The sequence below is a fragment of the Synchiropus splendidus genome, chromosome 11, assembly GCF_027744825.2.
Source record: "Synchiropus splendidus isolate RoL2022-P1 chromosome 11, RoL_Sspl_1.0, whole genome shotgun sequence".
Classification (NCBI taxonomy): Eukaryota; Metazoa; Chordata; class Actinopteri; order Syngnathiformes; family Callionymidae; genus Synchiropus; species Synchiropus splendidus.
Genome location: NC_071344.1, coordinates 3,452,455 through 3,593,827, shown reverse-complemented (window position 1 = coordinate 3,593,827; position 141,373 = coordinate 3,452,455). Strand labels below are relative to the sequence as shown.

Genomic DNA, 141,373 nt, shown 5'->3' with positions numbered 1-141,373 from the left:
CCACTGAGTCACATGAAATGTCAAATGTGTCATCAGGAGAGAGAAACTTGAGTCAGTTTTGGAGAGAAAAAACAAAACTTGCATAATATTGAGCGAAAGAATATTATGAAGGGTGTATTAGGGCTCCAACCACTACTCTACAATGCTCATGTTTTCAATGTTATTTCTGTTCTTAAACTGTGCTCATGAGTGTTCAAAAGCTGCATGTAGCCATAGCCTCCAAATTCTATGCCTATGGTGTGAGGGGTCATCAAGAAAAAAAGGCAGGGCAGGCGAAAAAGAGTCTGTAATGTAGCTGTTGTTGATGAAACATTAGAGTAGAAGGGACTTTATTTTCTTATATTTCATATTCTAATCGAAGATCATGACCACAGAACTGTGGGTTAGAATTTTTAAAGAAGTTTAATGCATTCTGTCTGGATTTATTTATTATAAGGGATAATGAATTGTATTAAAATGGCATTATATATTAATATGGGTGTAAGAAAATATTGATATTCATTTATATCGATTTTTAATGCATAGATATGCTGCTGCATTTGTGACATTTCTTTCTGTACCCTGGAGATACTTTGTTGATAAGCCATACATTCCTCTGTTGGAATTTTAAGTCTTACTTAACTCTTACTCTAACTTAAGTTTTACTGGATTGACATAACAATAAGCACTAAACTTAGAGTGTCACAGTATATACCGATGTATTGTATGGCCACTCCTGTATCATTGCCAACACACTGGCCTATTCATTGAATTCATTTTATTTATATTCATATTTATTTTTATAACTGTGAAAGGAGTGAGAACGCAGATATACAATGTGAGACACAAGATAAAGAACTACAAAATAGCTGTTGATTCATACAGTATATAGCATTCATAGCAAGAGATGATTAATGATGAAAAAAAACTACTATTTCTTTGGTGGGTTTACTGTGAACGTCGCATTTGGCCCCACTTTGCTCCTGTGAGACTAAGGAAGTTTTGTTTTATTTAAGGAATTAGAATGTATTTATTGAAAAAAATCCACGTAACATGTGTTTCTTCTGCTCTCAGGTAGAAGACGACTGGAAGTATGTAGCGATGGTCATCGACAGAATCTTCTTGTGGGTCTTCGTGACGGTGTGTGTGCTCGGAACTCTGGGACTTTTCCTGCAGCCTCTCATCAGCTTCTTAAAATGAGTGACTTTACCCCCCATTTTTTCTTTCTTTTAACCACTAGGGTCTGTGAATTATCCCTCCTCAGCTGTTTCACACCGAAAACCGGACTCGCTTTTATTTCAGCACAAGCCTTCGTGTTGCTGCGCTTGCCCTCTTGTGCAGGATTCATCAGCCTTGACGTTTCCTCGCTTAGCCAGATTTACTCAATCATCCGTTGCCTTATTCTTCAATATTCATGCAAAGCTGTTATCTATTCTCCTCCTTTCTGTCCCTTTGTTCCGCACTTCACCCTCCCTCGGTGCAACCTTCAACTGTTGACTCTGTCGCCATGACCTCTCTCTTTGTTTCCCTTCTCTTTGTGTGTTAAAGAAAGAAAAAAGTCCACTCAGCCTTTATCAATGTACAGACAAATAATTCAGCAGTGTGAATAAATGAATTATATTAAAGAGGAAAAAATGTCTCAGGGGCAGGTATTGATGTTATTGTCATTAGCTTGTACTCATGAAGGTATCTAGTATGAGTTGCTTCATAAAACCTTAGCAGTGTTTTTTTATTTATTTATTTGAAATGTCTTTTTAATCACCTTTGAGAAAATCTCAGTATATTTAATGGTCGCTCTGCATTATGCTTCATGAGATAAAGTGACTAGAGTGCAACTGTGATGTCATGGGATGGGTTTAGGAAGCATGTGGCATAAATACAAAGCTCTTTGTTGTGTCTTACTGAGGGTGACATTGTGTCATAACATTGTATTCTGCTGATTTGTTAACCATCTTTTCTTTTTGATCAATGACATGGTGTCAAACAAAGCACAGATTTAAGTAAAGTTCCAGCTCACACACAACATATAGCCATGGTTGTTTACAGCAAATAAATACAACATAAACATAATTAACTCATGAATGGTGGGTAAAATAACATTTTTTGCAAAATATATGCAAATAACGTTTTATCCATCAGATGCATTCCCTTTCATATACAGTAATATGTGAAATTAATATTGTTATTTGCACAAATTGTGTCACAATTAATCAATAAAAAAGGGGTTATTCTCATGTAACAAGTATTTACCTGGCACAATTTACCAAGCACAATTTAATGAATAATATCATTTACTCATTGGTCATCCATGAACTGTGGTAATGTATGTGAGTTGTTACAGATGAGTGATGCTAACACCATCTATGGCTGAACTGTAGCCACAGAATCTCCAACAAAAATGGCACCTGTTGTAAAAGAGAACGTAGAGAACCAGTTTGACCTGCACAATAAAGGTGTGAAAACTTGATGTGTGCGCTGAATTATGTTTTTAACCTCCTTCAGATGAGCATGGGGTCTTTCTAAACAAAGGATGTGTGCAGAGACAGGTTAGGAAAAGAAAGAAATCACCGGCCTTGATGTTGTTATTTCGTTTTCAAGTTGCAAAATTGATCATACAAAATCAAGTCAGTATTTTTTGTTTGACGTTAGACTATTAAAATAGGAGACCAAGGTTTTTGTTTCTCTCAGATTTCCTTCCTTGAATTTAAAATACTCTTCCACAATGGAACACATTTTTGTTATTGAGCGAAGCTTTAACTCTGATTATTTAGAGAAAAGGCATTATCAAAATCAACCCACAATACCATGCACCCAATTCAGATGTTATCAGTCCAATAAATTGCTGTTTTCATAGTAGATATGAACTGTTCATATCAGCCTCTAGGCTTCTATTGTGCCTCCGTTTAGTGGAGGCAGGCTGCAATCCCCTCATTCTTTGCCTTGTGCTGTACCTTTAGGAATGTCACATGACCATGGTAGACTTCTCTCCTTGCCTATGAGAGAAAAAATATCTATAGTCCAGAGAGTTTTGGACAAAGAGGAACAAAAAAAGCTTCAAGCATTGACTGAATGTGGTACGTACAAACAGGCTGCACCAACTAGGGGTCACTGTAGGAGCCAACTGGCCCGTATACATGGGAGATATGTGCTATGACAGCAGCCATTCATGGACTGATACCATCTGTATGGGCTGATGGTGAGTTAAGTTCATAGACATCTCTCCACCCTCATCCTTGGTGAGCAGAAAGTGCCGCTGTCGGCACAATTCCAGTCATAATTTACAAAAAGCCAATGCACACGTAGCTGCAGGCTACAAGATAAGCAATATTGGCCCTGAAAAATGAGGACACGGGTTTGTGGGACTCATAAAGTGAGCCAGAGAAGCGCCACAAGGTGAACCGGCAATTTGATACTAAAACTTGGTTGGTTGGTTTTGTTGCTCTTTCTAGCTGTACAAAAGCGTCGGTATCAGCTTATTAATATGGCTGATGCGCAGTGTCTGATATTGGAATTCAGACATGTCAAACCCCACTTCCAGCCTGTGATGTGTTTATATGTGTCCCCCATATTTCATTCTAGTGAACTATTCCGTCAGTAAAAGCTCCCCCGCTCATACTTCAAGTCCCATGATGCACAGCGACAGCTTTTTTTTTTATCAATTGTCCACTTCCTTCATTAGACATCACATGCTACCTGACTCTTCTCTTCTAACTCTGGATCTTTCAGTTCCTGGGCTTCTTACTGTTGGGTGGGAGGCTGATTTTAAGTTTGGTTCAGAGTCCTAGTTAAATTTAGTGATTTCTTTTGGATAGGTTTAGGGTGAGAGACACGAGAAAACATTATGGCAAAACATAAGACGTTATCCTGCGTGTGTGTGTGTACTTGTAATTCTAGCCTTGTGAGAACCAGTATGAGTTTTAAACAAAAGAATGAAGACATTTTGGCCGGTCCTCACTTTGTTCAGCCTCATTTTGAGGGTCATTTTAATTGAGTTTTAGTTTGGTTAAGAGTAAAGGTTAAGTTTGGCCACTTGTTTTGAATGGTTAGGTTGTGGATTAGAGGCTAGGGAATGTATGTCAATGACGGTCCTCAGTAAGATAGAAAGACAGACATGCGTGTGTGTGTGTGTGTGTGTGTGTGTGTGTGTGTGTGTGTGTGTGTGTGTGTGTGTGTGTGAAAGAGAATGATTACACTGTGGAAGTACCTTGGAGTATTGAGACATGTTTTTATGTGAGTTCATATGTGGGTCTGGGAGGATGCCATTGTTGATTCCCTCACATCAGTCTCGGTGCGCAGGTTGATGAGGTGCCAAGGGGGTGGACTTCTCACAATGGCTGCCACAAGGTTCAGAGGTTTTGAAAGTGATCATATCTGGACCAAGGAAGTGCTTCGAGCTTAGCTGCAGTAAATCGAATTTAAGATCATGTGACCAACGCAACTACTGTAGGTGTCTCACAAGCACTTGTGCTCATGTGTGACATTTCAACTTCCACTTTTTTTCACACGCCACACAGGTAACCATGTGCCATTTGGCTTCAACACAAATACTGTTTATTTAGAAGAGAAAGCAAATCTAGAGTGAAAGGTTGTGTTCCAAAGCAGGGCGAAAGCAATGAGTTGCAGCATTTTAACACAAAAAGTTCAGAGTTTTTAACAAAATGCTTCACTATACTTCAAAATCCTAAAGTGGTTACTAACCATGTGGAATGAGACACAAAGGGAAACTCTTCTAAAGCGAGTGCAAACAGTGAATCGTCAGAAGTGATGCCAGGAAGGACAGTATGTGACTGAAGTCAGGCGTGGAATCGATTGACATCAACAGGCGACTTTACATTTCCTTCCCTCGTCCTTTCCGAAATGACTTCCTCTGAGCGCTGTAGTGTCAATAATCAAAATTTGTAACAGTGGGACAGCTCTGAAGCTGAGAGTGGACGTCTGTGTGGAAGCAGGGAAGCTCTAAACGGAGGATTATACATTATTGAGCCGGTCACATGGATGAATATTTTACATGATTCTTCACTGTTGACTCCTGGAATATAGGGTGGTGCAGTCAGAGTGATGTTCGTGTGGTTCCATGTTGATTTGCTCAAATATCCGCATCTTCACCCAACAATATATTTCTGCCTTCTATGTGCTTTTTGGTTGCGTCTCTGGGTGTCTCCCTCTGTAGGAGGGCAAACTTGCCAAAGGGGCGATGGGCGGCGGCACACAGAGGGAAGCCTGAGTGGGTGGGACTCTGTGATGCAGACACAGTGCAGAAGGCCGGTGAATTAAGCGAGTCTCTTGTGTCGTTGAGAGCAGAACACAGTGTGCCCAAAGCTAGTCAACCGAGGATAAGTAAAGGAGACTCTCCTTTAAATAATTCATTCCAAATGGGAGCCTTCCGCACACACACACGCAAACATCCTCCCGTCCACACACGTGTTTGTTTCTGGAATTAAAATATTGCAAAGACATGGTACAGACTCTAAATTTACCCTCTGATGAATATTTATGGTTGAGTGTCAAAAGAGTATTTTTAAATGTCTGTATTTTTAGCAGAAGAGTGTCGCTAAACGTCCTGTCTTTAAACCTAGCATTGGGGTCGTTGTAAGTCAGTGCCTGCCGTGAGACTGCAATGTTTACGGCTGTTTGAAAACATAGTCAAAATTTGACCTTTTGGCGTCATTTCATAGACTTTTTAATGCAGATTGACCAAAAAAAAATGAATAAAATCGACAGAAAAATATTCATCACATTTTCTTTTGTTTTGGTTTGTCAAATAAATTCATGCTACCAACCATATCACTTCATCTATATCAAGTCATCTACACACCTGACTTCTCAGCTGTTCCTACACCAGTCTCCTTTGTTGTGACTTCAGTGTTTCCAGACTTCAAACTTCCTCTTCTTTTAGGGCCAACGAAAAACAAACTTCTTCAGGTGAAACCTCATTGGTTACCTGATGTGTGCTTGACTGGTTACAACAAAAACCTGCACCACCTCGTCCCTTAGAGGACCGTGTTGAAAACCTAGGTGAACATCAGAATGGCAATATGAGAGATTGCTTTAGGTCCTTGGTTTCCTAACCAACCATAAAGGGGGCGCTATCATGCTTTCACCTCACCATACATGGAAGTGTGAAATAACCATGTTCATCCATTTCTGAGAAATTTAAATAACGCTCCATTTGGCGAAATCATTTTACCTACAGTTGTCATTATGTAACTGGAACTGATGTCATGAAAGCTTGTAACCCACAAAGGATTATGGGATCAGTGACATGCTGTATAAACAGCGCCACTTAGGGCCTTCATGAAACAAGATGGTGTGTTTTTTGCTTTGAGTGAGAGCATCATGCAGTTGCCTCATCTGGAAACCACATTTCAAAAATATGTTTTCATATAACTTGAAAGAGAGACAAAGATTTGAGTCAGGATCAAACACATGCATAATGGTGCCATGAAACTTGCGTCGTGTCTCAAATAAAATTTGACCACCACTCCTCATTCATCTCTTAACCATATTTAAAAAAGGCAACCTCATGAACAACATTCCGCTATTTCATTTTTTTAACATCTTAATTGAGATATAGAAATTATATTTTACTGAAGAGCATCCGCACACAGAAATAGACATGACTCGCCAGGCAGGTGGATGGATTATTAGAATGGCTGCATGATGATGAGCTGGCATTCAGACACAGTGTGCAATATAAATGTACTATTACCAATGCAGTGTGTTGAACATTTGCTGTGTGAGGTGTGTGAGTGTGCGCTCCAGCAGTTCTGAATCGAATCAGAGCCAGTGAAACCCGATCACTCGAGCTTTCAGCCGACACAGTTCCACCAACAGCTGCGTTTAACCCGCAGATGCAGTTTCAGCACCTCTGACAGCGACTGGCACCGTGACCTGAGCCTGAAATCCCTCACAAGCAGAGAAACCAAAACGGTCTCCTCAAACAGGTCAATGACAGCCAATACACCTCGCTTGGCTTCATCTTAAATGATTAAGAGAGAGGAGATCATTGAACTGAATGTTTATGTATTACAAAATTCACATGGCAAACACAAGTAAATGTGGAAAAACGCCGCCTGGTGCACTGGATCAGGTTCAGCGAGCAGCTGAATTCTAATATTGAAACATCTTATTTCTCAACTTTATTGCTGAGCCGTCGTATGTGTAAGTGCCAAACATTTATCTTTACCTTTTCGAAGGCGTTGGCTTCTCTGTTTGTCAAATGACCTGAAAAGTTATGGATGGATATGGATGAAATTTTCAGGAAATGTTTGAAATGGGACAAGGATCAAAAAGTTGAAAAAGTCTTACCTAAGCGCAGTATTTCTGTGTGTCGTTACACTAAATCCAAGCTCCTCAACTGCTATCCACTAGACCTGGAAAATGTGTGTCACATGGGGTTTGTAACTTCTCTGGCATCAGGATCTGCGAAGCCGATTTTACATTTTTGTACTCTTCAGAATATGGTCACCTCTTTTTGGTGAAAATAGTGCGTTGTTTTGCACTTGGTTCACGCAGATTTTTAAATCAGAGGTGACTTTGTAAACATTAAAAATGATTCAACTCTCACTTCAGTGGGCTGTGGACAAGCTTCCACTGTCATTAAAATGATGGTAATCTCTTGCCTTTATTAAGCCTTACTTGTTAATTAGCAGCAAATCCTCACTGGAGCCACTGTGACATAATGCCAGTTTAAATCACATGGTGAGTCATTGGGACCTAACTGTTGAGCCTTTTCTCACAACTCGACCACAAGCATGAGAATTATATGCAGCCGTTTTAGTCTTGACTTGTTTGACAAGCAACTTTATTATTTCACCTCAGCGCTTGATGTGGTTATCTGAAGGAGACAGAGCTGTAACTCTGTCCGCCAGCTTCAGTTTCCAGCCATCCGTGGCCTCTAAAGACGTCAGTCAGACAAAAGGAAAATCAGTGTGAGTCCTCGCTGCTCAAGTGTCATGTAAGAGCTTGATAAATATTTTGTGTGTCTGCAGACAAGAAAGCTCAAGTGTTCCCAACTTTCTCCATCCACTCATCAAAACGTCCTGCTTCTGCTTTGTTTTACAGCTAAACTCATTTTTCCATCTGAACCTTTTGAGAAAACGAATGCTCTCTTCTCCTCAGAGAACTTTTTGGAATATTTAAATCTCAAAGTCTCTTTAGTAGAGTGACTTATCAAGCAACATTATTCATGAGACGGGACTTAAAACATCAGAAAACTTTCATGTTTAACTGGGTTTCGGTTTGATAAACAAGAAGTATTCTTGCATACTTAGTTCACGTACATATGTAACATGAACCATATTTAAACGCTAACATTTCAACTAAACTAGATAGTTATGGGTGATAATTAAATGTGAGCAAGATACATGATACATGCAAAACACATGCAAAAATCTGCTGTCAAATACACAAAACAATGCTCACTGCTTACATAATTATGAACAAAAACCCCAGAATATTTATTTTTAAAAAATCTTACATAAACACTTGCACATGAGCGCAACTATACAAACAAAGTTCACATTGCAATAATGTTGTTCAGATGAGCACACGCTCATACACGACTGACTCACACACACAAGTGCTGGCAGGTGTCCAGCTCGGGAGACTTCATGTTTCCGAATGATTAGAGGTGGACGGATGATTTTGGAGGCAGCAGCTGTCCCAAGACGCCAAGTGGAGCAGAAAATCAGGATAATTTCATTGTGATAATCAGTCTCCTGTTATCTCTGTCACTTCCACCCATGGATGGAGGCAGAAATGAAGTGAAGGGAAAGAAAAGAAGTCACTGACGCTTGATGCTTGATTTAACGCAGGGCGTTTCATGCAGCTCGACGTGGGCCTCATTTTTCCTTCTAAATATCCATGAGGGTTCTTTGCCTTGGAAAGAAGGAGACACCAGCCCCATCTCAACTAAGGTGTTCCTATCTCCACCCTTCCCTGGAGGAACCTTATAACTTATTGAGATGCAGTTGAAATGGAGATCAATGCTAAGTACTTGATGGCTTAACTCCTTCACTGCGGAGGAGAGAAACCAAGCCATCTGAAGACCCCGCTCTTTCCACACCAGGATTAAAAACCCATGTGTTCTTAGGCAGCTTCTTTAAAGACAGCTTGAAATAGTGATTGACCTCTGACCTGACCACTGCTGTGTATCAGGATGCCTTCTACTGGAAGAGCTGGAAAAGCATTGGATATAGTTCTGCCTTAACAAAAGTGCCTGTAACACAATTGAAGCCAATGCAAGTGTTTTTGTGACATTTTTGGTTCCCACGCAAATGTCATGGCGACAGTACCGGGGGGAATATCACTGAAGTGAGAAGAATAACTTCGGAGCAAAAAAGAATCACTGCAAATTAAAAGGTAAACGCCGGAAGTGTGATTTAAAATTAGCATTTTTGTGTCAAGTTGGTATTCATTTGCACATTTGCAGGCTATACTGTACCTCCGCTTTAGCACTCCCTAGTGGTCAAACGTAATCACTGACGACGTTAGCAGAAGGTAATTGTTTTGATTGCCAGTTTCTCTTGAGTTAAGCAGATGGAAAGTGTTTCTGATATCATTTATAAATATACATTGTTTGAAAGAGCGTGTATTTTTCAGATTTGCTTTGAGGAAAACCCCGCATTCAACCTTAATTTACAATATTTTAACATTATCTGGCGTTAATACAAGCATGAATGATGTTGGATTTGGATGGAGTGGTGGCAGATATAGTATATATAAATCGCACGTTATTGTTCCCACAAAGCACAACAGACCGCACGCAGGGAAGTTGAGTCTCGGCTCCACCCTCAGTCCTCTCCTCCTCCTTTCTCCTCTCATCGTCGGAGCGTCTGCACACGGACACACGCGCCCCGACACCTGCCCTTCGTCCTCCGACAGACCGACCTCCCTCTTCTGTTTACATGGTGAAGGTCCCGGAGCTGATGGAGACCCCGCTCCTCTCACGCTGAACTGACGTCCGTGACCAGGTTCACAGCTGCGGGACACCATGGAGAAGTTGACCGTCCTCCTGCTGCTCTTCTCGGCATCCTGCTCACCCAGCCTCGCCGCCATCGACGGTAAGAATGGAACAGTCCCAAAAAATAAATCCGTAACAACATGCGTATATTTGCTTTTATTCTTATTAAAAATAATAAAATATTCAGCATGACGAAGTTAAAATAGAAAACACTCCTGCCGCGCCACTGTGCTGCACCTCGCAAGTACGCTGCTAAAGTCAATGTAACTGGTAATTTCCTTTTATTTATTTGTTTTTATTTCTTATAACTCGATGTCTGTTACATTATAGTGTTGCTGCTGTTGTTCCAACTCACATTCTTTTCTTTGCTGCGTGTTTAATGGTTTAACCTTTGCTGAAAGAGCTAATTCGCTTTTCGAAGCTAGGTTGCTAATGCTAGCATTTTTGACTGGCAGCTTCTTAGCTCGACATTTACTGTTGATTCTTAAAATTCTCATTGTTTTATGTTTATTACGTGGATAGCAACATCACAAATAGTTAATTTAAATCTCATGGTTTATGTTAAAGACGATCCTGTGGATTTTAACCATATTCTGAAACATTCTAGCTTTTAAACTCACGCGCCAAAACATGCTAGCTCTTTCTGGAAACATCATATAAACAAATGGAAGGGTAGAGAAAATCATTTTTTAAAGTATGCTGTTATAATCTCGCCAATGTGCACTACAGCAACTGACTGGTTGGTTTATTACATTTATTTTATACATTCACCCTGAAATGTCATGATATTTACCTCCCACATTGGTGTTCTGTTAAGTAACACGATGACCTTAGTGGAGCTCTTCCTGGCATTGACTATAGAGGAATGATCAAAACACCATGCATGTGGAGTTAAGGAAGCCAGGTGCATATGGTGCAGTATCTCAAACAGTTATCACAGATAATTAAAATCCCTTATTCATTGCCTTGTTATCTGTATTTAACTTATTTAGCGCACTTTTTTCCAAAATTAAAAAAAAAATCACGTCACAGGTGCCACAGGTTTGAAATAAAATTTGAATTTCTTTTATATCCCCTGGCTTTTAAGAAAGATAACACAGTTGGTATCAGCACTTGTAATATAAATATCCACATATTAAAAATGGTTCATCCCTGGATTTAAAAAGAGATTTAGTCATCTTTATCAGTATTGATACTCAGTCCTACCAAAGGCCTGGGGGCCAAGTCCATTCTGCAGTCTTTTTCTCTGACTACATAGGTGTGTCAATGTTTGGCTCAATGCTAACTTAAGGCTCACCAAAATGTTGTGTCCGGACCCTGACGGATCCTAGTTTCCAAGCTTCAGCGGAGCTGAACCATAGTGGTGCTTTATTGACTTGTATTGTATTTCAAATTTGGGCTGTTGTTTTACACCCTCCCAAAGAAACAAGTCTACTATTCCAACCTAACATTTTGATTCTAACTATTCTGTAACATTCCTGAACTGGTAGTGTGTTAACCCACAGAGATAAGCATGCAAGAGCCAGTAGAGAGGAGTCTTGTGCACCCACGTCTGTCACATGATGGCTGTCTGTTGTCAAGCTGTTCCCTGTTGACCTTCTTCTGTCAGAGGCTGACTGATGTGCTGACCTGTCAACTTCTGGACAGTTGTCTGTTGTTTGTCCTTGTGTTCCACTTGAACCTGCCAGGATGTTAAATGGTTTTGTCAATTCCAATCGTCTTCGTCCTTTTTCCTAAAGCCTGTCTGTCCTGAGCTCAAACAGATCCCTGCAGTCTCCTGAATAAGAGGCAGCATTATCTGTAAACACCCTTGTTGTCATTTGCTGCATCAATCTAAGCGTGCACACCGCACCTCAGCTATTGTTGACTAAAGGTCCATAGGATCCATACTAAACTATACATTATAGATTTGGACTTTTTTTTACATAATTTCATGTGTTTTATGTTGAATTGTTTGATTTGATTTACCACTGTTTCCATCAGCTTCAAGTGAGTTTGTGTCCTTGGCGGAGATGGAGGACGCTCTGTTGAAGAATCTCTTCCAAGGATACCAGCGCTGGGTCCGACCCATCCAACGTGCCAATGATACAATCAGGGTGCGCTTTGGACTGAAAATATCCCAGCTGGTGGACGTGGTGAGTAAACACGCCATCACACGACGGACGTGCAGTCCGAATTAATATGTGTATATCCTTTGACTTCTTCTTATTCTGATAGGTTTGTGAGGTTTCATGAAACAGTCCCCTAATTTTTAGGCCACTAGATGGCGCTGTCTGCTGGATATTCTTTGGCTTTGAATGACTATTTCAATGAAACCACACACATCACCACCTTCAGAGCACTGAAAATGATTCTGAAACTGTTTCATGAAACCTCATCAATATCATAATGTGGTCAGGCTTTTGTGGGGTGAGAGACCGTACGTCAGATGATCAGGTTGCCGGAAAGACACTCACACCTGCTGTCACTTTAAAGCCATCAATTAACCAATATAGGTTGTACAAGATCATTCTGTAAGTGTAGTAATTGTTTTATTCCTAAATCAAACTTGATTTATTTAGAAATGAATTAGAACGAGTTGTTTTGATACTCTTTGGAAATCCCTGAAATTCAGTGTGTAAATTCTTGTTCCTCGCAGCTGTCGCGTGTTGATATTTGCCTCTGGTAACTCAGATTCACTCTCTACCTCTCCCAGTATAATTAAGCTAGTAATATCCAGCAGCTTTAAGTGATCAGATTCAAGTATTAATTGCCTGTTTTCCCTCAACAAACATTTTTAGATCTTTAATTTCTTGGCATGTAAATGGTCGAAATATTTTTTGGAATAAAATGTCATGCTGTTCCCTTCTACACCGTCTGAGCTGGGTCTGCTCTGCACCAGCCTTCAGCCTATATTAAATTACATATTACAAGGGCGGTGTCTTCTTTTCCTACTCAGTCCACAGACACGCTGTCATTGTGAGTTACTCATTTAATCTGAGGCAGGAAGTATTCCCCAACAAACAGACTGAAGATTATTAACAATATTATGATGCATTTATTGCTAGGTTGTTGCTATGTTTTGGTTTTTCAATTTAACTTGAATATTTAAAGCTTATACTGATATGTTTTCGTTAGTTTCCTGCTTTGAGAAAAGATAACTCCAGAGTCACTGAATGAAAGAAAATGATCAGGTCAGAATAAATCCTCCTCAAAAGGAAAGTGAATGAACCACTGTGTTGTTAGCTGCATTAACAATATTTAAAATTCAGTGCACTTCTCAACCACAATAAAATATTTGAGACCTGTTTATAATATTCTTGGTATTATTATCTCCTCATCGGATGAGTGGCAGAGATGACGCGCGACACATCGAATCAGTAGTGACTTACAACAAACAAAATCATTGCTGATGGAGTTCTTGTAATCAGACATTATGAAGATTGTCTTGTCCCTTTAAAAATGTATAGTTGCTTTTGTCAGAGCTGATCACGCAAAACATTGCTGTGCAAGGACCAGAAATAGATCTGGAGCATCGTGCACATCCCCATCCATTTCACCAGTGTTTCTTTTTAATATTTCAGAGAGCTCTGCTGATAGGTTGATGTGGTTTAGGTGTTCAGGAAAGGGAAAGGCAGGACCCTAATGGAGGGTCCCAGCTTCTTCCCTGAAATATTAATCCCATCCTGTTCAGACTTGAACTCGTCCTCTCCCTCCAGCACACCGTCACCAAACAAAGCTTCTTTGTGACGAATGTAAAGTGAAATTAGTCACAAAAACTGAAGCTGAAAAAGCTTTTATGGGGGAGATCATACGGCCGCAATATGTGATATTGTTGCCCTGCTGAGCTGCTGCCGCTGCTGCCGCTCTTGATTCGATTACCACTCACCTCTGCTCTATGTGATCACCAAAACACCCAACTGTGTGTGACAGCTGCTCCCCCTTCCATTATTCCCTCAGCTCGCCCACACATGCCTTCATATACTGTATGTTTGTATGTCTGTCGGTGACGTTTGCAAGGTTGATTCTCTTCCTCGAGCCTGAAACTTGCATCCACTGAGGTGCGAGAAGTCACATGGTTCTATTCTCATCCCCCCACTCAGCCTTGTTGCTGCACCCAACTTAGACTCAGTTGTCATGAACAAGAGTGTTGAACCAGTCACAAAAATGTCACTGTTTCACATTTTTAAATGTTGCATGGTTAATCTGTTATAATGTTTTATATTAGCGATGTGTTTTTCTAGCGTTTCTTTTAATATATTCTATTTTTATTTCTTGTTCTATGTACTGTTTCAATACATGTAAGTATTGGAATTATTTCAGGTAACAACAAGGATATAGGTCTCAAAAATCGTATTTTAATCCTATTATTCCTGTATTTAACTTCTGAATTGTATATATTTGTAATTACAGGATGAGAAGAATCAGCTGATGACGACAAACGTTTGGCTTCGTCAGGTGAGTAAACTTGGTCCTACCAGAGACATATTTGTTTTTCATTAAGGATGTTTCACAAAATAAGCGCAAATAAAAGCTTTCCTGTAGCTGTGTAACACCACTATCACCCTGGCGTCAGCTGAATAAAATATGAATAAATGTTGAAGAAAAAAACATCAGTATATTTTGCCCAACAATATTGTTTTTTTTTTCTTTCTAATGAACAGGAGTGGATTGACAACAAGCTAAAGTGGAATCCAGAAAAATATGGAGGAATCACTTCAATCCGAGTTCCATCTGAAAATATTTGGTTGCCAGACATTGTCCTCTATGAGAAGTGAGTTAATGTGCCTTGTTGACATGGTATATTCCAGGACAGTGGAAGGGTCTGTCTGCAAAATTATAGTAAAGAAAAAGACATGATGAAGCAGGAAAAGGCATTAGTTGAAAAATATTTTCCAACATAACATTCCAGCATGCATTTATTCAGTCACTAAGCCCTAATAAGTAAAACATTTTAGTTTCAGAATGTTCAGCTTCACTATTGGGTTTCATTGTTTCTTCAGCGCTGACGGCAGATTTGAAGGCTCCATCATGACCAAAGCCATTGTCAAGTACAATGGCGCCATCACCTGGACGCCGCCTGCCAGTTACAAATCCGCTTGCACCATGGACGTGACTTTCTTCCCTTTCGATCGCCAGAACTGCTCTATGAAGTTCGGATCTTGGACCTATGACGGCCACATGGTGGACCTGGTTCTGATGGACAACCAGGTGGACCGCAAGGACTTCTTTGATAACGGGGAGTGGGAGATCCTCAGCGCCACCGGCGCCAAGGGCAACCGTAAAGACGGATTGTACTCATACCCGTTTATCACGTATTCTTTTATATTGAAGAGGCTGCCGCTGTTCTACACTCTCTTCCTTATCATCCCGTGTTTGGGTCTGTCCTTCCTGACGGTCCTGGTCTTCTACCTTCCATCAGATGAAGGGGAAAAGCTTTCACTGTCCACTTCCGTTCTGGTGTCGCTCACTGTGTTCCTCTTGGTCATTGAAGAGATCATCCCCTCTTCCTCGAAAGTCATTCCACTTATTGGAGAGTACCTGCTCTTCATTATGATATTCGTCACTCTGTCCATCATCGTCACTGTCTTTGTCATCAACGTCCACCACCGCTCCTCAGCCACGTACCACCCCATGTCACCGTGGGTGAGAAATCTCTTCCTGCAGAGGCTGCCTAAGATGCTGTGTATGAGGGGTCACACCGACCGCTACCACTATCCGGAGCTCGCTCCGGACAGTCCCGAGATAAAGTCACGCTCTGGAGCTCGACGAGGTCAGAGAGGAAACGCTGGACAGACCGACGGCAAAGAGGACGAAGCTTGGGCCACCATGCTGGAGAAGGCCATCTATTCAGTGAGATACATCAGCAGACATATTCGCAAGGAGCACTTCATCAGAGAGGTACGTGTGGCCACCGTAGCAACCATTGAAAACGTGATTCATGTGTGAATCCTTCTGGACCCACAGGTGGTGCAGGATTGGAAGTTTGTGGCTCAGGTGCTGGACAGGATCTTCTTGTGGGCCTTCCTCACCGTGTCAATACTGGGGACGATCCTCATCTTCACCCCTGCCATACACATGTTCCTCAAAGTCGCTCCTCCAACTCCAAGCGAGGAGCCGGCTTCCGGCCCACAACTTTCACAGGCTGGTAACTTGTGATCCACATTCACTGCAGATGTAGCTGACAAACCACCATCTGACACCAATGATGTGGCCCAAGAACAAGGATCCAAAGATTTTCCCTTTCCCTGGGTTTAAGTTTGGTTAAGTGACCTCGCTAGGATGAGTGAGAGGTTGTGGAAAAGTCAATGAAATGTCCCCACAAAGATAGCAGTACAGTGTGAGTGTGTGCTACAAAACTCGGGTTGATATTTTAATGGGACTAAGCACTCCATGATTGTGTTCAAAATCCAGTCTTAGATATCCACGTAAATATAAGATTATGATATGTAAATTTAAATTTCAAGCAAACACTCTGTAAGTTTATGAGATTTAAAATCAATAAAGAACTAAATCCACCAACAAGCATTTATTTATCATTCAAAAAAGAAAGTAACCTAATAGTTTTCACTAAAACAGGCACACCATCGTCACTTGGCTGTAAAAGCACTTCAAATTATCGGCCACAATTTCATTTTCCATGTTGAATAATGGAACACTTACGAGTAAAAACAAGAAACTCATTATGATTTAATGCATTTATTGAAAGTATAAGGCAAAAAAGACCAGTTCATATAAAGTCGCTCAGTAAAAGAACTCTATTTTGCAAGAAAGAGAAAATAATTGTCGAAGATAGATGGTGATGGGTCGATGAGGTTTCATGAAGCGGTGTCCAAGAGAGGCCACTAGGTGGCGCTGTCTGCCATATGATCTTTGGTTTATGAAACCTTGTTTGAAACAACTGTTTCAAGGAACCTCATCAACCCGTCACTTGTGTACGGCCTTCAGCTTTTGATTTCTATACTCAGAAATGAATGGCATTGATCGATAGTTGATTTTATTCACGCCCCCCAGTGTGGCTGTCCAGGTGAGCTCGGGCCTGGCGAAGCATCTCCATGTACATCCTGTTGTTCTCGCTGCAAAACAAAAAGAAACATTCATAGTCTGAATCACTATGGTTAAACAATACGGTCAGTTTTGTTTCTCCCTCGGTCACACTTTTTGCTGTTGGTGAAGTCTGCAATGGTCAGTAGCACTCAAGAGAAGTGACACTCTCTCACTGTTTGCTTTCTTCTAGGATGAGTCAGGTCGATATCCACCAATATATCCACCATAATGTAATGGTTTAGTCATGTCATAAATAATCATATTAGGTTTCTTTTTGGAATATTGCCTTCTATTCAAACACCTATGTCAGACACACTCCAATGTTGATGCAAATGATGTTTTGAAAAATATAAATGAATCAGTAAAATTATTTAAAAGGCATTTTGTGTTGCATTTCCTGTGGTATTGAATAAACAAAAACAAACAGCAAAGGGAGAGCTTCATTACACTGTACTTACTCTGCCACTGACTGGTCGAACATCATGTGTCCCATGTCCATGTAGAACTGAGCATCAGTCCGGATGGCTGTCCAGTATTCACTGGCCTTCATGGAGAAACCACTGAAATAACGTCTCTGGTAGAAATGTACTCTGGCGTGTCCTCACCTGCTCCTGAATGGTGTAGCCCCACTGGTTGTGAGCATGATGAGGGTCCCAGTATCCTGACTGACGCTTCAGTCGGATGAATCTTTTCGCATCCTCCTGCTTCACGAATGGGGCTGCAAAAACCCCTGCAGCAGAATTGAAAAACATGGAATTCTAAAACATTTCATGGGTGATATTAGCCAGGCTTCTATTTAAGTGCTGTTTGAAAGACAAATATTGATATGAATGTGAAAGTCAAATCCAGGAAAAGCTGCCCCGAGAACTACAGTAATAAGTGAAGAAGATGAACTACGACTTGAAGGCAAAAAATATTTAATTATAAGGAATGTAAATAATAAAACACAAAAAAAAACTTACCACTGACAAAGGCCAAGAGTAGCACAAACTTCATTGTCGCCGACACCAAATTAGCTCCTGATAGATGAAATATATTCTGTAGTCAGACAGCTCCACTGCAGACTGTTGAGCTTTTGGGTCTCAGAGACGGATCTCGGGTCGGACACAGAGATCCTTTCACAGTTTTTGGAAAAGCCACTGGTGGTGGAATGAAGACAAACATTCTGCAGCATCTCAGGGAAGCGTTAACCACGCCGCAGAAAACTGGGACAGGGTTCCACACAACGTCTTTTAGTAGTTTCAGGGTCACATGATATATATACGACTGACTTTCATTCTTATCCATGGTTAAAATAATCTGATCTTCATTGATGATCTAGTCTCATTTATTGATTTTACTCCCGGTTGATTTCGTTGAAGTATTTCATCTGCAATGTTGAAAAGCACGATATCCACTAGGGGGCGACCAAGTCACTCTAGTTGTCCACTGAGAGTAAGCACTCGAATTAATAAGAAGGAAGGCACAAGAATGTTTGAAGAAATAAATAATTTGAAATGAATACAGCAAATACAGGGGTTGGACAAAAATAATGGATACACCTTAAAGCTTTTTTAGCTTTAATTTATTTTGTCCAAGTCCTGTATGTCTTCGTGGTGGGATTTTTTAAAGCTATTTCACAAAAATATTTGAAAAGTTGTAACCTGACCTGCAAAAAAGTAAAAAAAAGTCTATTCACCAGCTGCAAGCCTGCCACTTGCTCCTCTGACAGAGATCAACCATGATATCCCCGTTTCTCTTCTTCACCTCCTTCAAATTCAGTCCCTTACTTTATTTTATTTATTTATTTATTTATTTGTTGTCAAATTTCTTCAGCACTTTTAAATCTAATCTATCTGATTGCTAATATAATGAAATATTTATTTGTAAATACATTACTACATATACAGATTTACATACATCTCCCAATAATAATAATTGAGCAATAGGTGTTTCCAGAATAGTAAAACTTCAGCCATGAGTATGAAAAAGTAAAGAACAATCTTGTGCTTCACAAGAAGTCCTTTTATTTACCACCATATCCAGATGAAAGCAAATCTTCTCCTGCACAATCACTGTGGGATGTCCGACAACAGCTCTCACCAAAGCAGGTACTCCTCAGAACTCCAACCTTCACCACCAGACAATGTTCACACCATAATTTCCAGAACAGATGACAAAGTGACAAACAGTCAGAGAGAAATTTCTATAGTAAAATAATTCACTTTTTCAGTTGGTGTTCACAAAAAGCCTGACTCTCATTGTCAAAAAAATTATTTAGATTATATAGACTATCATTATTAAATTATTAGATCGACTGACATGCTCTAGTAAGAAAATGTCTGCGCCACATAGTCACAGCAACATATTTGAGTTCTACAGCAACAATGAGCAGATTTTTTTTAAGAAGCCTTTGATGTGTTTTAGCTGGCAGCTCTGGATCCGGAGGGTGGAACATAGCTGGCATGGTCCTGTTTTGTTTACCCATCTATGTTCCAAGCAAAGTTTTTGTGATTAAAAAGCAGGAGATCTGCTGTGTGTTTAAGTTGGCAGCCACAATATTCCTGGTTCGGATCCCAGGAACTTGTGAGGTTATCATCTCAGAATCAAGCTGCTTCTCTTCGTGGTCCCCACAAAGACGCTCTTCTGGCATTAGTAAATAATAAAAGCCTTAATGAAGCTTCGCACACTTGATGTGTGAGTCGTGAAGCAGAGCAGGAAGAACAACAGTGACACACGATTGCTTCTCAGATGATGACGGTCTATCTCATGAAGAGGAGGACGAGAGAATGCAGCCGAGCGATGAAAACATATGTGTTGTGCTCCCCCTCATCGCTTGTCGGATCCTATTATCAGCTGACACTATTTATGGAGCGGGATAAAAGTTGACTGTGCGGCAGTCTGGCACGCAGAGGAAACAAATGTGGCTGCTGATGAGCGTCTTGCAACTAACTTGAGGGGTGAAGACAATGTGATTCGACAGTGGTGATATGACAGTGTGACCGAGTGGCTGCTCCCATCAATCTCTATTTCTTGTTGTGATCAAACAAGAATATTTGCCGTGTGGAAGATGAGATGTTGCCATGGTCCACACCAGAGTCAGGATCAGAGAAGGATGGAGCTAAAGGTCTAGAATGCAGTTTAAGAAAGAGTCATACAGTAGAAGCACTGAAATAAGTGTTTTCACTATCAAAAAACGCTGAGACACTCTTCCATACCTGGAGTACTTTGCCCAATGTATTATTCCACAAGAAAACAGTCAGGATTTGCAGACCAAATAAGGTCAGATTTATGATAAAAGAAGGACATAACCTAACGATGCCTGGTAAGGTTAAATGCTCGGTGTGGTGTTTACAATGTTATTATTTATTCAATTAATTAATTGTGATTATTTTATTGAATTTTTCAGTGTGCGATATGTCTGCATAAAATCGAAGCTTTCGAACTTTCCGACATATTTTATAAAAGATTTTGCACAAAATTCTCGAATAAAAACAGTGCATTGTTTGATTGATTTAAAATGTGAATTCGTTGGTGGGGGCGCGCTCCCGTGAGGCACCTGGTTAGCGTGCACGCGCACCACTTGACTCCCCCCCCCCCACCGGCCGTCAGTCAGTCTCAGCAGCACCAGAGAGCGGGAGCGAGGTCCCCCTTCAGCCGACTCGGAGAGGCCGCTGCCGGGGCGGTGAAGAGCTGAACACCGGCAGGATGCGGTGCCACAAGTTTTGGGAAACATGTTCGGTTGGATTTTATATTTGGACCGCCGTTCTCTTCAAAGGTAAGACACGGAAGCGGACTCACTGAAGTTGTGTTGTGAGCTCCGTTTCTTTTAAAATGCACATGATTTAAGACGAAATAACGTCATTGTTAGCATAGCATGTTCATGTTGTAAAAAGTGCTCCTGTCAAAATAATGTTGATTTTTTCCACATTAGCTGTGGTTTAAAAATAATACTCAATACTTTGTATGTGGAGACAGTTAAAAATATGTTTTGTATTTGTTTTAGTGGCAGTCCCTCTTATTTATTTTCAAAATCTAAGTGTGATTCTGCCTTACTATTTTCCATATGAACGTGTGGACGACTCTAATTCTAGCCTAAGCCTCATGCCATCATCATCACCATCACCATCATCCCCAACATCTGGGTCGTCCACTAAGCGTCATCGACCAAGCTTTGCTGATGATGGGTCTGTTTAAGCGTATGCTTGTAATGATTTTTTTTAAAGTTGATATAGACCTTAAGGAAATGTTACCAACATCCGAAAACAACATACTATTTTTACACATTGAGATATTCATTCATTTGATTTGGCTGAGTGTGATTTGCGTTACGACAGTGCATTGTTAGACTTCTATGAAATGTATTTTATTTTGTACTTGCTGTATTTTTATTTGTTTGGTGTTGCTATTGATTTATTTCTTGTTACACTCATCTCTGGTTTGATTTTCATGCCACTCATGTGCCAACCTTCACAAGACTTTTGTACTGTCTTCTGCCATAGTTATTTATGTACAGCAACACGGCTACCGAGGGTGAACCAACAAATTGTTCTGCAGTGAGGACAGATTCTGAGTCTGGATGTTGGGAGGGAGGATGTGCAAGTGCCTTCAAAAAGTCAGATTTGTTCCAGGGGTGCAGTGATCAGAATTGTTTTCAATTTATGTTTTTATTTAAGTCTCAAAAGCCTGATACTGATTTTTTGCCGATTGTCTTTTTTTTTCATCAACTAAACTTTTTTTTTACATGAACCTACTAAACACAATAATGCTAAACAACACTGTATAGAAAACTCTGCAGGCGGCTCTGCAGCATCACAAGTTGTGTGATTTTCCAGAGAAATGCTTGCCCTTTTTTTGTCATTTTACATTCTGGTGTAAAACCTTAAAGAGTAAAAACATTTCACATCATGTACAAATATAAAGAGCATTTTATTCAAATAAATTAATATATAATAAAATCATCAATCAAAAGAAGTTGATCGGCCCATCATGATAATGTCATAAATGCCCATATCGGCACCGAAAAATCGGCCGCTGCAGCTCTAAATTGTACTGAATATGATCTTTATTTAGAGGAAATACAATATAAAAGCAATAAATCTAATTATGACATTTTTATTGGTAGATTTCCAAATTTTCAGTGAAAGTATCGTCTTCATTCATTATTTTCAGGTTAGAATTTGGCTCTGATTAAATTTCCTGCATCCTGATTTCTGTCATGGAAGAAACTTTGTTGTTCGTTCAACAACATGTTCCATCGGATTCAATTCCTTAGCTGCCCCTCACTCAGGGAGCTGAAGACTGGCAGGTTTCCCCACGCAGATGTTGTAAGAATATCTGCTTCATTTCCATTCAACGCCTCATCTCCCCCAATGTCTCACTGTCTCTTTCATTCGGTCTCTGCAGACTGTTTCGCAATCTGCTGACTTTTTTCCAGTGTCAGCAACACCTCCTACTTTTTTTTTTTTTTTTAACGCTGCAATCAATAAGCTGGAGGGAATTGATTTTTTTTTTGGTAACTGTCTATTGAGTTTTATTTATATCTCTAAGTAATTCAGTGCTTTATACTGAAAACAAAATGGTTGTGGCGTGGAAGTGTAATTGATTCCGGGATGGACGGTCACAGAAAAAGAATCAAACAAAAAAAAAAACATTCATTCATGCCAATTCAATTTCTGCTACTGTTGCTACAGCATTTTGTCACTGTGTGGAGCGAATGCTTCAGTTCACTTGCAAACCGTTACTTATTGATGTGAGAGGAGGTCACGGCCAAATATACAGTGGTGTGAATAAGGTTTTTTCATGATCTGAAACATTAAATTGTGGCAAACATACCAAAAATTCCGAAAACAGGAAGTCAGCATCTTTGCTCACGAACATAGATTAGATTAGATAAGATTGGATGGCCTTTATTTTATTATTCGTGTGTCTAATGAGACCAGGTGTCCATATGCTTGACACAACGCGGTTGTTTTCCCTCATTGCCTCCTCCTCTTCTTTCTCCATATAAACTGCCCCACTGATATACTCATTTCTGTTCCTGGCCTATCAGGTTACTGAGCCACTTCACCAATTGCATGGTCTGCAAATATGTCCGAACTAGGGATGCAATTTGGATATTTATGCATTTAATATTGTTTCAGTCAGTTTCCAGAGCTCACTTTCCTTCATTATTTTCCACATTGTTGTCGATTGTGCTTTAGAAACCGCAACTTGAAGTAAATATAAAACCATAACAGGAAGTCAGAAAATCTAGAAATTTTGTCATATGTTGAAAACCAATTTGCCTTTACGAAGGTTTTAAATTGAAAGTCAGTATTTATTAAATCCAAGGCAGAAGTACATAGATGACAGTGTTTTTTGAACCCCCTCTGCCCCATAACCCAAGGCCCCCGCTTCACTACTATACTGGTCTAATATGGATCACACCTGGTAGTCTTCTCCACCCATTCCACCCTCTCTGCACTTTCCTCTTCACCTCCCTTCGTGTCTGTCTATTACTCAGGATGGTTAATCCCAATTACTATTAATCTACTATTTGGAACCAAGTAAATTGTGTTGCTATATTTATATGAATTTAATCCGCTTTGTTATTTTTGTGTGTGGTACATTCCCTCTGATCTATGTTGTCTTCCTCTCGTGTCCATTCTGTTTGTGCCCACTTGGTCTGTGCACTGAAGGCTGCTCACACATAGAATTGTAATGGTAAAACTACATTGTGATTTATCTGACCCAGGTCTTTCTGTTGTCATCGATGTGTCACAAACAAGTGAATGAAATAAATGACATTCAAATTCGAACTGTAGCTTAAAAGGTTGCATAACGTCAGTCCAACAACTCGACACCGACAACACGTTCCTGTGGTTACTGTACATTACGGACTGATTTTGCCTGCATAGAGGATTAATGGCTTTCTAGTCTGTGGATCCCACACATATTTGTGTAAATCCATCCATCTAGGACTGGAATAACAGACACAGTGATGTGTTGATGATTAAATCCTTCATTCAGCCGAATTGATTTGATCAAATGAAAGATTTCCAAGTGGTAAAACGAGTCTGACAAGTTCATTGAAGTAGTGGTGACACATTTGAAGGGAACTGAAATATTTGTCCTTTCAAAAATATATATAACCGTAATATTATCATGAAAAAATACACAAAATAAGTCAATGTCAATGAAGGGTACATTTACACATGTTAAGTACAAGCAGAGAACAAATTTTAGTATTTATTCTTTAATGTTAGTAGTAAATGTTTTGCGTCAAGAATGAGTACCATAATGTTAACAAATAATATAATCAAGGAAATACAGTTTTAACATCAAGAAGTAAATTAAGCTCTAAGGAGAAACAGGTTGAACAGTTAGTAAAAAAAAACCAAAAAAATGCTATTGAAGTATCCATCACAACGGAAAACTTCCAAAAATGCAGGACAATATCACGCATCTACATGACAGTTCCACATATTCACACTGACATGGCGTCCTGGTAAATGCTGGGAAAGGGCTGAAACAATGATAACAACAAGAAACAATGATAGTATTGACCGTCCTGTAGATTGTGCTTGTTCTTGCGTCCCGGTATTTGGTCGACTTTCATCTCTCCCTCTCTACTCTCCTCTGCTCTCATCCTTCTTGATTTCATACATTACTTCTTGTCACAGACACGCTTCCATTATCTGGGCTAATTTAGCTCGTGCAAGCTTTCACTCACACCACCTTTCTGTCCTCAAGTATTTTAACAATGAAGTAAACAAACATCACAATCACAATTTAATACCTTTCTAAAGAGTGTTTTTGTGTGTGTGTGTGTGTCTCCTGATGTTTGAATTAAGACTGGGCAAGATTTCGCAGCAGTACATCTGTTCAAGCTACTGCTTTTCCTTTCGCATCACATGGCTAAAGCACGAGTGGAACGTTGGAAAGCCTCAGCCACTCTGCAGCATTCCTCTTGCATTGTTTGCTCACGGACAAGAGCTAAATAACGCCTCTCAAGGTCTCGGTCATTATAGAGGGGAGCGACTGATGGACGAAGTATGTCTGGACATCCATTCACAGGTTTGCGAAGGGCACACTTCCTGTCCAAGGTGAAGGATGTGGTGCGGCATACTGATGGGATGTTTTTTGATTGAGCTGCAATTTGAGTTATCATTGTCAAGTTGCATGATTTCCTCATCACTTTTCATTCTACCTACCTGCATACTGACTTCATGAGAGATGGGAGAGGTGGAGTCTTAGCTATTCTTTATTCTAAGTTGATCTAAAAAGAAGTTTCTCTATAAAAACAAAAAACGTATTGACCTTTTTCTGTTAATAAAACTACTACTTTTACTTTTATGTCTATTTAGAACATTGATTCACACAGGGCTCAACCAAACATTGCTTTTCTGATCTACTATTATTCTTGTAGAACCACACTGGTAAAACAGACCAAGTATTTTCTTGTGTGTATTGAAGGCCGTAGGGTTGCCATCAGGGACGCTGAAACACCCAGATGTATGAGGTGGCCAGTAGCTGTGAATTCCAAAATAGCTGTGCGACCAGTTGTTTTTGCTGTGTGCCATCTAAAAGACAGAGAGGGAGAATTACTCCCTCATGGGACCCGTGTTTGGAAAACTCGTGTGATGTGTGTGTTTTCTCAGTCCCTCATACATACACACAGCCTTTAAATATTCCCTTATCTCCTTTTTAGTACACTATTTGTCGCTGTGTGTGTGTGTGTGTGTGTGCGTGCGTGTGTGTGTGTGTGTGTGTGTGTGTGTGTGTGCCAATAGCTTCTCCTCATAAAATCCCCCTAACAAATACATTTATTTTTGGCCTGGTGCATCAGCATCCATTATAGAACCCTCTTCACCATCTGTTGGCGTGTTTTGGTACAAACAGTCGGTGATGCATGCAAATGTTGGAAACCAGCCTGATCATGTTTTTGTTTTTGGATCGGCTCCCGAGGGTGTGGTATTATTTATTTACTTAAAAGTTTATTCATTTGATGTCAGCTTGATGCAAACAGTGTACAGGCTTCCAATGATGGTCATGATGCTGAAACTCCGTATTGATACTTGACTGGACACTTATGATGATCATGATTATTGATTCGTGTCATCATCTTGATTGTTCCAACCATTATTCAATCATTTAAGGTCCAAAAAAACTTTTTTGACCTGAGTAACCGTGGCCACTGCTGATGCCTGATTTTAACAGTGCATCTACAACCTCTTCCCCACTGGTTAAACTGATCATGTTGTGGAATTATCCAGAAGTTGTTTACAGAGTTTGTTTTGTTTTTAAGCTGTAGCTTTCGCCTGCCTCTCCTCTCTGACAAACTCTTAATGTGAGGAGAATAAAACTTCCTCCCTCAGCAGAACTCCATTGTGCAATGCGCTTGCCAAAACATAGTAATTCACATTTTATAGTACTATAAAATTAATTCAGATATTTGTATCTAGAGGACTGGGAACTACATAAATTCTCCTCATACACTTTCATGTCTGTGAAGGTCAACAACCTCGCTAAACTCTCACTCAGAGCTGTGATGTCACTTCCTGTTGTTATGTGGTCTTTGAAATTGATGGGACAATTCTCACCATCCCGTATATACAGCATAGCATCAGCTTGTATCTCTGACGTCATGGTCTCAGCCTGTCTGCTGATATCTGTCTGTCTGTTGGCAAAATGGATTTCATGTTCAGGAAATAATGTTGGTGACATTGAGCAGATAAACATTTGGTTTGGTCTGGTGGTGATGGATCATCTGGATCTACAGCTGCAGAAGAAAATCCAAAAACCCTTCCACCCTGTTACAGTCTGTGTTGTGCAAAAACAAATAAAATGATATGCGTATGAATAATTGGCTTGGGACAGATATTGTCAACAAAGCAGCTATTTGCCAGATTTTACTTATTACAAATGTGGGTTATTTACACAGAAACTGTGGAGAAAGTATGTTCTTCTTACACTAGACAGGACCTGACCTATTTTAATTTTGTAGGAGGAGGAGCAAAAAACAGACTTAATAGCCCCGTGCCTTAATTTTTGTGGGATTGTTTTCAATACTGATTTTTTTTTTCCTTTTTGAAGTTATGCAACCTGCTCTCCTGATCCAGAATCAGCCACAAACTTCTGCAATCGTGTTCATTCCTTCACGTCTCAATGATGAATAAGTTTCTTTTTGGATTACAATTTTGTTCATGGCTTTCAGTTGTTGATCACCATGCATCATGGTTGTCTAATAAATATTCGCTCTTAAATCGTGGCGAACTGATGATGGAGCTGAGTTCAGTATCGATGATCATTTTAATGCATGTTGATCAAACAACATATATTAAAAGTCTGATCATTGTTTTAAATACGTCTCTAATTTTCAGAATACTTCAGAAACATACTCTCAGTTTTAAACATTTGTGTTACATGATGTGTATCCACTATGAACTGATGAGAAATGTCCAATTATTAGTTATGATTTCCAAAGTGACTTTCCAATTGAAGATTTGACCTTCTCACGCTGAAACATTTTGGCAGTGGCAATAATTGATAATGTAGACTAATTGGTGACCTTCTAGCAGACGCAGCGTTGACCCCTGACATTTCCCCTAATGACACACACCGTGTTGGAGTAATGGAGTATTGATCTTCTATTGTTGCCGATTATTTGTCTTTAAAAAAACACATCCTTTTAGCATTTTTGGGTGAATAAAGGTCTCAATTTGCATGGGATGTTACTTTAAGCTACAAAGAAAATCTTTTTGAAATGAAGTAGTTCATTAACTGATGCGTTCTGTTCAGCGATGCTAAAATGTGACTTTAAATTGACACGGCACGTTGTGATTTCCTCTCCACTCAACTATTGATTCAAGATTGGTATTGATTGAGGTTTTTCTTGGCCTGTCGAATGACAAGGACAGGCCCAACTTGGAGGACTTGATAGGTCATTTTCAAACAAATGACTTCACCTTAATTTAGAAAAGTCAGGAGGTCAAAGGTTAAATGCACTGACTAGGTTTGTTTCCACTCATCATCATCTGCATCACAGAGTCACCCTCAAGTATTTAGTGCTTAAATATACCACCATCTGCATGTATTACACCTTCTTCACGTGTGTGTTTTAAGCCGAATCAACTCCGTGTTTTCACTGCAGCCTCTTCCTGGAAGTGGTGTTGTAGCTGATTGTAATTACATTTTCATTTGTGCCGGGCCATTTTCCTGCGCTGACTCATGCTTTTTTCAAGTTGTACTTCCTCTTGATGATTGCTGTTTGATGAACATTACGAAGATTAACAGTGCATGGTTTTTCAGCGCTTAATAGTATCTTGTCATCGACGGAGGATTTGATGAGGCGGAAATTTTAGGAGGCTTAAATGAAATGTTTCGGGGAGTTACACATGGGTTTATGTAGCGCATGTCTCTGTGTGCAACTAGACTGAAGCATGACTCATCGTTTATAACTGAAGGTCATGAGCCAGGACGTGGAAATGAAACTAAGTTCAAATTAAGTTCATCTATCTTCAACACCTTTTTAATCCAAAAGAACGTGACAAATACTCACTTCTTTACAGGACAGTAGGGCTGCACAGTTATAACATCATGATTATATGGATCACTGTAATTAGAATAAGTCATCACCGTTATTCATGATGATCAGGAACCATGTGTAACTTTGTACTCAGTACTTTGTTTTCGATACAAAATTAAACCAAATTACACTGTAAATAAGAATATAAAAAAATATTAATATGAACACAAATAAGAAAAAACAAGTCAAAATCACTATTTATAAATATAATATTAGAGATGCTCCGATCAGGATTTCTGCTGCCGATCACCGATACCGATCATCCAGAGTGCTGATCACCACAGGTCACAGATACCGATCACGTGCATTGACAATGAATTTGCAATCAATATGATGAGACCTTCTGTGTGCATGATGTGAAAAAAATCAACCAGTAAAGCATTTAATTCAGACACATTTTTATGTACCTCTTCAAGGAGGCGAACAATAGAAAAACCTTGTTGCGAGTGCAACAACTATTCTGTCAAAAGGACAACTGAAAAGTATTTCATTTGATGTGAGACGTCACAGTTTGGTGAATCTCTTGAGACGCTGCTATGTCTGTGAGGTATTTACTTACCGGCCGCTTGTAGCAGGACTCTGAGACAGACCGCACTGCATTTGTGAAAGTTTCCGACTCCAAAACAGCTACGGGTTCGGTCACCTGAGAACACCTGAGAAAGGCTGGTCATCTTGCTCAGTGAAATTAATCCTTATTTCTTGCGCAATTTGCTTAGCGTTCCGAATGTCACGCTTGGACCGGGGGGTGTTGCACCACATTTAATTGAAAATTAAATCAGACACGAGGGTGAATCGAAATTGCGATTTCTTTATTTATTTTTTATGATTTATCGTGCAGGCCCAGCCTCTGCTCACATGCAAGTTGGTACCCATCCATAGAAGCCCTGACATACTTAAAAGTGTATCACTGTAAAACTGGCTTAGCATTTACAGACTGCTTGGGTGTCTCTAAAGGAGGCCGCCTTGGGACAAAAGGTGACGTCTCGAATTACCTTTTGGATAGCCAAGTCATTAATTAGATGAAAAAAGTCTTTTTTTTAACCTAAAGAATGAGGGCGCCATTTCCTGCTGACATTTAGAGAGAAAAGTTGCCTTAATGTCGTATAATTGGGATCATTTTGTTAAGGAAATAGGAGGCAGGTTTTGCTGATATTTATCATCATTGAAGAAGTTTCTTGCACAGAATGGTTTCATCTTGTGTCATCTCTCTTCTTTGCCTTTAAGTGTCCATCCATCATGCATCTAACTACTTAAGAAAGTCCAATATCTGTAACATAATTTCCCCTGGATCAAATGTGTGTATAGTTTGTGACATGAAGTAGTTAAAATTTAACACTGAAATAAACCTCTAGTCCATTCTCAAATTCCTCATTTAACCGCCTGTGTTCTTAAAATTTGTCGTAGCAGGAGGAATTACTACTGGACTCAAGTGTGAGATCATTAGTTATGATTATTATAAATTAGATGGTGCGACTCAAGCTAATATTGGAGCATCAATATCCGTCCGACGGTGGTCACAAAGAAGGTTGGACAGAATGTCATGTCAGTTTTGATTGATAGTATCCTTTGTACAATGAATGATGTCCTTTTATTTTTCCTCTGTTTGAGTCCCTCTTCTTCCCGTGTAACAGAATGATGGCCACGCCCATTACAATGTCCCTGCAAAAACGTATTAGTCATAGACATAGTGAAAATATTCTGAACTCATTTTCATCATCTTTTATATGACATTTGTGTGGTTCTATTCATTGTAAAATGGTTACTTCATGTTGATTTTCAGTGTTGTATGCTAGCAGGTGGAAGCTGCTGTGAATCTGTATGTGGACAAATACTAGTCTCCAAACTCACCAAAATGAAATTCATGTGGCTCATGAGTTTTTCTTCAACATCTTTTATTCAACATGCTATTTTCATTTGACTGTCAGACCACTAAGCATGGTGCTCCTCATCTGCCAGGGTCTCAGCAGGGAGAACACCAGAGGAGACTCTACAAGGAGCTGCTGGCTAACTACAACCGCCTGGAGAGACCAGTGGTCAACGACTCTGCAGCCATACTGGTGGAGCTGGGCTTCACTCTGCTGCAGATCATAGACGTGGTGAGCAGGTCTTTGCTCGTATTTATTTGGTTTTACATCTTCCACTCAAATCTGGTTACATGACATCTATTTTTTTAAACTGAAGAAAATTCAGAAAAAATGTACTGAATGCATTTTCTTTGTATCTTTCTTCAGGATGAGAAGAATCAAGTTCTGATGACCAACGCTTGGCTGCAGCTGGTGAGTGGCAGAGCTTCACCCAACATGAGTTCCTCTTTAGGTGCACAAGGGTTGAGTTTGAGCTCCTGAGGTTTGATGAATGACATTTAATGATTTTACCTTGCATAAAATGGAATATAATGCGACAAGTGACATGCTCTGAAATAGCTAGCAGATTGAGGTTTCCCTCCGAGGATGTGATTTGGGGAGTTTGAGGCACGGAAATGTAAATGTAGCATGGCAGGAGGATGATGATAGAGGGAAGGAAAAGCTGTCAAGAGGCGACAGGAGAAGTCTAAAGTATTTGTTTTGTTCTAGTACTGGACTGACATCTACTTGACATGGAATCCTGAGAACTACCCGGGCGTCCAGAATCTCCGATTCCCCTCGGACCAGATTTGGACTCCAGACATTCTCCTTTATAACAGGTGGGATTCTTTGTATCTCTCAGTTCAAAATGTCAACCATATGAGGCGGTAATAACCACAATACGCTGAGTGCACGAAATTCTGTCTGTTCATCCATCAGATTCTTTCATATAGTTGAGAGCTTGGGGTTTATAACTCAAGATAAACGAGTTTATCACTCATCAAGAGCTCCACAGGCTGCAGAGGGGAATCATTAAAAATGTGGGTCAGTAGGTTTGCACCCAAACAAATATTCTTCTGCATATTTCAGCAAGAAACAGAATAGAAAATGAGAAAGACATGAAACAAGAATACTAATTCCACATTGGTTTTAAAGTGGGCTGATGTGTGCGCTGCAGACACCCGCGACAATAAAGTGCAGGTATTAATCCTGTTCCGAAATCCTAATGCTTGTCTCTCAAACCAGTCGGGATTACACTCCTAATCTCCCACCTCTTTCTGTCCCCATCCCTGCGTCTTTCCCCAAATCCAGCCCTCCTCGCCCGCTCATTTCATTCTATTTGTGTCTCGCAGGGTTTCTCTTTCATAACTCACTGTCTCACTATAATTCCTTCTATTCAATCAAGTGACACCCTCCATCTTTTGCCTCTGCAGCTTCCTCACTCATGGGTTTATGCTTGTCTCTTCCACCTGTTTTAGTCATGATGTCAGCATGTTTCTCACCTGTTCTCCTCACAGAACACATGCTTTGGATCTCCATTGTAAACTCCATTGGGTTTCTGCCATTTGGAATATATTCATTCAAAATTAAGTATGGGTGTGGGTTTTTGGGGAATGACAGCGCCGGTCGTCCTTATGATGATGCCGAGTCGGCTCCTTCCCAAGAGCTTTCCATGTGAGCCTGCAGTTCTGTAGGTTTTCCCTGTCTGACGGCCTTCGAGCATGTTCCTGTTGAATCTGCGCAACCACTAGTTTTCTCCTCTTGGTTGGTGATGCCTTGTGCCATGTAGGTCAACTTAAAAAAATGTATCTAATCCCCTGGCTTTTTTAAGTGACGCGTTTTAGTGAGATGGAGGATGTTTTTTTTGGAGGGTGAAGTTTGGGCCTCTTAACTTTTTATAGTTACAAGTGTGTTTTTACAATAAATTCAACTTGATAAAAAAAAAAATCTATTTTTTACATTAATTGCAATCAATTATACAGCTTCTAATAAGTTTAATAAGTTGCGTTAAAATCAAATTTGGAGTTGTCAATAGCAGACAGTAATGTCGCCACACACACCATTAGACACCCAGCGATGATATTCTGATGTCACTGTTGTTCAGACTGATGATGTTTAGAGGCTTTGAGATTCATCCTTTTGTTTTTAATAGGAAGTTAATGAGGTCGTGAGCGTTGAGGTCAGAGAAACGAAAAACATGGCTTATTTTTTCCTGGGGTACAATTTCTCAGTTTATTTGCAGGATGACAGTGACTCACTGCTCCTATTCATGCACAGCAAACTGCATCGTGATTCATTTATTTACAATCCGGACACGTTCATTGCTCAGGGACGATGAAAAAAACACAGCTACTCAGTATCAAAAAAAGGGGGTGGTATGATCGACGCACATTAGAGTTCCTGGAAAGCCAGCCAGCATGTGAGTGTTGATCGAGGCCAGGCTCACCTGCGCTACATAGAGGCTGTGTGTGGTGTTGCTGGAAATCAGGCAGTGGGGACTTTAAATGTTTCCTTGACCCTCGGTGCTGAAATAGAAAGAGCTTTTTCTAAATCTTATATTTCCATCTGAGCTAACTATATGTGCCTCCCCATCTGTGATTATTTATGTTGACATTTGCAGTTTTTAGTTATGATGGAAATCACAGAACATTGACTCACTAACAGTACAGAATCATTTTAGGATAACACAGCATGGGAGGAGATTTTAGGGAGCTGGAAAAGACAAATTACTTTTTGTTGTATTTTATTTTCACTGGATTCATTGTCAAAATTGGTCTTCAATCTTTTTTTTACTTCATTGGTTTGTTGCTTCATATATTCTTAACACACAAAGCTGCTCCATTGTTCAGTTTGCTTAGAGAAGAGTGAAAGTTTGTCTGCCTCCGACCTGCTCTGCTATTAGAGGTAAAAGTCAATGGGCTCACTTGACTGAGGATCAATGAGGCGCACAAAGGGCGTCCAACTCAAGTGAACCGCCAGCAGAATTTTCTCTCATCTTGTGAGCTGTGATGCAAATTATTAATAAACAAACAATTGTGGAATCAGTAAAAAATCTGTTAAAATCAAGAGACAAAGAGTAAAAGCTCAAGACAATACTGGTTGTGTTTGCCTCTTCAAAATGTATTTCACACAAAGGAAATAAATGCTGTGTAATGATGGAGAAAATGAAATAAATCTTGCAGAAATGTGGAATTGGAGAAGACATTGTGGCCAACAACATCATGACTAACAACAACACTACTTGAATTTAAGCAGTCTACTCATCCCGCCTCTTGAATTTGCATTGAGCGTGTTAAAAACCCAGTGTTGAAAGAAGGAGAGCAAAACACAAGTGACTGAAGGCCCTTGCTGAAGGATCCTGTCATTGTGACTTTTGTCGTAAATGTTGTGTCTCTTTTCTACTTCCAACAAATGCACAGTCAGTGTGTGTATGAGCGTGTGTCAAAAGGCTTTTTGGCACAGCTGAACTTCTCAGGGCTATCACTTTCCTGCACATTTATCCTTCACACAATGTGATAATGCTTGAGACATGAACGTAGCATTGCGTTGTTTAAGAATGTTTGTTTTGGGCATCGCTACTGGTGAAAGAATGAAGTAACAATAGTGAAATTTTTAAGTTTATAGTATTTTTTATACTGCTCGAATAAAGAATGACAAATACTAAAAAGCCTTGAAGAAAGATAAATTAATTATTAAAACTGAATTGCTGATAAAAAAAATCAGTCAAATAAATGTGGTATATATTGTATATTAAGTATATAAGTTTTGTATTAAGATACAAAATGAATAATTACTCCAGAAACAACATTGGATATGGTTATTTGATCCTCGCAGAGGTCCTCTGCCACATATTTGCTCATTTTCAGCTTCAGCAGTTGGGATCATGTTGACGTTGTTTTTGAAGCTGTGCTAGAGTTGGCGGTCATTTCTTTGGTTTAGTCGTAAATATTTTTGTCAATAAAATGAGTGGTGTCATGGACACACATTTCAAAATGCAATGTAGCTGTCAAGTATGCTAACCTTTTTTTAACGTAACGTGTATGTTGTGCAAACCCCGCTTGCTTGATTAAAGTGTTGATACATAGAGTAAAAATGCTGGTGCAGGAAAACTTGGCCTTTATCTTCTTTGCAAGAGTAGTCAGCCTTATCAGAAGATCGCCCGTCATCCACAAGCTTTGTCATAGTTGGCAATTTCCTACTCGAGTAGGTTTCCATTATCCATGTTTCAGTCCGAGGTCAAAGATAGCTCCAACCCTCATTGTACTCTGCATCTATCAGCCGTTCTCCATGTTTTGAAGACACAGTTTGCATGACAGTGGAGGGGACTGGGTTGTCAGATGCTCAGAAAAGCCTGATAACTGGCATGAAAGAAGCAATGAAACGACACAAGCATATCACCTTCAGGGTTTATTGTTTGGGCAACTGTTTTAAAGGCTTTTGTGATTGTGGACTGATGCTAAAATGTTGCCACAGTGGCACTGATTTTGGTGTAGGCCCAGCTACTCGGGCTGCAACTAATGATTATTTTGTTAGTCATTGACTAACAAAACAAGTATGTTGCTCGGCATACGACATGGTTGACAGAACCACAAACATGGCTGACTGTAGTGTTGTAAATACAGTAGAATATAAATTTAAAAAAATGTATGTTAAATGTGTTGTGTTAAATGATATTTTAAAACTTTATTTTTCAATTTAAATTGCTCAAAATGTGGTGTTAAACCTGTGTCCTATGACGTGTTCCATCTTGAAATGGCTGCTAATGTTTTGGTCCTGGACCCATTTTTCCTCTTCCACTGGATTGTGCTAAGAGAGTGCATCATGACTGATGTAATAGTCAATGCTCCAAATATTTCATTTTACAGCTGTGATGATCTATAAACAGCATTATAGAGCCAATTTCTTATGGTCCTCCACAGTGCTGACGAGCGTTTCGATGCCACGTTCCACACCAATGTGCTGGTCAACGCGTCCGGCCACTGTCAGTACATCCCTCCTGGCATCTTGAAAAGCACGTGCTACATCGACGTGCGCTGGTTTCCCTTCGACATGCAGAAGTGTGACTTGAAATTTGGCTCTTGGACTCACAACGGTTGGCTGCTGGACCTGCAGATGCTGGATGTGGACACGTCCACCTACATTCCCAACGGGGAGTGGGACCTCGTGGGTGAGAGACACACCTGTTACTGTTGCAGCAGGATGATGAGCTTTCCATTTACACATGATCTTCATTAGAAGGACACAGGAGACTCATCACCACTTCATAAAATGGATCACATAACAAATGAAAATGAGCATATCTGATCATTTCTTGCTAAATAGAATCCCCTGACATTCCCTTTAAATGCTAACAGGGAGCAGCTTGTACCCTTTTAGCCGCTCATTTACATACTCCTCTCGGCTGCCCTTGCTGCCTTTGTCCTTTTCATTAGAAAGCAACGCTGCTCATCTGGAAGGTGCAAATAGGAGATAACATTTGTTTAAAAGTGACCCAATTTAAATGAATACTACACAAGCGAGCCCACGAATTTCCCATCGTCCTTCATTTTTACCTCTTGTCTGTATTTTTAAGGGTAATTTACAAGTTTCTACCGATACATGTCTGGATGTAAAAGTTCATTTAATATGACAATATGACTCATGATAAATAAGGAAAGGTTGTACGTACAGTTCCCAGTTTGCCAGTACTGCATCATTTTATTCTATTATTCTGGAGTGTTTCCAGGCAAATCTGCAACGCTCATTATTTCAGCTCGCCCCATGACATTAATCATTTTTTTGTGTGTTTACGTTTTTGAAGTGCATTATTTTGACACTTTATTTAGTTCCAAACCAACAATTGGGTCATTATAATCACCTTGCCAGGTGGTCCCAATCTTCTAATCCTTCAGACTAATGTTATCATATTAAATGCAACAGTTTTTACATGAATTTGCTGCACATATATATATATTTTCCCATCGTGATTCACCAGAAGGTGAGGATATTTCACTGGTGAGCAGAAACTCCTGGGGAGCTCAGTAACCTTGAGATGATGACATGAACAAACAACCTGTTTTATTTATTTATTTTTTATGACAGTATAAAGAATGTTTTCACTTTGCCGTGGATTCATCGCTGTACCGAAAGCCAACCATTACTCTTAGGATTCACTTCAGCAGATCTCAAACACCATGGATTGTTGGAAATCAGTCCGACCAGATGGTGTTGAACAAGAAGACTTGACACATCGCTCGCTAAATAGTCAGGCCATATGTGGGAGCAGAGCATTTCCTTTTATTGTTTGTTCACTGCCCCTCATAATTCCGGCATTCGAGCTCCTCTGAGTCCTTGGAGTTACAGGTGCCCTCTCCTCTGTCTCAGGTGTCCCATCCAAGCGCAATGAGCTGTACTACGACTGCTGTAAGGAGCCGTACCCTGATGTGACGTTCACTGTCACCATGCGAAGAAGGACTTTGTATTATGGCCTGAACCTGCTCATCCCTTGTGTGCTGATCTCTGGCTTGGCTCTGCTGGTGTTCCTGCTGCCGGCCGACTCTGGGGAGAAGATCTCACTGGGTAAAGATTCCCCTCAGATTTTGTAAAAATGAAAGACGGTGAAATATAATATGAAAATAGTGGGTTAAGTAAGAGGATAACTAGATCAATCCAACTTAAATGTCCAAATAATACAAATATAATTACACTTTTCATTTAAAAAAGAACATGGACAGGAAGCTACTTGATGCTACTGATATTTATTCATTCATTGATATTTAGTCTACTGTGATAAATCTCACGGTCAATGAATACATGCATTTTAAGTCCCATTGGAGATCTTGACTTTCAAAATACGACGCTTGTCATTAAATCTGCTTGAAGATGAGATTGATGTTGGGTGTCATCTTGAATATCAGAGTGTTGAACGATAAACCTTTTTAATAATGGGGTGCAGGAAGTGACACGTCATGCGCAGGTGACCCCGATCGTGAATTGTTTATTAATGTCCCTCATCCCCATCCACTCCATCTTTGTCCCCAGGCATCACCGTGCTGCTCTCACTGACTGTCTTCATGCTCCTGGTTGCAGAAATCATGCCGGCCACGTCCGACTCGGTTCCCCTCATAGGTGACTTCACTTCGTGATTTCAACTTTCATTGAAACGTTTCAGGGTTTTTTTGTCTGTATTTAACATCTATCGATATCAAGTATTTTTATATAGCTCTGAAAAACAGAGAGGAGCCATTTTGTAAAAACACAGTTCTTGTTATCGCTCTGATAATCATTCTTCCCTATTATCTTTCCATCACGATCTCTTGTGCTCACTCTCTCCATGACCAAAGGTAGTGGTGACCCAGCCTGCCTTTGTTTACTGTTTTGGTGCTGAATTTCTCCAGGCAGGAATATCTTGTGTTTTTTGCCCTTTCGTCATGTTTTTTTTATCTTGAATGCTAAGTGTTTCGCCGGAGCATCACTCTGTCTTGTGTCCCCTCCAGCTCAGTACTTCGCCAGCACCATGATGATTGTGGGAATGTCTGTGGTGGTCACAGTCATCGTCCTGCAGTTTCACCACCATGACCCTCACGGAGGGAAGATGCCCAAGTGGGTAAGTAACTGTGTTCGTCATGTTCTGTTAAATGGATATTCCGTGTATACAATATACAAGTCATACAATATACAATCCCTTGCTGTATCACATTTTTCTTGCTAATATATATACACTTTATGAGGAATTTTTCTTTGTGTTGCAAGTTTCTGAAACACTTTTTCATGAAACCTCAACCTGTCACTAGTATTTACCGGTGTGAGGTTTGGCTCTGTTGTGTTGAGTTTTGTTCCCATCAACAACGTCAGACATCCCTTCCATAACAGAGCTCTTCCATGCTGCATCGACCAATCAAATGCCAGTGTCACAACTCACAAGATGTGGATAGCCGCAGGATTTCTCCCGAATTTCCATCAAATTCAACTGAATTATTGGAGAGACACACTCTATTCATGGAAACCATTATGCACTACTGCTATACAGGCACTAATGATCGGGTATTTAGGGCGTCTTGCTGGAAAAACACGGCATCCAATTCCTCATATTTTCTCTAGCTAAAAGCTACCAGGAAAAGATGACGTCACAACAGTGATTCTTCACCACAGGGCCGAGGCCCATAGTTGGGCCATGAGCTCCTCCTAGAGGGCCGCAGAAAGTATTTTGTTTTACACCTCTGGAGCACGAGACGCTCAGTTTTAATACACTTGGCTTATATGGTGGCAGTAGTGTGTCATTGAATTGACTTGACAGCTGCAAATTTGAAGTTCTTGAAAAGAAAAAAATGATCCAGGAAGTGATGGCGCCCCAGACAGAGAACACTATTCATGGTAGCACTGTTGAAGTGTTGCAGTTTTTAAAATTAGTTAGGAAGTTTGATGGTGACACTTTGATTTACATTTTACGTACATCTTCCGCAGTATATTTTGAAAAAACCCCAGTTATTTTTATTTCATGATATTTAGACATTCTGCTATTTTATTCAACTTTTATTTTTTTTCCAATTTTCCAAACACATTTTCGAACAGTTACATCAACAAAACGGTTGTGCCCTATTGTTTTTTGGTCTCGAGGCATCATCTATGATCAAGGAACCAAGGCTTTGGCATCTAGGAGCCCTGGCTTTGAAACAGATGAGCAGAGGCCTTGAATGAGCTTTTTTTTAACTACGCTTGTAAAATAATTCACTCATGTATGATGTCATCTATGTAGCGCTACAATGAAAACTTGAATTTAAGTCGAAATATGAGATTTTTGTAACCAGTCCCGATGATGACACAAAAATACCACAGCAGACATGTGTCCATGATCCCTGTGTTCAGGTGCGAGTGGTTCTTCTGAACTGGTGCGCTTGGTTTCTGCGTATGAAAAAACCCGGGGAGGATCGGAAGCGTCCTGCCTACAAATACCGCCACACCTCCCGCCACCCGTCCAGCACCAGCTCCATTGAGATGGGCTCCGTCCCGGGCCTCACCGTGCCTCTATCGCAGCCCCCCTGCCCCACAGGCTCCTCCAACGGCTCCATGAACCTCTACTTTGGAAGCTATCAAACCGTGGAGAGCCCTCACTGCCCGACTTCCAGCGACTCCGGCGTGGCCCTCGGGGGTCGTACACACAGCACACCCGGTGAGGATTCTGAAGCGCCCGTGCTGGGTGTCAGCGCCCCCCCTCCTGAGATCCAACATATTCTGCTGGAGGTTTCGTACATTGCTCAGAGATTTCGGGACCAGGATGAGGCCGAGGCCATCTGCAGCGAGTGGAAGTTTGCAGCCGCGGTTGTGGACCGGCTGTGTCTGCTCGCCTTCTCGCTTTTCTCCGTCATCTGCACTTTCACCATCCTCATGTCGGCTCCCAACTTCATCGAAGCTGTGTCAAAAGACTTCACATAGCTGAACTTAGACTAGACCCGTGAGCTTTTGTTTACATCAGTTTTTGTCGTCATTTGTTCTCAGAAAAAAAAAGTAATGCTAGCAACCGGCTGAAAAGTACAGTTTGTTTTGCAGCGGCAGCAAATGTCTTCTCACAGTTTGTCCTGAAAAAAAGTGCAGAGCCTGGTGTTCCGTTATTTTTATCTTGCTCCGCTCAGCATCTGCTGAATGACGTAAAGGAGGGTGATTGACTGGAAAGTGGCTAATGTGAATGGAGCTGCCAAAATATATTAAAATCTAGAACCTTCCGTCCACTAACTCGCTCACATCAGAGTTTCAGTCAGGGTCTAAGCAGATCTCAGACCTGCTCCTCCCCTGAAAGCTCATGTAAATCTGTAGCAGGGCTGCACCAGGGCCTCCCCCAGATGGACACGCATAGAACACAGTGTCAGCGAGTCACCTCTCTTGGATGACCTCTGACTCCTGATGGAAACTCATTTTGGTTGGTCTTCCAGTCACTACTCAAACTTGACCATCTGTGTGAGGAGCAGCGTCGAGGACTAACCATCTTCAGTCCTCAACATCACTGCGCCTGAGAAAGCTTTCACTTTGCTAGAAAGACTGTCATTGCACAGGCATGACAAAGCACTTCCTCCACTCATACTGCAAGACCCTTATCCTCCAGCAACAGTTCAAAACTTGCTACGAGTCAAAGGTTTGGATCAAAGTTTTGCTCCTCAGAGGCTGTAGGTGAGCTTCATCATGTTTGGACCAAACCTGAGAATGTATTTTTACCTTAGCGCCACCGCAGTTTTAGGAGAAAACACAGGGCAGCTGTGATTATGTTGCCTGTGGGATTCCCAAAACATCGACATCGCTGCATCTCTTTCTGTCGCCACTACCATTTGTCTGTAGAAAATTACAAAACAAGTGTGATCACGTGACAAGTTCTCTGGTGGAGTATTGACTCTGAAATTATATGACACATCCAACTAAGTTTTTTCTTCAGCAGAAGTCTTGTTCAGTGGGTGGTTGTGAGTCACTGTAGAGATGTCAGTAGTTTATTTGGTTTCTTCTCTGTTGTTTGGTGACATGCAAAAAGGAACAGGATTTTGTACTGTGAAGTAAGTCAGAAGACCTTTTTGCAGGGTCGAGCACCGGGAGGTCAACTTTTGTAAACACTTCAAGCTAGTTTAATATGTCCATTTTCACCATCCCGTGTCGTCCATGTAGCCTTTGTCAAGTTTCCACGTTCTCTGTGTAACAATTGTTCTCTCAAATAAATCTATTTATTCTGTATAAACGGCTGAAGCTTGTCATTTAAGAGTGTTAATGTTAGTTTTCTATGTGAAAATGATGCAGTTCATTTATGCCTCCAGATGATGGAGATTTTGTGTTCAGATGTTGGTGGATAAATGTTGAGACGACGGCAGTGGAGAGGTTTTCTCCTGAGTGGTGTGTGTTTACTGTGGTCAAGGAGCAGTTTTACCTTATCAGAATTTCAGCGAAGTGTTAGAACTGGTTTCAATGTCACCACTGGTTTCTCCTTGACAGATACTTCCGTCGGCCTGTAACCAACTGTAATCTTTTTGTGAAGCCAAAAGTCACAGCTGCTTCTGGTTGCAGTGAACAACCTCAAAGTTGTAATATAAGCTTAAACCGCCTGGAGACACCCCAACATCACACATTCTCAGCTACAGTAACCCATAAAAACGATTTATATTCATGTCAGAAGAGAGTTCATATTAAGCTTTCCTGCAGCGTTTCTTAGTTTTTAATATTAAAGGCAGATGCGTGAGCATGTTTTTGCAAGTTTTCAGTGTCTTGTCAAGTCATGTGTTTTACAGTTGCAGCTACTGCAGTAGCTCAGAGCTCTACATGAAATACAATGACTTTTGTCAGGTCACTTTTTTTATTGTTAGTCTGCATTTCCGGTAAGTGGACAAAGAACTCAGAGTATCCTCTTACTGTTACACATTTCTACAAATAGTGAATCCTCTTCTGCAGGTGACCACCTCACAGCACAGATGGTAGCACCAAAACCCTTTGCCACACCTCCTGAACCCTCCTGATCTTATGGTCCAGTTTAAAGTTGTCTGATGCAGAACTCAAGTTTGGCATTAATTCAGGATGAATCAGAGTCTATACTTGATGGTTGGATCAGTAGTACCCCACATTGTTTAGTGGTGCAGTGAGTGTAGGGTGTAGGGATGTAAACTTCATGTTGATATACTTTATGAAAATGATAAAAGAAGAGACATGGTTCAGAACCAGAAGCCACCTCTGCAGTGCCGTGATTCATCTCAGGTGTCAGTCTTCGCTGCTTCTCCACAACTGACGGATAAACCAAGTCAAAACGTCGCCGCCTGTTGTGTGTGTTGTTGTGTGGCATGATGGGATGTGTGATTCTGACGCTGTTGGAAAGTGGCAAAACACGTTGAATATGAACAGTCTCACACATGCACTGTGCAGCGTGAGGCCAGGTTTCACAGTCTCTGCTGCTGAGAGACTTCAGAGTTCAGAGGGTTTGAGAGGGCAACGCTGTCTTAATATTTTTAATCTTAGCGCTGTTTTAAAAATGTTCCACGCCCACTAAAGATCATGATTTAAGATGGCGGGTTTGAGGTTGTACTTCCACATTTATGTTTGGTACGAAACGTAAACTGGCTTCGTACGATGGATATTTCTTAAATCCCAGCCGACACAGACACGGCAGGGAAGAGAGGAAAGCCATGAAAAAGTTATGTTGTGGAGATGCAGGTTCCAATAAGTTGCTGATCCACGCCTGCTGACCTTGATATATTATTTAGAGGGGGAATAAGAAAACTCTAGGTGTCCGGAAACATGTGAAAATGCCTGCTGGCTGTTTACTTTTGCGCCTCACCTTTCCAGTTTCAAGAGACCCGTGGGCAAGCTAACCAACTTATCACCACCTTTGCATGTGGTCAGACCAGCTGCTTGGACCTGAGGTCAAACTCCATCACAGCCTGTTAGTGACCAAGCAGATGCGCCGCTCTGGGGATATTAATCCTCATGTTACTGATAAACGATGGGAAGAGTGTGAGCAGCAGTCGCCACTAAACAAGTGAATATCAGGAGAGAAACCTGAGAACTGCAGAAGCTGGATCCAACCCTTGTGCACAGGAAGCGAGGGGTGGATAAAGTGTGGAGAACAACACACAAACCTTTGTTGATTTCATGTGACTGTGTTTTCTGCATTGCTGCGTCGACTTCGACAATCAGTTAATCCCATCTGTTGTGACACTTTCATGACCGTAATAAGCCGTGATTCATCTCAGCCGGTGGCTCTGAGGGGTGTTCGCACCACCTCCCCAATATTCAGCCAAATGAGAGCCGCGTCACCGCTGGCAGCACCAAGACTCACACCATCCATCAATCTCTGCTCCTGCGCTGATAACTCATCTCGCGGCCCCATCCAGGTGATGCGTTGTTTGTCCTCTCCTGCATACCAAACCAAAACACAGGGCTGGTCTGATTTGCCTTGGTTCTCCTGGGAACAGACGCGTGATGTTTCCTGCCATCTATTTTTTCCTCTTCAACATCCAGCAACAGAGCATGAGAAGGCTGCGAGAAAGTGAAACGGACGCTCCGTTTGAGGAAGTGTGTTTTTGAAACTGTGTCAGGTTCCTATTGACATGAGGGCCTCCTCAGTCTAGAGCCTCACTTTCCCGCTTTTCTATTGTTAGATAGAGAGACATTCCCGCTCCAGAGTGGAGATGTTGAGTGTTGAGACTGTAACAGTTTGCATTGGGTTTTTTTCAATGCAGTAACCTCCAATTTAATGTTTGTTCGGTCAACTAAAACATCTCTGTTTTGACAAGTTCATCCAAGTCTGTTTTTGTTTCGGATTTGACGGGTTTGGACTGTTCAATGGGTTGATGAGGTTTCATGAAACAGTGGCCGAGTTTTATGAGTTCAGAAGGTGAGGCTTTCGGTTTAAAAATGATGTGTGGTCGCATTGAAACAAAGTTGTTCAAAGCCAAAGATTATGCTTCAGGCAGCGCCATCTAGTGGCCTCCGAAAGTTAGGCGACGCTTTCATGATACGTATCAACACATTACTAGTTTTAATACCGATGTAGACGCTTGGTTATGAACACACATTGCAGTCGTGTATTCAAAATATCTCTAAAAATGATTTTGAAAGATAATGTGTTGCCTTTTTTTGCTAGTTGTTACTATCATGATCTGGGTTCTCTCTAGCATGCTACCTACTGGTATGCTACTTTGTGTTGTGATTTAAAGCACATTTTATTACTATTAAATATATGCTTTTGTGAATAGATATGCTAAGCTAATGCTAATGTGATAAGATGTTTGCAGTTGGCACGCGACATGCCAAATGCTATGCTAATGTAAAACTTGACTTTTTTAAACAGATGCTGCGTTTTTTTAAACAGCTACCTTGTCACAGGCCAAGTGGAATCATGTGTATCAGCAACACGCTCTGATGGAAAGGACTCTGGACTTTCGGAGAAGCCATCTTGAATTTGTGTCGTCGGGGTAGTGAGGATCCTCCAACTTTCCATCTTCAAAATCCTAGACTTAGGCGACATAAACCTACAACTGGGGGCTGTTCCCACAAATTTCAGGGTTCTGAGAACAAGTGGAATGCCTCAATAAAAAGGTGTCTTGTCATTTGACGTCATCACCAACAGAGGCTCTTTTTCAAGTTTGAGAAGAAGCTGCATTTGTAAATGCAAAATAAACACTTGAGAATAGCAGCCCATTCTGTCCCTGCTGTCTCTGCTCTTCTATTTTCAAAACTCATTTCTTTCTTCTTCTCGGTGATAGGTCGATTATGTGCATATTTATTGTCCATCTTCTGTGTCCTCCAGACTTTTGTAGCCCATAATATTTCTTCAGATGCCTGGAATTGTCTCCATATTTTTTTGTCTTGCAGTCTCCTCTCGTACGGAAGGAGTGAGACCAGGCTCAACGTACTTCATCAAACCTTCATTTGCAGAGAAGTCGCTGCTTGTTATAGATAGATAGATAGATTAAACGTCTCTATACACCAAAAATAGGAGCTGAAGTGAATCCATAATATGAAATGTATTATTGTCAGCCACTAGCGTGTCATTCCGTCATCAATAATCCCTGCGCGTGAGACGCTGAGGACACCATTTTTTTTGCCTTAATTTGACCTGGAAAGAGGAGAGGAACCTATTTTAGAAAGTAGATAGTGATGTGATGTTGCAGCAGACGACCAGGAGCTTTGCAAACACATGCCTCAACCTCTCTCAGAGAATAACAGATGAAGTGTACGGCACATAATCCACCATCACGAAGTAATCTGAGTGAATGTGCATTTGGATTATCAGTCTGAAAAGGTCTAATCTGCGACACTCTTCGAACTGGTGGACGGAGAGATTATGGGAAAGCGTCGGCCGTGTGAAGATGCGGGACGATGGCAGGATTAGAAGAGTTTGTGACTCATTTAGCTGTCAAACTAACCCCGCCGCTTGGTCGTCCCACCCACATTAGGTGAGGAAAAAAAAGACAGATTCTTTTACATGATGTTAGTTTAATGCAACATGCTGAGTAATCCGGGCTACTTATTCATATATTTTTTGTTCTTTTTTTCTAATTGTACATATATTTTCGGGTCATTATATGACACATTTTCTTAAAAAAAAGAGCTTTTTCAAACTATTCTCCTCAGCTTTACTTTTTGTTTTGAGTCAGTCTTATTTTATGCACAATATTTCCGTTACAGGTGGATGAAGAGCAGGTCATGTTTGAATTAGCACCCTGCGTCTGCCTCTGAAGTGGGGAGAGGTCAGAGGTCATGGAGCGGAGTATTTAATGAGAAGCTCCGACGGCGCATGAGCAGGTTTCTGACAGACGACAGGTCGGTCCTGGGAGGAACGGTGGGACTGGCTGAAATGGCTGGTGGTCAAAGGCTGGCTTTAATAGGAACAAAGCAAACACGTGACTTGGTGAATACGCAGCACAGGCTGCTGTGAACTGCGACTGTTTGTTTTGGTCAATATATGAATGACTGTCACTCATTAACGGACACTAACAAAATACTTACTATCAACCCACCGGTGCTATGATGGCGATAAGAATAAATAAAAAATAAGTTATAATCACCGTTTCTGCGTTCACTGACAAGAAAATAACGACAGAATAATTGTACCTTACCGCCACGCAGTGGGTTAGTGAATGAGGGTGTGGCGTCATCTGGTGACGCTTTGGTCACATCACATATGCATCTCGCGTTTCCTCAACATAAATTGGAACAACTGCAAAGCCTTGCGCCTTTTATTGCAATTGTGGCTGAGTTTTTCAAACGGGCGTTGTCACTTCTTCATGTTTGGGTTGTAAATGGATTTTCAATTTGATCATTTTAACAGACTTATAGAGTCACAAATGTGTGTGTTATTACCAGTGAGACATGGTCTGGCCTCTCCTGAGGTCGTCTCCTTCTTTAAACATGACAAATTCCTGATTTACAAATCAGAATATGAGATCTACATATTCTATATATAGACTACATTTCACCTGAATTTCAGTTTGACTCCACAATCTCTCATTCACTGAAGTTTGACTTATTTCATAAACAAACAAGAAAAAAAACCCATTCACTTAGCATCATTTTGTTTAGGGATCAACACCAAATATTTGTTTCAAACTTAGCTTTATTATTGTGAATATAATCCTCATCTACCTACAGGTGATGTTTTGTCACATGATCATTTTGATTCTCAGCTTCTTTCTCTCAGACATTCGGCACGAACATCGACAAAAACTATGAAAACAGATGAATTATTCCTTCATCTGCCTGATAATCATCAGTTTGATTCGTTTCAATTCGGAAAACCATCTCTGAGTGCGTAATTTCTCTTGAGGTGAACAACAGAAATGGCAGCAGTCATTTCTCGCCTTCATCCTCGGCTTTGTTCTTGACTCGCGGAATGCGACCCAGATTGTAGAACTCTTTGTTGGGCCTCATGTCAGTGAGGTGGGCGAGTCGGTTGGACATGGCAAAGAAAGCAGTGATGGCAGCGATGTCCCAGGCGTCCTCGCGGTCCAAGCCCACGTCCTCGAGAGCCTCAAAATGCTTCTCTGTGATGGTGTCTGAGCGACACACCGCCATGGCAAAGTCCACGATCGCTCGCTCCCGAGGTCCCAGATCTGCATTCTTGTAGTTAACAACAACCTGTGCACAAAGCAATGTCATTGTTAACCTGCACCGTAACATTTAAGTTTTCCACACACATTTATAGTAGTCAGAAAATCCATGTTTTAGGCAGGTATGTTGAGTGGTTGAAATGAAGGGAGGTGCCATCACCTGGTCTGCGAGGTTGGGTTTCTTCGAATAGATGCGATGCAGTGCACCATGGGCCACCACACAGTAGAGACAGCTGTTGTGGGCACTGGTGGCCACGACAATCAGCTCACGGTCAGCTTTAGTTAATCTGCCTGCAAAACATGCACAGAAATTCTGAGGCTTTGACCACATTCTTTGCTCGGTGTTTGCCTTTAAAAACAATAGATGTAGGGCACCATCTAGTTCACGGCGTTCTTGGAAACAGCGGCCACTAGTCGCTGTTGAGTTGCACTGAAAAACACGACGGCTCCAGCGCGCCGTGGCCTTCAGCGGTGATACTCAAACTCAAGCTCATGGTTCTCACCTGTCTCTTTGTTCATCAATTCGTTGTAGTAGCCAAAGAAAGCTCTGAACTCGGCGGGTCGGTGAGAGAGGGCTTTGAAGACGTTGGGTAAAAAGCCTCCCTGTGAAATTGGGCATTTTTTTTGAAATACATTCACATGAAGACATGATGCAAACATCAACACACTGGTTTGTAAACAATGTTTTTGTCATTTTTGAAGTATTTTATCAGCATTTTTTTTGTACAAATGTAGGCAACATGCTTCTCCTGACATAGCCAGTAGTATTAAAATCTAAAGTCACACGACGAACAGTAAAAAAGTGAATAACAAGATCCATTCCCAATCCTTCCCCAAATGATCACTTCACAGCATGACGCCAGGCTCACAAGTTGTAACCTGCAGAACAATTGACAACTGGTTCTGCAAGAATGAACTTTGCAGAGAGGCGTGAACAGTTAAATAGTGTATCATTGCAGCATCACATCATTATTTGTCTACAGTTTAAATTCAATTTCACTAAATCTGTGAGTGTTTGACAGATTTGGGAAAATTGTATTGTACAGTAATTTTTCAGAACATTTGTGATGAGTTTCATTATCTACAGGGTGCATACATAATATATAAAACAAACTCTCTCTTGTTCTCATTTACTATAAACAACGAGGAGAATGACGCTCATAAATGCTTCTTATATGGCAATAACAGTGAAGAGAGTAAGTCATACGGAATAGATTATTTGAATCACTGAACACTAGGGGGCGCCATAGGGTCTCGACTCGGCTATAGAGAAAGTGAACCCGGAAACAGCCGAGTAGCACACGAAGGTGTTGACGCAATACAAACCACTATTTCACCGTGAACACTGTTTCCTGGCGTCAGTTTCTTGTGCTTGTTATAAGACGTTACCTTCTCCTCCACCTCCTCCATGACCTCCACGATGTCAGCGGGCAGGTCCTTCTTGTCCGGCACCGGGTAACGACTGACGTCCTCCCCCGGGGGCTCGCTGGAGAGAAGCCGAGCAGGACCTGGAGCCACCGCGGACCCGGGCAAACTCTAGCCGAGACAAACGGGAGCCGCTGCGTGTGAGGCTCGAGAGCCAGTCAGTGTCATGTACCTGCCTTTAGTCTGGAGAGCTGGCAGCGGAGCAACGTCAGGGTCAACCGCCTCGCCATCGTAGTCACGGCGTCGCAAGCTCGACAGCAGAGGAGTCTTCAGCGTGACGACGGTCGACCAACACTGGACTTGGTCTCGTCTTGTGTCGCGAATTAGACAAACATCAAACCAGTCAACTGTGTGTTGACCGGTGTCGAATGAACCCTGCGCGGCTAAGTGTGCCCCAAAACATTTCTGCCAGCAGGCGGCGAAGACCTTGTAGGGGAAAATTAAAGGTTAAAACTAGTGCTGTCAGTCGATTAAAACAATTAATAAAATAATAATTACAGGATTTTGTAATTAATCGCATTTTTATGTCACATCTGCTAAAGGTCTCCTGATAAAGAATTTGAGTTCTAGGATATTAAAAAATTGTAGTGCATGACAAATCGATTGAATACAGTAAGAAGCGAAGATTTGGGATCCATTTTTTTTATTGGTGAACTGTGAACTTCATAGATGAAATCCTAAAGTAAAGGTCAAGCACATCCGCAAACCGTTTAGACCACGTGCATTAATCAAAAATGTAAAACAAACAGCAATACAGTTGAATCAAAAAAATAAGGCTGTTTTAAAAAATGTAACACAAATACAGCGGTTCAGTTAAATAAATACAATTCTGAAATGAAATTAGGTTGTCTCAAATAGGCACTTAAGCTCAATATAGCAATTCAAAAATGAATTATAGAAGTATAACACGCCTCTACGGGTCCTTCAATGGGCCAAAATTCAAATGCGCAAGCATTGGCTCACCACTGTTGATAGTCATAATTAATTGCTAATTTAACATTTTTAATGCATTAAAATAATTAATAATAGTCAATAATTAATTAATCGAATGAATGCGTTAAAATGACAGCACTAGTTAAAACCTTTTTTCACGAGAGCGCTTGCAACAGCAGAGGAACACTCAAACGGATTATTCATCACACTTTTGTCCAGTTTCACAAACACATGACCCGGGGATTTATCAGGAAACTTTTTTTATTTTAGAGCATTACATTTGCGGTTCAGTCTGTATATATATCGTACTGACATAATTATGACCAGTAGGAAATAAAGAAAATAAAGAAACAATAAATAGAGGTCAATATTTCGATGTTCGCACTCCAAATCAAAAGGGGGCGCTGTAGTGATTGCAGCATGTGAAACAGCGACAATATAATGTTCTTCGTGATACCTTACTTTGATTAAAACCCTACTGTCAAAAATGTTACCTGTGTTGTTTCTTTATTTTTGTTGTACTCAAAGTAGCCTTTCCTTTGTTCTTGATGAAAGATGTATATGTCTGTCGGCCGCTTCACCGGAACCGGAAGAAGGAACGAATGCGCGAACAACATCCATTCATTGAGTGAAGAAACATCGGACGAGCGCACTGTGACAACGGAGACCTTCAGATATGTTTTACCATGTAAGTACATCTCACATCATCACCATCATATATCGTGACGTTTGGTGTGTGAGCGCCGCTGATCCGACTCGATCCAGTGTCGTAGCTTCAGATCCGGAGTGTTTTTCACGATGTTGCTGAACTACTTCACTCTAAACCACCGACGCATTTGTGACTTGTTATGCCGCCAGATTTCTTTGGAGCATGAAATTTTATTACATCCGAGGTATTTTGGTCCAAACTTGCTGAACACGGTGAAGCAGAAGCTGTTCACAGAAGTCGAAGGGACCTGCACCGGCAAGTGAGTACTTGTGTTCCCCGGTTGTGTTCTGTTATTTGTGTTCGATCCCTAATATTTGAGAATACTGCGACCATATTTAAGGTGCGTTGAGCTCATCGCCCATATTCTGCACAAAGTTGACAAGAGCTTTTGGACTGCTGTTTCCCCTCTTTGGACCTCCCCATCCTCCAAAGTAGATCTGACCATTTTGATATGTGTGTCACTTGCAGGTATGGTTTCGTTATTGCAGTCACCACCATTGACAACATCGGGGCGGGTGTGATCCAGCCGAGCCGGGGCTTCGTCCTGTATCCAGTCAAGTACAAGGCTATCGTCTTCCGCCCCTTTAAAGGGGAGGTGGTCGATGCTGTGGTGACTCAGGTTAATAAGGTACAGTTCCATTCTTCGTTTTGATAGGTGCATTTAATCAACACATTCCTATAACTTCTCAGACTTAGACTTTCTTTATTGTCATTGCACAAAAACATATTGCTGTATTATGGCAACGAAATTTCGGTCTGAGGCCGCGGTTTCCAAAAGCAAAAAACTTAAATGTCCAAAATAAATAAGTATCAGATAAATACTACAGCACCAGGAACGAAAATGTTCCTGAATCTGGTGGTTCTACGTCAGATGCTACAGAACCGTCTGCCGGATGGCAGGAGGCAGAACAGTGCATACTGGGGATGAGGATAAGCAGCGACCATCTGCTATATCCTGGATGGCAGGCAGCGGGGTCCCAATGATTTTCTCCGCTGTCCTCACCACCCTCTGCAGAGACTTCCAGTCTGATGCATTGCAGCTCTGAGAAACTAGTGCATGATATAGACTTTTTGTTTTCGGGTTCATAATTACATTGAAAAATGTCATAAATTGTAAAAATATAAAAAGAACTCAAATGACTTCTTTTACAGGTCGGACTTTTCACAGAAATTGGTCCCATGTCCTGCTTTATCTCTCGCCATGTAAGTCTTCTTTTTGGCCAGAATTGCTTGATGCTTTGTCTCTATCGTAACCTCATGAAAACGTTTCATTGCAGTCCATCCCATCTGAAATGGAATTCGACCCCAATTCCAACCCTCCCTGTTACAAGACAGTCGATGAGGTAATTATAGCTGGTCTTCTCAGCTGCACTGGTGACGTTTATTTCATGGTGTAAGAATGGTAATGTTCATAAACAGTGCTCAGGATATGAACTGTGTTATGCATATGAAATTTTGTTCCACCGCCACCTCTGATTGGGGAAAACGTAAAAGTCATGATTATGAGTTCACTTCACTTGACATGGTGCTGTTGCCTAGGTAACAGAACCAGAACCCTTACCTGTCACAGTTTAGCAGACAAAAACACAACACTGCAGGGCAAGACAAGGCTGAGCACCATACGGACATGAACTGAACAAGGCGAAATGATCATTGAGGCTTCTTCACTGAGCCAGTGAGATGTCAGGATACCAATAGCATTGTGTGTATACTATCAGGTAAAGAAAATACCCTCTGACCGCAGAATCCCATGATATTCTGAACATCCTGCAATATTGCTTCACATATACCGGCTAGAAAAATTGGTGATTCAGTCTGTGAGAAATGAACAGAATTACTGGAAGGCTGACTGAACCTCCATGTCTAACAGAATAGATGAGGACTGAAAACTTTGTAGGATCTGGCATATTTGTGTGTCACTGTTTTTGACGTGAAAACATTATCATGCAAAACAAACAAAAGAAAATGCTAAGCTCTATTTTCTAATGCATTTTAACGTCTACTAAAAGTGCAGTGAAATGTTGTTTGCTTGCGCAGGACATTGTCATCCAGCAAGATGATGAGATCCGACTAAAGATTGTGGGAACCAGAGTGGACAAAAATGACATTGTACGTATTTCATTTATGCATCTCATTTATACAAGTAATACAGAGAACAGAGGATATATATATACACACACAAACTAATATGTATCAGTGTTTATATGGTCATACTTATGTTTCTGTACAGCTCAGTATTTATGTTTATTTTGTTTAGAATTTGGAATTATTGACACAATTGTTTGTTGATATCTGGTTAAAAAGAAACCTACAGTGATTGGATTTCTTTTTTCACACCAACATAGTGTTTGTCAAAAGCATGAAACTGTGTTTCACTGTGTGTCGTCTCTTGAAAGTTTTGAAATTCAAACATTTCTCTCATCTTTTGTGCAGTTTGCTATTGGATCTCTCATGGATGACTATCTGGGTGAGTGTTGCACCATGTTCTGTCCCTTCATTTGCACCGGTCATGTATTTATTTATGTGTGTGTGTGTTTTGTTTCAGGTCTTGTGAGCTGATTCTGCAGGGAGGATATGCATTTTTATATGTGTGCTTTTATTTTGCAGCTCACTTTTATTTGTGTTTATGACGTTATGATCAGAAAAAGTGATATTCGCCATGGATGGTTTTATTTACATGTGTTAAACTCCAATAAACTTTTTTTTTTAACAGGGATATTTTGGTTGCTTGAAGAGCTTGTAAGTCTGGATTTCTTGTCATACATGACCTTTAATAAAGAAATGAATAAAGTGTTGGCTCTGACTTGATTTCTAAATGTGGCTTTATGCTTTGTTTTTTCCCACTGAGACAACTCCGCTTCTCGCTTGACCTGACATGAACGCGACTGAATCCAGAACGCGCACGCCGGCTGACGGTAAATACGTCACTAGAGCGCGCCCTCGCTCTTTCTTTCTCTCGTCCTGAAGATGGCGGCAGGGGTGAGTAAGATGGAGAGCTGGCTAGAGAGAGAGCCTTTTCATGGCCAATCGGTCAGAAATCAGACGCATCGTCGCCTGTGTTTGATAGTTTGGTGTTACTATAGTGTCTGTAGCTTGTAAGGATGCGATCTAGTGGTGTATTTTGGTGGTATGTCGAGTTTTTTGTCCACTCACTGTTGGCTTTTTATTCGCACTGAAGTGACGTCCCTCCCATGGCTTCGTTTTGTGCCACGTTAGCGTTGCTCGTTTTAAAAAGCGCCACCCTGTTAACACTGTCAAAGCTAAACTACATGTCGCGAAGGCTTTAAACGGTACCGTAAAATAATACGTTTAGCGAGTGAAAATGTGTCGAGCGCTCTCTCTCTGTCGGTTTAACGAAACACGTGAAAGCGCAACTGACAGGCAGCTTGCTGCGATCATAGCGACCACTTCTGGAGAGGTTTCACCCAGGTTACCGGCTCATGTCGCTTCTCTCATGAGGAATGAGTCTTGTAGTTGACGTGGTCCGCACCTGTGCATCACTTCTCCTCTCCAGGCTGAACAATAGGCCAGCGTATGCATGTTGCAGTGCTGTGCTTCGCTTGCTTTCTTGGCCCTTCTAACGTCTCCTTTTGTGCTTTCAGACTCTGTACACATACCCAGAGAACTGGCGGGCCTTCAAGGCCCAGATCGCAGCCCAGTACAGTGGTGCCCGTCTGAAGGTAGCCAGCAATGCCCCTGCCTTCACCTTCGGCCAGACAAACCGTACTCCAGCCTTCCTCAGCAACTTCCCTCTCGGCAAGGTGGGTCCACGTCTCTCTGTGCTGAGCTGCTTCACCTCATCGAGTGGCCGGCTGTTGGTTTGAAAATCCTCAACTGGTTTGACTTGTTCCCTAACAAATGGAAGGTTGAATGAAACGTGCTGTCTCATATAAGCGATGACGTGTTCTGTTTAAGATAAAGTACTTATCTATTTAACCTTAAGAAATGACACTTTCAAACGGATTCAAGTCCCCTGTCTTTGGGCAAGGCAGTGTCCTCTTATGGCACCAAGTCTTAATCTGATGGGGGAAGAGCAATGTAGAGCCATATTCATCCCAGTCATCTCTGATTCAGTGGGTAAAAGGCTGGTTCATGCTGTGGACACATTTAGAGCTGAGAAAAGCCATGTGCGCCTAAAGCTGTCGGAGACAGATGATGACCAACGGCTTGTGTCGAGTTTGTTCAAATGCTATGCATTGGAGAGCGTTGTGGCGCTTGGTGTTTTCAGTAACATGTTTTACTGGCGCTATGATGCCAGTACTAGGATTGAGAAGATAAAACTTGCGCTGTGATGTATGGCTACTTTGTTTACATGCAGAAGAGCTGGTGACGTCAGCGAAACGCTGTGCTTGATTGAAACAATACTAGGGCACTTGTGATTTCGCATTTATTTTCTTAACGTCATACCCGCAAATATCACAAGATCTGACTGAATGCTACAGAGCTGCTCTCCACATGGACAGGGGTGAAACACAATGAAAATGGTAGCGCTAAAAAAGGTGATCACTGAAAGCATTTTCCAGTACATAACACTGAACATGTCTGTGAAAAGCATTGTCACTTTAAAGTTTCATCTTTTACATGCGCTGCTCTTCCAATATTGGTTTTGTGGTCAAGTCTAGTCTCAGATGTTTGGCCTGACACTTTAGCAGTCCTGAACCTCCAGGATGTAGCTTTCACGAGTGAGTCCACCAACATGTTGGTTCAAGCTGTTGTTTGGTTTCAGGTGCCTGCCTACCAGGGGGATGACGGTCTCTGTCTGTTCGAGAGTAATGCCATTGCTCACTACTGTAAGTCCTCTCATATTTTATCAATTGTTTTAGAATTACAATTCCTCCTTGCACGCAAACCATCTGCTGTTACATAGTGGTTGTATAGTGGGAGCTTCATAGGGAGCAGTGCGTTGGCTATATATGTGTCTGCATGTGAATGCGACAGCTGCTCTCCTCTGGGTGCAAATATCAGCTGTGTGCTATCTGCGTCCTTGCTAATCGTTGAGAATGTTGATGGTGCCAGACAGTGACAATAATGTTGACGTATCTTAGGTCAGTAGTACATTTTGTGTTTCCGAGTGTGCTGAATCATACGGACCAGCATGCTGATTTGTTTGTGCTCCACTTGTGGCTGGTTGGAATAGTAACAGTTTCCTTTGACTCTGCAGTGGGCAATGAAGCCCTGCGTGGTGCCACGCCTCAGGCTGCAGCTCAGGTGCTCCAGTGGGTGAGCTTTGCTGACTCCGAGATCATCCCTCCAGCCAGTGCTTGGGTTTTCCCTACGCTGGGAATCATGCAGTTCAACAAACAGGTGAGTCGTCTGAAACGTTCATGGTGTATCTTCATCTGTCAAGATGCTTGGATAGCTCACTAAGTTCACATGCACCGCTGTGTCTCAAGGCCACAGAGCAGGCAAAAGAGGATATTAAGAAGGTCCTCGCTGTTCTGAACCAACACTTAAACACGCGTACCTTCCTGGTGGGAGAGCGAGTCAGTCTTGCTGACATCACCGTCGTCTGCTCCATGCTGTGGCTCTTCAAACAGGTGCGACTTCCACTTCTGTAGGTCTGGAGTTGCTTTCTAAGGCCGAGCACCTGATCCTCCGTTTGTCCTCGACAGGTCCTCGAGCCCTCCTTCCGTCAGCCTTTCCCCAATGTGACTCGTTGGTTCACCACATGTGTCAACCAGCCTCAGTTCAAGACCATCCTCGGTGAAGTCAAGCTGTGCGAGAAGATGGCCCAGTTTGATGGTGAGTCCTGCCGCCAGATGAAAAATTGGGGCTCGCGGGACAAGCTTTCCTTAAGCTCTGCCGGAGGGTCTTTTGTGTGCGGAGAGAGAAAAACATGTTTTGTTTTCTGCCTTCAGCCAAGAAATTTGCTGAAATGCAGCCCAAGAAGGAAACGGCTGCCAAGAAAGAAAAGGCACCAAAGGAGGGAGCCAAGCCCCAGGAGAAGAAAGAGAAGAAAAAGGAGGAGAAGAAACCTGCTGCCGAAGAGGAGATGGATGAGTGTGAAGCTGCCGTGGCTGCTGAGCCCAAAACCAAGGATCCCTTCGCAGAACTTCCAAAAAGGTAAACGCACAAGGTGCTTTGAATTGAGCAGTGAGTTTGTCTCCATTTTCCACAAGATGACTGGACTTTATTTTTTGCCCTGTCAGTTGAAGCTTGGAATATTGGAATCTATGGGATATAACTCAGTTTTTGCTTTGGGTCCTATAAATGTCAAGTCTCATTTTGGTGGTTGTGTATTGCTTTTAATTGTCATGTCGAGGAAGAAAAACAAACTTGCATTTCCTTGTCAAAGTTCCCCCGTCATTGGGCAAGGCAGTGCCCTCTTGTGGCACCAAGTCTTAATCTGACGGGGGAAGAGAAACTATAGCCATATTCATCCCAGTCGCCTCTTGATTCAGTGAGTAAAAGGCTGGTTCATGCTGTGGACACATCGATCTTCTGGCTTCACTTGGAGACTTGGCTGATGCGTCTTTGGACATGTCAGATGACTCGGGTGGAAGTGCCAGGCTGCCCCTTCACTCATAATGTTGAAGGCGTTGAGACATGTCCCACACACTTGTAAATTCATATCTTTTTGAAACCAAAGTCAAAATAACTCCACATTGTAGTATCAGCCAGTGATGTGTGGTCATGTGTTTCCATCCCAGCACCTTCATCTTCGACGAGTTCAAGAGAAAGTACTCCAACGAGGACACACTCAAAGTTGCCCTTCCATATTTCTGGGAGAACTTTGACACGGAGGGGTATTCCATCTGGTACAGCGAGTACAAATACTCCAACGAACTGGATGCCATCTTCATGAGCTGCAACCTTATCTCAGGTAAAGCCATCACGAGTGCCGCCTGGTTAGCTCCCGGTGAAGCCCCCTGCCTTTGGGCAAGGCAGTGTCCAGAAGTGGCACCTTGTCTTAATCTGGTGGGGGAAGAGAAACCTAAGGCCATATTCATCCCAGTCCTCTCTGAACCAGTGAGTTAAAAGGCTGGTTCATGCTGTGGGCACATTCGACTTGGTGCCATGAACATTGTATTTTTTGTTGTGGTTTGCAAATGTTCCTCACATGTCGTTCGTACTCTAAAGGAATGTTCCAGCGTCTGGAGAAGCTGAGGAAGAACGCTTTTGCCAGCGTGTGCTTGTTTGGCGTCTCCAAGGACAGCAGCATTTCTGGCATCTGGGTCTTCAGAGGGCAGGAGCTGGCTTTCAAAGTAAGTTTCTCTTCTTAACCTTATGACTCGGTGCTTTCATCACAACAACAGTGTATCTGAACCTGAAGACGTAAGGGTTAATTTGGCTGTCTGAGTTTGACCCCCGCCGTTGGGCAAGGCGCTGTCCGTCAGTGGCACTCAGTCTTAATCTGGTGGGGGAAGAGAGATTCAAGGCCATGTTCATCCCAGTCGCCTCTGAACCAGTAAGGGAAGGGCTGGTTCATGCTGTGGGCACATCAGTGTTGAAGCCATTCCAGGTCTCATCTTCCTCCCTTCTCTCGCCCAGCTCTGTCCCGACTGGCAGATCGACTACGAGTCATACGACTGGCGCAAGCTGGATCCCAACAGCGAGGAATGCAAGACGAAGGTGAAGGAGTACTTTGCCTGGGAGGGAGAATTCAAGCACGTGGGTAAAGCCTTCAACTCGGGAAAGATCTTCAAATAAGATGGTTGAAACATACGCACTCTGCCCGACGGCTCTTCAGCACCGAAAAAAACAAACAACTTATAAACTCTCTGCTGCCATGCACTTAACCATCTGCAAGAACGACTGGGTGTAAGAAGAGTTTTTCTTTTCAATAAAGTATTTCCCACAATGGCAACGTGGAAATGGGTCTTGATCTTCTTTGTGTGTCCTTCCTGGACTGAAGTCGCCAGACCTTCACTTGCTCAGATCTGGCGCAGTGACACGTCTTCACCTAGACGACCAGCTGACATCCTGATGCAATGCCTGACCCACCTTTTATGGATCCATTTCAATGTGAGGAAGCCAAGGCCAGTCACATGGTCTGCCTCCGCAGTGGCCTGACTACAGTGTGGCAACTAATATACTGAGCCTTGGCCACATGTTGGTCTTAGAAATGTCATGTGCTTTCTGTATATGGTTCATCGTGCAAGCGTCCACTGCCGTGGATCAGGGACCGGCGTGTGGTCCCACTGCTCAGCCTGCCTGCTTTGGTCTGTTGCGGTTCACCCAACACAGTGATGTGGCCTGTTCACCAAACCTTCAGTCCAGGAGGATGGTCTCTTTCTAGATGTGCATTTTGGAGAGATTTAGATGGAAGTGAAGGACCTGTGTGCGCGCACATTTGTGTAAAGCCAAACATCAAAACCACAGTCTGTACAACATGGTTTCGTCATGTATCAATATGAGTAAATAAAAAGCACTTGTGTCCCATGATGCACTTCAAGTCATGAAGCAAAACAGACCAAATGTTTTGGAGAGGATGGGCCCAAATGAAACAGGTGTGTTGGGTGGGCCCACACATGTTAGTTATTATGGATGATTGCCTGGAAATGCAGAGACAAACCAGAGACACGACAGGGAGAGTTACTGCAGCCGTGAGAAGAAGAAGAAGAACCTTCACTGGGAACGACAGACGGAATGCAATGATTTCATCTGCTCTGTCAGACGCCAGGTAGGAGTTTCTTTTTCAATTCCATTAACTTGTTTTTGAATTGAAATGAAACGTTTGACTCGCGTCAGCGCTGGGAGTGTTGCGCTGCATTATGGGACTTGTAGTGTAGCCAGTGGGCGTGTCTTTCTTCCTGACTCGCTGCAGTTGTTGTGTTGAGCCGACAGAGGGCGGACAAGACTTGGTGTAAGGAGGCTCCGTTTCGTGGCCTTTGCTTAAGTGTATTTTGCGTGGCGCTTTTATCTTCAGTGTCTTTTTTCACCAACGGGCCTTTGAACCCTGGGTCTTCATGACTGACTGTACCTGTAGTTGTTAACCCTGATGCTGCTATGGACGTTCAAATGAGCAGGACATTGTCAGTGAGGTTGCGCGTTATAACCCTGTCGTTACCACACCCATCAGCTGCAGTGAAACATTTAAAACCTCGGCGGTGAGAGAACACATTCCACTCATACCCCCGCATGCATCTTTCCAAGACAAATATTGACTCCTCACTTCAAAAGAAAGTGAGGCCTCATACCTCATGACATTTCTTTGCATGATTTCTCTGCAAACAGCCTGTGGAGACACACCCAAAAAACTCGACTGTATTTTGAGGCTTTGTCACTCTCGCTTCTTTATTTCACCTCGGTCCAGCGGTGCGGGCGTCGCATTGTGCGTGAGGCATGTCGATTAAAAAAGGGAACGACCATCAGTTTTGGGTGTGTCCCTTCCTGCCTGACACATTCACAGAAGTGAGAAGTGCAGAGGAAGAGTCTCATCCTGCGGTGACTCAGACGTGTCAGTTTTTCCAGAGCCCAGTCATGTTGGTGCGACCGTCTGCCACTGCCGCGGAGGCCATTTTAGTTTGTTCTCCGGCCTCATGGAAATCAGAAAATGGAAATGTTCCCACCAGTGCCCCAGTCCTTGAGCACATGACTCACCCTGCGGATCACGATGGAAGACTGTTGAAACTTGAGCAAACAACTCCACCAACAGGCAGGAGTTACAACACTGCAGGCGCTAACCCTTCGCTTACTGAAGGAGTGGCTTCTCTGAAGCCCGTGCTTGTAAGCAGTCGGCAGGTACATGAACATAGGAGGTACCTTTTTAAAAGCTCCCTCTTCTCTACTTCTTGCAACCTGAGAGTTCGATTCTGAACAATACATGGTTCCACGCCAACAGCAACATTTTCCCTTCAACTTGCCAGCCTTCCTCCCCGGGGTCGCTACTTCTCCGCCGGCCACACACACACACACTACTTCTTTTCCTTCCTCTCTCCTTGTTCGACGCACATTTTTCTCGATGAGCGAACGGGCGGGGTGGTGCTGGGGGAGACTTCTCTCAAGTTGCAGCAAGGAGTGCCGGAGAGGGAGGAACGCAGAGAAAGTCTGTATTGTTTCACAACACAAGGTCCCTGTGTGGCTGTCAGACCCCTGTAGGAGCTGGCGGCGTGGTCTGCATGTGTCTCACATCTGTTGGCGCTGCACCCACATCTGGAAAGAATGAGGGGTTTTAAGGGCGTGAGGTGAACGGCCGACACCGGGGAGTCCGTGTTCAGAAGTTTAGGCAAGAAAAACGGAGCAGAACACTACTGTTTTATATGCATATTTCAATGAAGTCTGTCAGGATCTATTCCTGGCATCATTTACTTTTACGTCATAAATTCCAAACAAATTGCTTCGAATGAATCATAGTTGGAAGCCTTTTAAACTTTCACCCGTCAGTATAAGGTGATGCTCCTAACAGTCTTACAACATGGGAGCCATCCTGGGGCCCCTTTAAGTCGATCTCTCTGAAATGAAAACAAAAAACAACAACACAGAGATCGTGTCCAACATCAGGCTTAGGGGCCTGGCCTGGTCCACCATGTTTTATCAGGGCCAGTGGACGCTTATAATGCGTCAGCTTCGTTCAGGGCACGTCGACTTGGTGACCTGCCTCCCACCACAAGCTACAAGACTTCAGTAAAAATGAACCCTGGAGTACTCAAGAAGAGAATTAGTGAGGTAGGATGGGCAGTTAAAGAAGGATGAGGAAGTGAAGACGCGTGCTTTTGTTATGGTGAAGCATCTTGACAACAACCATGGCAACGCTAAATATAGCTTCGATGATTCATTCTGTTGAGCTTCATATTTCTGTCGAGTTAATGCTCATCCAAAATGACTTGCAACAGAGGCTTCCATATTTGTGTCCCTGGTGAGAGGTACTTTGATTCCTCTGACTTAGAAAAGTAAGGAAACGCTTCCAGAGCGAGAGCAACGCTTTCGCTTTCCCTAACAGAATTCTGCCGACTCGTCGCTTTATGACTATAAGTGGCATGTTGCTATCGGCAACACACGCATGCACGCAGACACACACACACACACACCTTCTGAGTTTTATGGAGCTTTCCTTCGCCTCAGTCTGGGCGACGGCTCCAGAACCCACTCACACACACAAATGCTGTAAACCTGAGCGGATGGAGTTCGGCCAGGAAAAGTGCTCCTTAGTCAGCAGTTGAGGGTTTTACCCCAAGTGTCCTCTGCCTGGTCCAACGGAGCACATGCTGGAAGCTGGAGGACAAGTTGAGGAGGCCAGTTGGAGCATGTTTTTTTCAACCAATCACAGGCTGCTGTCACTCGGGTTCAGATGAACTGTCATCGGGATGAACCGACTGACTTTGATAGTTTGTGTCAGCCGGAACCTGGGAACCACGTGGGGCCGAGCGCTGGTCCATTCCGTCCCTTACTCTTGTGTCATTTCTCACTTTGAAATATTTTTCACCATTGATTTTGAAATCCATGTTGTGCATAGCTAAAGTTAAATTCAGCAGTTCACCCAAAACTGGCTGATGTAATGTGTTTAGATGCTGTGACCCAGGAGACCATGTGCTGCTACAGGCTGTTGTTTTCAAGCCGCCGGAGATCGTGGAAGTCAACAATAAATCTGGAATCTGAAAATAAGGTTGACATTCACCACAGTGAAGCTTCATGCTAACATTAGCCTTCGTCACTTAAATGGAGACTGGGTGCGTTATATTTCAACTCTTGCTCTGGTAAATGTGTATATTATTTATCCCGTGACTTGGACCGTTTCACATGTTGGCCTCTTGCGCGAGTCACTTCCCAGCTGTAGTTCATCATGTTCACTCTTGGAACAGTGCGTCATTGACTGAGGCTTATTCATAACTTTATTTTCTTCAATTACCAGTTCATCTTTGCTTGTTCCTCGACATGACTCACATCTGAGCTTTGCTCATTGTGGTTTATTTTGAATTTAAATGCATCCAACCATAGTTCTGTCTTGTTAGTGCGCCAGCCTTTAAGGAGCTTCGCATGTTCTCGTAGAACCAAAGTCACATTCTGGTGACCATTATTTCCCATGATGGGGCCCTAAAAAGACATTAATAGCAGACGTATGACGCAACCCAACACGCCGTGGGCTTGGAGAAGAGACAGAGTCATTATTGGATTGAGTAGTTACACAATTGAGGAGCGGAGGGAAAACAATCTGTGCTTGATGACATGGTAATGCGTGGCGAAATACAAACTGCGCCTTGTCCTCATGTGCTCGCAAGTGAGGAGCAACCAAGTGAAACCATCGAGCCTCCGTCTTCCCAACAAACATCCAAATGAACAGTCAACAGTGTAAACACCACAACAGCCAGAGGGTCAGATATTTTCAGCAACACTTAGTTTGCTTCCAAGAGCCAGGAATTCAGCAGCGGAGGACAAGAAGGAATCTCTGGAGCAGGCTGGAGAAAACTGATCGACCCTCTCAGCTCCCCTGAAATAGGACTTCAATAAATCCTAATAAATAATATTTACTTATTTGAAGCCATAATTCATATTTTTTATACAGATTTTTTTGTTTATTCATTGTGGTTCTTTATATTTTTACACTATTCAGACTCAGTTACAGTGATCATACAGGTGGCTGAAGTGGTTTCTCCGTCAGGTGGCAGACTTCTCCATGAGCGAGGGAGGAGCTGAGTCATCCGGGAGACACCTGCCTCCCTGGTGAGGTGCTGGGAGGAGGCTCTGGGTCAGACCCAGGACATGATGGAGGGACTGCGTCTCATGGTTGCACTGCAGGAGGGTTTTAGTGACTCGCAAGTCTGGGCTTCTTCGCTTCAGCTGCTGCCCCCACGACCCCCCCCACGGCTTTATGATGATTTTTATATCTCCTCGTCTGGATAGAGTGAAGGTCTGGAGTCTCTGATGCAACCGTTAATCCAGTCAGTGGTGAAGGCCTGAAGATGTAATCCACTGGCTTCTGTTGACTTTAGGACGACTCTTAATGAGTGACTGAAGTTGGTGTTTGTTTCAAACTTGGCTTTTGAGTCGTGAATGTAGTCATTTTGACGGCTTTTTTTCATATAGAGCAACAGAATATAGTCATTTTTCATCATAAATGATGTCTGAATGTAGAGCAGCATTGTCTTTGCACTGATACTTTTGTCGCGTGCTGTTTTCCACTGCAGCATGTGACGGCCGTACATTATCAAATACAAATGTTCTGTATTTTTAAATGAATATGTTTTCCTCAAACTGACCAAGGCTCACGACTTGAGCGCAGAATCAGCCACATCTGGTTCAAGAGGCGTTCCTCCTCGTTGGTCTACTTCCAGGGGCGTGAGCGGCACATTTCTCCGCAGCACTAAAACACACCATAGTAATTCCGCGCTCAAATGAAATGAGAGGTCAAAGGTCAGACTGCACCAACCCAAAAGATAAACGAAATAATACAGCGTAGTTCTGGAGCAGGCAGCGCTGCATAGCACACGGAGGCCCCTCCAGCGCCGACATTCTTCTCCAGACATGGTTATTTACTGCTTTTGGTGAGTTGCGTTGCCCTGCAACCGGCCCTGCCAGTGTAGATGTGCCGGCGGAGAGTGCATGACACACGGAGGGAGGTACAGTGGAGGGAACACAGACAGCCCCTGCCTGTCCGGACAAGAAACCCCAGAGTGGCTGTGAGCTCGTATTACCAGAATGCGGAGGTGTGGCGAGGAGTTGGGTCGTAAAGGCGAGCAGAACTGATACCAAGTGCCATGACAACAGAAATAAGATTGATCCGCAGGCAGATACAAGCGAGGCAAACATCCGGCAGACAGTGACCCTGACAGTACGAGCGGCTTGAGTCGCTCCACGTTGCAGATAACTTTCAGGTGCAGAGCAGAAAATGAGAGAGAGAGAGAAGCCTTTGTGTTTGTCGGCTGAAGAGCCTTTTAGGCTGCTGATTATGATCTTTACGCAGTAGGCGGTTTGGTCGCAGGTTCAAGTCCCAGCCTCGGCAGGATTGATGGCGCGTTCGTGTGTGGACTTGCCGGCGCTTTACGTCCCCACCTAAAGAAAGAGGCCGAGTGTTGAAACCCTCCAGCTATGATCGGAATGCGAAAGCTATCTGCTTGTTTGAAGTGCAGCAGATGGAACGTGTTTCACAGGGAGGACGACACATGAAGAACATCTGGGTTCGCTCCATGCATACGTCCAGTCTACACAATCACTCACAAACCTGATGAAACTTATCAGCACTGTAAAGGGCCACAGTGGCAGCAATCTCTGAACGCGCGAACACAGTCAAACTTTGTGGTTACTCATTACATGACACACTGTTTTGCTGCATGTGATATTTATCCATACACACACGGGGCATTGCTATGGAAACACAGCCGCAGGTACCTGCCCCCTTGCTTATTATGTTGCCATGGCTGCCATCCCAGAATATTTTTTTTTTTTTTTACTCCGAGTTCCCCCTCGTGTGTGTGAGTCAGAGCTGACCACAATTGGTTCTCTCTCATTCCTCTCTTTTTCCGATACAAGTGGACGCTCTCTGAGTCATCGCCTTGCCTCCCTGCGCAGCCTTTCAAAGGGGGAAATTCCGAAAAGATAACCAATGAGGAGATGCGCGAGTCAGTCAGCGCGACCCGCCAGATAGTTTATCGCGAGATTCTTTGGAGGGCGGCTGGGTTCTCTCAGCAGTGACTGGGGCTGCACTTTGTTTCAACAAGAGCGCTCATGTACACACATGGAAATGCGCTACGCCGTACACAAATCGCATGCTAATTGAGGTGCAGACTTGAGTCCGATCGAGTCTGAACGCAGTCGCCGGCGCGTGGTTTTAGTCCTTTTGTTTCACGAGCCTGAGAGAAATCCAATTATCGCTGCTAATTGAATTGTGTGGGCCAGTTTAGAGAAATGGGTCAGTGCTGAGAGCCTTGCTCTTCCAACAGGTTTTTCCATGTCGTTATATCAAATGATCATCAGCGCAGTGAAGCAGAATGGAATGCCATTGGTGTATTTATTCAACGCTCCCTCTGTGATTGAACTGTTTTGATGCTACTCTTCCTAAATCCATGCAGAAATCCATCCTTACTTGGTGCCGGGTCTTCCGTCCTTCTGTTGCGGACTCAATACACGGCAGAACAAATCACAAAAGTCGATGACAGAAATCCTCCAAAAGACAAATGGGTTAAAAATAATGTTTTTTATTAAGTTTCAAAGAGGGTAAGTCGTCTCTAAGTTCGTCTGATCTGTCCCAAGTCACATGATGTTTCCTCCATACCATTATATCATATGAGAAATTCCACAATCGGTTGAAAGTGTGAGCCGTTTTCCCTGCACAGCAACAGCCCAACCACTCATCTCCCAACATGAATCTCCTGGAGGCTTGTCTCCTCAGGTGGCGCTGCCAAACCACGTCAGACATGTGGAGACAAATCCTCTTTGTTCCACAACAGTCAAGTGAATTTCATTTTCCCTTCAGATCAGTTTATCAAGTCTGTGAAGTGACTCTATAATTAAGTTATTTAGTGTAGTAGATTAAGTTTTTTTCTTTTTTGGATGGTGTTCCTGGTTGTTGTTGTTGTTAAAGCTTCTGGTAAAACGTTGCCGTTGAAATGAAATGAATTCTTGACGTCATACACCAAGAGCCTGTTGGTGATGGGTTGAATGAGCTGGGATCTGTTTCACCTGAAAAGTTTGAGCTAAATCAGCAGCCAGCTCCAATAACCTGAATGGCTTCTCAGTTGACACTCTCACATGTAGGCGTGAGGTATTTTTTAATCATGGATTAGAGCGTGCAAATGTCTGACTGCCACTGAGTCTTCAGCTAATTATGGGACACTGAAACAGAGCGCTTTCATAAACAGGAAATAATGAGCCTAAATATTAACTGTGGAATGATGATCTTAATGTCAAGGAGACATCAAAGGTTTGGCTGACAGTCCGAGGACGTGCCACAGATTTAGTGCGAGGAGTTTTTACGTTTCACGAAGCTGGCGTGCTGCAGGCCCGAGCTTTGAAACCTGCAGGGATAGTGTGACATCATTGGTTAATCTCTGCGCACACTGTGGGTGGAGCAGTTTTATCAAGGATTCTTGTACTGACTGAGTGATCCAGAAAGAATTCCAGGCTAAGACCCTTATTCCCCGCCATGCTATGGCCCAAAGGTCATCGCTGAAACTGAGAGTGGGAGCAAATCGAATAAGAAACAGCAAGTAAAAAAACAGATAACTCTCTGATTGTGAGGGGGAACTCATCCCTACTGCTGCAAAAGAATTTGAATCTACTCCTGCTTCATACAGATCAAACCGAACCATGTAAGGTCCGCTGCCACATGTGGCCCTCAGGGAGCCCTCGTGAGGTCATGCTGAAAATAAAAACAACAGCACTATTTCAATTCCTTTTCTTAAACTTCCTTTTTATTGGGGATTTATTTTCTCCTGATTAATTTGATAGCAGACATTTTTATAATTTAGTTATAAATGAATTTCCTCCGCTCAAAGTATGATTTTTTTTTTTCAACCTCCATTTTGGACAGTTGGTTTTCCTTGTTTCTCTTATGATTATGACTCACTTTGTTTCCCCTTTCCATAATTCTCTTGTCTGAATAATTCTTTGTCAAGCCGCGCGCACGATAAAATGGTTTATAAAGAGGAGCACCGGCACAGTCCGTCCATCAAACCTGTTTCATAACATTAGAAGTCGCACACAACAAACCTGCATAACACTGAAATGTTAAATTATGTAGCACAATCTGAAAGACCATGATGAGATTAAAGCAAGTCATGAGCCTAAAAAATAGTCACAAGAAGAAAAGCAAAACTCAAACGCATGCACATACACACAAAAAGGACAGGATATTGAAGAAAAAGCCGGAGAAAAATGAGTTAAAATGATGAGGTAACACCCACAAGTCTTATGTTTCTCGATCATTAAAGGTAAATTGGTTATGGCTCAAGAGCCGAGGAACTAATTCCAAGACACAAGCGTTTTGTGTTTACACAGATAAAGGATCCATTTACAAAAATAAGGCCACTTTGTTTTGCAGCGATAAGTGGGGGCAGCAGGAACGGGCGCTGGCACTTGGCGTCTGAAGACGCTCTCATAACACTGACTTTAGACGTTTATCAGGAACAGACAAAACCAGTGGTGTCTTTCTTTTGCTGTTCCTGCGGTCCACATTCTTTCCTCTTCTAATTTCAGCGTTGGCTGGCGACGAGAGTGACACTATTTCCACAATGTTGCATTGTTAAAAACTGCAAGTACAATGCACTGTTGTGTTTGCTCTCAAGCTGGTTTGTGTAGTGGATTCCAGCGGTTGGAAATGCCTCAGATGACTTTTATTGACCGATTGAGAGGAAGACAATGCGCCTCTATGTGACCTCTGATGTTGTTGATTGTGTTTATCAACAGAGATTACAGCCAGAGAAAGTCGTACTTTGACTCGACAAGGATTTCATCAACTGCTGAAGCTACATTAAAGGCGACATGTTGTCTGTGTCAACAGTAAACCTGCAGGTTTCTATAAGAAACAAAGGCAATCATCAGCCAAACCCTGCTCAAATGCTTCTTCTTCCTCGGCGCATCAGCCAAGATCATGATGTTCAAACCTGCTGGAGAGGAATCGAACTTGATCGATGCTTAGGAATGTTATTGAAGCAGTTTATTGTGTGATTAAATTGTCTTTTTTTCTGAGCCAAGTCGAGGAAAACATGCTGAATATTTTTACATTTTTTATTGCCAAAAGCACATTAAACCACTCTCGTCCAAAATGAATTCACTTTGCAGCCAAACAGACCAGTCGACAGCGTAAATGTGTTGTGTTTGGTGAGTCGTGCGGCTTCTGTCCGAAGCACCAGACTCAAAACTCTTTCACCACGGATGCAAAACTAAAACTATCTCAAGCACTTAAATCTAAAGATTCAATAACATTCACTGTCATTATGGGATATGTAGCGAGAATGACCGCGCAACCCTGATTATACACATAATGAAACATGAAATCATGTCACGGGCAGTAATAATAGTTGCATTATATGTTTATATATAACGTGTAACTGGATTATACATTTTGAATGTGATGACTGCCGAGCTGAATGATGAGATTTGAGTTTAAAACAGAATCGAGTTTTCACTTCAAACATGAACGTGTCCTTAATAACAAAGACTGCAGAACGCTGTTGCTTCACTGGCATCAGTGTTGGGGCGTCGGTACCGACTTGTGAGGCCGGGCCCACATCCAGGAAACGCCAAACGTGACGACGTTGCCTAACAGTGTCTTTTGAAATGACTCAGTTATTTGTCTGACTCATGGAATTGTGTATTATTAAATATTAATAAATGTTATTGTAGCTTTGCATTTTAATCAGACAAAAAGAAGACATTTTTATCGGATGACATTTGAAGTGACTATACCAATGTTCAGACCGACACAAAGACTTGACCTGAACGTGACATTCTTACAAAAGTATCAATGTTTGCCCCTCCAGCAAACATCTATTGAAAGTCATGGGCCGCTGGATTATACTCACATGAGTTGATATATCTTATCAGACTTGACGCGATTACTCAAGTCATCTCCACCTTGACTGAACCTGCCAAACTATAATCAGGCACACATTCCCACATGTGCACGAACTCGACAGGACGCTCCCTGGCCGTAACTCATGTTCCTGGTGACGAAGCGCAGCTCTCCTAACAGATCTTATAGCATGATGTGAATGCTCTTGAATAGAAGAATACAGACGCGCCAGCACAAAAAAGTCATTCAGACTTGTGTTCCCTTTCTAATCCTCTGATTTCATATTCTGGTCTGTGACCTGCCATGTTTTCATTGTAGTCATGAGCCATGACTCATCGTGCCTTTGAGCCAAGCTATTTGCACGAGTTCACTCTGGTTGACACACCTAGAAGCAGGAAACACACCCTTTCCCATGTAGCCTTATGCTCAAGCCAGACAGAAAATCGACGTGGGAAGCCTGTTTACCTCCACAAAAACCACCTCTGAACCTTCCGCTTGCAGAATAACTGACACAAGTACCGTAAAAGCAGGAAATGCAAAAATACATGGCTTTGCTCATTGACTTAGTTTGGTGTACCAACAACTACCAGCTGAGGGCTGCTGAGCACACAACTTCTTCAGGCCATCCAACATTTACAAAAGAGCACATGACACGGGCCGTGTGGAAGCAGCACTTGATCTCAACTGAAAATGATCTGCGGAGGCTAAAACAGCCACACCCCATAAGCAAAATATCAAACATACAGAGCTGAGCTGAGCAAATAGGTGTCGCAGCAGGATGCTTGTTATTAAATGTACACCAGCGCAAGACCAGCAACACATGACGATATTAAAAGACAATTTGGCCTGACTTGGCTTCACGCAGGTGTTCTGCAGGTGTTGCCGTTTGATTCCTGTCCTTCAGAAAGAAAGTGGGTGGCAGCATAATTTGTGATCTGCTCTGATCTCTCACACCATCGCTGCACATGCCAAGACGTCTTTACACGAGGTTTGTTTGAATTGCGTCAGTTTCCTTCTGAGAGTAAAAGTCACAGTCGCATTTTCTGCAAGGAGAGGTGATGCAGTGCAAGCTTCTAAGTCCCACCGCTGACACTCAGCCCTGCACCACAACCCATCGTCCAGATCGGTCCTCAGAGGGCCCTGGGGTGGTGTTCCAACCCGTCAGACACACACTGTTTAAGCTATGAAGTTTCAGCTGGACTTTATTTTGTGAAAGTTTTGAGACAAGGAACCGTGGTGGAGGGCTAGTCTCTGTTAAACTAGTTTCAGTGTCCGAATATTCTGCTTCACCTTCAGTCTGCGTCTTAAATCTTCCAGACCAGTGCAGAAGACGTCACTTGGAGAGTAAATAGACTTTCACCTTTAGAGTGACCATCCGATCATCCACGACCAATTGCACAAAATAACATAACCATCACAAAATAATATTGATACTCACTGTCAGTTCTGCCCTGCTTGCATTCCTGAGCTTCAGCTGCAAATGAGAGCTAAAATGTCAGCGAAACATCTTCATTGCACCTTTAGTCATCAACCTAAACTTTTCCAGTGGCTCTGCTCCCACTCAGCCTAGTTAGTTGTAAAGATCACCATCCAGATATACTCCTCTTAACATTCCCATGGACAGTGAAGCTGGACACACCTTAGTGAAACGGTGGTTAGGACTAGTCTTTTTATCAAGAAAACATTTGGTGCAAACCAAAGAAAAAACTGTGAAGAGCACAATTCAAACTCCCTGCTAGCACATTCACAAGACTAGCTAGTGTTGCTAGTCGTATTTTATATCTCCTGTACGTTCCCCTAGTCGGACACGTTTGCCTCCCATCACCAGTTGCTCATCTATTGTTCAAGGGCTGCGCCCATATTGTTTAGAAAAACAATCTGATCTCCTCGTGTAATGTGGTATTGTGTGTGTGTGTGTGTGTGTGTGTGTGGGCCACTCCCTGAAGCAGCACAGGGATTTTCTCTAAGTTTCTGTTTCTTAACACAAGCGCCAATCTACGCCAGTAACCACACATTAATGTGTCGACCGCCTCACACCAACAGTCTGCACAGTCACGCGCATTATGACACAACTTTCATTCCAGAAATGAGAAGGCTTCATTCGCCTCGTGAGTTCAGGACGCTTTCATTTGCTCACCCAAAATGACCCTTTAGGGGTGGCGCAGATCACCTTTCACGCTGAAAACTATTTGGGATGCTTTGTAAAAGAACATTTTGTATTCTCATTTTTCAGCGTGCGAGATCAGGCGGTGCCCTGTTTGCTATTGAATGGGTGTGACAGTGTTGTGTCTAAGCTTGCAGAGTCAGTTTCTCAATGCTGGAAGTGGTTCTGCAGCACTTGCAGAGGAACTGAGACAGATATGTTCTTGTTGGAAGGACAATGCTTTGTTATACGTATGCTATATAGAGGGTCAATTGAAGAGTCATTCTCCAGCTGAGCACTCAGCAAATGTAGATCAAAGCTGAAATGGGATGCAGAAAATGGCCTTTTTAAAAGAATGGTTTTTCAGTGCTGCTCACAAATATGGATGAACCTTTGTAGCAGTTTTTTTTTTTTTTGTCGGTGTTGGCTTATAATGTTACAGTCTGTGCTTTGGCCATAGAGCAGGGGTAGGTAATTCAATTTCTTAAAGGGCCATATTGCATAGTGTGACTGTTCTGAGGAAAGGAAGTTTTTATATATATATAATCATGATCTGCCTGTAAAGCACTTTGTGAGCAGTGTTCTAAGAATAAAGCTTTAGAATTATTCAAATTATAAATTCTATTATATATTCTATGTATAAATCTTCTATTAATAGAAGAAAACTGGCACATAAAATGGGGTGAAAACAAGACAAAAAGTAACTCACGAGTTGTTCTGTAGTTTTGCTTTGACGTTTTGAGCGCCGTGTAAACACTAGCAAAGGGCCAGTGTCGGCGGTAGATGCCCATTACCTACATTACAGAACAATTCACAATCGTATTTCTTCCTTACTATGCTAAGTATGTGCTTTCTGCAGGACTCAATAAAACTGTAAAGCAAGCATAATTAAAAAAACTGAGTTTCTTTTCATGTTCTTGGAAGCTCTGGTGACTGGTAAAAAAAAAACAACAGGAATTTGTTCTGTTTTTTCCCCTTGTGACAAATGGGGGGGAAAGATGGTGCTCATTCTGCACCACTTGTGAAGTTCCTCTAAATAATGTGTGACCAGGCTCAGTCAAGAGGAGCAACAACCTACGCACTGTCAGAGGCTTCCTCAAGTGCCCTCACTCAGGCTTGTGAAGAGGCTTGACAAGAAAGCGGTTTGATGAGCGCAGCTCACTGAGAACAGGGAACCAACCAGAGAGCAGCGAGGGGTGACATGCTTGCCTGAAGTTTCAGCACATGCACAGACCTATGAACTGGAGGAGCTCAGGGCCCTTCGTGCAGCAGGAGACAAAAGAGTTGGACAGCTCTTGTCCTCTCTCCGACTGCGATGTTTGGTTCATCTTTTCTGCAACACAAGCAACAAAGTAACACAACTCTCATCAATTTCAAAATTCTATGATCAACTACAAATAGTACGACGTGTTTAAATACACGTTATGCAACATGTTATTTGCAGTAGCCAGCACTACTATACTGTTCATCACCTGCAGTTCAAACAGTAGAGTTCACGAGGCGTCGCCCTCCAAACGACAGCTCGGTCGAAGACATCACTCGCACATCGTCTTTTACACGACCTTCTACGGTGTGACACATCTGGCACGTTCTACAGCCAGCCTGTTCAAACAGCCAACGCTCGAGTCACCTCTTCGTATTTCTCGCTCAGCAATAAAACCTGGATAAATAAATAACATTTGTGCAGCAACACCTGCTAAATTCTGCATAGTAAACACCAACCGTAAGTGTTTGTGCAGCAGCTGCTTGGCTGGGAGGTGGACTATATTCGGGTACGGTGGGGGAGGGGCCGACCACGGCCCTTCATTTCTGATGGATACCTTTGAATGACATCGCATTACGAAGCAAAGGAGCCATGTGGGACCCTGTCGATCGCATCCTGATCGAGTCTATCATCAAACCAACCTTGAGTGTCGGCGACACACACAATCCCTCACCAGTATTTTAAACAGAAATCTTTAGTTCAACCAACCTTGAAAAACTGTCTCTCTTATTACTGTCACATTCAGCAGTCCATACCTGTTGATAGAAAAGTCGTCGGCTCCTTGTGAGTCCTCCTGAGTCATTCCAGTAATGACAACTTTGTCAATTGACTTGCAGTCACTTAAGCACAGTAATAGCATGTTTATGCCTCTGGTGTGTAATTTCCAAAAGAGTCTCGGGCAGCGAGGCAGCGAGACACATTTGAGTGAGATTAGCTGACGGAGAGTGAAGTCACATGTTGGGCAGGACATGGACACCAATCAAAACGAAGGTAACCGCGACAAAAACGTTTCATTGGACCCAAGCAGCAAGTTACTTGCATCAAATGAATTGGGTTTTGTCTCAATTAAAACTCAGCGGGAGCTCAACATATGAGATGAAGAGAATGGAGATAACTGCTGGGTGGACTGTTACCACTGAATGGTAGTTGGAAAAAACAACCTAATGAGGCCAAAACGTAGCTCTTGACTGAGGATTCCTTATCAACTGGACTTAAACATTCAAGTGCGTCTTGAAGTATACATCTGCTTGGAAAATGTCTCCTGGCTGAAACGACTCGCTGCATGTAGGGAGGCTGAAAAACAAAACTGATGTCCAACAATGTTGCTCAGTCAGTCCTACAGGCTATGCAGAATGTGAACCTGCGACTCTCCGGTTCCTTTCACTGACCTAAATCTTTGTACACGGGTTCGTTTTCAGGCAATGCTTGAGCATGTTTCAGAGTCAGGTCAACCAGCTAATAAGGTTTCTGCACTTCGCTGTGTTGCTTTCTGTGTTGAAACGGAATCAAATGAAATGAAAGAAAGTTCGCATCAAACCGTTTCCATGGAGTGGCCATCCAACCTAGCGCACATTCCTCCACAGACCGTGGACCTTCGGAAACCAGTCATTTCTGGAAGCAGTCGAAAGTGTGACCTAAAAACAAGTTGGTTTCAAAAAAGATTAAAACCAGCCCCAAATAATGATGAGGTAAGTTGTGCAACATTAAAATATATTTTTTCTTTTTTTTTGGTGCATGTACAGTTGTTTTATTCAGATGGAGTTCTGACAGAGACTTAGTGACAGCAGGGATGAAAATGTGTATAAGTTTAAGTGCTCGGTAAACAGCAGTAAAAGTTCTATTACTTTCACAGAGTTGTTAAAACATGTTCATGTCTAACTTTCTGTCCCAAGAGCAACAACACTAACGCGCACCTCATTATTAGGAATGTACTTGAAAGCAGAAATGCAAATCGACTATTTCTGTGTGCTAGCAATTAAAGTTAGGCGTTACGGGTTACAAACACATACATAACCACACACACCTGTCCGGATCCAGGGAGGTACACAGCCAGTCTGCAGTCCTGACCCCACCACCAGACTGATCCAGAACAGACCACTCCCCAACAATGAAGTAGTAGCTTTCAAAATACGAAAAGATGCACACTTCATGAGAGGAAATAAGAGACACACAAGTTGTTATGTGAAATCATTTACAACCCTTCGGAGGAGAAGGAATCCGGCTGCAAAGAAGTGTTACACAACACAGAGGAAAGTTAAAATGCCTGGTCGATTGAACGCCTCACTTGTTTAAATGTTCACTGCATGCAAGTGTTCAATTTTCATAAAACAATAATGATGACATTTTTGTTGTAAAGTCAAAGTTTGTTTTCTTCTGACATGTCACAGGAGAGGTTTATGAAAAGGCTCGTCCCATGGCTGCAGAGGACCACTCCCTCACCCGGGTTCCCGCCCCTCAGTACTCCTCCCTCTGCAGACCAGGAGCCCAACCCTGTTCCCCATCCTGCACTCTGCTCAGCCCCGAGCAGCAGAAGCCGCACAAAGAAAAGGAGTTACAGTGGTTTGACAGGCAGGGGGAGGGAGTTAGGGAGGAAACTCCCTGGAAACTTTGATTAATAGAGAAATAGGAGAGGTGACCCAATCCTATCAGACTGCAGTCTTGAGACGACTTGGAGAACTTCTTGGGCTGGCTAGTTGGGGAGAGGACCAGTTCCAGGATGCTCAAGCTCGTGTGAGGCTTCTTGGGCGCACAGCATTGCGCACAGGTAAGAATGAAATACTTCTCAAAGTTTCTTCTGACTCTTGTGTGCAAAACCCAATGTAGCTTTTATCAACATTGTTTGACAAAAGGCTGTTAAATCAATGTGGAATGCGACAGTGGAGAAGTGTGGAGCGGACTGTGTGATGTGTAGCATGGGCTTGGCTCTGTGTTTTCGTGGTAGGTTCGGAATGAGCTGCTGTGGGCGGAAAGGCACCGCAATTGAGTTTCTCTGTGTAAACACAAAAGGCAGCAGCCGTCTGAAGTTAAATACTGAGTAACAGTAGTGCAGGCTATAGAGGTGGGTGTGTACTCAGAGCTACCACATGAATGCAACAGGCTTGTCGGGAGTTGCGCACTTTCCTTTGACCTTTTTGAATAAAGTCCACAGAGTGATTGTTGCTGTCAATGGCATTTCTAATGTAAGGTTGTCAATGTCATGGATATTTGTAGATATCTGAATGGCTGTATGAGAAGTTTTTTTTTTTTTTTTAAGTTTGTGAGTCTCCGCTCTATACAGAATGTGTGATAGGTTGTAAAGGCATTTAAAAAAGTGTCACAACTTCATGAGGGAAAATGAGCTTACTTCCATGTTGAAACATTCTGCAAGCTTGGGTGTGGATTCCTCTCCTCCTTTCCCCTCCTTCTTTTTTTCTTCCCCGTGTTGGTCCCATAAGAGCAAAGGCACACCCTTCACAGAAAGAAAGCTCCTCCATGAGATACAAGGGTGTGAGGGGCTCCTAGTTGTACATGTCTTGAAATGTGCTGCAGATATGTGCTTTTCTTTTGCTACTGCGGGTGAAATGAACTGGATGTTTCAGTTCTTAGGCAATAGAGCCATATATTACTTGCATGTTCACTGAAAGTTTCTCAACTTGGACAGGGCTGTGTAGAGGAAAGCGAGGAGGAGGAGGAGGAGGAGAAGAGTGGAAGAAGGGAAAAGAGAGCAAGAGTTAGAGTGTGGGGGGGGGATGGGCTGCGCGGGGGCGACGAGGGGGAGTAATGGAATGTAGTGGTTTGGAAAGACAAGCTAATTGAAACCAGGTTTTATAGCATAAGGGGTGCAAGGAAAGAACACATTTCAGACACAATTATTTCATTTCACGTCAGAAAAAATGCCATTAAAGCTAAACTTTGATATTTCAGTTGTTTAAAAGCGGATGTGTGCAGCCTGACCAGCATCGATGCTGGACTACATTTTGGATTCGTCATTGTTGGCGGCGACTTTTCAGCGTGTTCCTCCTCACTTGCCACACCCTTCACGGCTCCTTCACTTTTTGGTTACGTTGTTCTTCCCAACGTGCAGTCTGGAGACGTCTAGCGCCCCACAGCTGTAAATGTCGGGCTCCTCTCAAATTGCTTCCGTCAAAGTGATTGATAGTGACAAAGTCAGCCAAATGTGTGCGGTTCTCACAAGAGTTGCGTTCTCTTATCCAAGTTGCTGACAGTAAGGGTTAATCTCTTCTGTCCATATATGTGCTATATATCTGGTTATACCTTTGGAACTGGTTCTTAATGTCCCGAAGCTAAAACCCTTGTCAGTGTGAGTGGCCTCACCTTGGCCCGGGGCACTTGCTGTTTGTTTGAGTAGACATTTCTTACCTGTGCAGCAGCTCAGCGTGTCAGATCGGTAACGCAGGTATCATAACACCACATTTAAAAGTTGCTCTGGATCTGCATTCAACTTATCTCTAACAAAGTATTTGGTCCTGCAGCCCACTGATGTGGTGCGTGCGTGTGTGTGTGTGGTACTGTGTTTTTGTTTCATACTGGGTGTTACCTGGTGTCAAGCGGAAAGGAACTGCGAGCACGCTTCCTCCTCTATTTCCCCTGTGGTCCATGGGGTCGCCCGGAGGAAGGTGGGACAGCGAGGTTAGGACGCAGATGGGGCCAGGGATGCCTTTACAGACCAATAAAAGGAAAGTGGTTTCAAACTGTTGCTTGTTAAGAGATCATTTTTATGCTTTACTGTCAGGCCAATTGAGGCTTTTGGAATGAGTGAAAATAGGTCAACCATGTTGACGAGCAACTCTGCCAACTTACTCGTCCGTTTTCTGTGAAGTGTTGCGATTCCAGACTGCTGCCGCTCCCTTCTCATCCGAGCCTGAGGTGTTGCAGCATGTCCTGTGCTGGGGGAAGCGCCGATCCACGTGTTGAGCAACGGTGGCTCGCGCTGCTTGATAAGACAGTGAGGAGATCACATTTAATACCTCACCCAGTCACACCCATGCAATCTAGACTTGTTTATTATAACCTGGAGGAAGGTGTGAGGTTTATGAGGGCCGGAGTTTGGAAAGGTTATGAAATGTTTGCTAGCTTCTAACGTCCACCGCACACACACACACACACATGTACAGGCACACACTGAGACAGCGCGAGGTTGTAAAGACAAGGAATGCAATGCAGCCAAACTATTTAGAATTAGCGGCCCCACATGTCAAGGCAGCATGACTTTGAGGGTAAATTTAGACATACTCATAGTTGTGTCACATCCCCTGATGAGGAAGATAGCGCTGTGTGCACTATCGATACAGCTCTCTATACAAGTACAGCTCTCAATATCAGACTCTTTGCAGATTTATTTCTTATTTTTTCCATTTTGTGCGCCAAAGTTAGGATGGTTTAATGAGCAGCCGGCCGTGCTGGCGTCTTTTGGTCTCATGAAGGCCTTGTGGTTTGGTTCAGGCCTATTTGGACTATGAAGTGCAGAAAACAAGCACTTATTTTGATTTGCATTCTTTTTATATGTGCTACACAACTGCCATGCAGCGGAGGAGGGACCTTTCTTTGTGGCCTTCAGAGTCTCTCAGTGTGTTGTTTTTGTGGCTTCGCTGGAACAAAGTGGGACAAACAGTCTTGCTTCAGACAACTTAATCAGGCAGCGGCTCTTTTTTTTTCCGCCTGTTTTCTTCACTTTTCCACAGACTGCCAAGCCGTATTCACGTCTGGCTTTCAACGGGTCTTGTGTTCTGCTCATTAAATTGATTGAATTTCATCGGATTGATTGACTTAAAGGATCTTGAGCTGCGCCCAGGATCTTGTGACCAACTCGGGCCAAAGCATTGACACTGTAACAGGTTCTGGTATTTGCCTTTAAGATGGCTGGCCGTGGGTCAATAGACCTCATTGAGGTGTGTGATAGAGTTTGACTCATCGAACTGCACAAGTGTATCCCATAAACGTGCACGTCTGACTGGCTGCGGTGTTTATGTTTATTTGAGCAGAACCTGCGTGGTTGACTGAGTGAAGGGGAGGGGTGGCGGGCAGGTTTGGGAAGGCAGCACGGTGGGCAGCGTAGAATGGGCCGAGAGGAGAGAAAGAGGACATTTCTTTGGTGTTAGTCACTGTGGGGAGAGGCTGGGCTCCCTTCCAGCTGGCCCGACAGCTCTTTCAAGGAATGTGTATGACTGGAGGCCTGGGTGGGGCCGTGCACGCAGCGAAGATAGGCAGCAATGTCATCTGTACCATAGACTGTGGTGTAGCCTTTCTCCTTTTAAACTCTCCATGTGGTTTTTATTCCCAACTGTCCCCCACCACACTTCACCCTCGTGCATTCCTCTCCAGGTGTTTGTCAGGTCCCACTGATGTTTTGAGTGTTAAAGGTGGGCAGCCTTCTATTTTCCTCCCTAATCTTACGCAATTAGTACAAATATTGTGGGAAAATATCCAGTGAAAATGCTTCATTTTTCAAAGATAAAAATATGTTTTGTAATTTTTTTTTTAACATTTAGTAGCCATTGTAGAGTCGACAACAACAAAAAACTCTCTATGCTAACTACACACATAACACTTAGAACCAGTTTCAGAACAAGTTTCAGCAACGGCACAGAAGAAAACAAACCAAAATACAAAACTTAGACTCTGTTTAAAAAAAAAAATCAAATAGAAAAACTGAATTTTATCTTTGAACATGAACAAACATTTAGCTTTTCAAACATACCATAGTATGAACAATAAGCCTGTCTGCAGAGCGATAAACTTGTTTATTCATTAGAGAGTACACACAGCTGCCGTGCTGCAGGTCTCAACACAGACATAATGAAAAGCATCTGTCCGTGCCAGGTCCGTTTCTGAACACACACACAAACACCATTGGACTAAACATAAACAACGTCCAAGGGATTCACAAGAGTCTTTTTTTTAAATTGATATATGATGAAAGAACGTCACTGTTGTCAAGAAAAATTGATCGCTCAGTATTTCGTCAAAGAACATGACAGGTAAACAAATGGACGCCGCATCAGCATGGCTTGGCCTGCAGTATCTTTGTTTGTCCTCCAAGTTCCTGGCATAAACTGATGTGGTTTCAGTCTCTAATAAATTATTATTCTGGTCCCTGGTCTAAATGATGTTAATCAATTGTGTTTTTGTATTAAAATAAGTCTTTATTTATTGAGTTCCTTTTGCACAACTAAATGATGCACATCAAGTGTGCAGAGACGAATGCGGCAAACAACTTAACAAGGCCTGACCAAAATTTGCTGTCACAAAATCAGCAACAGCAGATGTCATTGGTAAAATACTAGTATGCAGAATACACAAATGAATACAATGTTAACCCAAGGGGCTAGAAAGCACAAAAGGGTGGGCACAGAAGAATAAAAATGACTACAGCTGGCACACATCCACTTAAACCTTCTGCCTTATTTTCCACAACATTTCCTCAACTTCCATAAATAACACGAGTATCGAATGTTATACTGTTTAACATTACAGTGGCTTTTTCTTTTTTTTTTGCAGATTAAAAATTCTAAAAATCTCCCGTTTCTGTGTTTCTAGAAGTCAAGCATTCAAGAAATAAAGTCTAAGAAGGAAGCCCTGGACCTTGGCTTGAGCAATCCAAGGTACAATTGTTTGAATGACATTTCCCTAATATTGACCTTTGTCTGCCTCCACCTTGCGACTGTGAAATTATTTGCCTGTTGGAAACCTGACACGACCTCAGCCACTGCCTGCCCTACGAGAACCCTCTCTTCCTCTGCTTTGACACATGGACACCGATGTGACATTGTCAATTCCAAATGGATCTAAAGACACAGCCCTAAATTCATGCTTCTATTCAAATGTGGTTCATTCACCAGGCTTGTTTGTTCCTGACGTACATCAGATAACTCCCCAGGAAAATAACAAGCTTGATGCCAGAGATTTTGAGTCACACAAGTCTTGTGATCTCCAGAACAAACCCTTACTGCATCAGATTACAAATAATGGGAATCATAAGAATCAATTTCAATGGTTCATCTGCGCAGTTTGTTCCATAAATCCTGATTACCGGGGACAGTCTGAGTCACAGGAGAAGACAGAGTGACTCTGTCAGTACACCCTTCGCTGTGAGGTGCTGAAAGTCTGTCAGATGATAGCCTGCTATTTTGAGGTCTACGTGGCAGTTTTCACCACTCCATTACGACTAACTTCATGCTGACATTCCTCAGAGAGGTTTCTCTCCAGCCAGCTATCTCACTTTCTTTTCAGCCCCCACAATTTCCGTCTTGTCTTCTACTAACTCTGACTCCAGTTCCTTCCTTTCTTGATATATAACTCTGAATCTTGCCCCTGCAGAGTCTGATTAAAAAAAAACTCTTGCTCTCGTCACTTTTATACCAACATACTTTTACAGCATTTGCACAGGCCGATATGTTTTGACCCATTTTGTTGGAAAGGCTTTGCAGAAGACCTTTGCTGAGTCTGTGTGTCCTAATATGTACATGGCTTACACAACAATAATCACATGAAAAGGTTTTGGACAGTTGTTTTGCACCACCGGAAGTATCAATTTTAACAGTTAAACAGAGCTTCCTTACAACTGTTCTGGAGTTCCCAAAGCCTTAGATAACAAAACCAAAACAAGTATCTGCAAAGTACAGAATTAAAGGAAGCCAAATACACTGAGGGTTTCTTCGGCTGGGACTTAAATATGATAGTAATTTAGGTGATAAACTGAGCAAGTGTACTTCTTGTTAAATGACCACTCCTTTGTTTGTCAATGCAAACATAAATTTTGTCCTCAATATACTTCAGTGTCCCCTGTTCCCACTGAGATGCTATTTGGCTAGATATATTTTACACGCCTTTCTCTCCAAAACAAGGGCTTTCCTCGCTTATGTTGCGCATGGGTTTAGTGCTGTGACTCAAGTGGCACATGCTGCCATCTAGTGTTCACTATCTAATGTGACATGCTATATATTATTGATCACTTCACTCAGTGTGCTGTTTATGTTTTACAGGAACACAGAGGAAGCAATTCCATTCAACCAGGAAATAAAACAAACGTGGACTTAAAAGGTGATTAGATATCTTTGAATTGCATTTTACAGTACTGAACTTCATTAAATTCCATTTGAAAGATGGCTGAAGAGGAGGACACCAGGGAGGTGCTCTTCCCTGACTGGGAGGGTCCAGACAAAACTGGCCTGACCATTGAACAGACAACAGAGGGTGAGATATTCGTCAAAGAGGTAAAGGATGAGTCGCCGGCTGCACGATCTGGGAGAGTGTATGAAGGTAAGAAGGGACGCCATTTTTACCATTGTATTCCTTTAAGTCCACTGAAGTCCAAAATGCTTTTTACGTTCTTGATAGGTGATCAGATCGTGGGTGCAACCATCTACTTTGACAACATGAGCTCAGAGGAAACTGCTGAGCTACTCAAGACACTGAATCGCCACAAAGTTGGACTGAAACTACAAAACAAATCTCCTCTTCCATCGCCCTTGAGCACGCCTTGCCGTTCACCAATGGGAACTTTGACCTGGGACGCAAAACCCCGGTTTGGAGCCACAAGTCCGGACATTCTCCTAGTGAGTCTTCCTGTTTAACACCTTTCACGACATGCAATTAATATACAGCTGGACAGACAATATAATGAACTACTTCTTTTTTTTTTACCACCAGAGTGGCGACGATGAGGATTACAAGAGGATATACACAAAGAAGATCAAACCGAGGCTGAAGTCAGAAGATCTGGCCGAAGGAGTTGACGTACGAACAGAGCGACACAGCAGCACGAGCAGCGATGGGAGCACAATCACAACCATCACTCGCCGCATCACAACCTACACTGTGGATATGCCCGGTGGCATCAGTGAAGAACACGAGATTTCAAGCCCAGAACTCAGGGGGCTGATTCATGAATCTGGGGACGGATCTTCAATCAGAATCTCACATGGCAGTGCTCAAGGTAAAGCTGGAGATGACGGTGTTTTTGAGTCAAAAAAGGTCTTCTACTCGACGCCACAAATCGCAGTGACAGAAGAAAGAGAAAAAGGTTTAAGAATCAAAGGACCTCTCTTTGGCGCCAGTGAGAGCCAGGGAGGGGTGAAATGTGACATTTCAAGTGGTAGTGGAGAACTTGGAGATGTGAAATACAGGTTGCTAGAAACAAACGTGACACTAAGAGACAAAATTGAAAGTGGCAGTGGTGTAACTGAGGGCTCAGGGGTTGGAGGAATTCCCTCAGCCAACAACAACGGTGTGACAATAAATTTGTCACCAAAAGGAAAATCGACACACGGTTTTGTAAGAGACGAAACGCAGGGAACAGATGGTGAGTTGGGTGGGAGAAAAATGGTGCAGATACCTGGGATTTCAGTGAGTGGGAAACTGACAAAAGGTTCTGCTTCCGATATTTATCCAAGTGTTACATTGGGTTCACAGTCGAAAGACGTGGAGTACGAAGTGAGTGGCGGCAGGGTATCAGACTCAGTTACGATAGATGACGTTTCAAAAGCAGCAAAAGCAGTCCCAGGCGTAGATGTGAGTCTTGCTGATCCAAATTTGAAATTCAAGGTAGAGGGGAAAATGCCTAGCCCAGGGGGAGACGTCAGAACCTCTGGAATACACATTAAGGGCAGTGGAATTAAAATTGGGTCGGGGGATGGAGTGTCTGGGGAGGAACAAAGTATCAAAGATAATGCAAAAACATCTTTGGATGGAGAAGGTGTTGATTTCAGATCATCCAAGATGAAGATGCCATCACTTTCAAACAGACTTAACATTGACGTAAAAGTGCCTGACACAGGGATTGATGTGCAAGGTCCTGAATTAGAAGGAAATGGAGAAGTGTCACTTCCAGCGGCTAAAATGGAGTCAAAGGTGAATGTCAAATTTCCAGGTCGTGAGACAGATGTGAGATCTCAAGTTTCGAAAGTAGACATTGATGTCAGTGGTCCTGGTGTCACAGGTCCTGACGTGAAAGTCAATCTTCCACAAGCTCAGAAAGTTGGTGATGCGAAATCAACAAAAGTTGACTTCAAGGGACCAGAATTCAGCACAAATGGCATGGTTTCAGGGCCAAAAACATCCAGTCCACATGTAAACGTCACAGTGAAAGAACCACAAGTAAAAGGTGATCTGCCTAGTGCCGAAATTAAAATCAAAGCCCCCGACGTTGACCTTGAAGGTGCTGAGGGGAAGTTTAAAATGCCCAAAATCAAGATGCCAGCAATTGGGATGAGCAGTGGAAAAGTTGAAATGCCAGACGTAGACCTTGATGTGAAAGCACCAAAAGTTGACGTTGAAGTTCCAGATGTTGACATTGAAGGCAAAGATGGGAAAATCAAAGGCCCCAAATTTAAGATGCCGAGCATTTCAGTGCCCGATGTAGACTTGCAAGTAAAAGGATCTAAAGTAAGAGGTGATGTAGATGTCTCTCTTCCAAAGGCTGATGTTGAGTTGCCCAGTGGCAACATTAAAATCAAAGCCCCTGACGTTGACATTGAAGGTCCTGAGGGGAAGGTTAAAATGCCCAAAATCAAGATGCCAGCATTTGGGGTGAGTGGCGGAAAAGGTGAAGTAGACATTGATGTAAAAGCACCAAAAGCCGAAGTTCCAGATGTTGACATTGAGGTTCCTGAAGGGAAGTTTAAAATGCCCAAAATCAAGATGCCAGCAATTGGGGTGAGTGGTGGAAAAGGTGAGATGCCAGACGTAGACATTGATGTGAAAGCACCAAAAGTTGATGTTGAAGTTCCAGATGTTGACCTTGAAGGTCCTGAGGGGAAGTTTAAAATGCCAAAAATCAAGATGCCAGCAATTGGGGTGAGTGGTGGAAAAGTTGAAATGCCAGACGTAGACCTTGATGTGAAAGCACCAAAACTTGATGTTGAAGTTCCAAATGTTGACCTTGAAGGTCCTGAGGGGAAGTTCAAAATGCCCAAAATCAAGATGCCAGCAATTGGGGTGAGTGGTGGAAAGGTTGAAATGCCAGACGTAGACCTTGATGTGAAAGCACCAAAAGTTGATGTTGAAGTTCCAAATGTTGACCTTGAAGGTCCTGAGGGGAAGTTCAAAATGCCAAAAATCAAGATGCCAGCAATTGGGGTGAGTGGTGGAAAAGTTGAAATGCCAGACGTAGACCTTGATGTGAAAGCTCCAAAAGTTGATGTTGAAGTTCCAGATATAGACATTGAAGGCAAAGGTGGGAAAATTAAGGGCCCCAAATTTAAAATGCCCAGCATCTCAGTGCCAAAGGTGTCAATGCCCGATTTAGACTTGCAAATGAAAGGACCTAAAGTAGAAGGTGACGTAGATGTCTCTCTTCCAAAGGCTGATGTTGAGTTGCCCAGTGGCAACATTAAAATCGAAACCCCCGACGTTGACATTAAAGGTCCTGAGGGAGGTTTTAAAATGCCCAAAATCAAGATGCCAGCATTTGGGTATAGTAGTGGAAAAGTTGAAATGCCAGACGTAGACCTTGATGTGAAAGCACCAAAACTTGATGTTGAAGTTCCAAATGTTGACCTTGAAGGTCCTGAGGGAAAGTTCAAAATGCCCAAAATCAAGATGCCAGCATTTGGGGTGAGTGGCGGAAAAGGTGAAGTAGACCTTGATGTAAAAGCACCAAAATTTGATGTTGCAAATGTTGACGTTGAAGGTCCTGAGGGGAAGTTTAAAATGCCCAAAATCAAGATGCCAGCATTTGGGGCGAGCGGTGGAAAAGTTGAAATGCCAGACGTAGGCCTTGATGTGAAAGCACCAAAAGTTGATGTTGAAGTTCCAGATGTTGAGCTTGAAGGTCCTGAGGGGAAGTTCAAAATGCCCAAAATCAAGATGCCAGCAATTGGGGTGAGTGGTGGAAAAGTTGAAATGCCAGACGTAGACCTTGATGTGAAAGCACCAAAAGTTGATGTTGAAGTTCCAGATGTAGACATTGAAGGCAAAGGTGGGAAAATTAAGGGCCCCAAATTTAAAATGCCCAGCATCTCAGTGCCAAAAGTGTCAATGCCCGATTTAGACTTGCAAATGAAAGGACCTAAAGTAGAAGGTGACGGAGATGTCTCTCTTCCAAAGGCTGATGTTGAGTTGCCCAGCGGCAACATTAAAATCAAAGCCCCCGACGTTGACATTGAAGGTCCCAAGGGAGGTTTTAAAATGCCCAAAATCAAGATGCCAGCATTCGGGGCGAGCGGTGGAAAGGTTGAAATGCCAGACGTAGACCTTGATGTGAAAGCTCCAAAAGTTGATGTTGAAGTTCCAGATGTAGACATTGACGGCAAAGGTGGGAAAATTAAGGGCCCCAAATTTAAGATGCCCAGCATTTCAGTGCCCAAGGTGTCAATGCCCGATTTAGACTTGCAAATGAAAGGACCTAAAGTAGAAGGTGACGTAGATGTCTCTCTTCCAAAGGCTGATGTTGAGTTGCCCAGTGGCAACATTAAAATCAAAGCCCCTGACGTTGACCTTGAAGGTCCTGACGGGAAGTTTAAAATGCCCAAAATCAAGATGCCAGCATTTGGGGCGAGCGGTGGAAAAGTTGAAATGCCAGACGTAGACCTTGATGTGAAAGCTCCAAAAGTTGATGTTGAAGTTCCAGATGTAGACATTGAAGGCAAAGGTGGGAAAATTAAAGGCCCCAAATTTAAGATGCCCAGCATTTCAGTGCCAAAGGTGTCAATGGCAGATTTAGACTTGCAAATGAAAGGACCTAAAGTAGAAGGTGACGTAGATGTCTCTCTTCCAAAGGCTGATGTTGAGTTGCCCAGCGGCAACATTAAAATCAAAGCCCCAGACGTTGACATTGAAGGTCCTGAGGGAGATTTTAAAATGCCGAAAATCAAGATGCCATCTATTGGGCTGAGTAGTGGAAAAGGTGAGATGCCAGACGTGGACCTTGATGTGAAAGCACCAAAAGTTGATGTTGAAGTTCCAGATGTTGACCTTGAAGGTCCTGAGGGGAAGTTTAAAATGCCCAAAATCAAGATGCCAGCATTTGGGGCGAGTGGTGGAAAAGTTGAAATGCCAGACGTAGACCTTGATGTGAAAGCTCCAAAAGTTGATGTTGAAGTTCCAGATGTAGACATTGAAGGCAAAGGTGGGAAAATTAAGGGCCCCAAATTTAAGATGCCCAGCATTTCAGTGCCAAAGGTGTCAATGCCCGATTTAGACTTGCAAATGAAAGGACCTAAAGTAGAAGGTGACGTAGATGTCTCTCTTCCAAAGGCTGATGTTGAGTTGCCCAGCGGCAACATTAAAATCAAAGCCCCCGACGTTGACATTGAAGGTCCCGAGGGGAAGTTTAAAATGCCCAAAATCAAGATGCCAGCATTTGGGGCGAGCGGTGGAAAAGTTGAAATGCCAGACGTGGACCTTGATGTGAAAGCACCAAAAGTTGATGTTGAAGTTCCAGATGTTGACCTTGAAGGTCCTGAGGGGAAGTTCAAAATGCCCAAAATCAAGATGCCAGCATTTGGGGCGAGTGGTGGAAAGGTTGAAATGCCAGACGTAGACCTTGATGTGAAAGCACCAAAAGTTGATGTCGAAGTTCCAGATATAGACATTGAAGGCAAAGGTGGGAAAATTAAGGGCCCCAAATTTAAGATGCCAAGCATTTCAGTGCCCAAGGTGTCAATGCCCGATTTAGACTTGCAAATGAAAGGACCTAAAGTAGAAGGTGACGTAGATGTCTCTCTTCCAAAGGCTGATGTTGAGTTGCCCAGTGGCAACATTAAAATCAAAGCCCCGGACGTTGACTTTGAAAGTCCCGAGGGAGGTTTTAAAATGCCCAAAATCAAGATGCCATCTTTTGGGTGGAGTAGTGGAAAAGGTGAGATGCCAGACGTGGACCTTGATGTGAAAGCACCAAAAGTTGATGTTGAAGTTCCAGATGTTGACCTTGAAGGTCCTGAGGGGAAGTTTAAAATGCCCAAAATCAAGATGCCAGCATTTGGGGCGAGTGGTGGAAAAGTTGAAATGCCAGACGTAGACCTTGATGTGAAAGCACCAAAAGTTGATGTCGAAGTTCCAGATATAGACATTGAAGGCAAAGGTGGGAAAATTAAGGGCCCCAAATTTAAGATGCCAAGCATTTCAGTGCCCAAGGTGTCAATGCCAGATTTAGACTTGCAAATGAAAGGACCTAAAGTAGAAGGTGACGTAGATGTCTCTCTTCCAAAGGCTGATGTTGAGTTGCCCAGTGGCAACATTAAAATCAAAGCCCCTGACGTTGACATTGAAGGTCCAAAGGGAGGTTTTAAAATGCCCAAATTCAAGATGCCAGCATTTGGGGCGAGCGGTGGAAAAGTTGAAATGCCAGACGTAGACCTTGATGTGAAAGCACCAAAAGTTGATGTTGAAGTTCCAGATGTTGAGCTTGAAGGTCCTGAGGGGAAGTTTAAAATGCCCAAAATCAAAATGCCAGCAATTGGGGTGAGTGGTGGAAAAGTTGAAATACCAGACGTAGACCTTGATGTGAAACCACCAAAACTTGATGTTGAAGTTCCAAATGTTGACCTTGAAGGTCCTGAGGGGAAGTTCAAAATGCCCAAAATCAAGATGCCAGCATTTGGGGCGAGTGGTGGAAAGGTTGAAATGCCAGACGTAGACCTTGATGTGAAAGCACCAAAAGTTGATGTCGAAGTTCCAGATATAGACATTGAAGGCAAAGGTGGGAAAATTAAGGGCCCCAAATTTAAGATGCCAAGCATTTCAGTGCCCAAGGTGTCAATGCCAGATTTAGACTTGCAAATGAAAGGACCTAAAGTAGAAGGTGACGTAGATGTCTCTCTTCCAAAGGCTGATGTTGAGTTGCCCAGCGGCAACATTAAAATCAAAGCCCCTGACGTTGACATTGAAGGTCCAAAGGGAGGTTTTAAAATGCCCAAATTCAAGATGCCAGCATTTGGGGCGAGCGGTGGAAAAGTTGAAATGCCAGACGTAGACCTTGATGTGAAAGCACCAAAAGTTGATGTTGAAGTTCCAGATGTTGACCTTGAAGGTCCTGAGGGGAAGTTTAAAATGCCCAAAATCAAGATGCCAGCATTTGGGGCGAGCGGTGGAAAAGTTGAAATGCCAGACGTAGACCTTGATGTGAAAGCACCAAAAGTTGATGTCGAAGTTCCAGATATAGACATTGAAGGCAAAGGTGGGAAAATTAAGGGCCCCAAATTTAAGATGCCAAGCATTTCAGTGCCCAAGGTGTCAATGCCAGATTTAGACTTGCAAATGAAAGGACCTAAAGTAGAAGGTGACGTAGATGTCTCTCTTCCAAAGGCTGATGTTGAGTTGCCCAGCGGCAACATTAAAATCAAAGCCCCCGACGTTGACATTGAAGGTCCAAAGGGAGGTTTTAAAATGCCCAAATTCAAGATGCCAGCATTTGGGGCGAGCGGTGGAAAAGTTGAAATGCCAGACGTAGACCTTGATGTGAAAGCACCAAAAGTTGATGTTGAAGTTCCAGATGTTGAGCTTGAAGGTCCTGAGGGGAAGTTTAAAATGCCCAAAATCAAAATGCCAGCAATTGGGGTGAGTGGTGGAAAAGTTGAAATACCAGACGTAGACCTTGATGTGAAAGCACCAAAACTTGATGTTGAAGTTCCAAATGTTGACCTTGAAGGTCCTGAGGGGAAGTTCAAAATGCCCAAAATCAAGATGCCAGCATTTGGGGCGAGTGGTGGAAAGGTTGAAATGCCAGACGTAGACCTTGATGTGAAAGCACCAAAAGTTGATGTCGAAGTTCCAGATATAGACATTGAAGGCAAAGGTGGGAAAATTAAGGGCCCCAAATTTAAGATGCCAAGCATTTCAGTGCCCAAGGTGTCAATGCCAGATTTAGACTTGCAAATGAAAGGACCTAAAGTAGAAGGTGACGTAGATGTCTCTCTTCCAAAGGCTGATGTTGAGTTGCCCAGCGGCAACATTAAAATCAAAGCCCCGGACGTTGACATTGAAGGTCCAAAGGGAGGTTTTAAAATGCCCAAATTCAAGATGCCAGCATTTGGGGCGAGCGGTGGAAAAGTTGAAATGCCAGACGTAGACCTTGATGTGAAAGCACCAAAAGTTGATGTCGAAGTTCCAGATGTTGAGCTTGAAGGTCCTGAGGGGAAGTTTAAAATGCCCAAAATCAAAATGCCAGCAATTGGGGTGAGTGGTGGAAAAGTTGAAATACCAGACGTAGACCTTGATGTGAAAGCACCAAAACTTGATGTTGAAGTTCCAAATGTTGACCTTGAAGGTCCTGAGGGGAAGTTCAAAATGCCCAAAATCAAGATGCCAGCATTTGGGGCGAGTGGTGGAAAGGTTGAAATGCCAGACGTAGACCTTGATGTGAAAGCACCAAAAGTTGATGTCGAAGTTCCAGATATAGACATTGAAGGCAAAGGTGGGAAAATTAAGGGCCCCAAATTTAAGATGCCAAGCATTTCAGTGCCCAAGGTGTCAATGCCAGATTTAGACTTGCAAATGAAAGGACCTAAAGTAGAAGGTGACGTAGATGTCTCTCTTCCAAAGGCTGATGTTGAGTTGCCCAGCGGCAACATTAAAATCAAAGCCCCGGACGTTGACATTGAAGGTCCAAAGGGAGGTTTTAAAATGCCCAAATTCAAGATGCCAGCATTTGGGGCGAGCGGTGGAAAAGTTGAAATGCCAGACGTAGACCTTGATGTGAAAGCACCAAAAGTTGATGTTGAAGTTCCAGATGTTAACCTTGAAGGTCCTGACGGGAAGTTCAAAATGCCCAAAATCAAGATGCCAGCATTTGGGGCGAGCGGTGGAAAAGTTGAAATGCCAGACGTAGACCTTGATGTGAAAGCTCCAAAAGTTGATGTTGAAGTTCCAGATGTAGACATTGAAGGCAAAGGTGGGAAAATTAAGGGCCCCAAATTTAAGATGCCCAGCATCTCAGTGCCAAAGGTGTCAATGCCCGATTTAGACTTTCAAATGAAAGGACCTAAAGTAGAAGGTGACGTAGATGTCTCTCTTCCAAAGGCTGATGTTGAGTTGCCCAGTGGCAACATTAAAATCAAAGCCCCAGACGTTGACATTGAAAGTCCCGAGGGAGGTTTTAAAATGCCCAAAATCAAGATGCCAGCATTTGGGGCGAGCGGTGGAAAAGTTGAAATGCCAGACGTGGACCTTGATGTGAAAGCTCCAAAAGTTGATGTTGAAGTTCCAGATGTAGACATTGAAGGCAAAGGTGGGAAAATTAAGGGCCCCAAATTTAAGATGCCCAGCATTTCAGTGCCAAAGGTGTCAATGCCCGATTTAGATTTGCAAATGAAAGGACCTAAAGTAGAAGGTGACGTAGATGTCTCTCTTCCAAAGGCTGATGTTGAGTTGCCCAGTGGCAACATTAAAATCAAAGCCCCTGACGTTGACCTTGAAGGTCCTGACGGGAAGTTTAAAATGCCCAAAATCAAGATGCCAGCATTTGGGGCGAGCGGTGGAAAGGTTGAAATGCCAGACGTAGACCTTGATGTGAAAGCACCAAAAGTTGATGTTGAAGTTCCAGATGTTGAGCTTGAAGGTCCTGAGGGGAAGTTTAAAATGCCCAAAATCAAGATGCCAGCATTTGGGGCGAGCGGTGGAAAGGTTGAAATGCCAGACGTAGACCTTGATGTGATAGCTCCAAAAGTTGATGTTGAAGTTCCAGATGTAGACATTGACGGCAAAGGTGGGAAAATTAAGGGCCCCAAATTTAAGATGCCCAGCATCTCAGTGCCAAAGGTGTCAATGCCCGATTTAGACTTGCAAATGAAAGGACCTAAAGTAGAAGGTGACGTAGATGTCTCTCTTCCAAAGGCTGATGTTGAGTTGCCCAGCGGCAACATTAAAATCAAAGCCCCTGACGTTGACATTGAAGGTCCAAAGGGAGGTTTTAAAATGCCCAAATTCAAGATGCCAGCATTTGGGGCGAGCGGTGGAAAAGTTGAAATGCCAGACGTAGACCTTGATGTGAAAGCACCAAAAGTTGATGTTGAAGTTCCAGATGTTGACCTTGAAGGTCCTGACGGGAAGTTTAAAATGCCCAAAATCAAGATGCCAGCATTTGGGGCGAGCGGTGGAAAAGTTGAAATGCCAGACGTAGACCTTGATGTGAAAGCTCCAAAAGTTGATGTTGAAGTTCCAGATGTAGACATTGAAGGCAAAGGTGGGAAAATTAAGGGCCTCAAATTTAAGATGCCCAGCATCTCAGTGCCAAAGGTGTCAATGCCCGATTTAGACTTTCAAATGAAAGGACCTAAAGTAGAAGGTGACGTAGATGTCTCTCTTCCAAAGGCTGATGTTGAGTTGCCCAGTGGCAACATTAAAATCAAAGCCCCAGACGTTGACATTGAAAGTCCCGAGGGAGGTTTTAAAATGCCCAAAATCAAGATGCCAGCATTTGGGGCGAGCGGTGGAAAAGTTGAAATGCCAGACGTGGACCTTGATGTGAAAGCTCCAAAAGTTGATGTTGAAGTTCCAGATGTAGACATTGAAGGCAAAGGTGGGAAAATTAAGGGCCCCAAATTTAAGATGCCAAGCATTTCAGTGCCAAAGGTGTCAATGCCCGATTTAGATTTGCAAATGAAAGGACCTAAAGTAGAAGGTGACGTAGATGTCTCTCTTCCAAAGGCTGATGTTGAGTTGCCCAGTGGCAACATTAAAATCAAAGCCCCCGACGTTGACCTTGAAGGTCCTGACGGGAAGTTTAAAATGCCCAAAATCAAGATGCCAGCATTTGGGGCGAGCGGTGGAAAGGTTGAAATGCCAGACGTAGACCTTGATGTGAAAGCACCAAAAGTTGATGTTGAAGTTCCAGATGTAGACATTGAAGGCAAAGGTGGGAAAATTAAGGGCCCCAAATTTAAGATGCCCAGCATCTCAGTGCCAAAGGTGTCAATGCCCGATTTAGACTTTCAAATGAAAGGACCTAAAGTAGAAGGTGACGTAGATGTCTCTCTTCCAAAGGCTGATGTTGAGTTGCCCAGCGGCAACATTAAAATCAAAGCCCCGGACGTTGACATTGAAAGTCCCGAGGGAGGTTTTAAAATGCCCAAAATCAAGATGCCAGCATTTGGGGCGAGCGGTGGAAAAGTTGAAATGCCAGACGTAGACCTTGATGTGAAAGCTCCAAAAGTTGATGTTGAAGTTCCAGATGTAGACATTGAAGGCAAAGGTGGGAAAATTAAGGGCCCCAAATTTAAGATGCCCAGCATTTCAGTGCCAAAGGTGTCAATGCCCGATTTAGACTTGCAAATGAAAGGACCTAAAGTAGAAGGTGACGTAGATATCTCACTGGCAAGTCCAAAGGCAGAAATTGACACTCCAGATGTCACAGTTGAATCACCTGAGATCGTCACAAAGAAAAGCAAGTTCAAAATGCCCAAGTTTGGAATCAAAAGTCCAAAGATTAAGTCACCTGACGTTAACGTTGATGCTGATTTGGGCATCAAAGTGAAAACAAAAAGTTCAGAGGGTCTCGATGTTGATCTGAGTGTGAACAAACCAAAAGTGAAGGGGTCCAAATTTAAGCTCCCAAAATTTGGTTTTAAAGTTCCGAAGTTGGAAATGCCAGATGTTGATATAAACCTGCCAAAGGCAGATCTTCATGTCGACAATGGAGAACTGTCCCTTCCGAAAGGGCCAGGGGTGGATGTCAATCTTCCAAGTGCTAAGATTGATGTGAAATCCCCTGATCTTGAAATAAAGGCTCCAAGTATGCCCAAAGTGTCAATGCCTGATGTAGACTTGCCTAGTTCGGATATCAAAATGAAAGCCCCAGAAGTTGACTTTCAAGGACCAGAGAGTGGGTTTACATTGCCCAAGATTAAAATGCCACATTTTGACATTGGTGGGTCAGAGGTGGACGGTCCAGAGGTTGATGTTAATCTTCCAAAGGCCAAGATTGATGTCAAAGCTCCAGAACTTGACATTGACATTAATGGCCCTGATGCAAACATCAAAGGTCCCAAATTCAATCTACCATCTGTAAAAGTACCCACACTACCTGGTTTCGACGTCAGTCTAAGAGGACCAAAGGTGAAGGGAGATGCAGACCTTTCTCTGTCAACAACAAAGGTGGACATAAAAACTCCAAAAGTTGAGGGTGAGTTGCCAGACCTTTCTATTGATGCTGACAAACCTGGCTTCAAAATGCCAAAGTTCAGCATGCCTAAATTTGGAACAAAGGGCCCCAGTATTCAAGGGCCAGAAATTGACGCCAGTCTTCCAAGTGGTAAAGTTGATGTGAATTTGCCTGAAGTGGACATAAAGGGCCCCAGTCTGGAGGTCGAGAGTCCAAGTGGAAAAATCAAAGGACCTAAATTCAAGATGCCAAATATTTCAGGGCCAAAGATTTCCATGCCTGATGTCGACTTTAATTTGAAAGGTCCCAACCTTAAAGGTGGTGTTGATGTGTCTGTTCCAAAGGCAGAGGGAGAAATCAATGTACCAGGTGTTGAGGTTTCAGGCCCTGAACTTGACATGAAAGGAACTGAAGGTGGGTTTAAAATGCCCAAGATTAAAATGCCACATTTTGACATCAGTGGGCCAAAGGTGGAGGGTCCTGAGGTTGATGTCAATCTGCCAAAGGCTGGCATTGATGTTGAAGTCCCAGATGTAGATGTTGATGTGAAAGGTCCTGATGCGAACATCAAAGGTCCCAAATTCAGTCTACCATCCATTAAATCAGCCACATTGCCTGGTTTCGACATCAATCTGAAAGGACCAAAGGGAGAAATAAAAACACCAAAAGTTGAGGGTGAGTTACCAGACCTTTCCATTGACGCTGATAAACCTGGCTTCAAAATGCCAAAGTTCAGCATGCCTAAATTTGGAACAAAGGGCCCCAGTATTCAAGGGCCAGAAATTGATGCCAGTCTTCCAAGTGGCAAAGTTGATGTGAATTTGCCTGAAGTGGACATAAAGGGACCCAGTGTAGAGGTTGAGAGTCCAAGTGGAAAAATCAAAGGACCTAAATTCAAGATGCCAAATATTTCAGGGCCAAAGATTTCCATGCCTGACGTCGACTTTGATTTGAAAGGTCCCAACCTTAAAGGTGGTGTTGATGTGTCTGTTCCAAAGGCAGAGGGAGAAATCAATGTACCAGGTGTTGAGGTTTCAGGCCCTGAATTTGACATTAAAGGAAGTGATGGTGGAATCAAAATGCCCAAGATTAAAATGCCACATTTTGGCTTAGGTGGGCCAAAGGTGGAGGGTCCTGAGGTTGATGTCAATCTGCCAAAGGCTGGCATTGATGTTGAAGTCCCAGATGTAGATGTTGATGTGAAAGGCCCTGATGCGAACATCAAAGGTCCCAAATTCAGTCTACCATCCATTAAATCACCTACATTGCCTGGTTTCGACATCAATCTGAAAGGACCAAAGGGAGAAATAAAAACACCAAAAGTTGAGGGTGAGTTACCAGACCTTTCCATTGACGCTGATAAACCTGGCTTCAAACTGCCAAAGTTCAGCATGCCTAGATTTGGAATGAAGGGCCCCAGTATTCAAGGGCCAGAAATTGATGCCAGTCTTCCAAGTGGTAAAGTTGATGTGAATTTGCCTGAAGTGGACATAAAGGGACCCAGTGTGGAGGTCGAGAGTCCAAGTGGAAAAATCAAAGGACCTAAATTCAAGATGCCAAATATTTCAGGGCCAAAGATTTCCATGCCTGATGTTAACTTTGATTTGAAAGGTCCCAACCTTAAAGGTGGTGTTGATGTGTCTGTTCCAAAGGCAGAGGGAGAAATCAATGTACCAGGTGTTGAGGTTTCAGGCCCTGAACTTGACATTAAAGGAAGTGATGGTGGAATCAAAATGCCCAAGATTAAAATGCCACATTTTAGCTTAGGTGGGCCAAAGGTGGAGGGTCCTGAGGTTGATGTCAATCTGCCAAAGGCTGGCATTGATGTCGAAGTCCCAGACATAGATGTTGATGTGAAAGGCCCTGATGCAAACATCAAAGGTCCCAAATTCAGTCTACCATCCATTAAATCAGCCACATTGCCTGGTTTCGACATCAATCTGAAAGGACCAAAGGGAGAAATAAAAACACCAAAAGTTGAGGGTGAGTTACCAGATCTTTCCATTGACGCTGATAAACCTGGCTTCAAAATGCCAAAGTTCAGCATGCCTAGATTTGGAACAAAGGGCCACAGTATTCAAGGGCCAGAAATTGACGCCAGTCTTCCAAGTGGTAAAGTTGATGTGAATTTGCCTGAAATGGACATAAAGGGCCCCAGCGTGGAGGTCGAGAGTCCAAGTGGAAAAATCAAAGGACCTAAATTCAAGATGCCAAATATTTCAGGGCCAAAGATTTCCATGCCTGATGTTAACTTTGATTTGAAAGGTCCCAACCTTAAAGGTGGTGTTGATGTGTCTGTTCCAAAGGCAGAGGGAGAAATCAATGTACCAGGTGTTGAGGTTTCAGGCCCTGAATTTGACATTAAAGGAAGTGATGGTGGAATCAAAATGCCCAAGATTAAAATGCCACATTTTAGCTTAGGTGGGCCAAAGGTGGAGGGTCCTGAGGTTGATGTCAATCTGCCAAAGGCTGGCATTGATGTCGAAGTCCCAGACATAGATGTTGATGTGAAAGGCCCTGATGCAAACATCAAAGGTCCCAAATTCAGTCTACCATCCATTAAATCACCCACATTGCCTGGTTTCGACATCAATCTGAAAGGACCAAAGGGAGAAATAAAAACACCAAAAGTTGAGGGTGAGTTACCAGACCTTTCCATTGACGCTGATAAACCTGGCTTCAAACTGCCAAAGTTCAGCATGCCTAGATTTGGAATGAAGGGCCCCAGTATTCAAGGGCCAGAAATTGATGCCAGTCTTCCAAGTGGTAAAGTTGATGTGAATTTGCCTGAAGTGGACATAAAGGGACCCAGTGTGGAGGTCGAGAGTCCAAGTGGAAAAATCAAAGGACCTAAATTTAAGATGCCAAATATTTCCGGGCCAAAGATTTCCATGCCTGATGTTAACTTTGATTTGAAAGGTCCCAACCTTAAAGGTGGTGTTGATGTGTCTGTTCCAAAGGCAGAGGGAGAAATCAATGTACCAGGTGTTGAGGTTTCAGGCCCTGAACTTGACATTAAAGGAAGTGATGGTGGAATCAAAATGCCCAAGATTAAAATGCCACATTTTAGCTTAGGTGGGCCAAAGGTGGAGGGTCCTGAGGTTGATGTCAATCTGCCAAAGGCTGGCATTGATGTCGAAGTCCCAGACATAGATGTTGATGTGAAAGGCCCTGATGCAAACATCAAAGGTCCCAAATTCAGTCTACCATCCATTAAATCAGCCACATTGCCTGGTTTCGACATCAATCTGAAAGGACCAAAGGGAGAAATAAAAACACCAAAAGTTGAGGGTGAGTTACCAGACCTTTCCATTGACGCTGATAAACCTGGCTTCAAAATGCCAAAGTTCAGCATGCCTAGATTTGGAATGAAGGGCCCCAGTATTCAAGGGCCAGAAATTGATGCCAGTCTTCCAAGTGGTAAAGTTGATGTGAATTTGCCTGAAGTGGACATAAAGGGACCCAGTGTGGAGGTCGAGAGTCCAAGTGGAAAAATCAAAGGACCTAAATTCAAGATGCCAAATATTTCAGGGCCAAAGATTTCCATGCCTGATGTCGACTTTGATTTGAAAGGTCCCAACCTTAAAGGTGGTGTTGATGTGTCTGTTCCAAAGGCAGAGGGAGAAATCAATGTACCAGGTGTTGAGGTTTCAGGCCCTGAACTTGACATTAAAGGAAGTGATGGTGGAATCAAAATGCCCAAGATTAAAATGCCACATTTTAGCTTAGGTGGGCCAAAGGTGGAGGGTCCTGAGGTTGATGTCAATCTGCCAAAGGCTGGCATTGATGTCGAAGTCCCAGACATAGATGTTGATGTGAAAGGCCCTGATGCAAACATCAAAGGTCCCAAATTCAGTCTGCCATCCATTAAATCACCCACATTGCCTGGTTTCGACATCAATCTGAAAGGACCAAAGGGAGAAATAAAAACACCAAAAGTTGAGGGTGAGTTACCAGATCTTTCCATTGACGCTGATAAACCTGGCTTCAAAATGCCAAAGTTCAGCATGCCTAGATTTGGAATGAAGGGCCCCAGTATTCAAGGGCCAGAAATTGATGCCAGTCTTCCAAGTGGTAAAGTTGATGTGAATTTGCCTGAAGTGGACATAAAGGGACCCAGTGTAGAGGTTGAGAGTCCAAGTGGAAAAATCAAAGGACCTAAATTCAAGATGCCAAATATTTCAGGGCCAAAGATTTCCATGCCTGATGTCGACTTTGATTTGAAAGGTCCCAACCTTAAAGGTGGTGTTGATGTGTCTGTTCCAAAGGCAGAGGGAGAAATCAATGTACCAGGTGTTGAGGTTTCAGGCCCTGAACTTGACATGAAAGGAACTGAAGGTGGGTTTAAAATGCCCAAGATTAAAATGCCACATTTTGACATCAGTGGGCCAAAGGTGGAGGGTCCTGAGGTTGATGTCAATCTGCCAAAGGCTGGCATTGATGTTGAAGTCCCAGATGTAGATGTTGATGTGAAAGGTCCTGATGCGAACATCAAAGGTCCCAAATTCAGTCTACCATCCATTAAATCACCCACATTGCCTGGTTTCGACATCAATCTGAAAGGACCAAAGGGAGAAATAAAAACACCAAAAGTTGAGGGTGAGTTACCAGATCTTTCCATTGACGCTGATAAACCTGGCTTCAAACTGCCAAAGTTCAGCATGCCTAAATTTGGAATGAAGGGCCCCAATATTCAAGGGCCAGAAATTGACGCCAGTCTTCCAAGTGGTAAAGTTGATGTGAATTTGCCTGAAGTGGACATAAAGGGACCCAGTGTGGAGGTCGAGAGTCCAAGTGGAAAAATCAAAGGACCTAAATTCAAGATGCCAAACATTTCAGGGCCAAAGATTTCCATGCCTGATGTTAACTTTGATTTGAAAGGTCCCAACCTTAAAGGTGGTGTTGATGTGTCTGTTCCAAAGGCAGAGGGAGAAATCAATGTACCAGGTGTTGAGGTTTCAGGCCCTGAACTTGACATTAAAGGAAGTGATGGTGGAATCAAAATGCCCAAGATTAAAATGCCACATTTTAGCTTAGGTGGGCCAAAGGTGGAGGGTCCTGAGGTTGATGTCAATCTGCCAAAGGCTGGCATTGATGTTGAAGTCCCAGACATAGATGTTGATGTGAAAGGCCCTGATGCAAACATCAAAGGTCCCAAATTCAGTCTGCCATCCATTAAATCACCCACATTGCCTGGTTTCGACATCAATCTGAAAGGACCAAAGGGAGAAATAAAAACACCAAAAGTTGAGGGTGAGTTACCAGATCTTTCCATTGACGCTGATAAACCTGGCTTCAAAATGCCAAAGTTCAGCATGCCTAGATTTGGAATGAAGGGCCCCAGTATTCAAGGGCCAGAAATTGATGCCAGTCTTCCAAGTGGTAAAGTTGATGTGAATTTGCCTGAAGTGGACATAAAGGGACCCAGTGTGGAGGTCGAGAGTCCAAGTGGAAAAATCAAAGGACCTAAATTCAAGATGCCAAATATTTCAGGGCCAAAGATTTCCATGCCTGATGTCGACTTTGATTTGAAAGGTCCCAACCTTAAAGGTGGTGTTGATGTGTCTGTTCCAAAGGCAGAGGGAGAAATCAATGTACCAGGTGTTGAGGTTTCAGGCCCTGAACTTGACATTAAAGGAAGTGATGGTGGAATCAAAATGCCCAAGATTAAAATGCCACATTTTAGCTTAGGTGGGCCAAAGGTGGAGGGTCCTGAGGTTGATGTCAATCTGCCAAAGGCTGGCATTGATGTCGAAGTCCCAGACATAGATGTTGATGTGAAAGGCCCTGATGCAAACATCAAAGGTCCCAAATTCAGTCTGCCATCCATTAAATCACCCACATTGCCTGGTTTCGACATCAATCTGAAAGGACCAAAGGGAGAAATAAAAACACCAAAAGTTGAGGGTGAGTTACCAGATCTTTCCATTGACGCTGATAAACCTGGCTTCAAACTGCCAAAGTTCAGCATGCCTAGATTTGGAATGAAGGGCCCCAGTATTCAAGGGCCAGAAATTGATGCCAGTCTTCCAAGTGGTAAAGTTGATGTGAATTTGCCTGAAGTGGACATAAAGGGACCCAGTGTAGAGGTTGAGAGTCCAAGTGGAAAAATCAAAGGACCTAAATTCAAGATGCCAAATATTTCAGGGCCAAAGATTTCCATGCCTGATGTCGACTTTGATTTGAAAGGTCCCAACCTTAAAGGTGGTGTTGATGTGTCTGTTCCAAAGGCAGAGGGAGAAATCAATGTACCAGGTGTTGAGGTTTCAGGCCCTGAACTTGACATGAAAGGAACTGAAGGTGGGTTTAAAATGCCCAAGATTAAAATGCCACATTTTGACATCAGTGGGCCAAAGGTGGAGGGTCCTGAGGTTGATGTCAATCTGCCAAAGGCTGGCATTGATGTTGAAGTCCCAGATGTAGATGTTGATGTGAAAGGTCCTGATGCGAACATCAAAGGTCCCAAATTCAGTCTACCATCCATTAAATCACCCACATTGCCTGGTTTCGACATCAATCTGAAAGGACCAAAGGGAGAAATAAAAACACCAAAAGTTGAGGGTGAGTTACCAGACCTTTCCATTGACGCTGATAAACCTGGCTTCAAACTGCCAAAGTTCAGCATGCCTAAATTTGGAATGAAGGGCCCCAATATTCAAGGGCCAGAAATTGACGCCAGTCTTCCAAGTGGTAAAGTTGATGTGAATTTGCCTGAAGTGGACATAAAGGGACCCAGTGTGGAGGTCGAGAGTCCAAGTGGAAAAATCAAAGGACCTAAATTCAAGATGCCAAACATTTCAGGGCCAAAGATTTCCATGCCTGATGTTAACTTTGATTTGAAAGGTCCCAACCTTAAAGGTGGTGTTGATGTGTCTGTTCCAAAGGCAGAGGGAGAAATCAATGTACCAGGTGTTGAGGTTTCAGGCCCTGAACTTGACATTAAAGGAAGTGATGGTGGAATCAAAATGCCCAAGATTAAAATGCCACATTTTAGCTTAGGTGGGCCAAAGGTGGAGGGTCCTGAGGTTGATGTCAATCTGCCAAAGGCTGGCATTGATGTTGAAGTCCCAGACATAGATGTTGATGTGAAAGGCCCTGATGCAAACATCAAAGGTCCCAAATTCAGTCTGCCATCCATTAAATCACCCACATTGCCTGGTTTCGACATCAATCTGAAAGGACCAAAGGGAGAAATAAAAACACCAAAAGTTGAGGGTGAGTTACCAGACCTTTCCATTGACGCTGATAAACCTGGCTTCAAACTGCCAAAGTTCAGCATGCCTAGATTTGGAATGAAGGGCCCCAGTATTCAAGGGCCAGAAATTGATGCCAGTCTTCCAAGTGGTAAAGTTGATGTGAATTTGCCTGAAGTGGACATAAAGGGACCCAGTGTAGAGGTCGAGAGTCCAAGTGGAAAAATCAAAGGACCTAAATTCAAGATGCCAAATATTTCAGGGCCAAAGATTTCCATGCCTGATGTCGACTTTGATTTGAAAGGTCCCAACCTTAAAGGTGGTGTTGATGTGTCTGTTCCAAAGGCAGAGGGAGAAATCAATGTACCAGGTGTTGAGGTTTCAGGCCCTGAACTTGACATGAAAGGAACTGAAGGTGGGTTTAAAATGCCCAAGATTAAAATGCCACATTTTGACATCAGTGGGCCAAAGGTGGAGGGTCCTGAGGTTGATGTCAATCTGCCAAAGGCTGGCATTGATGTTGAAGTCCCAGATGTAGATGTTGATGTGAAAGGTCCTGATGCGAACATCAAAGGTCCCAAATTCAGTCTACCATCCATTAAATCACCCACATTGCCTGGTTTCGACATCAATCTGAAAGGACCAAAGGGAGAAATAAAAACACCAAAAGTTGAGGGTGAGTTACCAGATCTTTCCATTGACGCTGATAAACCTGGCTTCAAACTGCCAAAGTTCAGCATGCCTAGATTTGGAATGAAGGGCCCCAGTATTCAAGGGCCAGAAATTGATGCCAGTCTTCCAAGTGGTAAAGTTGATGTGAATTTGCCTGAAGTGGACATAAAGGGACCCAGTGTGGAGGTCGAGAGTCCAAGTGGAAAAATCAAAGGACCTAAATTCAAGATGCCAACAATCTCTGTGCCGAAAGTTTCCATGCCTGATGTTGACTTAAATTTCACAGGTCCCAACCTCACAAGTGGTGTGGACATGTCAATTTCAAAGCCAGAGGGAGACTTGGCTGTTTCAGGCTTTGAGATCTCAGGACCTGATCTTGGTATTGAAGGAAGTGAGGGTAAAATCCAAATGCCCAATGTTGAATCTCGCATCACCACAAAAATGCAGGGTCCTGATGTACATGTCACTGACCCCAAACTTGAAGGAAACAGTGACATCACAATCCCAGGAGTTACGTTCCCTAAATTCAAGCATCCCAAATTTGGAGTAAAGTCACCAGAATTTGAAGGTCAAGGTGATATGTCAAAAGTGGATGTAAATCTCCAAGGACCTGAATTCAAGTCTGAAACCCCAGGTATTGATACTAATATCAAGGCAAAAACTGGTAAAATAAAGCTTCCGAAAGGTAAAGGGAAGATAAAGAAGTCTGATGTTGAATTCGATGGGGAGTTGGATGCAGGCACCTCTAATTTAAACGCAAAGGGAACAAAGGCCAAAAAGCCCCTTTTTGGAAAGCTTAATTTTCCTGATGTGGAATTAGACCTCAAGTCACCAAAATTAAAAGGAGATGGATCTTTATCTGGAGGGCTGAAATCACCTGATGCAAATCTTCCATCCATTGGCTTAAAGGGTGCTACGGGTGGGTCGGTCAGTGAAAACGTTGAGCTGTCTTCAGGAGGTTTAGTGGCGGGGAGTGGACACCCCAATATCAAAATGGCAAATTTAGAAATGGCTTCCTCTGATGTTGACGTTTCTGGTGGTTTGAGGGTAAAAGGCAGTCCAAAGTTGGATTATAGTCCACCGGGGGTTGAATTTACTGGCCTGAAATATCCAGAGGGTACAGTAACATTCCCCCAGATGAAGGTACCAAAGTTTGGGATTGCACAAGTTGAGGACTTGAAAGACAGTGGAGCAAGTGCGGGTACTGCATTTCAAGTTGAAAGCAGTTCTCAAAATATCAAAATTCAGGGTCCAGAAATTAGGCACAGTGAGGGAAAAGTGAAGGTGAAGTTGCCTAGGTTCTTTGGAAAATCCAAAGCAAAGGGGAGTAGTGTTGGTGACCTCCAGGGACTTGAGGTACAAATGAGTGGTGATGGAAAAGGGTTGGTTAGCGGAGAGGGGCCAGAGGTCCATGGTGGCTTTTCGCCCAAAAGCAAGTCAGCCTCACTCGATCTTTTCAAGAAATCAAGACATCGGTCTTCCTCCTTAAGTGACGAAGGTGGGGCTGTTGGGGTTAGCGCTCACTCAGCTAATTCAGAAGCAGAGGCTGGTGATGTTTCATTTGACATGACGGGTTCCAAGGGCAAAGCAAAGAAAGGCAAGCTGAAATTTGGAACCTTCGGTGGCTTTGGTTCCAAATCTAAGGGTTCTTACGAAGTTACACTTGACGATGAGGCAGCAACAGAAGGCGGGGCAGGCATGTCTCTGGCTTCGAAAAAATCCAGATTATCATCTTCTTCAAGCAGTGACAGTGGCTCAAGGGGTGGTTTCAGGTTTCCGAAACTAGAACTCACTGTCTCGCCCAAAAAATAAACTGCCATGGAAACGTCTTCTTACATGTTGAAACTGTCTCTGCTTATTTGATAAATATTTCTGCCATGTTGGTAGAAATTGCTGCAATTGTTGTTTCTTCAAGTAAAAAAAAAAAACATTACTTTGTTAAAATTAGATTTAAATTGTAAATAAGATTCATTATTGTAATAAATATTGTGTTTTTGTACATAGTCCAGATTTAATGAACATTTGTCACAAAAGAATATATCAATTTGTGTTTTCATCATGAATATTTTGGATGCAATGGTGTGGTGTAACTGTTTCTTGGGGTGTCATTCATAAAGCAGAATCTTGAAGGAAACTGTTCATACAAGTCAACGCAATTGTAATCAGTCACATTTTTATGTATAACACAGGTGTATTGACAAGCTTTAACAATGTATAACCAGTGAACACGCATATCACCGTCTATAGACAATAAAACATAGACCATGGTTGAAGAAATTAGAAGCTCTGTTCTCAGCAAGTCTTTTTTTTTTATTTACAGTCAAGTTTTTTTTCCCTCTACAAATTAATTCTGTCTTGTAATTCACTTTCATTCTGTTTTGTTTTTCTGCCACTGTCAGTGTATACTTGTCTCCATAAAATTGTAAAAACAATGTCTCAATAAACAGTGCCTTTTCCTGTCAGTTGTTTGCTAACAAAATCTCTGTCAGAGTTAAATATTTTTGATCACAGATAGCGGAAAAACAGGAAATAAATATTTGGGATTGTGTGCATTCTGCTCAATAAAAGATTTGGAAAATATCTTACCTCTTATGGTCTTCTGTCTTCTGTCGTCCAGATGTCGATGTCAAGGCCGCGGTGACTGTCAATTTTGCTTCTGGAGTATCTCCATTGTCAAATGTCCCGCTGCACGTAGGATTCGTTCGTTCAATTTTTGTTGTGTAACGAAAGTTGAAATGATACAAATAAAACAAAATAATGGCTCGTTGTTTTATTATTCGTCTTGAAAACGAATTCCATCAAACAAAAAACAAGTCGTTTTTCGTGCAGCCGATTTTGTGCCGAAAACGGAATAACAAAAACGAAAATACTATCGGGATGGGTCGTTTGAACCGGAAGTAGAAGAGCAGGTGACTGGGCTCTGTGTGGTGCGTTCATCGTCGCCGGACGATATTTTTCCGGTACCGCCGTAAGCGCTTGCTCCAATAAAAAATACAAAATTGAGCCCTATGAACATTGAACACTTAGCTAACCGATACTGACACATGACATACAAGAATAAACTATAATTAATTAGTCACTATTAATCAGAATTTTTACTCCCACATTTGACAGCGTTTAAACGCAGCACGACGATGGCTGCTCTCGAAGTCCACGACAACTTGGTTTTGGAACTGTTCCAGTTGATCCACGGTGAAATTTCGGATGCACTACGCAACTACGGTGTCCACCAAAGGTCTGTGATGAGCGTGAGGAGATTCTGCGCCCAGCACAGACTGAAACGGAAACGACATGTGACGGACATGGAGTTGGAAGGAGCTATTATTATTCGATCAACATACGAGGTGAGTTTCGTCATCGTATGGCAGGAAGTTCATGACCGACTAGCTGTCCTCGAAAGGAGTTTACGCAGGTGAATGTCGAGTGGGATCAATCCTACTCCCTACAACACCAACCATATCATCAACTTCGACGAGAGGTCATCTATCTATCTATCTATCTATCTATGAAGAGATTGACAGGTGAATATTGAAATTTTTATCTATCTATCTATCTATCTATCGATCTATCTATCTATCTATCTGTCTGTCTATGAAGAGATTGACAGGTGAATATTGAAATTTTTATCTATCTATCTATCTATCTATCTATCTATCGATCTATCTATCTATCTATCTGTCTGTCTATGAAGAGATTGACAGGTGAATATTGAAATTTTTATCTATCTATCTATCTATCGATCTATCTATCTATCTATCTATCTATCTGTCTGTCTATGAAGAGATTGACAGGTGAATATTGAAATTTTTATCTATCTATCTATCTATCGATCTATCTATCTATCTATCTGTCTGTCTATGAAGAGATTGACAGGTGAATATTGAAATTTTTATCTATCTATCTATCGATCTATCTATCTGTCTGTCTGTTTATGAAGAGATTGAAAGGTGAATATTGAAATTTTTATCTATCTGTCTGTCTGTCTATGAAGAGATTGACAGGTGAATATTGAAAATTTTATCTATCTATCTATCTATCTATCTATCTATCTATCTATCTATCTATCTATCTATCTATCTATCTATCTATCTATCTATCTATATCAGTGTTGCACGTTAGAGTCAGTGCTGTCATGTCTAATCCCTATTTCATATTTTATTCTAGATCTGCTGTGCTCAAGTATGGCATCTGGGCCCAACTCATGGCAGGGAGTTTTACATGTTTACATGTCCATTCAAGAGACGCTGTCACACCACTGACATAATCAGAGCAGGTTGCCATACCTTCAAACTACATCTACAAAAGTATGTTTTAGTTTTATTTATTGACAACTATAAAACTAATTGGGGTAGTGGGCCGTCCTTCATAGGAGTGAACGCACATCACTTCAAAAATGCATATGAAATGTTGAATTTGGGTTCTATGGGTTCTCCCACTAGATATAGACCATGACTGAGCTTGTATGAGCAGCAGGAAGGAGCTCATGATGGCAGGATTCTTTTGAAGTTTGAATGCACTGTCATAATTGATAGTTCATAAAAATATCTGACTCTCACATATGTAGTCAGCTGACTGACCTTTTAAATGTACGTATAGTGATGTATCTGAATTACAATGTTGCATCTGTTTTCCTTTCTTTCTGTTGCCAACAGAATCATCGTGTGGAAAGGTTGTGGCCAGAGGTGAACAACAGAGTGAACTCTCCACTTGAACTTGCCCTAGTCCATTTGCTAGTTCAAGAATTCATTGACATGGAGGACTATATAACCAAATTTCGCACTTCAAACCTCACATGCCAATTAAGTAGAATTGGATGATCCAGGCTGGTGGAGGCATGGAACGCTCACAGGATTCCAGGTATATGTTTATGGATGATTTCTTACCATACTACTGATTACCATATATTTTTTTTATGTTGACCTGTCTTCATTCATTGCTGTGTGTGGCGCTATGCTAATCTAAACTGACGGTGGACAAGAGCGATGCATTTAAAACTCATGGTTTAACACTTATTCTATTTTTAAAACAATGTCACTTTTTAAAAATGGTAGAAAAATGTCATAAGAATTTCAACACTGACTACTTTGATTGAATTTGTTCCTGAAACAATAGTTTTAGCACAGCCTACTGTAACACTGGCCATGTTTGTTTGCTTAAGGCAGGGAAATACGGCTGTCCACCGAGAGTGCCAGAGGAAGTTCTGCCATGTGGCTCTGTTGTGGCAAATGCATACCATTTGACGTGGACCTCTGCTTTTGCAACTGACCCTTTTTCAACTGAGGCTGACAAATGCCTTGCAGAACATGATTTTGCACAAATCTGTCCTGACATTTCTATTATTTTTAATAACATGGTGAACAATGACATCACGACTTTCTAAGATGCGTTATTGGCCCTAATAAATGTAACCCAGAGATATGTTTAAATAAAAGGTTAAATGTTATTTTTGTCATTTCCTTTTAACATTCATGTGAAGGCAAGGATGTTTAATGATTTTTATTAAACACCTATTTTTACAAACATTTCACTGTGCCAAGACAGCATTGCATTAACATTACTTGTTTTGTGTGAATAAAGTGCCTTGTCATGTAAACTGACATGATAGTAAATGTAAACAGACAGTGAGGTAAATTGTTATCAAATGCTGATTCTGAGGCTATTTTCCTTCAAAAAATGTTTTTTTTGGTAGTTGAGGCAGAATTCATCAACACGGCAATTTGGGCTAAAAGAAGAGGGGACCTGCCACTCAACAAAAACGCAGCAACCAATGATGGTATGGCAGCACGAGGACACCACCGGCTCGACAACTTGCCTTGGAGAGGTAATAAAAACTGAAAAAGCTTAGATAACATTGACTTCTTTTTCATTTGGAAAGCAGTGTCACCTTTGCATATGATGAATGAAAACGCTTGTGAGAGATCTTCTGGGGGTGGAGATAGGCAAAGCCTGCAGTTCCTGCACTGCTTTTGTGACTTTCAGTCAGATCTTTCAGTCCTTGGGCTGCTAATACCACCCCTTCGATGTTATCCAACACCATGTCTAGACCGGTGTCCTCCCATCGACTTTTGAAAGCACAACATCTTACATTCCGGAAATCTTTTTTTTTGTGGTTGAATTTGGACATGAGCACACTGAGTGGAAACTCACCTCAGTCTCCTCTTCTTATTCCCTTGTAATTGGCTAAGCTCTTCCTCCTTTACTGCAAATATTTTGCAAGCATTCTGTTTCCAATATGTTGATCCTAGGAGATTTTGTTATTGGCTTAGGGTTTGCTATTGAAGTTGTGTTTTAGACATGAAGATAGCACTACAACATGAGTGTACAACTGATAGATTAAAATGACCTTTTGTGCCTTCTGAATCGAAAAACTCGTTCCCTTGGCTGTTGACTTTTTCTAACATTCTACTGGTCTCCAGTTTGCCATCAACTAAGTAGGCAATGAAGATGTTCCTAAAAGACATTGTTTCCACATTACTATTACATTTAAGTAGATGCTCATTCATTCAACTCATTGTTGACAATGTGTATCAATATTTGTGAGGGCACATTACCTTTGAAAACACTTGGCGCTAGTTGAGGCCAGGGCCCTTGAGGGTCCTGCAGGTGTAGCTGGTGGGCGGTGAAAGGAGAAGCGAGTAGGATTGTTTGGTTCTGCTGAACTCTGCACGCTGAAGCTATCTGCGTGCGCCTCACAGTGCCCCCTCATTGTCAGCTCGGCGATGTCAAAGTTGCCTCGGTCATAAGGAATTGCCACGTTGTTGTCATCAGTGGTGGAGTCCGCTTAAACCAACCAACAAATCACATCTTTTTATCTTGTTGTCTTGCTGTACTTCTTTGTTGAAGTAACATCTGCAGTTCATCGTCATCACGTGATACGAAACACCACTGAAATCTGGCTTGACACGTGTTCATTGCCGACGTTGGTCGAGACCGAGAAGCACACAAGCTACACATCAGGTTACACACACGACTCCTCAATAGTAAACAAGGCTGTTAGACATCATTCAATCGTGATTAGTCTCGTAGTCTACTTCTGCTCCGTAGCTGAAACTTGCCCAGCAACACATCACCCAGTCTAGTCATAGCCGCGCTACCCGGCTACATGCTACTGTAGCTTAATCCAGCTGTTAACCACATTGTCCAGGTTGTGAAGTCCGACTGCTCACTGCACTGTGGTGTTTGCTTTTGTTTACAAAATAGACATTTTACAAACAAACATTGCAATTTGTATTTAAATTGAATCACAATTAATCCTGAGCCACTGACAGAGTTCAGATGTTTTGGGTTTTTTGTTGTTGTTTTTTTTAATGCTTTAGCATTAAGCATTTTACTCTCAGAAGAACAAAAAAGAAAAAAAAATGGGGTCAAGTATGGCATCTGGTCAAGTGCTGTATCAATCTTGAAAAGGTGTCCTTCCCTCGAGGTTGTTTTTCTCAGCATCAACACAGAATCACTGAGAACCACCTGGTACACAACCCAGGCCAGTATGTGCTGTTCAATTGTTCAAGGTGTTAAACTGGGCTTGACTCTTTTTCCATCTAGAGTAAAGGGCTATCTCACTAAGAAAGATTCGACCAGCGACGTCCTCTGGTGGGTGGATTACTCGCTCTCACCATACTGTCTGTCATGTTATTTCATAATATGTATAATTTTGTGCAACTGATCTGTTTTATTTTTCCACCGTTTATTATCAGAAAACCCTCCAGTAGGAGTCCCATAACTAAATAATAAAGAAGGGAGTGGCAATAGAGATATTAACATGGAGATAGTGGAAATATATTTCGTTATGCCTTTTCCAAAGGGGCAAGGTTTAATCTCCACCCATCCCCACATCTCCCAGTTGGTTAATTGACAGGACAAGAAGCAGGGAATAGACTTGTTGGAAATTGGCGAGGAGGAAATAAAGTTTTGGGGAATAGACTTGTCAGAAATGCAGCAAGTAAATCTGTTATACGAACTCCCTCATTTATTTTCACATTTCTGTGTGTATTTATGCCCTTATCGCCTAATAAATGAATGTATTTATGTCAATATTTCGGAATATATTACCACTTTGTTTCCCTTAAATGTCCCTATTTTCAATCCCTTCTTTATTTTTTCTAATTATGGCACTCCCGGCATTCCATACTACTGTTACCTTTAGACATATAAAAATAAAAACAGAATAACAGATCTTTTACGTAAAACCTAACAGGTTGAGCGTTAAAGTCTATTTGAAAATGTATTCTCAACGACAGGATGTGATCCTCAACTGCAGTGACTTAAATTGCGATTGTTTGTCCAGAGCAGAGGAAGGAACTTAACAAAAGTTTCCTTTGAAAGAGGAAAGTGCCCCCTTCCTTTCTAGAGAGGCAAACATTTTTGTGGAGAGAGAGCGAGAACAAGCAAGAGGGACGCAGGGCAGACACCACTCCTGCACACTGAAGCAAGGTTAAAATCCTCCTTTATTTTTCATGCTGCAGCGATTTCCTTTGGAGCTGACCCAACAACCGCTTCTACAAGTCTTACAAGGGGTATGTGCGCATCTTTGTGTGCCATTCTGAGTAATATTGGATTTATAACCATGTCAAGTTACTAAGTCGTCAGGGATCTGATGAAAACAGACAACTATATCAGCAATGGGAGATCTTTCATTTTATCTTGAAATCTACTTAAAGTATTGAATTGATCAGCAAACTGCCATGTTTAATATTTAGTTTTATCTTTGTTTGACAGATACTAATACTGAAATCTTCCTATTCAAATTCAATTCAATTCTCTTAAAATTGTTGACGTAAATCAGGGATACAGGCTGATATTTTGGATTGTGTCTTTCGCTTTTCGGCTTTCAAGCCTTTGTATATAAGTAATGCAACCGATAGTCTTGCTACATAGATCAAGGGTGTGAGATCCCAGCCACACAAAGACTGAGTCAGTCGTTCCCTAACAGGTTCTCTGTCTTTTATACCTTCATGCTCACCAAAGCTGCATTGTCCACCTCATGCTCTTCAGTCTACCTCTGTGAACACAGTGTAGAAGCTCATCTGCAACTCGAGTCGTTGGTCCACACCAACACCACATTTTGTTTTACCTGCTGTTCAACAGCCCAAGTGTATTAGGTGTAAGCATCCGTTTAGTTTCTTGTTAATGACTGAAATGGCATTTTACGGGGCACTTTTTGGTAAACAGCAGAACAGGAAAAGATGAGTCATCGTGTGGACAAGTTAACAAACTCCTGGGGCTGAATATGACGACCCCTGTCTTTGTCATGTTGGCACTGCTCCCAGCATGATGGCTGTGGGTTTAAATCTAGCAGGGTTAACACTGACTGTGGAGAGTTTGGGTCCTTTCTGTGTGGGGTTTTTATCTCCTCGGTGTCCCTCGCCGCTAGATCTAGAACAGACTTAGTCTCTTCTGGCCCTTCAAGTGACCAAGCAGAAAGTCATTTATATTATATTTATTATTTTTTCAGATTTTGGTGAATTATCTGTGATTTCTTCAACTTATTTTTAATAGAACCGCATGTTTTAGCTCGGACATTGGCAGCAGAGAACCATCATCAAGTGGTCACTGCTGGTAACAAAGAAGGTGGACTCATCAAACATATAAAGTACTAAGGAAATAAATAAATCTCAACATGAATACAGTAGTGCCTTAGATACACCTCTCACTGCTTGACACAGTGCTGATCTCCTCGCCAGAGCCAGAATAACTCTCAACACTCTCATCTTCAGTAGGAGGCAGCGCAGGCGGGCAAGTAACGATTGAGCTGAGCCGTATGTCAAACCTGATGCTGAGGAAAACATCGAGTGGAATACTTCCAGTTTTAATGTCTGGTAAAAGCAGACATAAATGATTCCTCCAATTGAATCACAATTTCCTCAAACATTTAGTTACATTTTCTCAATTGACAGTTTCAGTTCGGACCAATTTCGAATGCCACATCAAAACTGCATCACGATAGGTACTATATTGTGGCAATAGGTATTTAGTGCTGATTTTAGCAGGATGTAGTTCCAGGGTTTCCGCCACAAATAAACTAGCATGGCGCACCACAACTGCTTGATGAGAGCTGCCACGCCATCGGACAATGTTGAAATCTCATGTGATCAAATGCATTCAAATGAAGTGGAAACACCGAAAGAGCTGCCCCGCTACGGTTTCAAAAGATCCTGCCCTGAGTTCCCATATTGAGTCCTCTGTGTGTTGGTTATGAACTTAGATCCTTTCTATTTATAGGTTTGTTGATTCTCACCACGGCACTTTTCTCTCGCTCCAGTACACTGACATAAATTGAAAGTCAAAATTCTCAGTTGGATCAAAGCCGTGCATCATGGTTAGATTGGCTTTGGCGCCCCGTGGTCCTGGAGAGCTGGGAATAAGCCAACAAAAATTTATATGTGATGATTTCAGTAGCAATCGCTCGACTGTCTTTATGTGAATTCCGCACTTCAGTAAAGAAATGACTTCACTGTCAGTCATCAAAGAAAAAAAAAAGCTTCATCCAGACTCCAAGTTTCTTCAATTCTTGCTGCGGTCTGTCAGAATTTATGCTACATTTCATTTTGGAGTCACTGAGCCCCTGTGCAGTGTGAATAATACAACACCGTTACCAGGTGGAAATATTGCGCAGAGGCTTTCTGAAATGCAAAGAGATGCACTTCGGAATATTTGGCCAGGAAAATGGCATCTTATTGACCTTGAAGGTTCATCAGTATGTAGTTTTTTTTTTCATTTTGTAATCGCAGGGGGGTTTTGAGACAGTGACTGAAGGAGAATATGTTTTCTGCATGGCTACCTACACTGAAACATTCCCCCTTGGGGTTTTCTTTGATGTGTGAAGCGCCAGACGCAGCAGATGTGTGGTGGTGTGAGCTTGATTTAGGTTTATAAACTGCGTGACATTGTTGTTGAATTCATGTCGAGGCATTGTAAATACGTCCAGTTTATTGATAGGATTATGGAGTCAGTACTCTCTCCATTCTCCAGTGAGTGGTGATTTACTTTGCTGTGGTGTGACCTCATCATCCAGACTCCATGATATCCCACCTCGCTCGCAGCAAGAGCAGGCAGCCGCGCTATCGTACACACACACACATAAACAGTGGAATAGAGGACCAGGCTTGGGAGATTTTCCTCATTTCATGTGTCGATCTTAGAGAGAGAGAGAGAGAGAGAGCGTGTGTGTGTGTGTGTGTGTACAGAGAGTGAGGGAGGGTGAAACATAGACGGTGAAGGGGAGGGAGTGAGGATCATGCATGTGCATTAACTCCAGCGGCAAAGCAGCAGCAGCGGCAGCAAACAGAAACAGCAGTAGCTCAGGAGGGGAAGAGAGAAAAAGACAGAGGAGGAGAGTTGGAGGGAGGGTAGTAGTCTCAGGCTCAGGAACAAAAGCTGCAGAGGACTGTTATCCATCTCTAAAAGAACAACGTGGAGTATCAGCAAGGAGAGGGGGTGGCCATGACATTAGTGAGACAATAACAGAGGAGAAGCGGCACATCACAGTCTGTAAGGACTCAGATTAAGACTCACCTCTCTGCTCTCCATGTTTTTGGGAACTCAACGTACCTTTGCCTCCGTCTCCGAACCCAGAGCAGGATGTCTGTGTCGGGCAAGAAGGATTTTGATGTGAAGCAGATCCTCAGGCTACGCTGGAGATGGTTCAGCCATTCGTCCCAGGGTTCGACTGGAAGTGGTGGCGTCGGTGGGGTGGGAGGCTACATCCAGCAGGATGGCACGGACCACAGAGGGACCCCCGTCCAGGGCCGACTGAAGAATCACTCTCGGGACAGGGGTGGCGGAGGGCTGCGGAAGAATAACAGCCCTGCACACAGTATCTTGGCACCAACCCCGGGGCCCACACCTGTCTATGTGAGAGGAGGCCATCAGTCATGGGACCAGCAGCATCAGCATACCATCCAGGGTCTCCAGGTCAACGAGGTGTCCTCAAAGAGCAGTTCGTCACCCAGCACCACCAGGAAAGAGGAGGGCAACAGTGGGAAGGATGATTCGAAAAGCCGTGCGGAAGAACCTGCTGTGCTGGACGCCCGAGAGAGGTATGACAGTGCAAAGGTGTGAGACAGATGAGCTGATTTCACCCTAAAATACCTTAAAGCTTGCAACCAACCTCCATATGCTGCTTAGTTTAAACATGGATCAATGATCTGGCCAGGGTTCTGCTTAATTCCGGCTGGACAGCTGCCACTAAGACTCACCTGGGACTCTCTTTGTTCGCACCATAGCAAGTTCAGCAGAGTAAACCAATAAAGCTCGTATTAATAATTCACGCGCCGGGGTTATATTTGCGTCGTTGTCTGTGTGGGCAATTTAATGCAGGGTGCCCACAAGTTGTGAGGTAGTGTTATTGGAATGAGCAGTTGAAAACACCACAGTGTTCCCACAACACTTGAGGTGGCTCAATGAACGGATCATCAAGTTAACCTCAGCTAACGCTTTACGACCTGAAAGCCTATTAGCACACAGGTTGGCTGGTGAAAAATGATGTTTTATGAGATGATTTCCTTAGTTCTCATCTTACTCTCATTTCTAAAATAATAATTTTGAAGAAAAACAAAACAAAACAATTTAATAGCTGAAGATCATAGTGTTCCTATTCACAAAGAGAAGATCATAGTTTCATTTCCCCAACACTTGCTACCAAGTGTGTGTGTGTGTGTGTGTGTGTGTGTGTGTGTGTGTGTGTGTGTGTGTGTGTGTGTGTGTGTGTGTGTGTGTGTGTGTGTGTGTGTGTGTGTGTGTGTGTGTGTGTGTGTGTGTGTGTGTGTGTGTGTGTGTGTGTGTGTGTGTGTGTGTGTGTGTGTGTGTGTGGTGCTGACAGAGTGGGAGGACATGATTCTCCCAAATTTGGGAAGTCTGTGAAGGTACCAGATGTGCTCATGCTGTGAGATGGGCTTGGGCTTCTGTACGGCTAATTAAATGGCTCTCCTGAGATGAATGACTTTTTCATGAAGCATGACGTGAACTTGAACTGTGGTTCTTGTTGTTCTGAGCTTGAACCCTCATGTCACTTCACAAAGGCATCTCAGTATACAGCTGTATACATAAGTCAAGAAAGAAAATCAGATGGGGGATAAAAGGGTTGAAGTTTGAAACAGATGAACTCAATACCAGGAGCATCTTGTTGACAAGACCTCATCCGACACTTGAAAATAATCTTTTGGACAGTGCTCCATCGCCTCAAATAATACATTTTGTGACTGAGACTGAGGACCTCAAATGACCCCCAAACTAGACTTAGGGTTTGACTTTATAAAAACCTATGATTGAATAAAAAGTCTTCATCAAAATCACACCCTCTATTTTTTGTTTGCAGATCTGCTCACACATTTTTATTTAGTTATCTCCATATTTTACTTTTTTCATCAAAAAGTGAATCGACCTTCAGCTGACCTTAACTGGATTTGACATTTCGTTTCAGCTTTGCACCAGTGGGACAGTAAAGTGCACAACCTTTATTTTGTTTTCCCCCATTAAACACAAAATATCCTCTGGGCAGAAATATAATAAAAACACCAAGAATATTAAGGGGCAAGTTTCTCAAATAGACCATAAATTATTCTGGGTTGCGGTTCAATTCGGAATTACTAAAGTCTTTGCTGTTGAATAATTGGCAGCTATTCATTTTGGAGGTCCCTGCCTGGGAATAGTGCATGCATAAAATATGTGCCCCGCTGAAAAAGCAGTGTAACTCCCCACATTCCCAGAGACCTTGGGTTCACAGCGGCCATGTAAATTACGGCGCCGCCATCACGATGACACTTGAGGGTCTCGCGCTGCTGATTTTAAAACATGTTGCTGTGACATGAAGTGCATGTTGAGTTAATGAAAGCGCAGTCGTCCTCTTCGTTGATGCAGTCTCCCATTCGAAATGACTTCGAGTAAATCTGCTGTCTTTAGTTGATTAACCTTTTTATCTCCATGAAATATTAAATATGATTTCAGCTTTGGGCTGAGACGCCAGCGTAGCATTCAGAGACAGATTGCACTTTCAAGCGAGGCGCTGGGGTCTGTGATCCAAGGCTTAGAAATGATGTTGGGACGAGCCACACCAAGTCGCGCGGCGAATTAGGCCAGCGACTGTGTCACACGTCGTGGCTGGCATGTTCATCGGCGGCTGAGCAGATGTGGGGATGTCACTGAGATATGCACATTCATTTACTCCACCAGCTGGGTGGCCCTATTACGTCGCACATCATAAATCCTTGACACATAATTTGTCACAATCCTTCAGGCTCAATTTACAGATGTCGCCGGCCGGCTGTAAAAAATTGTCAAGTTTTAGCAGCCACTTTTGTGCAAAGTGTTTTGTGATTTAACGTCCCCTGGTGAGCCTTTCATTCAAATATTGACTCTTCTGTGTTGGAACGGTGAATGAATCTGGTGAGACAATTTATGGTCGTGGAAAAAGGGGGAGAATTTGTGGGTGTGGTTCTGTGTGATGAATGCTGTGGAGAGGTGAAGCCAGTCCGCCAGATCAGCGCAGTTCAGTCCATTCACTGGACAGGGAACATGTTCCGCGGCACTAATAACGCTAACAACATTGTTCCATGAAGCGCACAAATGTATTGAACTCATTCATCAAATCGATGGCCATCTCGCGCCGTCGTTAAATCTAACATCGTGATGCGATGCTCCTTATAAAACGCCCCGCACCCAACCTTTGGCTCGACCTGCCGTGTCCTCATCCCGGCCACCTCTTGCTATCACAGCCTGGGAATATATGGGCCAAGTTAACCTGAGTGGAATGGAATCCCTGACCGCTCCCACATAAACACTAACAGAGCTTTGAGTCGGCGGCTGTTTGTTTGAATGATAACTCAATTCCCTTGCCGCCTTCCCTGAAAAGAAATCCACCAGCACGGATTTTACCAGCCTTGCATGTGACACATCTCTTGAATACTCAGTACACGAGGAGACCATCCATCACTTACCCCACATTCCAGTTCTCAACATCTGATGAGAAGGACGCTTTATTTCGACATAATAATTCTTGACACATCCCCTCCGTTTTGTTCAAATCTGGTGCCATCATTTACTCTCCCAAATTGGCCCAATTAAAAGAAAACATTCCCTGACACAGCTGGCCATGAATTTCACATGGGGGCAATTAGCGGGGGCCGAGGCTTAGTTCAGCGGTGTCCTCGGGCGATCATTCCCCGTCATTTGCATCCAAATGATCATAAAGGAGCAGCTCGCTGTGATCACGCTGAAACCGACACTTATCAATGTGTAGTTAAGATGGGTTCGACTTTTACTTCTGGAAGAGTTATTGCATTCAGCCGACCTGTAAATACTGTAGCTTTAATAATTATAAGATATTCCACAGAAAACATACACACAAAAACAATTAAAAAACATTGACACTAACCATTTGTGGGTTAACGTGAGTAGCCACCACTGAAAGAAGCAAAGGAAAAGCTGCGACAACTGAATGTCTAACTCTGTTTAATAATGTAGATGTAGACGTCTATTTGAGTTTCCACTGATGCACCAGCACATCACAGTCTATTTGGGCACCTCTGGTTTATATTGTCCTATAAGAATGTACGAAAGAAATGCAGTAATAAAAACGTTTTTGCGACATAGTAAAGTGTGTGAACCAACTATCAAAATCTCACATTGTTCAGTCCAATCGATTGGAAAGAGGAAGAGCAAGTTCTGGGTTTATATAATTGATTTGTTTCACATATGTTTGCTGCAGTCATCACACATTTAAGAATGAAATCGATGCTCTGTTTTAGAATTAAAAACATCATTGGCGAACGCATTTTAATAATAATTAGAATTATAATAATAATACTTACCAGATGTTTTCAATTCTAAAACAGCATAGATTTCATTCTTAAATAAAACTGATTCTCTGTTATTATTATTATTATTATTATTAATAATAATAATAATAATAATAATAATAATAGTTATTATTATTGCTGTTGTTGTTATATAATTTTTTAAAGTAAAAGTAGAGACATTAGATGCTGTATTTTTACTTCCTTAATGTGACTTTCTTTCTATATTCTTCTTCTTTCTATTTGTTCTTTATTGAATTACATTAACTTATTTTCGAAGAAATTGCACAAAAAAACATAAATAAATAAAGATAAAAATACATTTATTTTAGAAAATAATGGATACACACCGTCTGTCTTGAATAAAAGAATGATATTTTGGAGGTATATGACATTAAAGCCAACAATATTTTACATGTTTTAATTGTGATACAAATCTATATACTTCTCATAGCAGTTACAATTAAAGGTTTATTATAGTTAGTGGTAGTAATAATAGACATTAATGTTATGAACTATTTTGCCCACAGAATGGCAAATTAATATTCTAAAAAAACAAAGTGAAGTACATCAAGGACTAGAGATATTGATCGACCTGCATACTGCAAACATGGTTTTAGTCTAACGGTGAAAGAATGAGATTGCTATCATGAGGTCGATCTAATAAGGACCCTGAGGGATAAATCTCAGATGCCCTTGAGCAAAGTCCGGACTTTAATGGAGTTGCCCGGCGGTCAATAGAGCAGATTGTCTGCCATAGACGGCTTCTGTATTTCATTTGCTGGAACATTTTCCGATAACGTTTTGGCGAGTATCTGACCCTGAGGGTCGGTGCTCTTTAGTATCCTAGCAAACACTGAGCAGATGACATGTATTCAGTTTAAATTCAAGAGTATGTGTTTAGAATAAAATACATATTCTCCATCGCAATTAAATGTTGCTGTCTGACCTGCCTCATTTAGAATGTCAGTCACTTTTACACAGCACGTTGACTCGACAGGCAAACATTAGCGGGAACCAGTGATTGAGAACAAAGCGGCTGGTGGCCGTCATGTCTCCAATAAACGTGTTTAACTACTTTATTTGGCAGCGTGTCAGCAAAACAGACTTTTCTGCAAAGACCTGCAATTCTATTCAGAAGTCACCCGCACAGGCGTGTAAACACGCAGAGCATAGCAGTGCAATGATATAATTTATGGACAGGAACACGGCGACTTAACATGCAGCTCACACTGGTAGATCTTTTACATATTGCAGCTGTGAGGCAGCCAGGTTGCCGTGTTGTGCTTATCATCAAAGCCTGAATTGCACTGCATATTCTTCAGTGACATTACACGGTTATTAACCGGGACTGACACCGCCACGTTCATTCCTCGGAGCTGGGCTCCTTTGGTCCAGATGCTTGTGTGATTTGCATCATTCAAGTTTTAACAAACAAAGATTGGCAGCTGAAGTATCGGTTTCGAAGACTGAAAAGCAGTAAAAGTTACAGCATGAATAATTCACAGAAATGTTTTGTGCTGATGCTGGCTTTATTTGAGTGCTACAGACGCAAAGGCTGGAGTCAACCTTGACAAGCAGCTGTACCCTCATAAACATGCAGAACTAGAAAGATGCATGGCGGAGCATTTCGTGTACATAAATAATTTATGAATATATATTTATGGTATTGCAATTACCTTTAATTCTCCAGCACAGTGGTGTCATTTTCCTGGTCGGAATGTGGATGTTTTTTTTTTTAAATGTTGTATCCCTAATGAGGAATAATCCCTTCAGATATTCATCGTATGGAGATCTGGTTTTATCCAGGTTTGGAACAATGCTGATCTCAGCAGAATTTGGTTAAAAATTGAGGCGAAAAGTTTAAGATTTCTGCATCTGCTTTTCTAGTCAACGTTTGCCAGGCAAAAAAAAGAAATGGCCGTTTAAAAACAGGTTCCACCACATGTGGTGTCATAACTGACTTCACACAGGTATTATAACTCGCTGTGAGAAAAGACGTCTGCGTGAGGAGAAAGAAAATCCTTCGGTCAGAGTTTGAGTTCCGGGGTCAAGTTATCAAAGACGGTGTATGCAAGTCTCGCATATAAAACCAAATGTCAGTGTGTTGACTTTCAGTGTCCAGAGGAGAACATATCTCACGGAGCAGAGTGGATATACTGGACACATGCTGGAGGAGGCTTCTGACTCTGAGCTCCGCTCAGGCTGCCTAGAAAAGCCTGCAGGCGCAAATAATCCATTTTGAAAGAGACATTTCCCATTTGGCCTGACAGCCGTGACTTCTTTTTTTCTGGTACCAGGATAGATTTGACTGTAGCTGGAATAAGAGCAAGATTCTCAGTAGCACGTCTGACTCATTACCTTGACAGCTTGGGGCTGATCCGTGTCGACGGAAGATCATTTTTGTTGAGTAACTTTCTGCAGCGGAATTCAGAGCCCTTGTATGAGAGAAGAAAACAAAGGGAAAGGCACACTTGGACTGGTACATGCTGTTACTGAACCATGGCACTGTATGAAGTACTTTAATCACCTCTCTCTCTCTCTCTCTATATATATATATATATATATATATATATACACAGTATGAACCACGGCAATGTAGATACGAACATGAGGTAGTTGATGTTATTGCTTGTGATGTGTGGTGGCATTTGTGTATTCAATGTCCGAATTAATATTCTAATGTTGATGCAAATCGTGTGCAAGGACAGAAAACAAAGCAGAAACTGCCTGAAGACAAACAATGAGGAGTGTTGAGAACAGGTTGAGGCGAGCCTGGAGAGTAGTGGAGGAATGCTCTGGTGAGGGAAGAGGCATCACTCTGAAGAGTGCTGTATGCTGGTGAGCAGATACATTCTTGTTTGTGAGGTGTGGGCTGAGTACAGAAACAAGCAGTAAAATAGTGTAGAGCATCCATCAATTCACCAGACACTCCACACTACAGTATATATCTGTTGTAGAAATGATTTTGCTTCAGTTTTACATGTCCAGAAAAACATGAAGGAAGCCTGCAGTAGAAGTAAAATCCAGTGAAATGTATTGCTTACCACTCATGGCTTGCATGGTTGTGATTTACATTACATTTTAATTGTACGTTCATTCAGACATTATGGCTGATCTGTCAGCACGATCCCTGTGTACAACTGTCTGAAATGGCTCCTTGCTACCTGTCATTTTCGCGTGTTCTTCCTCTGCTGACGGTGGAACCGGAAGGACTAAAGAACTCACAGCGCCACCCCTTGTCACGGAACTGACATTATTCACTAGTTTGGTTAGCATGTGCATGTAAACCTATTACCTTAGTCGTAGTCAGTCAAACAAAGTAAACCATCAGCTACTTGTGTTTCAAAAAAGTTTTACAAAAGCCTACAGAGGTGCAGAGGCTAAAATACGCCCCAAATTTACTTGCATCAGCAAGTAGCTATCGTCACTTTCCCAAACTTTTTTTTTTCATGACACAGAAGTTCTATTTGGAAAACTGGAGTTAATGTAAATGCGCCGGTGTCTGGCGGAATATCTGACTCTCGTTTGTTTCTGCAACTTACTAACTCGTTGGTAATTACGTGATAACTAGCGCTGTCTGTAAACTGGCCCGCTGCTCCGGAGCTTTAGTGCCTTAATAAAATTTGGCTGCACCGCTGTTGATACAGCCCAGTGTTGATGGCAAGGCACACACCTCCGAGAAATTTACCGTTCCCTTGAAGATGGTACAGAAGCAATTAGTGTCTGGGAGATTGGTGGCAGGGAAGATGCTTCCAGCAAGCCTTTGAGCAAATACGACGGGAATACTTCCTGGTTTTATGGTCTCATTACTTGTTAAGTCTTGTTTGGCGTTCCTCCCCAAGACTTCGCAGTCTTTGGGGAATTACCGCGACAGGGCCATGTATTTCATCCGCATTTTGCATAAAAACCTCCAATAAAGATTAGGGCTGTGGGATGCCACCGTGACTCCAGTGGAGTGTAAAAAAAACTCCCGGGGGTAAGATTGTGTTACTTTTGCCGATGAAAACGATCAAATCGCAGCCTGCCTGGTATTACAGTGCTAATCAGGACATCCATAAACACCAGCGACTCCGCCGCAGTGTCATCAATCTTATTACGTGCCGCTGTCCTGAAGTGCTGGTTCTCCACTTGTGTGTATTGACGAATCTGTAACTTTTTCAAGCGCGCGCTGAGTTGTATGAGAAGCAATAAATGAGAAAATAGTGTGGCTTTTACAAGCCGTGACATTTTTTTCCTGCGGTGTCTAACACAACAGGAGCACCGTTGTGAGGACGCTTTGATGCAGGCTAATAAACAATCCGAAATGTCAATGAGTGGACTTTGCTGTGTGGAAGTGGCTGGGATGTTCAAGTCGCCACGCGTCTGAAGGATTACTCGGATGCCTGTTAGACAGTGTGTAATCTCGCGGCCAGTGGGGAACCGGATTGAGCCTCACCACAATGGCATGACGAAAATGCTTGTTCACATGTTAAATCTTGGTTTTAGAAAAGCGCTCGTGCGCGCAGAGATACACTGCTCCGCGGCGCCCAAGACAAAAGCCATCAACAAACAAGGCAGATCGGCATTATGTGGCATAGATTGTGTTCGAGCTAGTCCCACTGGAGCGGACGGCTTTGCTATCCACTTATGTGTGGAGTTTAATCCACAACAGTTTTAATTTCAGCTCAGACTGGCAGGCAAAATGCAGATGCTCAAAGGACCTCAAAGGCTTGTAAAATTCCACGTGTCCGTACCATCCCTTTTGTGTCACCCTTCGTTTATTGCTTATCTTTCCGTGTACAGCTCCTCGGTTTAATTTTAATAATGAACCGCGGGAGACTGAGTGAAATTAATTTGGTTATTTCAATCATATTTTCTCATGCTTTAAAATTGCTTCTCACCGTTTGAGTTAAACAGTATTGGCTGGATGAGGGGGAGGATTTATCGCCTTTCCGTAAAGAAGCGTAATGCGAATCTGTGACCGCTAAACCTCCTTGAACTATATTCTTTTCAGGCACCTTTTTTCATATTCAAGAGATCATAGGGTATAAAAAAACCAAACTACAGATGACATTGTGCCATTTGATACCATTACAGCTTCTTTTAATCTGATGCATAAATAAACATCATATTTGGGGCTATGTTTCTGTACCTTTGCTTCGAAAATATGCCTCACTTTTACAACTATAGTGAGTCACCTGACTATTGACTGCACATAGCAAGTTGAGGAGTAAAAGCATTTGGATAAATTGTAGCACATTCATTATTATTCACGCAGGCAAACTCTATAGGTGACGCGTTGCTCTTGCTGCAGGGGTTCATTAGTCTGTGTACATGTTCTGCATAGAGTAAAATGTTAACAGTAAAGTACGAGAAAGCAGTAATGATTTCAGTGTGGCTTTGCACTCCAACACCTCTCTCTCTCTCTTGTCTGTTGCAGATTGGCTCTGAGCACTCTCTCCAAAATGAACTCCAACTCCTCTGATGAATTTTTCCAGGCTACGAATCATGCAGAGCAGACCTTCCGTAAGATGGAGACCTACCTCCAGCACAAGCAGCTGTGCGACGTCCTCTTGATAGCGGGGGATCATAAAATCCCAGCTCACAGGTTTGTGCCGTTCACCTTGAACTGGTGCTCCTCTACCTGCCGTGGTTAAGAGCTGCAGATTCACATCAGGGCTCGCTTCATTTAACAACTGATCGGAGCAGAAATGGCTTCAGTCTGCACCACAGTTCGGCCACGCAAACCAAATAGAACCTGAATTATCAAAGAGATGTTCGGGTGACAGATAAGAGGAGGGAGAAGCAATCCGATGAATCGCTGCTCAGTGGTCTGCATGTAAACGTTGCTTGCTGCTCGCCGAATTAAACTCCTGGTCTTCCCGTTGGAACGGAGGCTGGGACACATGTTCTGCCTTCTGGTGTCGATATTTGGACCGCTTTGATTGAGTTACTTAATTAAACATTTTCAATTATCTGGTTCACTGGGCGTGTGCAGATGATGGCAATGTCCTGCTCTGCAATACAGAAGTGCCCTTTCTAATTAAACAAAGGGAGTTAGAACAGAGCATGAGACATGACAAGTATTTTTATTAAAAAATCAATTGGCTTTTTTTTTTCTTCTGTGTACATTGATGACCAGTCTTTAAATGCATGAATTAATGGAGAAAGTTTGGGCCAGTTATTGTTAAAAGAAGCACGAACATTGCAGTTTCAGTGAGTAACTCACCGCATGAAGATCAGGGTGGAATCCAGCTTAAGGCAACCTGGGTCTTTTATGTGTGTCTGCTCTCCCTGTCAAATTCAGCGCAACAGTTTATATTTCTAGTGGAGCTGAGGGTCTCTGATTCAGAATAACACTGATCAAAAGGTTTTTGTTTATTTACCAAACAGGTTCCTATTAATGGACAGACGTTTAGAGAAAAAAAATGGGATATTGGGCTCATTTGATTCTCATTTCTAGAAAGCCAGTGACCATTGTTACTGAGCATCCCCAGGCTCCGAATAAGAAGGATCAACAAAGAGGTGAAAATAATCCAATCATTCTGTACAGAGCACTTTGGGATTTTCCAGTGGATGTTTCAAAGCGCTGTGATAGTCGGGTTGGTGTGTGTCGTTGCTACTCCAGATGTGGTTTCATGAAACTGTCTCACGAGATGACACTGTCTGCTGTATAATACCAGGCTTTGAACAACTATTTCTATGAAACCTGACATCATTTTAAACCAAGAGCGCCTCCTACTGAGCTCTGAAAAATGTTTCGTGAAACCTCATCAACCCATCACTAGTTAGTACTAGTGATGGGTCACTCCACCACAAAAAACAAGATAAAAAAAACGAAAAAGAATCAGTAAAAAATAAATAGGACGACAAAAAAAAGAGTCATCAAGAGCGGCCACTGCTCTGAACAGCTCTGGCCCTGAGCCACGCTGCACCCTCATGAGCATCACACATAATGGTTATGAATATTCTGTCTGGCCAAAATCTGTCTTTCAGAGAATTGGCAGACTATGACCTCCCATCCCTGAAATCAAATGAGACGTATTCATTTCTGCTGCAAGAACATTAATTGATCCATTTTTAATGGCAGATTGGTTCTAAGTGCCGTGTCAGACTATTTTGCCGCCATGTTCACCAGCGATGTGAGGGAAGCGAAACAAGAAGAGATCAAGATGGAGGGAGTGGACCCAGGAGCCCTGAGATCACTGGTTCATTTCGCCTACACTGGTGAGTGCTCATAAAAACAGTCAGCAGCTCTTGTTCGTCGTAATGAGACTTCTGAAACGCTGATTCAAATGGATCAATGAGGCTGTCACACACAAGTGGCCCTCGCTTTGATATCGTCATCGCAAGAAGTGTGTTGCAATGCAAAGACATGGCATTGAGGCTTTGTTTTAAAAGGCTGCTTTGTCGAACACAGCCGGCTTGTTACCTCAGCTTTAACCTTTGGGATTTGAATCTTGATCTCTCTGTGTTTGAAATGCTGGTAATCCCTTCATGCAGAGAGTCCACTATCTTCTGAGGAGGTGATATGCTGTGTCTTCGCTCTTGAGGTGGATACGTTGGCTCCTTATGTGGAACACGTGTCAAAGATGAGGCCCGGGGACCAAATCTGGCCTATTAAGTCATGTAATGTGGCCCAAAGACATTGAGTCAGTGCATTTGAAGTGCACGGAAAATGAGATCTTTTCTACATGTCAACATAGTAACCCACGATGGTATTAGCATCAGCACAGCATTTCACCTGCTAGTGCCATCTATTGTGAAAAATAGAACCCTGTTTCATGAAGCCTCATCAACCTATCACTACTCTTACCTCTCCTGTTTCCTGTAACAGTAGCATGACCGTCCTGACTGCATTTATGCAATGTCTTGACACTCCCGGTGCAGAACATTCAACATATAGTTCTGTACGGGCAAGTAATATCTTAATCAACAATGAAAATCTCACGCAGCTCTCAAACCATAAGTGCCATAGTGTACCGCAGCAATTGAAGTACAGGTTTAAATTCAGAAGAAAACGATAATTTCCAGAAGCAGTACGTTGCTCATTTAAGTACTCGAGAGCTGCTATTGTTTCTAATAAGCCTTCTGCCGTCAGTTTACTAAATCAATTTTTCAGGGTGTAACAGCTACGTGTTTGACTCCGGTTTGATAAAAGCTTTATAGTCTTTCACTGAAATGAACAAGTGAGCGCACACTGCCTTCTCCAGTAATCACATAAAAAATGTATCTACTGACATTGCAGGTGTCCTTGAGCTGAAGGAGGAGACCATCGAGAGTTTATTGGCAGCAGCTTGCCTCCTCCAGCTCTCCCAAGTCATCCAGGTCTGCTGCAACTTCCTCATGAAACAGCTTCACCCTTCCAATTGTCTGGGCATACGCTCCTTTGCAGACGCCCAAGGCTGCGTGGACCTACTCAATGTTGCTCACAGTTTTACCATGGTAAGAAAGTGGGAAAAAAAAGGACACAATGGCAATATGGCGATGTAATATTGAGATTACACTGAGAATAACCAATTCAAAAATAATAAAGCAGCACTGTGTAGTTTAAGAACAATTTGTTTTTGGCGCCACTGCTGGTGAAGTGTCAATTGCATTGAAAATAGAGTCTCTACACTTTTGTATACGAGGAAGGATTCTGGACAGCATTCAGAAAAAAATGGTGCTAATACATGCAGTGCAATCGACCATATGCTTGTGAAGTGAATTCCAGAAATGTTTTAGATAATTTGATGTCAAGAATTAAGCTCTGTCGAGGGAGAGGCTGAAGAGGTTGAAAGAAAGCAGACCAATAATAAAACATATTTTACAAAGTATGTTTCAGACAGTGACGCTCAGTCTCAAGGAGAACACCCAGAGAAATGTATATAATAATAATTGCTCAGGAGACATACTCCTAGTCATTGCAAAAAATATGGAAAAAAATGCAATAATAATGATAAGAAAAGGAAAAAAAAAGAAACTTCATAATATTCCAACAGTTTCAAGGTCACGTGTAACTTACTTTGGCAGGAAATCCATTATATTTCTTGTAGACAATGTGTTATTTAAATAACCTCATAACCTGTAAAGTAATGAAATGTTGGTCTTTTTCTTATCTCATTTGACTGACGAAATTGCAGCCGCGCTCATTTGAATAGAAATGGAATTGTTAAGTTACTTGGTTTCACTTTATCTAATTTGATGACACGGCTGTCAGAGATACAGCGGCATGTGGATGAGATGCATGCCACCAGTGTTTTCCATACATTCCTGCCAGACAATATTTGCATTGGATTAGGATTCATGGCCGTGCTTCCCAGATAGCACCTCACAGGCCATGCTGGAGTGACAGGCGTTATCTTCCAAAGGACATCTGCTCGGCCTGTTTGCCTAGAGCCCCTCCAGGAGCGGGAGGTTAATCTAATCATCAAACTGCACAAGAGGGGCGACTTCCTTTTCAATCGCCCCAGTAATGAGCACCACAAGCTGTCGGCTTCCTGGAACTCTTGTCTTTTGGGTTCTGACTGTAGCCGGCAATGTTTTGATAAGCTGTCGTTTCTTTTTTTTCGGAGCGATCTCCCTTCAACATCCTTTTCCTTCGTGAAACTGTTACTCCATTTTGCAGAAGATAGCAGCTGCTTTGTTCCATTGTTTTGCAAATAAGGACTCCCTCCCACTACTGCTGAAATAAACATTACAAATATGCACTATTGGGGAAGAGTATATTTAGTTGTTTGATTTTCCACCAAACATCCCCGACTGCAATTGTGCTGTAGTCTGGCATTGCCCTAAATCTCAACAAGCGTTTTTCATGGTCGCTCAAAACAGAGGAATAACACTGTTGGTGTTTGACAGCAGGTTAGTGGTGTTTCTGTTACTGAGACAGACCCCTCTGACCCCCCTTGAAAGGATGAGAAGAGCAAGTAGCAACAGACAAGGACTCAAGTGACAAGATCACGTATCCAAACAGATACAATTCATGCGAGCCTCTGGGTGTCTGGACTCTCCAAAGGAGAGTGGCTGCAGAGCTTCTTTGTCCAGAAGAGGCTCTGATGAGTGTCACCTCGTAGAACAGGGATGTCAAACTTTTAGATCCAGCCACCGGCTGAACAAAATGTATCTAACTCAAGAATCAACCACTCAAACAAGCTTCTGCTTTCCCAATTTTTCTGAAATTCCCATATGCCAGCAGCAATTTTTCTCTTTTTGCAAACATTCAGATCTATTTATGATTTTGATCTGGGAAAACAGGTGTCGGGCATCCGTCTTTGCGGAGGCCAGGGTCAGACCCAGGACCAGCTGGAGAGGATGGTTAATTCAGTTCAATAAAATTAAGATTTCTAACAAATTAAATTAATAATGAGAATGGAATACGGCTATTTAGTCTACTACTTCACTCACAAATATGCTCATCAGAGAAATGACGCTGTACGGCTGCGTTCCTTCATCCTTAACCTCAACATTAATCTTCAATGCACAAGTACTGTCCCAAAATAAATTGAGGAGCAACATTGAGGAACATAGCGACCTCCCTTGGCATTAAGGAATACCCAGAATACTTTGCGTGGTATCTGGAAATAAAAACATTAAAAAAGCATAAATAATAGAAAAGCGTTTTCTGCGTTAATTCTTCTTCTACTCCTTCTGAATTGACAGACAGAACGCTGCTGCCCCCAACAGGCTATGGCAGCATCTGTATTAAGGAGTGTTGCATTTCTAATGAACAAAATCTTCCGTAACCCTGGCTTTTGAGGAATGAGATTAAGTGTTAAAGATTGAGGACTGAGGTTGAGAAGAAAGGACAGAATTGGAATTCACCCAAAGTTTCATCCCACTTTCCTTTTCAACCTAAGGGCTTCAACTTGTTCCTCAAGAAAGGCCCGGTTTGGTGCAGGTTTTTGATATAGTCTGAGACTTATAGGCGACATCTTCAAAGGAAAAGTATTACCCCATTGAAATACAGCGTCCACATGCAACGTGGACGGCTGACTTTGACGCCTACAGGATGCTAGGATGCTGACGTCACTTGAAGATAGTCAACATTTGACGCCTTGGCAGAGTGAGCGGGCTGTTTAAACATTAGCTTCTCTCCATTAAAACGCCATGAGTATTACAATTAGATGCCGCTGATCTTCGCGGCAACACATCCTGTTTAAATGTTACGTGTCACTCAAGCTTTCCATTGTGTTGCCAGACTGCTAATGACACGTAATTGGTTAGTTTAAGCGCTGAAGCGATCGATGCTTGTCGCCCGTTTCATTAAGACCTTCTGTGTTTAGCCCCTGAAAGCTACTTTCACAATAGATTAGTGGCAGACACTGCAGGCTGATGATCAATAGGAAGCTTGTTTTTGGTAATTGCACCCCATCCACTTTAGCGCGGGCTAATTTGTCAAAGTTACTCTTCTTAATAATTCATATTCAGCTGCGGCACAAAGCCAAGATTGTTGCAGTGGTTAGCTGTGTCCGTGACAGACGAGTGATGTTGCGCTGCTGAAGCGGAGAGGGTGTTTTGTACATCATCATCTCTGATGGAAGCACCCGGAGAAGTCCTTGGAGAGGAAGCCATGCAGGCTTGTAACGTGGCTCGGGCTTGTCGCCAGCACACGGAAGATCAGTCTTAAAATGGCAACTTAGATGAGTTCCAGCAAAAACCCCAACCCAACAGCATCGCCGCGTGGTCCGCCTTACTGTTTCTCATTAAAAAAAACCTATATAAAAAGCATTTCAGCTTCATGAAAGATCAGCAGTAAAGATGCTTGGTGAGCGGATTGAATCATAAAACGCTGTTGTCAGGATCCTTTAATTGAATGAGCGGTAAGAATCATTTTATCAGGAAGTAATGCTGAGATGCGAGATGCTCCGGTTAATCCACTATTCAGGAAGGTTGTTGATTTCCTGTCCGCTTGCGTTCATCTTTACCTCCCCTTCTCCCTGCCGAACAGGAAAACTTCCTGGAGGTCATCCAGAACCAGGAGTTCCTGCTGCTCCCCACTGCTGAGATTGTGAAACTGCTGTCTAGTGATGACATCAATGTTCCAGATGAGGAAACCATCTTCCAGGCTTTAATGATGTGGGTGAGGTACGATGTCCAGCACCGACAACAGGACCTCGGGGTGCTCCTCGCGTACATCCGCCTGCCTCTCCTTCCTCCGCCGGTGAGTCATAGTGGCTTCCTGAAGTTTTCTCAGCCCCATCCTACCTCAGCAAAATGATTAAAGCCCTTGTATTCTTGTTTTCTTCATGCTTTCCTGTGAAAAACATCTAAGAAATTGATCAATTTGCCTCACCGCCCAAATCTAAAACTGGTACAGCACATCGTCGACTATTCCAGTGTTATAATTAGCGATATGACTTCTTGGTCAGAACATAATTGGATTACATGCAGAGCTGAAGGGCTCTGACCAAAATAGAGCGGTCACCTTGTGACTGGAGCCAGGACTTGAAGCCAGTGAGTCCAGCCTGAGGACCTGGACCACGCTGTAATATAACTTGGAAGTAAACCACAAACCCCAAACTGAAATGCACCCTGGACGGCATGCTAAAATAGGGTCATTTCTGATTCCAATTTTTTTTTTTTCAAGCAGGAAAGAGCTCTCTTAAACACCCTTCGGCATGGATTATTAAAATTGCCCAAACCTCAAAGAGGGGGAATGAGAAGGACTTTTTAATGATGCAGCAATCACACTTGGTTCTGAGATGGCGGGAATGAGTCAGATCTTTCCGAATTCTTCTGCGTCTGTAATGAGATTGTTCCTTCAATTGCAGCTTCTTGCCGACCTGGAAAACAACAAAATGTTTTCTGATGACCTTGAATGTCAAAAACTCTTGATGGAAGCCATGAAGTACCACCTTCTGCCAGAGCGACGGCCAATGTTTCAGAGCCCGAGAACAAAGCCAAGGAAGTCCACTGTGGGGTCTCTTTATGCCGTGGGGGGAATGGATGCTACCAAAGGTAGAGTCAGCGAGGGTGACAGCACCAACACAAGACACCAGCTGTGTGAACTGATAGTCTTTGCCTTCCAGGCTCAACCACCATTGAGAAGTACGACCTGCGGACAAACACGTGGGTCCAAGTGGGAGTCATGAACGGACGCCGCCTGCAGTTCGGCGTGGCGGTCATCGAAAACAAGTTGTATGTCGTTGGCGGGCGAGATGGACTGAAGACCTCAAACATGGTGGAGTGCTATAATCCAGTCAACAACGTGTGGTCCACCATGCCCCCCATGTCCACACACAGGCATGGACTTGGTAAGACTTATTTTTCAGTCTAAATCACATGCACCATTACATATAAATAAACTGTACTGGTGTGGTTGTTTCCCCACAGATGTGGAATTATTATCACATTTTGGAGCGATTACATTTCCAGTATATACACTCATGACAACTGCAATTTCACTGCAATGAAGACAAAATTTGTAGTGAATTAATGTCCTTTCTTTGCCTGTGACAGCTTCATTTATACTCTATGCCCTTCAGATAGAAGGTAGTGATGACTTGGCTTGAAGAGTGTGTGAATTTTCTGAGCTCAGTAGGTGATGGTCTTGGTTTAAAAACGATGTGAGGTTTTGCAGAAGTAGCTGTTCACAGCCAAAGATTGTACAGCAGACAGTGCCATCAAGTGACCTCGGATTATGGCACTGTCTCATGAAACCTCACTGGTAGAAGGCAACATCTGGATGAATGTATGTGGTATGGTATTAGTGAAAACCCACCTGAAACACTCTAGTCTCTAGTAACAGGCAAGTTGAAACCTTGGAGAGAACCAATTTACAGTGATGTATGCAGAGAGGGAAAACTCAGAAGCTGATCTTCTGCTTGCCTCCACCATCTCACCAAGATCATAGAGCCTCTGAAGAAGCTGATGGCCCCAGAGACTTCGGCAATCAAATCTGTTTCTGCTTTGAATACACTTTCACAGATGATGAATGACTACAGTTCTGATCTGCTCAAGCTTGTATAACTAAGTATAACTAAGTATTTTACCCACATGTAATTTGAATTTTTGTTCCTAGGACAAACTGCGTCGTTGATATAAAAAAAAAGTCACATGAAAATAGGGTTAGTAAAGGAAAGTTTATCACAATAAGAAAAGAGTACATTTTTAGGAAACGCAGTTTTAAAAGCCATAATAAAAGGGCGTTCTCTGAAGAGTCATGCTGGAGGTGGCTGTTATGAAAGTAAAAATCATATTCCAAGGAAATTCTTTGACATTTTTCCCACATCAAAGGCGTGCTGCTCCGGCGAAACCCCTCCCTGTATAATAAATCTCATATCAAAAGTGTTTTTCCACTTTTAGTTGAAACAGATCTGCCAAACCGAGCGCAAAGATCTTGTCAGCATGAGACGGTTGGGTAGCACTGGCGAGGCGGGGAGATTACACTGCACAGATTACCTGTGTTGTCTTTCATTCTCTGTCTGTCTCGCCGCGTCGATACTGGCATCCGGATTTCACTCAGAATGCATTCACGGTTTCTATATCCCATTCCCATGGTGTGAAACGCTGCCAAAAGAGATGAGGGGAACCTTTTATATTTTACAGAACAATCCTAAGAAAGAATTGTTTATGACTGGCGTTGGCATGAGTCAGACTTTGTCTCAGTACAGCATTGTCCTACTTTTCCTGAGCAAACTAAAGCTTGGCCAACAGAAATAAGGGCGGTAAAAGACAAATATGTTTTTATCGAAGGTCTATCTGCATTGTTGCCGAGTAAAACCTCTTTCCTTCGGGAGCTCTGAAATGAACAATTAGTTTTATAGTTTTCCTGTTTAAACAATCCATCCAGCAGGGAAACACACTTTCCTGCTTCTCTGACCTTGGATGACAGAATCTTGTTCTCTATTTCTGTCGCTGAAGGATTCATTTTGCTTCTTGTTTTGTGGAACAACAAGCTGGTTTGAAATGGTTCTTGAAACGTTCTTCCAGGCATTGCGGTGCTGGAGGGCCCAATGTATGCGGTGGGAGGTCACGATGGCTGGAGCTACCTCAACACTGTGGAACGCTGGGACCCGCAGGCCAGGCAGTGGAACTACGTGGCCAGCATGTCCACGCCGAGGAGCACCATGGGAGTCACGGCCCTGAATGGGAAGTAAGTCTTCAAATGTTCACTGATACATCGAAGCAGAACAGGCCATTCAGGTGAATGGTGAGCGAAAAGGGCGATTACTACCGTCAGGTTTTAATTTGAATTCATGTGTGGAACAGAGTATCCCACCCTGCTCTCGCTCACTGTGACTCATTTTAAATTAGAAAATGTCATGCAAACACGCGAGCTTTTGTCATGCAGAACCAAAAGCCCCTTTAAACAGCAGAAAAGTTGTCCCTGTTTGATGGAAACTCAAAAGAAAATTTAATATAGTATTTTTGCCTTCTCCTTTCACCGAAGATGTATTCACTAAATGAGAAGAGAGAGATGTCTCCCTGCAGCTCAGACGCAGTCGATAACAAAACAGTTACCTTGTTAATGCGTCAAGAGAGAATATTTGTGGATGTACAGTAGTTGGCAGTTGTAGTTCATGTTGCACAGATGTGACCCAAACGTGGGCAGATATTGAGGCCTTGTCCCAGATATTGAGGCCTTGTCCCATCGCCTCTTGGCCATGGGAGCGCACATGCTCCACTTGGAATATCTGCATTGAAAATAAATAAATAAATTTAAAATAATGACAACAATGTAGCACTCGTGCCAGGCTGGAACATGGTCGTAATGCTCTGACAAACGCTGGAGAGGAAGACATCCATGTGCATTCGCCTTTCACAAACCACAGAAGAACAGCAACAAAGACATTGTGTAGAAATGAAAGCTACATTTGCAGCTGAGGATTTTGGACTAATATTTCTGCTGCATGTTGCCCACAACATGTTGCATCATGTTGTGGGTTGGTCATTCGGAAGTGCAAACAATACTGATACACATGTATCTTTTACTGGCTCAAAATGATATTATGAACTGTGGCAGTTGTCAGGGATCATCATGCCAAATGAGAGGCGGAGATGACAATGAAACATGACAGAAAAAAGAAAAAAAAATCTTCAGGAGCCAGGACAAGAAAAGGCTAAATGGAACTTAAGATATTATAAGTGGTATGTAAATGTTCAAGGAAACATATGTAAAAATGTATATGCAATTTATATATATCATTCATATAAACAAATATACATTATAATAATACTATGGACCAAATTTCTGAGATAAATAAAAGTAATTTCATTTCAGAATATATTACAGAGTATATATACATTTTCTTTCAATGTATTTTGAGGAAAAAGAAACACACACTACAATGCCACATTAAAAGAAAACTTGTTTTAGTCATGAACATGTTATAATTATTGTTGAACTAGTAGTGGCTAAAAAAAAAGAAACACGCCAAGAAAAATTTAGAAAGTTGAAAAATTACTACTTACCAGTTGGATCATTTTAGTGTGACCCCACAAAGGCCCTGAAAACACAGGCAGCTGCTGGATGTAAAGCTGCATAGCTCAAAGAGCAGTAAAAGTGCAGTGAACTGGTGCACTGGTTGAGGGAAAGTGTGCGTCATCCCAATATTAGTTTCACAACACTTGGATTACAGCGAGTAAAATCAAGTCTAATTTACGATGTTTTTCGTAACATTGCAAGCAAACCTCTCCAGAGTGCAGCAGCCCGTTTCAACAGAGCGCTTGTTTATGGAGCAACATTTCCACTCCGGATCAACAATGAGCGCTTCTCTTTTTTCAATTCAAGGAACACACCACAGCTGCATTTTTATGTATTTATTACTTTTTACTCTTGTCTTAGAGCGCCTTTTTTCACGGTATCATTGCACGAGTTCATTCCACTTATTGGAGGGTGAATTATGGGGGCAGCAGTGTCAGCAAAGAGGCCCAGACCTCTCCCTCTGCAGAGTCTTGTTCGAATGTTCTTGCTACTTCTTCTTCATGCTCACTTGAACTGCAGCAGTAGCAGATGTGAATAGGCTTCATCGTGGACAAGACGGAATATGTTCATCATCACGTCTCCCAAAGTGACTGGAATAACTTCCAAATGTGAGTCAGAAAGAGCATCTTCTAAGCTGATTCGTGCCGTTCCAGACTGTTTGCTGTGGGAGGTCGAGACGGCAGCTCCTGTCTGAGGTCCATGGAGTGTTTTGATCCTCACACCAACAAGTGGAGCATGTGCGCTCCCATGGCCAAGAGGCGAGGCGGCGTCGGCGTGGCGACTTACAACAACTTCCTGTATGCAGTGGGAGGACACGACGCACCTGCCTCGAACCACTGTTCTAGACTCTCTGATTGTGTGGAAAGGTCAGTTTCATGAATATTACATCAATAAAATGCACTGAGGCAACTGTATCTTTGGCATCAAGTATACAGTGACTCTTGAATTGTATCCTCTTGTGGAGAACAATAGAGCCTGGATTTAAATGTAATGTAATGCAATGTAATTTGTGCACCAAGAAGAATGGAGTAAATGGAAACTTGAACTTGAACTTGCGCTGCTTAAGCTCATGATGTAATGGATTCTAGTCAGAACTGCAATTAAGTTAAGATGAAAAAGCTTGTGGGGAAATTACAAGGCATTAATTAAAATATACATAACCCCAAATATGAAAAAAAAAAAAAAAAAAAAAAAAAAAAAAAAAAAATATATATATATATATATATATATATATATATATATATATATCAGGTGAGAGATTTATAAACATGAAAAATAGTTTACATATGAAACAGTCTTTTTTAGTCTGCTATTAACCTGCATTAATGGGTTTTAATAGCCCCAATATAACTGCCTTATAACAGTTTTAATAACGCCATTTCGGTTCACTTGTTGGCCGCAGGGCCAGAAGGAGTGAAATGATACTTGCAGATGAGTCAGTGTAGGTGTGGAACTGCATTCGAGCCAAGAGATGTTGCGCAAGTCATATCGTTTCAGGCTATCTGGCATCATCTGCTGGCCGCTGTACGTACTGACGCTTTATGTTGCCCTGCCAACTCCCGTCTGTTTCATAACGTTCATCTGCGTTTCGTCCTGTCGGTTAAAACACAACTTTGGTTTAGATGTAATCTATGGCGCTGGTTTATGGCGCTTGTTTAATGCAATTGAATGGAATATTTAAATGATGATGCATTTAAACCTACCAATAAATAAAAAAAACATGTTATTTAAGTTTGATATAGAATATTTCAATCACATTTATTCATAGGTGTCATATGAATAAACGTGCCTTGTAAAGCATTGTACAGTGTTTTGCGTCAATATTTAGTCATTTCTTTCTCTGTGGAATGTGTTTTTCCACTTTCAGGTTTGACCCAAAGACGGACACGTGGACCACCGTTTCCTCTCTCAGTGTTCCACGAGATGCTGTTGGAGTCTGTCTGCTGGGGGACAGACTCTATGCTGTCGGAGGCTACGACGGTCAATCGTACTTGAACACTGTTGAGTCTTATGATGCCCAAAACAACGAGTGGACTGAGGTATCGATTGTATTTTCATCCCACCTTATTCAGTTGAGATCCGCCTGTAGCCTAACCTGTGACCATCACCATTTCTCTTCATTGGATGCAATATGAAAGATGGCCATTCAGTAGACGGGTTGCATCTGTAGCAAGCTCAAGTTCAAAGAAGAAGGGCTGAATCCTCTCAACTAAATGTGTTTGAAGCTGCAATCCTTTTGCACCAGCAGCGTGTGCGTCCAAAACCCGAGCTCAAACTTTCCAGCAAACATTCAAAAGCGGTGTCAAACAGAAGAGTGCGTGCCAGATGGATCCCCGAGGCTGGTGTTGTGCTGACAAAATCCCATGACTGATGGCAAACAAGACTCTGGTTCCACTCCAAGTATCGCTTGTGGAGAGCTCCAAAATGCTGAGCCTGGTAACACATTATTAAAAACACATGATCTTAGTTCTTATCCCTACGAGTTCATTTGTATAGTCACACAATAAATTGGCTTTTCTTTTGACCTGCCATGGACTGATGGAACAGCTGACTTATACTTGTGCTGAAGGAGAAAGAACAGTCGAGTGTTTCATGAAATACTGCCTTAATTTCCAGAGTTGACATAAGATTTCATTGGTGCAGTTGTTGCAAGCCAAATATTATACCGGATACAGTGCCGTCTTATGGCTTCTGAACATTAGGCCACAGAGTTCAACTTGCTGTACTTGGACATGAACTACACATACACAAAGTCAGCCTCCAATAATTAAAGTGAAAACTGCTACTGCATTATATATATATATATATATATATATATATATATATATATATATATATATATATATATATATATATATATATATATATATATATATATATATATATATATATATATATATACACACACACACACACAGAGTATATGCACAGGTACAAACTGTTGGATTGTTTAAAATGTTTGGCCTTCAGTGTCATTCTATTTGCCACCTATGACCTCTAGAAATAAATGGTTGAAATCAGAAAACAATAACATAATAGTAAAGTGCAAAAGAGCATAACAATGTCAGGTGATGTACAGAACAGCACAAACAATGCGACAAAACCAACATTTAAAGTCAGGCTTAAAGTCAATCGAGCGGCACGGTTGCAAACTGTTGCGCTACAGTATGGGACGCCTCATAATCCTCTGTGTTGACGTTTAGTTTTCACCCACCCCCAACAGACTGACCAACTTTTTTAATGCAATTTAAGTGGCGCACAATTGTTTCATCTGCTACAGACCTTTGCAACAGTTCAATTGAGGGATTCTTGAAACAACATGACACCAATGCTGCAATAATAACAAGGAATCGACTGGATATTTCGCCTAATCTGAATGCTGCCCCCCTGTGGTTATAGTGAAACGACGCATTTGAACCTGTCTGTTTTCCCACTGAAAACATTGATAGTTTGCCACTGAAGCCGATTGAGTGAGCCACAGATGAAGGAGTAGCTGTGTCGAATTTGTGCGAGTGAAAACACCTGAGCAGTCTGTCGCCACAGTCCCTGGCCTCTAAACCTCAAATGATTTTCATCCAAAAATGTTGTGGCTCTTATCAATTTTTGTCCTCCGCGCCCCCCCCAATCTTTCGTCATCTTATCTGCATGAGGTAACATGGGCTTCTTTGAAGGTTGCGATGCGAGCCAGCGTGCTGACGTCTTTGTCTTCCCGCAGGAGGTCCCTCTCAACGTGGGCCGAGCCGGCGCCTGTGTGGTGGTGGTGAAATTGCCTTGAGCGCTTTTGTCTCACGTCTGCTCGGGAAACAAATGAAGGAGTGGCGAAGACGACTGGACAAATGCAGCAACAGATCAAGGACACATCCTTTGGACGATGTTTTCTTCTTCTTCTTTTTTCTTCTTCTTCGTCTCTTCAGATTTTTCTGGGGAACAGTCCGAGTCGTACCCATCATTAGCGCTTCCACTGGGGCCGACCGGCTCAGAAGCTTCACATTCGTAAGCCATCAAGAATGGTGATGGAGTAAATGAGTGCCAGGGCTGTGTTCTTTGTTTCACCACTGTTTCTTCTCACACATATATGAACTGTGCTTAAATACACATTTGCAAACTGAGGAAAAGATGAGTCCAACCCATGTAGGATTTTTATACTCAGTATACTCCAGACTACTAACATGTTTTTGTATTACAAAACAGCCAGCAACTGAACTTTCGTCAAGCGTTTTATGTATTTTTAATTACTAACTTGAAAGCAATTAATTTAATTAGTCAATTTAGGATTGCCAAAGGGAATGTTGTGTCTTGTGCTGCAGCCTCACAGCAAGACGCTCCTCAGTGTGGTTCCAGCTGGAGGCGATGCTGAGTTGAGGGTGAATCCAGGTCTGGCTGAGTGCAGTTTGGATGCTCTTCAACAAGTTTTTCTTTGAGCACGCAGGTGTCCTCCCAGAGGTCAGTTGAGGGCTCAGCTTTCTGCAGGTGTTTTTTTTTTTTTCCTTTGTGACTATGTGTCCCCCACCTCTTGCCCTGTGTAGCTGGGACAGCCTCTGCGACCCTGAAACACAAATAAGTATCAGAAATCAGCACCTTTTTAAGTATTTCTTTATGGTACAGTCCCTGAATTGGTGTGTTTTAAATCATTTATACTGAATACACTTTTTAAATAATCGTCATTAGGAGCATCTAGAAATAAATAAATACAATAAAAAAAACCCACAAACAAATATAATTTTTTTAATGCCCAACACCCATTTTTAAGAATTTCTTCACCTTTCTTTTTTTTGTGCCTTTTTTTTTGACATTTTACAAACTTACACAAACTTAAAGCTAATAATAATAATAAAAAAAAACCAATGTTTGACTCCATCTTTATGTTCTTTTCAGCTCCCTGTGTGATTGAGTCTCACACCTGCGGCATAAACCATGAGAGAGAGGAACATTTTGTGCCCCCAAAAAAAACAAAAAAACTCCAGCATCCCTTTACCGATGTTTTCATGTCACTGTGAGGTTCTTGCTATGGCTGGTATTGAGGCATTTGAATTTATCAACATTGGTTTCTGAATATGCTTTATTGAGCTTGTAGCTACTAAACACCAAAGTAATTCGCTTGTCCTAGATATTTTAGACGGAGGTTTACAACAATGTGAATTTACTGACAATATATCATATTGATATTTCATACTGCTGTACAGATTTTTGTGAGTTTTCAGGAAGCGCTTTTGTCTCTGTTGATTTGTGGCTAATACCATCGTACTGAAAAAACCACCCTGCTTTTCTGGGCATGCTGGCCAAATGAATGTTTTATTGATTTATACGGTCGTATATTTCAAGATACCTGCCTGTTTCCTGTCTGTCCGTGTGTAACGCCGTAATGTAAATGACACGACAATGATTAATCTGCTTGTAGATTGATCCACAATAATCGCTTATTTTAGACCGTCCTGTCCTGCTTTCTAATTATATCGACAAAATTCAAACATAAACATGTGACTGAAAGTATACGTCAACATTGTGAAAGAAGAAAACGTACAGCTTTATGTTTTAAGCTACATTTTCCCAATGTTTTCTATTCCGACCTGATTTTGTACAGCATGCAATGTTATGAATAAAATTCACTTCAGTGTTCTGAATGTTTCAATACTTGAGCTCCAGGTACGACGTTTGCATGGAGCATTCACAGCGACAAAACACAAAAACCTCATGCTGAAGCCGCTGCTTCTCATTGGTAACAGAATTCAGGAACACTTTTCATAAGATTTTATGATACGTCATACAAGACGGCATGAAGACTTCCAACACTCACTATATCGCAGGGTTTTCCGAGGTCTCACCCTCTACTTAAATTGAGCTCAAAGATTCCACAACCTCTCACACAGTCAATTATAACAGACAGTCTGTGCGGGTCTTTTTCTCACCTCTCCTTTTGACTACTTTTGAAGAGTCTTCTGCTTCTACCTCTCCCCGCAAGTGCCTCTTGTTTTCTTCTGGATTGGATTTGTGCAGTTTAATTTTCTCAAAATCCAGTGCATGCAGTATTTATTTATATATTTTCCAAATTCTACTCAATGCAATCTTTCATTCCTGCCAAATTTGTCACCGTATTTCTCTTCTGTTATTTATTGCTGAAATTGGGAGGCTTCCTGACAGCTGCTCTTCCACACTTTGTGGGTTACGGAGGGCTTGTGGGTTGAAAGAATATTTTCACATTCATCTGGCCGATATCATAAACACACTATAAGAAGCCCTTTTATATGTTTCTAGATGGTTTAAGGTGAGCCATCTCCATTGGCTCCCAGCTAAGTTGTTCCTCAGACAAACTGTATTGAAGACGAAATATCAAATAAATGTATAAATTAAAGTATTTTTTATATCATTATGCTTCGCCAAAACAATTCCATCCAAACAGTGAAGAAATTTGCTTTACATGTACTGTATATACTAGTGGATAGATGCGGCCTGATAACACAGTATTGAAGGGTTCATGAGGTTTCATGAAATAGTGCCCTGCTTTTCAAAGGCCACTAGATGGCACTATCTGCAGCAAAAATTCTGGAATTGACAAAACAATTTCAATGAAACCTTCTATCATTTCTAAACCAAGAGCGCCACCTAATGGCCCCAAAAATTCGATCACTGTTTCACCAACCTTGCTATACTGTTTCATGACGCCTCATCTACCTGTCACTAGTGCTAATTTTCACAGTGCTGTCGGTGGCACTCTTGGTTTAGAAATGGTGAGAAGTTTCATTGAAACAAGATACAGCAGACAGTGACATCTAGTGGCCTCTGAAAAACGTTGGTTGTATGTACTGTGTTATTCATTTGAGCGCTTTCTCTTGGTTTATTTATATTGGGGCTAAATCTTCCTTCAGCTTTCTGTTTTGGTTTATTTTCATCAGTGAGATGGTATAAAAAGAATCGGCGAGGAACTCTATCTTCCACCTGAACTCACCTTTCAGGGTATTCCATTACTAAAACCTCTCCCATGCGGTACATTTATACACGGTGGTAGAATATTGATAGGCACAGGAACATGAGACGGTGCTGAGGAAAATAGCTTTTCTATTCTTTCTCTTCCAGCAAGTCATTCCTGCACTTTTATTTATCTGAATATCCCCAACATAAGGAGTGAAATGTTCAAACGGCTTGAATCATGACCTTTGTCTTTGAGACTGCCCTGACTTCATTGGGACGGTTGAGGATGCTCAAATCTTCACTGTCTTCTTAGCATGCTCTCATATCTAAATACCAAAATGTGGTTCTTTTGATGAACTGCTGGAGTCTGACCATGGAGGTGTCGTGTCCATCACTGAAGAGGAAAAGTAAAGATTCACTTTTGGGTAGACCAGTGATTCACACAATATATGTGAAACTAAATGGAGATTTTTCTCTTTAATGTTGGACCATGTGTCATGTTTTTGTATCTGTGCTTTTATTTTAGTGTTTCCCGGTTGTGTGTTTCTCTGTTTCCTGTGCTCTTTGTCACCCCTCCTCCAGCTTCACAGCAGCACAGCTGGGAGCAATCCCACAATCCCACACCTTGGATCCAGACTGTGTGTTGCCAGATGGTTACTTCGCGTCAACTGGTAAAGATCTCCCTATCGTGCATTTGTTTCCTGTTTGCTGTGTGCCGTGTGTGAGTGTTTTTGTGACTCACCTTTTGTTTTCTCTAGTTAGTTTTCCTCCTCGTGTGTGTGTGTGTAATTTCACCACTGAGTGCTTATTGTTCTTTGGGCCTCTTGAGTTATTCTGAGTGCGTTTTTGTTGTCCCCATTATTTGAGGCTTGACTTTGATTCCCTGTGAGTTGTTTCCTCGCTCAGAGTTTTGGTGGCGACATCCTTCGTTTCCTCCTTTCCTGTGTGTGTCTTGTGTTCCGTTTTTATTTTTTTTTTTATATTAAATCTCTGTTTAAACGAATCGTCAACAATTCAGCACTTGGCTCTGGTCCCCTGAGCCACCGTGACACTATTTAAAAACGTGGCCTTCTTTATCTAGTTTGTCCAGAACCTTCCTGACACAGTTGGATGATGGACTAGACACGACTACTGGAGCATGATGTTCTGTGTCATAGCAGCTAATTGGTCTACCAACGTAGCCAATCGGTGAGCAGCCTTGCTCAGCAAACCGCATCCCTCCTTGTTGTCTTTCTCTGTTGTGCATCTTGTGGGAAATTGCTGGTTGTTCTTGCCCTGCGACGTAAATACACAGCAATTTCTTAGAGTTCTGAACCCACGCTGCAGAGAGACACCATCGGAAAGATGGTGAAGCTCCTCCACATGAAAAGGAGGGCAACAATGAAATATTTGTTAATGAGGTTTCATGAAACAGTGTTCTAATTTTCAGAGGCCACTAGATGGCGCTGCCTGCTGCATAGTCTTTGGCATATAACAGCCATTTAATTGAGACCTCCCCATTTTTTTTAAACACAGAGCGCCACCTATAGTGAGCTCTGAAAACTGTTTCATGAAATCTTCTCACATCTGCGAATGAATCACTGTTACTTTTTTTTTTCTAACACTACAATCTAATTT

The 141,373-nt window shown here is 42.4% G+C and overlaps 9 protein-coding genes and 1 long non-coding RNA gene across 24 annotated transcripts in view; 7 read left to right on the top strand and 3 right to left on the bottom strand.

Annotated features, from left to right (window-relative positions):
* LOC128767526 (neuronal acetylcholine receptor subunit alpha-3-like) overlaps positions 1 to 2,426 on the top strand; it is a 21,759-nt gene extending 19,333 nt beyond the window's left edge. The window contains exon 7 of the mRNA XM_053879631.1: positions 1,054 to 2,426. Coding sequence (XP_053735606.1) covers positions 1,054 to 1,179 — 126 coding nt within the window. The 3' untranslated portion in view covers positions 1,180 to 2,426. The remainder of the gene's footprint in view (positions 1 to 1,053) is intronic.
* A 7,406-nt stretch (positions 2,427 to 9,832) lies between these two features.
* Positions 9,833 to 17,381, top strand: LOC128767314 (neuronal acetylcholine receptor subunit non-alpha-2-like). Its single transcript, XM_053879270.1, has 6 exons — positions 9,833 to 10,043; positions 11,927 to 12,078; positions 14,336 to 14,380; positions 14,587 to 14,696; positions 14,926 to 15,823; positions 15,890 to 17,381. The coding sequence occupies exons 1-6, from the start codon at positions 9,974 to 9,976 to the stop codon at positions 16,079 to 16,081; spliced, it is 1,467 nt and encodes a 488-aa protein (XP_053735245.1). The 5' UTR covers positions 9,833 to 9,973; the 3' UTR covers positions 16,082 to 17,381.
* Positions 16,656 to 18,079, bottom strand: LOC128767315 (uncharacterized protein C3orf85-like). The gene is made up of 4 exons (XM_053879271.1): positions 17,932 to 18,079; positions 17,575 to 17,699; positions 17,428 to 17,513; positions 16,656 to 16,998 (listed from the first exon to the last, which is right to left on the bottom strand). The coding sequence occupies exons 1-4, from the start codon at positions 17,963 to 17,965 to the stop codon at positions 16,920 to 16,922; spliced, it is 324 nt and encodes a 107-aa protein (XP_053735246.1). The 5' UTR covers positions 17,966 to 18,079; the 3' UTR covers positions 16,656 to 16,919.
* A 2,502-nt stretch (positions 18,080 to 20,581) lies between these two features.
* Positions 20,582 to 41,023, top strand: LOC128767313 (neuronal acetylcholine receptor subunit alpha-7-like). Its single transcript, XM_053879269.1, has 9 exons — positions 20,582 to 20,726; positions 30,474 to 30,613; positions 30,749 to 30,793; positions 31,091 to 31,200; positions 35,281 to 35,528; positions 36,725 to 36,919; positions 37,382 to 37,468; positions 37,837 to 37,946; positions 39,206 to 41,023. Exons 1-9 carry the CDS (start codon positions 20,657 to 20,659, stop codon positions 39,770 to 39,772), a joined length of 1,572 nt encoding a protein of 523 aa, XP_053735244.1. The 5' UTR covers positions 20,582 to 20,656; the 3' UTR covers positions 39,773 to 41,023.
* A 5,116-nt stretch (positions 41,024 to 46,139) lies between these two features.
* On the bottom strand, positions 46,140 to 48,740 carry si:ch211-175m2.5 (uncharacterized protein LOC568697 homolog). Its single transcript, XM_053879436.1, has 5 exons — positions 48,513 to 48,740; positions 48,301 to 48,447; positions 47,415 to 47,514; positions 47,072 to 47,202; positions 46,140 to 46,939 (listed from the first exon to the last, which is right to left on the bottom strand). Exons 1-5 carry the CDS (start codon positions 48,564 to 48,566, stop codon positions 46,652 to 46,654), a joined length of 720 nt encoding a protein of 239 aa, XP_053735411.1. The 5' UTR covers positions 48,567 to 48,740; the 3' UTR covers positions 46,140 to 46,651.
* Positions 48,224 to 52,719, top strand: polr2g (RNA polymerase II subunit G). The gene is made up of 9 exons (XM_053879437.1): positions 48,224 to 48,366; positions 49,825 to 49,957; positions 50,128 to 50,237; positions 50,447 to 50,606; positions 51,131 to 51,181; positions 51,256 to 51,321; positions 52,016 to 52,087; positions 52,412 to 52,445; positions 52,524 to 52,719. The coding sequence occupies exons 2-9, from the start codon at positions 49,946 to 49,948 to the stop codon at positions 52,535 to 52,537; spliced, it is 519 nt and encodes a 172-aa protein (XP_053735412.1). The 5' UTR covers positions 48,224 to 48,366; positions 49,825 to 49,945; the 3' UTR covers positions 52,538 to 52,719.
* Positions 52,720 to 52,814: 95 nt separating this feature from the next.
* eef1g (eukaryotic translation elongation factor 1 gamma) lies at positions 52,815 to 58,205 on the top strand. The gene is made up of 10 exons (XM_053879435.1): positions 52,815 to 52,957; positions 53,581 to 53,739; positions 54,705 to 54,768; positions 55,140 to 55,282; positions 55,372 to 55,515; positions 55,591 to 55,720; positions 55,837 to 56,041; positions 56,629 to 56,801; positions 57,059 to 57,183; positions 57,470 to 58,205. Exons 1-10 carry the CDS (start codon positions 52,946 to 52,948, stop codon positions 57,626 to 57,628), a joined length of 1,314 nt encoding a protein of 437 aa, XP_053735410.1. The 5' UTR covers positions 52,815 to 52,945; the 3' UTR covers positions 57,629 to 58,205.
* Positions 58,206 to 66,724: 8,519 nt separating this feature from the next.
* Positions 66,725 to 103,659, bottom strand: LOC128767107 (uncharacterized). Of its 8 annotated transcripts, none has more exons than XR_008416084.1 (7): positions 103,259 to 103,659; positions 76,574 to 76,703; positions 75,117 to 76,430; positions 73,797 to 73,892; positions 71,982 to 73,407; positions 69,805 to 71,842; positions 66,725 to 69,702 (listed from the first exon to the last, which is right to left on the bottom strand). It is a non-coding gene; the product is annotated as an uncharacterized LOC128767107 (long non-coding RNA). The 8 variants fall into 8 exon arrangements; XR_008416079.1 differs by having other exon boundaries at positions 66,725 to 71,842; positions 71,982 to 72,169; positions 72,232 to 73,407; XR_008416081.1 differs by having other exon boundaries at positions 66,725 to 71,842; positions 71,982 to 72,111; positions 72,232 to 73,407.
* Positions 74,288 to 103,257, top strand: ahnak (AHNAK nucleoprotein). The gene is made up of 6 exons (XM_053878835.1): positions 74,288 to 74,537; positions 79,310 to 79,374; positions 80,755 to 80,812; positions 80,875 to 81,031; positions 81,110 to 81,327; positions 81,422 to 103,257. Exons 4-6 carry the CDS (start codon positions 80,875 to 80,877, stop codon positions 102,482 to 102,484), a joined length of 21,438 nt encoding a protein of 7,145 aa, XP_053734810.1. The 5' UTR covers positions 74,288 to 74,537; positions 79,310 to 79,374; positions 80,755 to 80,812; the 3' UTR covers positions 102,485 to 103,257.
* On the top strand, positions 103,565 to 138,888 carry klhl4 (kelch-like family member 4). Of its 8 annotated transcripts, none has more exons than XR_008416077.1 (16): positions 103,570 to 104,193; positions 104,837 to 104,976; positions 105,325 to 105,529; positions 106,362 to 106,493; positions 112,244 to 112,707; positions 121,883 to 122,050; positions 123,533 to 123,669; positions 124,691 to 124,887; positions 128,372 to 128,584; positions 129,195 to 129,381; positions 129,453 to 129,677; positions 131,356 to 131,518; positions 133,504 to 133,716; positions 134,718 to 134,889; positions 136,566 to 137,293; positions 137,726 to 138,886. XR_008416077.1 is itself a non-coding variant. In XM_053878836.1 (16 exons), the coding sequence occupies exons 5-16, from the start codon at positions 106,440 to 106,442 to the stop codon at positions 136,623 to 136,625; spliced, it is 2,253 nt and encodes a 750-aa protein (XP_053734811.1). In that variant the 5' UTR covers positions 103,570 to 104,016; positions 104,073 to 104,193; positions 104,837 to 104,976; positions 105,325 to 105,529; positions 106,362 to 106,439; the 3' UTR covers positions 136,626 to 138,886. The 8 variants fall into 8 exon arrangements, 7 of the variants coding, with proteins under 7 accessions (XP_053734816.1, XP_053734811.1, XP_053734814.1 ...); XM_053878836.1 differs by having other exon boundaries at positions 103,570 to 104,016; positions 104,073 to 104,193; positions 136,566 to 138,886; XM_053878841.1 differs by having other exon boundaries at positions 103,565 to 104,193; positions 123,581 to 123,669; positions 136,566 to 138,888.
* Positions 138,889 to 141,373: the final 2,485 nt, after the last annotated feature.

Excerpts from the sequence above, each read along its gene's own strand:
- LOC128767314 (XM_053879270.1), top strand. The coding sequence starts at position 9,974 with ATGGAGAAGTTGACCGTCCTCCTGCTGCTCTTCTCGGCATCCTGCTCA. Across the intron at positions 12,079-14,335 it reads TATCCCAGCTGGTGGACGTG|GATGAGAAGAATCAGCTGAT; the intron begins GTGAGTAAACAC and ends TTGTAATTACAG. Across the intron at positions 14,697-14,925 it reads GACATTGTCCTCTATGAGAA|CGCTGACGGCAGATTTGAAG; the intron begins GTGAGTTAATGT and ends TTGTTTCTTCAG.
- LOC128767315 (XM_053879271.1), bottom strand. The coding sequence starts at position 17,965 with ATGAAGTTTGTGCTACTCTTGGCCTTTGTCAGTG. Across the intron at positions 17,514-17,574 it reads GCTACACCATTCAGGAGCAG|GCCAGTGAATACTGGACAGC; the intron begins GTGAGGACACGC and ends TTCTCCATGAAG. Across the intron at positions 16,999-17,427 it reads TTCGACCAGTCAGTGGCAGA|CGAGAACAACAGGATGTACA; the intron begins GTAAGTACAGTG and ends TTTGTTTTGCAG.
- LOC128767313 (XM_053879269.1), top strand. The coding sequence starts at position 20,657 with ATGCGGTGCCACAAGTTTTGGGAAACATGTTCGGTTGGATTTTATATT. Across the intron at positions 20,727-30,473 it reads GACCGCCGTTCTCTTCAAAG|GGTCTCAGCAGGGAGAACAC; the intron begins GTAAGACACGGA and ends CTCATCTGCCAG. Across the intron at positions 35,529-36,724 it reads CGGGGAGTGGGACCTCGTGG|GTGTCCCATCCAAGCGCAAT; the intron begins GTGAGAGACACA and ends CCTCTGTCTCAG.
- si:ch211-175m2.5 (XM_053879436.1), bottom strand. The coding sequence starts at position 48,566 with ATGGCGAGGCGGTTGACCCTGACGTTGCTCCGCTGCCAGCTCTCCAGA. Across the intron at positions 48,448-48,512 it reads GCCAGCTCTCCAGACTAAAG|AGTTTGCCCGGGTCCGCGGT; the intron begins GCAGGTACATGA and ends TGTCTCGGCTAG. Across the intron at positions 47,515-48,300 it reads TGGAGGAGGTGGAGGAGAAG|GGAGGCTTTTTACCCAACGT; the intron begins GTAACGTCTTAT and ends CCAATTTCACAG.
- polr2g (XM_053879437.1), top strand. Across the intron at positions 50,607-51,130 it reads TGGTGACTCAGGTTAATAAG|GTCGGACTTTTCACAGAAAT; the intron begins GTACAGTTCCAT and ends CTTCTTTTACAG. Across the intron at positions 51,182-51,255 it reads CCTGCTTTATCTCTCGCCAT|TCCATCCCATCTGAAATGGA; the intron begins GTAAGTCTTCTT and ends GTTTCATTGCAG.
- eef1g (XM_053879435.1), top strand. Across the intron at positions 56,042-56,628 it reads TTCGCAGAACTTCCAAAAAG|CACCTTCATCTTCGACGAGT; the intron begins GTAAACGCACAA and ends TTTCCATCCCAG. Across the intron at positions 56,802-57,058 it reads GAGCTGCAACCTTATCTCAG|GAATGTTCCAGCGTCTGGAG; the intron begins GTAAAGCCATCA and ends CGTACTCTAAAG.
- ahnak (XM_053878835.1), top strand. The coding sequence starts at position 80,875 with ATGGCTGAAGAGGAGGACACCAGGGAGGTGCTCTTCCCTGACTGGGAG. Across the intron at positions 81,032-81,109 it reads ATCTGGGAGAGTGTATGAAG|GTGATCAGATCGTGGGTGCA; the intron begins GTAAGAAGGGAC and ends CGTTCTTGATAG. Across the intron at positions 81,328-81,421 it reads CAAGTCCGGACATTCTCCTA|AGTGGCGACGATGAGGATTA; the intron begins GTGAGTCTTCCT and ends TTTTACCACCAG.
- klhl4 (XM_053878840.1), top strand. The coding sequence starts at position 106,440 with ATGATGGTATGGCAGCACGAGGACACCACCGGCTCGACAACTTGCCTT. Across the intron at positions 112,708-121,882 it reads GTGCTGGACGCCCGAGAGAG|ATTGGCTCTGAGCACTCTCT; the intron begins GTATGACAGTGC and ends TGTCTGTTGCAG. Across the intron at positions 131,519-133,503 it reads GTCACGGCCCTGAATGGGAA|ACTGTTTGCTGTGGGAGGTC; the intron begins GTAAGTCTTCAA and ends GTGCCGTTCCAG.